Source organism: Pholcus phalangioides, unplaced genomic scaffold (genome assembly GCF_987345545.1).
Source record: "Pholcus phalangioides strain wild (caught in Gottingen) unplaced genomic scaffold, Ppha-v1.0 ptg000024l_1, whole genome shotgun sequence".
NCBI lineage: Eukaryota > Metazoa > Arthropoda > Arachnida > Araneae > Pholcidae > Pholcus > Pholcus phalangioides.
In genome coordinates, this window is record NW_028301616.1 from 28,374,222 (window position 1) to 28,504,715 (window position 130,494).

The window sequence follows — 130,494 nt, forward strand, 5'->3', positions numbered from 1 at the left end:
CCCTCTTTAATCATTTATATACTTCCTCCCTATTCTTTTTTTTGAACATCTCAAAAAATTAAATTTAAATTCTATTAATTTTTCTTGATTCTTGGGATTGGAATACAGAGGTTGATGCACCAATGACTTAATTGGCATGCAGTATTCATACTTCTTGAATTTGAAATGAACAATATCTATATCAATTACTGTTTTTTCTTTAAACAATAATGAGCATGAGAATCGATTCTAACTTAACAATTTCTCCATTTATTCTAGTGCAAAATTTTCGCAATAAATATCACATAGCATTGATATGAGATATAACATTACGATAAGTTATACATTTTAACAATGAAAGCAATAAATCATTGGAGCGAGATAACAGAACAAGTGAAAAAAAACAAAAATCGATGGTGAAAAAGTAAAAATAAATAATCTACATCCCCCCCCCCATGAATCAACTGGGTTGGTCTCTCACATCTGAATACAGCGATAAATCACCCTTTTGCAAGGGAATTCTGCAGATTCTTGTTCAATTCAGACAGCATCTCAGATACAGACTCTTTCGTTGCAGAATAATCAGTTTCTGTCTTCTTAGTCGCAATGAATTCTTTCATTGCAAAGTTATTTTGTTCCAAAAGCTGCCAACGACGTTCAAGATTTTTAAGTTGGATGTGAGTTTCGTTTTCATCCAGTTTTTTCTTCAAACTATTGTATACATTCTCTGCTTCAGCAACAATCTAAAAAAACAAAATTGAAAATTAGGAATTTTAGTTTTGCTTTACATATGGATGTCCCCCCCCCCCTCGAAAACATGTCACACAAAGAATGTTAAAAGAAGAGGAACAGTCCATTTACTTTTCTAACTGCTTCTTGTTGTACAGAAAGCTCTTTCTCCTCCTCAATTAATCTAGCTTTTCTCTCTTCCGCTGTGTGCTTCAGCTTGTCTAAGTCAGAATACACAACCATTTCTTTCTCCATTACTGATATCTTCTGTTGCAGCATCTCTAATTCTTGTTGGATTTTAGTTTCCAGTTGCTCGATCTGAAATATGAAAATGCAAATACAGAACCAATACAATATAATTGGGTAACAGATAAACAAATACACTACTTACAGAAGAATAAAACCTTTAGGAACCATAATTTATCTCTGACAGGCAATGAACACAGATTCTTTCCACATTAGATTAATTTCAGCAACTACTGCCCCAATAATTCAGTGAGAGAGAGACGGCTCTACTACTACTACACTATACATGCACCTTGTAAACATTCCCCGGGGGGGGGGGGGGAATTTCTAGCGAATTGGTGCATTCCGAAATGTGTACTGTGTATACATATACATGACCATATATATATGTAACGTTTTTATTTTATGATGTCAGAGTTATGTGTGTTTCATGTTTCAAAAAAGTGCTGCCATCAACTTCCATACTGGACGTGAAAGAGGCAAATGCCTGAATTCTAGTGTTTTTTACCATGCTCGCTTCATTGAAGGCTGATCACTTTCTAATGATGCTATCTGAATAGTTAGAAATACGAGCACAAAAAAGAAGATTCAAGTTTGTGGAAGAAATTAAGAGTTTTGGATGCAATTATAAAAAGAAGCATATTTAAATTGCAAAAAGATATCGACAGCCAAACAGGACCTGACTTGAACGATAGGCTGCTTTAAAAGTTTGTCACAGCTGGGCAAAAAAATGTCAGGCAACAATGGTTCCTGGGCCTAAACAATCACTTTCGGAATGTTTACTTTGGTTACCATGGTTTCCCTTGCAATGCGTTTCGGACATGTACATGCCTTTACAATGATGTGGCACTTTTCTATTGCTGCCAGTATTATGTACAGTAGTTTATGCCTTTATAATGGTTTATCATTTTTTTCAATCCTCCCACAAATTGTAGAAAACCAGGGCAGTGCGGGTATTATAGCTAGTAATAAGATTGTGGAAGATTTTTGAAAAGAGTGAGATTTCTTTCTTTCTTAAGGATGGTTGCATAGATGGCAGCCAAGGAACAGTTTCACGTTTGAGACGTTTCATGAAGAATCAAGTTCAGAAGATGGCACAGTGTTTGTAATGAATGACTTCAGAAAACTTTAGATTTAATTTCCAGTGTGTAAAATCCAGCAGATATTTTCAAGCTCTATTTCAGTGAGAGATATTTCAAATGGGACTTGCTGAAGGGAAAAAAATCACAGATCTAAGAACAACAAACATTGTGTATTGTAGCTTAAATGAGTAAACAAAACAGGCAAAGAAAAGCTCCAGCTTTTTACTAACAGGAAATAGCAGATCCCAGGCACACCAAGCTGCCGAGATGACTAAAAAAAATTGGTATTGAGCCTAAATTTTTCAAATGTGATTTCTAAATTGGAGTCTGAAGACATGAAACATTTGGAATTTATTGTCAGCGTATCCGCAAATATAGAACCAGAGTAACTATGTCCAGGAAAAGTAAAAAAAATATATTTTTGGATCTTCTTGAAAATACATATTTTTAGTTCATTAGGCTGCTGCCTTATTATTATTATTGTTTTTCTCAATTTGTTAAGCCCTGTATACTGACTATTTTACACATGAGAATGGATATATTTTTCCAAAATTTACTTTGGATAAGTCAACAGACAGTTTCTTTTGCTCATGGGTTAAAGTGACAGCTGTTGAACGGGATTTCTCCATTTCTCCTTCCTTGAAACTGAAAAGAGATAAAGATCACATTAGAACCATTTAACAGTTCAATATATATCTTTTAAATTTGTCTAGTAAATTTTACAGCCATAGTTTGAAATATAGATGGCAGCACTATAACAAGCATTACACAGAAGCAAACTTCACATTAGGTTCACAGCACATACACTCACAGCTTCCAGCACGGCCCAGGTCTTTTTCGAATGCTAGCTAACATCTTTACATCGAGACAGAAAGAAAGATCTGACCAAATAAATTATCTTTCAATCTCTCATTAAGATTGAAAGATTGTTTATTCTGCACAAATTCAACTATTCTATACAGAAATATGAAAAGGATAATTAGAACACTGAGAGACAAATGCAAATGAAGAAGGTGACAAACACATTACCCGAGAATACTCTAGATCAGAGGTGGCCCATGAGGTGATTTTGTGTGGTCCGTGTAAAAGTACAATTACTATATATTAAACTGATTTTCTTTCATTATTTAAGCCATCATTTTGCACAGCAGTCCTGATTAACAGACTATGTACATTCATTATTTCTAGTGGCAATAGTAATTAGCTATGTTCTAATCACACTGCTTTTTTTACAAATGAAGCATTCATTTCTAGCTGTTTGCTAAGCATTATACACATTGTTTATGCCTCTGCATGCCCTAAAAATACAGAAGACAATTGAATGTTACAAATATAGAATAGGCCTATGTATCCAACTGCTTTGTAATTCAAACTGTTGTTTCACCTGTACAAAAATGTGGATCATAATTTTAAATGATGAATGTTAGTTACTGTTCAAGACTGTAAATACAAAATTATTTTTTTTCCACCCAGCAGAAGTTTTTAATGATGGCTGCTCTACTTGTTGAACCCTCAAACTAAGCAAATGAAAAATTAATAAACCAAATGGGCCACATTCACCCCCCAAATAACCTTAAAAACGATACAATTTTTGCTTTGGCAGAACCATTAATTGCAATCTACGACATTTGTAATATTTGGTAATATATCAATGATTCCCCCCCCCCCTGAATTAAAATCAATTACACAAATTTTGTTGATAGGATTTGGTAAGAAAGTAGGACAAAACCAGGACATTTCACGAAAAAGTAGGACAAGTGAGAGCCCTGTATTTTCTTTGAATGGCCGTGGAGCCCCAAAGGCTCCATGGAGCATGGGGTGAGAACCACTGTTCAATACTACTACTAAACCACACATGTATCTCATCCATCTTCCTCTGCGGAACTTACTGGTCAATAATATACACACAACTGACTTTTCTCGCATTTTCCATCTCAATAATAAAACTCCTCTTGAAGTTTACTAGCGCATGAATCAGCGTCTATTTGACTCAGGCGACCCTACAGGTTGCCAAATCAGGAGTAAGGGATAAAAAGAAAAATTTAGAAAAAAAAATGTTTTGTCTGTAAAATTCAAACTATGGATGTTATTGAATGGATCTAATTTGCAAAAGAAACAGCAATTTTTGATGCATTCGATCTACTAGCTGGGAACTAAAAAAAAAACGATATTATCAGTTTATGAAGTGGAACCCAGGGTAAAATTTAAATGGCTAACTGCCCATTTTTTCAGCATATTACTTATGGCGATATATGTTTTCTGGATCATTTTACTAGTGCGGTTTACACACTGGAGTGTTGTCTCTGGTGCAGTCCGCAATGCTACAGTTGCCTATTATGCTGGGCCTTGGACAGTGAGAAGTGTGCCACCTCTGCTCTAGATCAATGTTTCTCATCATTTCTAAAAAAACCCAGTAAAATGTCTGAAACAATTTGACAGGACACTCCTGCACAATTTTTGTTGTTCCATTTTTTTTACATATATTGGTCCTGTTTCTTCGACACACACACCCACACCTATTTAAATTTTTAATATTTACTAAAGTCTAAATACACAGAGTTTTACAATATAAATTACATGATAATTATGGCAAAAACTATAAATATTCAGCTCACATACTTGTCAGGTTTAAAGCTTCACCCGCAATTTTTGTTTTTGGAATTTTAGTTATGATTGGTGATCGTGCCTACCTCTGACAATGTTTTTGATGAAAATTAGCTATGCCGTTTTTTTATAGATTATTATTTAAGATCCCAATTTACCGAATCTCATTTTTCTCAATGAAATATGTTCATAGGATCATCTGAATATTTTTTCCGTGAAATACATTTTCCTTTACTGCAATTTGCAGCAGCCCTATATTTCCACAATCCTTCAGCAATTTTAGTGGTAATTTGTTTTAGCAAATTGCATTTAAAGTAATAAATCACAATTTTCGACAAAATTTAATGATATCTCATACTTAGGATCACAATTTCCTGCATGCTCCTTGATGGCATAAGGTGAATCTAAGTATGAAGGAATAATTTTATTTGAACCCATACTAATATCAGTTTCAATAGGTAAATAATTTTATCGTCTGCCTGTGGACCACCTATGTAACCGACGTGGCTGGTCTGCGGACCATAAGTTGAGAAACACTGCTCTAGATAAACTCTTAAGTGGTCAACAAAGCTGCAAAAGGTTTAGAATTGCCATTTCTACCATATAAACATTATTTTTTTATTTACTAGAAAAAGCAAAAGTTTCATAAAACTTGGAGAAAGAAGTCTTGCCTCAAGTCATCTTTCAAATTATTGAGCTCTTGAGGTGTAGGAAGATGCTGGAAGTGGCTTAAATTCCTACTGATCTTTTCCAATAGAGAGACGATGCTACCTTCCATTTGAGATTTCTTTTCTGTTTCGGTACCCTTTGATTCCTCAAAAGATGCAAGGAATGTATCCATAGTTTCTTCACGTTTTTTGAGCTCCCGATATTTGGTGATCCTCTCTCCCTGGTGATCTTCGAGTTCTTGTTCAACTTGATCAAGCTCCTCTTTTAATCTAGATAGTTGTTCTTTAGCCTCTGCAGTTTGTCGCTCCATACTTGCAAGCTCTGTATTATCGTCCTTGACCTTTGAATTACATACAAACAGCGATCGCATCGTATGAGGATCAGGCATAAAAAAATATATAATTTGACTAATTTATCGAATATACTATAAAAAACAATATATAGCCATAATTTACAAGTAAACTTGATGATTGCATTCACATGAAATGAAATCTAACTACAAGACTACTCGATATAACAATAAACTCCACTACAACAATACTTTTTCAAATCTTGTTTGGGATTGCCTATAGCCTATGCTATTAAACTCCTTTCGATATAACAGTACCCTTTACTATGGTAAACCCTATAATTATATTTTTTAAAGAAATTTTGAAACTGCTACAGTGATATTTTTCCATATCTCACTCAAAATCACCTTGATAATAATTTAACCAATCACTTTTTTTTCATTCTTCTGAGGGTGTCTGGTAACATTGGCATTTTGAACCACACGGTCACCATAAAAGTTGAAGTTTTGTTGGTGTTGTTACTTTTCGTGTAACAGACAGAAGTGCAATACTGCAAACCCCCTTTTAAGGGACTGAAACATCAAAACAATTTTATTTCAATCAGCTGATTCATTATAATTTTTCACAGAGAACAAATACTTGAAAGCTCATTTTCTAGTTGCAGTAACAATGACAATTCAGAAAAAGATGTCAACAAAAGCATAAATTTTGTGGCATGTGATGATTTTGTTGTCTTTGGATATAATGATAATCTCTCTGCAATTATATTTTTTCTTGCTTCCCAGAGTATCACTATATCGATGTTTCACTTTAATTCATTGTTAACTATTATTTTTGATATACATAATACACATAATAATAATGGTAATATAAGTAAAGATACTTGTGTTCATATTACCTGTTGTAGAAGTCTCTCCCTTTCTTGCATTGGTGTTTCTTTTGCATTTGAATCCTTGAGACTTTCCCTTTTTGCTTCTGCTTCTCGTAGTTTTCCATACAGTGTCAGAGCTTGTTGCTTGACCTGAAAATGTACAGATTGAAAATGGCGATGCGTAGAAATAATGTGAACTACTGGTAAAACAAAACAATGAAATGCCTGAAAAAAAATGGTTATAAAAAGATATTCTCTCAGAAAAGAAATAAAGCTGAACTCTTCTCTTTTGCAGACACTTTTTGCAACCTCCCTTCCCCAAAAAATTTATCCATAAAAAAGGAATAACCATAAATAATTCTTCATTTATGAATACAGTAAGTGTCTCAAAAATTTGAGCCCTGAAATTCAGTTTTTGGATAATCTGAGGTACTGAAAATATTTGAATATCCTTTTTTTTTTTGAGACCTTTTCTTTTTCTCTTTTTTCCCCTGAGAACCCAACCTCTTTATTATTTTTTTCTCAAGAATACTACATAGTATATACATATTGTTCAGTTATTTCAGTTTAAAAGATACCAGGAAGCCCTATAATCGGTAACTGGTGCAATAAAATATTAGACTACCTTGAATGGACATAGACCATTTTAGCTTTTGGGGTGGGGAGCTCACTGACAAAAAGGAGCAAATTTGATTGTTTTCTGCATAAAGGCGGACGATGACATTGTCCCTTAATTGATTACATAAAATCCTTGTAAAATCAGATGAAAGTTATCAATGTCTCAGCATCTCATTCACCATCAATCCCATCCCCCCAACTCTTCTCACTAAGGTTGTTCACCATCAATAACTCTTCTCAATCACTCTCTCCTCTTTGGGTCCTTTTAACCCTTTAAGCGGCACATTGACAAGATATCTCGCCTCCTTCAAAGCATCTGATTTCAGCATTGCCAAGCCTAGATATTTTGTAAAGTTGATTTCTCTCAATGAAACATTTTTTTACACCCCTTTTACTTTAAACCTGCTGAAAATTGAAAGAAAGTCTACTTCACTTAAAAAAAAGATAAAACATTTTATGTGGGGTTTACTGATTTCTGCTATGCTGCTTAAAGGGTTGAAATTCTTCATATTTTGAAACACATCATATGGCATCTATGTCTTATTCAAGAATAAAAATACAGTGAGTATGCTAGTATTGCTTTTGCTTGTCTTTTTTTTTTTAGTAAAACCAACATTTAAAGCAGCGATCCTCCAACGTGGGCATTAACGCCCCCTTGGGGATGATGGAATGTTCCAGGGGGCAGTGGAAGCTATGTTTATAACATGGGATCCTATGGGTTAGATTGCGTTAGGGGGCGATAAAAGAAAAAAATTTCTGAAGAAGGGGACAATGGGAAAAAAAAGGTTGGGAAACTGTGATTTAAAGCATTTTTCACTGTTTTTGGACAATTTGAGATGGCCTTGGTCTCGTCCACCTAGCATTCGCGAGACGCTGCTGAAAAAGTAAAAAAATTATAACAATGTTAATTTCATTGAACCTGAGACATTCGAAGTTCTTCCTCAAGGTTAGTTTTCCTGTGGAGTAAACTGTCAAGTCCATTTTGAAGTTTCTCTAAAGATACCTGCAACTCATTATTTGTATTTTGCAATTCCAAGTACCTATAATAATAATATTAAACAACATTGATAAGTATATTTGAAAAAAGGGCGAATCAAACAAACTTGCACACAATAAATACATTTAAAAGAGCATTAAACTCATTAAAAAATTTTTAAACTTTATTTATCAGTTACTTCTTTTGAAGCTGAGGCTTCATCGATGCAATCATGTTATCTGCCATGTATCGCTCTTGCTTAATTTCTGCTTCGAGTTGAGCCAACTGAGATTCTTTGGCTTGCCTCATTTCGAATAACTTTTCAATGCTTTCAGCCTCTCTTTCATTTTGAGCCTGGAAATAGTTAAAAGCAAAAATACATAAAGGACAACATATTGATATAATTTATAGAAGATTTTTTAATTAGGACATATGCTGACATAAAAGTAAATATTTAATTTATGAGGCTAATACTGCGGCAATGTAGAAATTTTGATAACTTTTCTTTTCCTTGCTTTCTCCTTGGGAGAATGGGAGATTCAGCATATTATATGAGAAATTTTTTTTTACTCACTGAGTATGAGAACAAGTGATACGAATGACCAAAAAAAAGTTAAAACAGATACAGTATATAGAAAAATTTTTTTGTTTTGTCATCAAGTACATACTCTGGTTAAATCTCCTAGAGATTTAAAACCCACATCATCATATACATACAATAAAACCTATCTATACCATCTCTGTGTTCACAATGTCAATTTTGGATAGTTCTAGCTGAAGAATAGGACCAGTAATGATATGGGCTATAGCTAATTTGGGGTTTTATCCTGATATATTTGTCAGACCAGACAAATGATAACTGTCAGACCAGACAAATATGCAATAATCATACTTCACTCATAAATGGCAGCACTGAAAATTCAAAAACACAACGCTAGATACAAACTGACAATGTTAGGTATAGAGTTACCGGATCCAAAGACTGAGAAAGGAGGACGTCTGTGCACGCAGCCTTAGTGATATCATCTATCCAAATTTTAACAATAGATGGCAACACTATTCCTACTAATAAAACCGGCCACAACAGTAATTTTCTCCAACTCTAAAACCGAACCGCTAAAAAAAAGTAGAAACAGAAAAAATTCTGGGAATTTCGATGGCTACTGGTGAATGCCTGTGGGAGAAAAAAAAACAAACAAAAACACTTATATCAATGAAGAAATTTATGTTTCAAAGTGGGGGGAAAAAATTTCCCTAGAAAAAAAGAAAAATAATTGTGGAAACCTGAAAAGGACGAAAAGACGAATTTTCCAAAACGTAAGAGGATGCTTGAAACGACATCAAAAAGGAGAATGGTCGATAACCCTAGTTAGCTACCTATACACACACATACTTTTGGCACAACTCAACTGGTAGTAAATTGCCTATGGCGATAGACCAGAGTTATGCCCGGTTCGAATGAGTGAATGAATGTCAAACCAGACGAGACCCAGAGTGTGTCTCTTCTGGACCCTGATGAAAGTCCCCCCCCCCCTTTTAAAAAGAAGAATTAATAGCACATCCAGTCGATGCTTCTTTTCACAAAATCAAATAGACTTGAACAATTAGTTAAGCAAATTGAGAACTTGTAAATAGGAAAAATGTTTGAAGAAATGGCACATTCTTCAGTAGCAGAGGATTAGTTTGTTAAATAGAGCATCAACTGTATGTTAGTGGTACTTAAACTGTGATCTGCGGTCTTCTAGGATCTCTGTTAAGATCTCACATCCAATATCAGGGCTGCCACTACTAGACCCAGGGCCTAGTGCAAAAATAATAGTGGGCCAGAGGCGTCTTAATAATTTTGGGACCACTTTAGTCCAATTTTATATAGGCCTACTCTGTGGGAGAAAGAAATCAGCATAAAATAATTTATACAATATTACAACATATACAGGAATGCTGAAAAATACCAACACAAAAAATATAGACGAAATTAACTGCAAGTAAGAAAAATAATTGACAAACAGAGATAATTTAAGCAACCATTAAAATTCAGAATAAATGAAAGAAATGATTCCAGAATTCATTAAAATTCGGAATTTATTAAAGGTAATAAATAATTCCGGAATTATTTTTTCCCAGATAAAAATGCTGAAAATTTCTGAATCATTTCTTTCTAGATGAAAATCAATTCCAGAATTGATGAAATTCAGAATTTATGAAAGAACTTATCATTAGCTAGGGCTAAGATTTTTATGCACTAAAAATGCAATGTCATTGCTGATTGGTTAAAAAACCTAAAACCTTAGCCTCATTATTGTGAGAGCAGGGCCTGGCGCAACAGTACCTGTGCATGCCCCTGAAAGCGGTTCTGTCCAATATGCTCCAAAGCTAACATAACATTGAAATATATTTTTATGGATTAAAATCCTCATAAATGTTGCAGCAATTATGCCCAATTATTACAGCATATTATACCTTCAATTCAGCAAATTCCTGCTGCACATCGGCCATTTCTGCATCAGTGTTTAGTTTATCAACAAGGAGGTTGTAATCAGCAAGTAAACCTTGAAATCCCTTTAACTCTGCCGCCTGCGTCTCAGCTCTTTTTTCATAAGTCAGATAAGTAGACTGTTCTTTAGTCAGAAGGTCAACTTCTTTCGTCAGCCTCATAATTTCGGCAGAGAGTTCGTTAATCTTACTACGGAGAACACCCATGAAATAAGATTTGTCTTGAATCTGGCGTCTCGGGGTCCTGATGCCTGTCCTTGGAGTGACAAGACCCTGCTGCGACATAGGTCTATCCATGACATTAAGATGAGACATCACGCTGAGACCCTGAGCAAGGCCGCTTCTAGTACCTGGACGGTTACCTGGTGTTGTTATGAGCCTGGATGCAGTTCCAGGAGCATTAGCGTAAGCTGGTACACCCAGATTTCCTGGTCGGGTCGTTGTGAAAGGACGGGCGCCTGAAACAGGCCTATTACCAGCTGAGGTTGGTGGTCTACCATCCATTTCAGCAAATATTATCTGAAAAAAAATATGAATTGAATATGATTGAATGCAACCAATATCGATCAAGCACCTCACTGTGATCATCCCCCAAAACCAATCTATTGCTAATTATAGAGACAATTTACTTCAAGAAGTGAATGTGATAGAACTTTATTTTTGTCTGTGGGAGAGTTTCAGGTTTGAAGCTATTCATCTTTTTAACGAGAAGCAAGAAATATGCAAAGTACAGTAGCCGCCAATTTAAGAATAACATTTGGTTCAGCCATTTTGATTCTTATATCCAGAAATTTTTTGCTGTTACTCTTCCAGTTACTACTGGAGTGCGCAAGGGATAGGCGAGATTATGATGTTTTTAAAGTAAATCAAAGAAAAAGAACTTATCAATTTCTTATTGAATATTTTTAATTTTTAAAATTTTAAATTAGAGATTAAACATCTATAATAGTATGTCGTTATCCTTACACATAATTCATCATCAATGTAGACTGACTAAAATGTTACACAGTAGCTCTACTATTGTCATGTCCCCCCACAAGGATGACAGGGCTCCAGCCCTGGGATGATTCTCATTTTTTTTGTTTCTTTTTCACATTATAAATTCACTATAGGGGTGTAGGGGGGGGGGAAGTCCAAAATGGATCAAGCAAAGCCTAGGGACCAACCAAAAATTCCAGCGCCCTAGAGGCTATGTTCCAGGACTATGGGGCCATGACTATTGTCGCAGCACATACCTCTAGATCAGAGGTTCCCAAACTTTTTGTTCCATCACCCAGTTCTTCAGAATATTTTTTTAATTATCTCACCCCCCCCCCTCCCAACTCAAGCTAGACCATAGGATATTATACTTGTGGCTTTTAATACTCTCAAGCCTCTTTCTATCGCACCCATGGAGCGATATTGCCAACTTTGGGAAACACTGCTCTAGATAGATTCGCTTATCAGTAACTTCTTTGACAAAAGACCAGTTTTTTTTAATCATAAACATCTTGAAGATAAGTTTTGTCATTCATGGAAAGAAGCTCACCAATACAAATGCAAGGCTGCAACAGGCAAAATGCCCAACAAGGTGGCTGAGAAAAAAAGATGCCCATAACAAATATGGATTATATTTCTAAAATACAGCAACTCAATTAAAAATGCAATTACAAACAATATATATACATGATAAAATATTATACAATGCCCATAAAGAATACTTATGGTTGTCTTATCTAAGTATGGATAGCTTCTCGATTTACCCCAACATGTTTATCGTATTTCTTTTTAAACCTATCAATTGTGTTAGAATTTACTACCCTGGAGAGGGTAAGCTATTCCAATTATAAACAACCCTATTAGAGAACCCTCACTTCACTACAAAGTTGTGATCTTGTTGAAAGAGGGGGGAAGACAAAAGTCAATATAGGATGGTTTTATTACAAAGGTAAAAGTAACAATAAATAGCCTTTCAAATAACCTTGAGAATAACAAAAAAATATCCTACAGGTTTCCACCACTGAGATAAAAGATAGCAGTTCAGAGAAAATTTTTTTTGTTTGATTCTTACAGGGTGTTTCACAAAGGAAGCCTAACTTTGAAAATAAGTAACTCGAAAACGGTGATAGATAGAAGCATGAAACCAGTGGTATGTTTATTAAAAAATACCATAATAATCTGATACAGAAACCACAGAATTTTAGTTATAAATTGCGGCGATAGATGGCGCCACAGGCAGCATTACAGTTTCCTATAAAAAGAGCTCAGACGCCGAGAGCAACCAGTCATTGAAGATTTCGCCATTGAAACGTGACCGCTATTAGCGTATAGTGAACGAAATTCCGGAAGTGATGTATTCCATGGAAGAATGTGTGTTATTGTGTTGGAGTACCACCGAGTAAATCACAGCCCTACTGCCACAAGGAGAAGTTTTCACACGTGATTTCAAGTCGCAAAAGGCCCAGATGGGAAAACAATTCGTGAGCTATTCAAAAACTTCTAACAGCACGGCAACGTGGCAGATGAGTTAGTCAGAAATGTGGGTCCGTCCACTCCGTCGTTACACCTAAAAATGCAACAGTACTTGCTGCAGTTATTGAGCATCATCCAAATAAATCTGTCCGCATTGAACTATTCGACAGTTAAGGGAAAAGGCATGGACTGGCCTCCGTATTCACCCGACCTCACCCCCTGCGACTACTTTCTGTGGGGCATACTGAAAGACATTATTTACCGCAACAATCTTTTAACACTCGACGAGCTGCAGGAGGCTATTTGTCAAGCTTGTGTGTCGATTTGTGGTGACACACTATGGAGAGTCACTGACAATTTCATTCTTCGTTTGCAACATGTGTGTTGTGTGAAAGGTGCACATTTGAATCGCTTTTGATGTGAATGCAACGAGGTCTGCTTGCATTACCCACTATGTACAGCCTACTTACGGTAATGCCTCCTGCGCCATTATCTATCGACGTAATTTGTAACTAAATTTTTGTAGTTTTTGTATCAGATTATTACGGTTTTTTAAATAAACATACCACTGGTTTCACGCTTCTATCTATCACTGTTTCTGAGTTATTTATTTTCAAAGTTAGGGGTCCTTCGTGAAACATCCTGTAATGTTATAAGCAGAAATCTGATTCTTATATAACTAATGATTTTGCTATGTTAAAACAGTGTTTTGTTTCCGTTTTGCTGATTTGATTCTTATACAGTGGCTACTGTACTTGACAACTTAAAATTCAGTCAATTACTAAATCACTTGATACATGTAAACGGGCCTTTACATGAATAACAGTGCTTTGCACTTTAGCCATTAAAAAACTGAACAATACAAAAAAATCATTATAACCCCATTCATTATCTTAAATACATACAAATCTACCACAATTTTAAAATGGCAAATATATAAGTGCACTTTAATTTGAGAATACTTTTTGCTAATAATTTAATAAAAAATGCCCATAGGCCTGCAACTGTAGGGTGCGGCAACAGCTCTCACTATGATGATTATCTTTATATTGATTGACACAACAGCCTGCTGCCCTCCTCTGAGACAGAACGAGCAACAAGACATCACGACAAAATAAAGAACAGTAACAGAAAATCCCCTTTACCTTTGGCGATGTCTTTTCGAGCCTGCTGGTGCTTTTCTTTCTGGTCATGAGGGTCATTTATTTTTTTCCATTTCCATTTTTTTTCTGTCTGCTATTATTATTACTATTATTTCCTTTGATTCACATAATTTTCACTTTTTAATGCTATAAATTTACCATAGAGGGTCCGAGTTCAGGGGCCCTGCTGCAGGTTGAGGGGCAGGACAGTCATTTCAACTTTTTCCAGGGGGGGGGGGGGGCAAAGCACATGTACTCAATGTATGTATATATATATTTGTATATATATATATACCATTTTTAGTGTATTTTCAAAAGCCGGGGGGGGGGGGCAACGGCCCCCCCTTAATGACAGGCCTGTTGAGGGGGCCATAGCACTAGCCTTCATGACAATTGATTAATTTCTAATGACTCATATTTAGGGGTGAATGGTCATGATGCACTTGCTGTGTGCGGTGGTAGATCAGTGAGTGAGCATGCACACCTCCCACCCCGCATGAGCAGCCATGACAGAATAAAGAGAAATTGCATGCAGCCATAACTAAGCCCAGGACTTTATCAAAGATCTGCCATACATCAAACAAACATCTGGTGTCACATGTCTCTAAAAGATCCGGCAAAGAAGCACAAAGTCACTGCAAGTCCTCTGCCATACACCAAATAAATATCCAGCTCTGTATATACTATATACTCTGCCTTATTTTTATTCTCCATCCCTTAGTTAGTCTAAGAATATCTGAAGAATATCATATTGTTTTGCAATATTCAAAAGCAATAATTATCGCTTTTGTCATTCATTTTTTTAATTTTAAAAGCCATATGACTACCGCTTTTTGGTAATTTTTTTCTTCGGCAAGAAAGACGTCTAAAAACATGACTGTTTTTCTCTTGGCAACTTCTTGTCATGCTTTCGGGTGACTTTCTCTCCAAGGAAAAAAACCGCAAACACACTGCAAAAAAGGATTATAGCTATTCCCAAAATAAAATTGAAATCACTAACTAATTAACGACTTCAATTTTATTATGTCATAATTAATTAACAATTCAAAATAACAATAATTAATAGTTGAAAAAACTTTGCTGGATTTAGTATTACACTATAAAACAAGTGATTATATTTTATTTTCATGTTGATCATATTTTATTCATGTACATAAAATTGTTTTTAATGCTCAAGAAACTTAGAGTGACTTAATTTTTTTTGCGTGCATTATACAGCAAAATCTCGTCAAGTTGGCACCCTAATAAGTTGCCACTCTCGGAAAAGGACTCATTTTTTTTCCGGTCCCATCTAGGCTTTCATTAATAACAATGTTATTAAACCCTTGTTTACTCTCATCCTCATCTCTAATTTTTTTTAACTCTCTATGGAAAAGTTAGAGAGAAAGAGGATCAGATGATTTTTACGGCCACCTCCAAAGATATAGCTTGATAACAGCATTGCCATATGTTCAAAAAGTGACCATAAAAGGCATTATGTACCAAAGCGGAACGGCTCAAGTAACGAAAGTCATGCTGAGGAAGTTCATTTAGCAAATAAAAAAACAAAAGTTCCAGAAATTTAAAGGAAAGTCTCAGCTGGACCCGATTCCTACATAGGCCCCATTAATAGAAGGCTTCAAATTTAAGCTATATTTTGTTGACTTTCCCAATTTGAGGCCCTCTAGTGGCTGCTTTGCCCTCCCTAGGACTCTGCCCCACCAAGTCAAACTTGGATCCCCGAGTTCGAGCTTACCTTGTATTTGTATCATGAATTGCTAATAAGTGTACCCCAGTGAATTTTACAATATAATTAAAATACTAAAAGCTCAAAAAAGGCAAAAAATTCCATTTTTTTTTTTTTTTTTTGTAAGCTGTTCCCTAAAACCTGGAATTCCTTTATAACGAAATTTCATTATAGCGAAATGATTTCTCCGGTCTCTTGGAGTTCATTATAACGGGATTCGGAAATTCGACTGTACTATTAATTTTTTTGAAGCTTTCAAGGATTTCATACTCACCACAGCAAATGCAAATTCAAAACTTAATATTTATAGCTACTCTTTCACTTTTTACGTAATTTTTTCTAATCAATCTGCGAAAGAGTCGTCGCGGTTTGTTGTTACTTTTTTACGGTTAACAAACACCATAAAAAAAACTATTAAAACTATTATATTGACCATATGTATTTTAAAATACAGGAAATGTGAATACCATAAAATCTGTCGTGAAAATATTGGACATTGCCAATTCACGCCAAAAAAGTTGCTAGCGGTAAGCAAAGTTGGCAATTAAAAAAAAAAAAAGCTGAAAGATTGCTAGTGACGTGAGATGAAATGCTACTGCAAATCGCAGAGCATTAAAATGTATTTCAATTGGGGGGGGGGGGGGAAGTTGCACATCACAAATGCACGGGCCATATGGTCACAATGGTCAATGCTGTTATCAACTATTGTTGCTAAGCAACCGGTTTGTTTGGGTGGTCAAAGAAGATGGTGACACAGATCAGCTGGGTCGAAACAACAATGAACTTTTGTTGGGGATAATCACTTTTACTTTGAAAGAGCAAATACTCTTGAATGTATTTTTTTTCTCACCTGATTGTCAAAGATATGAATTTTTAAAGTTATGTCGGGAAGTGCTCAAGATCAAGATTCAAGCTCATCTCAGACTGTCCCAAAGACTATTAATAACACAAGTAAAAAGGGTCCATCATCTAGAAAACGTATGTCTTCCGTCCATTAGTATATAGTTTATATCAGGCACGTAGTTGAAAAAAAAAAATAAGCAAGTATAAAAGAATGAAGCAAATCTGTAGCCTAACGTGCCCAGAGCATGTTCAGCCCTAGTACAATACAATACAAAATAAACATTCTCTATGCCTGTTGTGGACTTTTGTGTCTTTCTATTTTAATTAGAGCGAGGCAAATTTTATTTTGTTTTCTTAATCATTTAAGAGTTTTTTTGATAAAAAAAACTATGTTTTGGATTTCGAAATGTTATTTCATTTAACTTTTAGTATTTTTTTATTAATCTCACAGCACCAGATATTCCTACTTTGGAGAGGAGAAACTGGTTGATTCACCTCCATTATGTTCGAAAGGAATACAATACTTGCAAATCGATTATAAAAGAGCAGCTGGACGAGACTCAGGGAATGTGTGAATATGCTCTATATGTGCAAGGTAATGATATCAGTTATTAATATCAATGTTGCTACCTTAACCATTTCAAGACCTTGGTGCCACAAATGTGTGGGTTGTTTTTTCTTATTACTACTACTCAGTGCCATCTTAACGCATGGGCCCACCCGGACACCTCAAGAGAAGAGGGGGTATCAGAAAAATGAGAAGTAGTTGAATGGAATTTTTCGATAATTTAACAGATGGGGCCCTCATTGAAATCACTTAGCCCGAGGCCCATGATGCTTTTAAGATGACCCTGCTACTACTACTAAACCACACATGCACCTCATGCATATTCCTCTGTGAAACTTCTAACAAATTGGTACATGTTGGATTGTGGATGTACATGTTGTGAACCTAACATGGAGTCATGTCTGCTTGTTTCTATGTCATGCTTGTTATGTGTAGTTATGTCATCTGCCATCAGTTTTTCTAACTATGAGTGAAGTATAATGATTGAATAACAGTACCATTGTAAGTCTGTTTCTCTCTGTGACGAGACCTTTTAACAGGGAGATCAACTCGAATTTGTATCTGAAAGTTAGGAGCCACAGAAAACCAACTTCAGCCACCACTGTGGTGATGGTGGGGTTTGAACCCAGGATCCTCACGATGGGAGTCTGTCACTATGACCACTTGACCACCACAGCAGCTGTTTTTTTACTGTAGAATTTTTTTCTTTTGACCTCAGGGAGTTAAAAGCCCGGACTTGTGTAAGTTTTGGGTTAGAAATGTAATGAATATGTACTTTGAGAGCTTTCATCAGAGGCCTTTCCCCCACATACTAGATCAGAGCCCTTAGACTGAGATCTCTGGCAGGCCCCCCCGGATCAGATTTTTCATGGGGCCTTCTATATTGGATTTATAGGGTTAAAAACCCCAAATTTTCCCAGGACAAAGTGTGATTTATTGCATAAAATTTAACAATAAAATTCTGAAAAAAATTGTATGGGAAGATGAATATACCTTGCATCATCTTGCGGAAAAAATTTGACCTAAGTGAATTATTTCTTCACCAAAAAAATTAAAAATAAAAAAATAATAAAGATTTGCTGACATTTATGTTTTTAATGTATTTTTTAGCATTAAAATCCAAAAACAGTTTGAAGAATTCAAAAAATAAATGATCAGAGCCAAAGGGTTTCATGAAAAATTTTTATTTGTTGCATTTGCTCTTTTTTAATTATTGGAGTTATATTTATGTTTTGGGCTATTTATGTATATATATATTTATGTTTTGGGCTATTTATGTATATATATATTTATGTTTTGGGCTATTTATGTATATATATATTTATGTCTTGGCTTTTTCAGTTTTTTAACTAGATTTTTTCCTCATGTTCTAATCAATCGCTAGATAGAAAATTCCAGGATATAAATGCTGAAACATATAATGATAAAACTTTTTTTCTTCTTTTTTCACTTATATGCATAAATGTGATCATAAGTTTCCTGTGTTAAAAAGGATGGAAATTTATGGGTGAAATAAAGCAAATTTGGGTAAATGTAAAAAAAAAAAAAAAAAATCAGTTTGATTAAAAACTCCATACATTTTAAGATATTTCTTTCTTATATTTCTTTTCCCTTTTTCTCATTTTAAAAGCCTTGATTTTACGTCACGAAGGAAGGATACAGGAGTCCTTGGAACTTTTTCAAACATGCTCTATACTTAATACTTCAGCAGTAAATCTGAAGCAAGTGGCTCGATCATTGTAAGCATGTGAAAACTCATGTGTATATATTTTTTGGTCTAAGAAAACATGTTATTGCATACTCTGTGTACATCAATTATATCACGTGTATACACAACAAACACACATTCAGATAAGTTGTTTGTTGAACAATTTTTTTAATTAAACTTATCGAATCAATATTAGATTATCAGAAAAAAAACTTAATTTTCTGTATTATTTTTATCTATTTTTACATCACAACTGCACAAACTTTATGTGATATGATTTGTGTTATGAGACATGATTTTTTTGTAGAATTTAGTATGGGATTGAATTGCAATTATTTTTTCACATAGGTTCCTTCTTGGGAGGCATAAAAATGCTATCGATGTCTATGAAGAAGCTGCCAGAGTAAATTGCAAAGATTGGGTATTGTGTTCACCTCAAGATTTTTGTAATGTTAACATATTTTTTTATGCCTTACTTAGATATTAAAAGCTTAATTTCAATCTGATTATTAATTATTATTATTAATGATTATTAATTTAAATAGAAGATGAAGATTTAAATCAAAGTTGATTAATCCTACACAGCTGCATCTTAATTGATGAGCTTGGAGCCCAATTTACCAAGTTGAACAGAGACCCAAAACAGAATTAGACAGAATTATTAAAAACTTTCATTAATTTTGAGTCTACTTATCCTGAAGTTATTTCTTTCATCAGTTCTTAATTTTTATAGATTCTGAAATCATTTCATTTATTTTAAACATTCACTGATTCTGAAATTATGAACTTCTTCTTTGATGAGCTATGAACATTTCATTGATTGAATAACATTAAGTCTGGTCATAACTTTAAACATTAATAGTATTTAATCATATATTTTAAAGTCCAAATACAAAAACAACGACATTCTCTCTCTGGAGCAAACACACACGCATAATATTAATTTTAAAAAACCCCTCTGGCACTCGTATGCTTTCATTAACCCTTAAATTATTTCTATCAGCTCCAGGGCTATTTTAAAAGCATTCTAGGCCCTTGGGCAAAGTGACTTTTCTGAGCCCCCGCAAGGCATGTTTACTTTCAAAAATTTTAACCAGATCTGATTTTCACAAGGCCTCCTCTGTACTTGAGATCCCCTCCAGGCTGTGCCTGGGTGGACCCATGCGTTAAGACGACACCGATCTGCTGACTCATCGAGATGACCCTGGTTACATAGAGCTGGAGATATTGTAAAATAGTTTATAAATTATGGGGATTTTGAAATTGGATATGGTTAAAATTCTGTGATTGGGTATGTTAGTATTACATTGTATATTGCTGTCCATGTTCGAAGTCTTTGGCAGCAACTACTATATGGCACTTGAGGTGTCTAGACTCTAGACAACATACATTATTCTTATGTCTCTTCTTTGCAGGAAATATGTCATAACTTGGGTGTCTGTTTCATGTATTTGAAGGACTATAAACAGGTGTGATGGCTATTTTCATCATTAGTTTTTTTTTTTTTAATTTATATTGCAGACATTTTCCAAAACAATTCATTAGTATCATCTTAGTTATGTGTTACTGCAATATTTTGTATTTTACAGGCATATGAGTACTTCCGACAGGCCCTGGCAGTGAGACCACACAACGAAACATTTTCAGCCTTAGGGCAGCTTCATTTAGCTGAAGGGGATGTTAAAGCGGCTATTTCAATATATCGAAAAGCTGTGGAGTAAGAATATCTTCTGAAGTATCAAATAAATACATTAAGTTTGTAAAACAGCACATTTTCTCTCTAAAGGGTCTCATTTGGTACATTGCAAGAGTAACACATCAGTTATAATTACTTGAGTACAATGTTAAAAATAGCTGTTTATGCTGAAATCGTTATTAAAAATATTGGATGTTTAGTGCTTATGACATATACAGGGGCGTAGCCAGAAATTTCGTTCGGGGGGGGGGGGACCAAAGTGACAGAACAATGGATTTAGCCATCTTTTTCCCTTTTTTCGGTAATTTTCTCACATTTCGGGGGGGGGGGGGGGACCAGACTCCCAAGGCCCCCCCCTCGCTACGCCCTTGGACATATACACGTCCTTTTTAAAAAATTAGAACACCCCCCCCCCCACCCAGAAATTTACAAGAGCAGTTCATGAAATGCTCAAGCTGGAAAGCCCAAACTACTGGTATAGTTGTAATTTGTATTTTTATCTTCTAAGAGGTTCTTCTTGAGCATATTGGTGGCAAAAAATTTGCATAAAGTCAATTAAATGTGTCTTGAAATGCCAAATTATTTTTTCTTTATTTCAAAAAATTAGAACAACCTGAAAATTAAAAAAAAAAAAAAAATCAGAACATCTGACTGAAAACAAATTGTCCCATGAATAATTTTCATGCAAATTTACATCAACTTCATCGAATTTGTGTTTTATGTTTTCTTCCCTGGTCATGTATGAAAACCTAGAATAGCTCAATCTTCACACATTACGGGTAGAAAAATGGGACATTTCTGTAAAAGCAAAACTACATGTGTATTTGCTTAGACTGTATGAGAAAACGTGTGTTGATATTGTATGAATACATTGTACTATGGCCTTCTTTGGCCTTAGGGGCCGTTCAAGTATTACGTCATCATCGATGGGGTGGGGGGTGGGAGTTTCTGATTGACTTTTGATGACAAGGGGGGGGGGTTTGGATAATACTTACGTCATCAACCACCCTTTATGAAAATATGAGTTAGGATTCAGAGGGGCGGAGCTGATGATGAAATTTTTCTGACAATGGTGGGGGGGGGGGGGTTAAAAATGGCAAAAAATTTGCTTACGTAATACTTGAACGGCCCCTTACCATGAATTTTATGCATCAAGACGTTTAACTGATTTGTCTCAGGTCTAGATCGGGTCTCAGCTACCAACCCCATTGTTGCTATTGTAGAGCTGATAGCAGCTAGTTTGCAATTGATTAGATTTTTTATTTTAGCATAACTCCACAATCTCTTCATAGGATAAGCATCAGGTACAATCACCAGATAGCACAAAACCCGCAAAGTATAGATGAAGATTGATGGCCATGGACAAATTCTTGATCCAATCTGTGTTTTTCATCTTCAAAGTTTTCAGCTGTTGGAACCGAAAAATAGAGACCAATGAATCAGAAAACTTTTCCGGATGGAGGTGTACATTAGGCTCCTCTACCTTTTGATTCTAAAAGTTGAAGACTTGTAACAAATTTCATTTGCCATCAAGATTTTTTTCTATGTGAATCACTGCAGCATTGATACAGCTTCTTGGACATGGTCAAAATCTTGATACATAAAATTCCACAGTCAAGGCCAAAGATGGCCACAGTACATTGTATTTGTAGGATGTTAGTATGTGTTTTCCCCTACAGTAGAAACAAATGCACACATAATTTTGCATTTGCAGAAATGTCCCGTTTTTCTACTCATACTGCAAAGATTGAACTATTCTATATTCCCATGCATAACGAGGAAAGACATACAACATCCTATTCGATCAAGTTGATATAAATTTTTATGAAATAATCCATTTTAAGTCAGATGTTCTAATTTTTTGAAACAACTTTCATGGTATTCTATTTTTTGAAAAAAAATAGGAAAATTTATTTGGCATTTCAAGACACATTCAATCTACTTTATAAATTTTTTTTGCCACGCCGATATGCTCAAGAAGATCCCCTTAGACCAGGGGTTCTCAAATTGTGAGGCGCAGTGCCCTGGTACCCTTCCAACTTTTGTCAGAGGCGCTGCGGAACGTTGATCTTTGTTAAACAGCTCTGGGGAGCCAGTGAAGCTCGCGGATAAGCATTGAATAGGGGAAAGGGATGCAGCGGGAGGAAAAAGTTTAACCCTTGCCTTAGACAATGAAAATGCAAATTACATCCATACTCTTAATTTGGAATTTTAATGAACTTCTCTCATAAATTTCTAGAGTGATATAATTTTTTGAAAGGAACTTGTATACATATATCAATAGTTATTCGGAATAATTAAATACCAATTAATCTATAGTATTGTATATTAATGAAGCTCCTTTATTAAAAAATAAATTATACAGACGTTATATTTTAATTAATTTCAGGCATTCACCAGAAGATTCTGAGCTGTTAACAAAACTAGGTCTACTGTATTTGCAGGTACTCACCTATTTTTGTATAATTTAATTAGTTATATGTATGCATGTTATACGAGGATGATGTCACTCTCTACTATCTACACAAAGGTTTTTAAACATATGGCTGATGTGAAGATATATTTTGGAAAAAAAGAAAATGCAATTGCTCTTGTGAGGGGAATCGAACCAACGTCCTTTCACTTTCCGGGTGAACCCCTAGACTACAGAGGCAACAAATATCTCGATCTTTCCTTGGAGCTCGTGTGCACTGAATGGGACCGTACATGGACGGTCAAACCTAACTCAGGCCAAAGCTCAGCTGAGGAGTTCGATTCCCCACAGGGGCAGTTGAATTTTCTCTCTTTCCAAAATATATATATTTTCGCATCAGCCAGCTGTTTAAAAACCTTTGTATGCATGTTATGTCATAAAAAAAAAGTAAAGTCTGAATATATTTTTTTATGTTAATTTACAGATTTGTTGATTTTGTTTTTTTCCAGAGTGGTATGTACCAGAAAGCATTTGAGAAACTTGGCACAGCTCTAACATTTGACCCAGCATATGTTCCAGCGATATTAGCAGCCGGAAGCATAATGGGGAGTCATGGAGACTTTGATGTTGCTCTTGCAAAATATCGAATAGCAGCAGCCGAAGCTCCAGAGAGTCCAGCTGTGTGGAACAATATTGGCATGTGCTTCTTTGGGAAGAAGAAATATGTGGCAGTGAGTGCCTGCATACACTCGTACACATAATTTAGCCTATCATAGTTGGAAAACGTAACAAAAATTTGTGATCACAAAAAAATATCATTCTGATGATTTGTTGAATAAATTAAACGCTTAGTTTAGTTTGTCCAACTTTAATCATAGTTTGATTACTTGTGTGAACTAAATTATAATTAGATATTAAAAATTTGTAATTTATGCTCACTAGTCAATCAGTTGCCTGAAGAGAGCATCCAACTTAGCCCCATTCAGCTCGGAGATACTTCAAAATCTTGGTCTTGTTCACCTAACCATGCAGCAATATGCTTCTGCATTCCATTTCTTGAGTGCGGCAATGAATCTTCAACCTCAAAATGGACAGCTTTTTATGCTTTTAGCAGGTACTTATTTAATTTCAGAAATTAGTTGTTTTTTTTTAAACTCTATTATATGAGAATATATATATTTTTTTAATCCCTTGGTGGATTCGGCTAATTTTGATTAAAAATGCAAACTTGAATATTTATTCTTGAAAATGAATAGCTATTTCAAGTACAACAGTATGAAAAGGAAAAAATGTTTTTCGTTTCCCCTTTTATCAGATGGAAAAACATCAATAATTGTTTTCACTCGAATGTACTATGCTGGAGAAACTGGAAAATTTTGTAATTTTCTTCAGCAAGCTCATTCTACCTAAATATTATACTCAATGTATAACCGCACACATTCTGTTAATGGACCGACAAATGGAGGGTTGTTAGTAGGCAGCAAGAGGAACAAAAATTGCAATGGAACATGGGGTTGCAAACCACGTTGAGAGGGTGAAAATCGTGAAAATCTGCATGCAGGCTCTGAGTGAGGACACGAAAGGTGGGTGTCAATTGATCGCTGAATGCGTTCACTCACCATATTTGATGTAAGCAGCGTCGTGAAACTTATGCGCTGAGGTCTACGTAAATTAGCGCTATTATAATAAGTACGTGTAGATGTTACATACTAAAGGAGGTGGATTGGACGCGCGGGACCTGCAGTGCCGTCTTAGGGTATAGGCCCACCCGGGCACCTCAAAAGAAAAGGGGGCCTCACAAAAATGGGATCTGGTTGAGATTTTTGAAAATTTGCCTGTAGGACCTCAGAAAAATAATTTGGCCCGGAACCCATGATGCTCTTAAGACAACCCTGGGGACCCTGGGCTTGGCCTCCATGTTCACCGGATCTCAATCCTGTGACTTTTTCCTATGGGGTCACTTTAAATCATTCGTTTATGCGACGCCTGTGGACACACCAAAGGATCTCATAGCGCGGATTGTCGTCGCTGCGGCAGCCATCAAAAGCATATGTGGTATTTTCGAGCAAGTCTGGGAATCGTTTTTGCATCGTTGTAGACTGCACAATGACATCAGCGGCTGCCACTTCCAACTCTTGTAATAATTAATCAAATAAATCTTTTTGTAGTTATTATTGTACGTTTTGCTGTTCCAGAGTGACGTTGAAACCTGCATGCATTTTTCGCGATTTTCACCCTCTCAACGTGGTTTGTAACACCATGTTCCATTGCAATTTTTGTTCCTCTTGATGTCTAGTAACAACCCTCTGAGTTTGTCGGTCTATTAACAGAACACCCTGTATACTCAAACTCAATATAACGTATTATAATCAGTGCAGTACCGTCTTAATTCATGGGCCTCACAAAATTGAGAAATGGTTGAAATTTTCTACTTTTCCAGGTAGGGCCTCAAAAAAATCACTTGGTACAGGGGCCCATGATGCTGTTAAGACGGCCCTGAATATATTCAAACATAGTCAAAAGTATTTTTTTTATTTGAATTTAGCAGGTCAGCTTTATCTTGGAACAGCTTTGTGCATCAAGAGGAAAATTTCAATAGGTTTTTTTCACATTTGATGCTTATTACATTAAATTTTCTGTATTTCTTGGCTTATCCACCCCAGCGTTCACATATTTAAAATCACATTGTTTTTTTTGGCTTACACTAATGTGCCACCCAGAGCTTCAGTTAGAAACCAAAATTTACTGGGCTCAAATAGCCTCAGCCCCCAGGTTCTGATACCTATACGATTGATATTTCTAATCAGAGATGAATTATTTTGTTATTTGTGTATTACAGTGGCTTTAAAATACTTAGAAGATCCAAAGAATGCTGGACAAGCATATCTGCAAGCCTTGAAGTTAGATATGTAAGTCTTCAAGCATTTTTAAACTTTCGAAATTTCGATACAAATGACTTGAAGGTGTGGGGATGGGGGGGGGGGCAAAGAAAGCATTAGAATAGAAATATTACTATATATTTGAGAAATATTATGCATGTATAGAGATTTGATTGGATTTTTTTTCTACTGATCGAAGATTCAATCACACTTATTTATTTTCATATATAGAGAGCCACTCAGGGATATTTATTGCATTTTAGGGTAGATCCTGCCATACCTCTGAATTATGCAATATTCTTGAATGAAATCAGTAAAATCGATGCTGCAATGGAACAGATGGTAGAATTTGAAAAGCGATGGCTCAAATATAACTCAGCTGATAAGGTCCATAACGAAAATGTAAGTTTACTAATTTATGAAATTATGTAATATTGTTATTTCATTTGATGTTTTTTTTCAGTCATCTGATACATCTTTCCTCTCTTGAAACACCACCTTTACATTATTATCTCACAGCAGCAGGATAAACCTTTAGTTCATTTCCAAAACTGCTGTTTACCCCCCACGAAAAATTAATAAAATAAATTTCAAAATTACGAGAAATCAATCTTTTATAAGAATCAACTAAGCTATACAAAAACGCCACAACATGCAAAATGCCGAACGAGGTGACTGAGAAAAATGCCTATAACAAATGTGGATGTCATACATTTCTCAAAACTCTATCTGTCACTATTGACAGATAGAGTTTTAGAATATCACAGGCAGGATTTTAGTATGCATCTGATGTGTCAGTAGAATTTCACTCGTATTCTGTTTTTGACCAAAATATTTTTTATGTGATATACATTTAGTAGATAATGCAGAACCTTGTGATACAGTGGACTGTAATTTTATGAATTTGCTGAATGTCAACTTTCCCTTAGTATGAAATACTTTTCATGTCGTACATAATCATATTGCTGTCTTATTGGTTAATATGAAAATTCAGTTGGTATGAAAGATTTTCCAGTGTATTTTTTTCTTTTACTTCGTATTAACAAGATTTGACTACCTCAAAAACCAAAATTAAAAATTTTTTTTATTGAAATAAAGTGAATTATTATGTTATGTTACAATTTTTTCCAAAACTTTTCCTATTTCGTTATAAAGTTACTGTTTTACTTGGAAGTAATGCCCAATTTGCTTGTTTTTTTTTTTCTAGATTTCATTGCATTGTAGAGCCTTGACATATGCATATCTCATTGCTATTAGCTCAAACCAATCACATTTTGGTCACATGTGAAAGAAGGCTCAGTACATAACAAATTGAAACATGAGATGATCACTTGACTGAAGTGTGATTGGTTTGAGCATAGTGTTGAGATGTGCAAATATCAAGGCTCTGCAGCATAATCATTTTTCTTCTTTTTATACTGAAATTTCTATTCCTCCTGCCACATTTTTAGATGCTTGATGCTGCAAGCAAAATGGCTGACATTCTAAATATGAAGGAAAGGCCATTCTGGAGACCAAAGCCAAATGAAGATGATGATGAAGAAAATGACACTGCCTACGCGGGAGAGAAAAATTCACCAGTATCACATGAAAATGCAGCAGCAGATGAAAACAACAGTAGAGAGATTCTTGTATAGGTAGAAATAAATAAAGTTTAAGCATAAAATTTTTTGCAGGATCATTTTATCACCAATATTTCCCATGTACCTTATTAAGGTAACTAGAATTTTCCCAATATTTTATTTTTTTCAATTTCATTGCAAAAAATTCTAATTAAATTACTAAAAAATCAAATTAAATGTTCGGCCAACATGGAAGCATAAATTTAATCAAGACAAATTATTGATTTAATCTGATGCATGAAGCAAAAATACATTTGGATTCAGAGTTTTCATTAATTTGAGACTGCAAATATTTTCCCTTCAACACATTCAGAACTGTCTCTGACACTTACTGTGGCATGTAATAATTAGAGCCTGGAAGTTCAGGCAAAATGCCATAAGTGCTTTTTTTGCCTATTTTCGTAAAAATACCTTTTTTGAGATTTTTCTACCGTAAATACTTGTGCATTGTTTTATTTGTGAATTTTAGAGGTCATTTTCTATAGAATTAGATATTTTTAGCATTGAGAAATTCAAAAAAAAATTCTCTAAAATATCAATTAATATTCCTAAGAAATCAATAATCCGATTCCTTTGATCGTTAGGGTTGCGATGATCATAAATGCCCATATAATTAGCCAAATTTGCATATCTTTTGTGATTATGACCCTGAATTATGTCTTTTCTTTGGCCAGGGATCTTCAGCTAACAGGCTGGCCAAAGCCCAAAATTCAAATATTGGCTGGGTGAACTGGCCGATTTTAGGCTTTGGCAGAAACATCTAATATACAAGGTGCATGTATGATTAAGTAGTACAGGCTAAATATGTACCCTAATAAAATAACAGAATAAATTATATGCAATTATATGGTATTGAATGAAGTTTTTCATTGTATATTAAAGTGAACTGTCATAAAAGAATTCACAATTCAAAACAATATTTCTTTTTTAATTAAGGAACAATTGCAAGCATAAAAACAGACGAAAAACAATTCTTCTCATAATCTTTGGCACAAAATAAGTTATCAATGTCTGGTTTTTTTTTCAAAACTGTCAAAAATGAAAAAAAAAATCAAAGCCTGCAATAAAATCAATCTTAACAATCATTTGCAAATTGATAAATATGATAAACTCATGGAGTATGCATCGAACAGACTAGTTTAATTTTCTGCATTTATGAAGTTAAATTTCATGAAATCATGTAAAAAAGCAATCGGAAATTTAACAGTGTTTGTTAATTTTATTTTAAAAATGACTTTCCTTACAATGACGGGTAAAGAAAATAACTACAGTAGAACTTCAACAACTCAACATTTAATATTCCTATGGTTGGCATGATACTAAATTCAATGGGGGGAAACCTCTATAACACGACACATGACTAAACCCATCTTAAGTTGCCCATGATTTGTACTGCGTTATCACAACTAATTTTTTGCAATTGCTCAGGGGTTGACCAGTTAATAAATTTTTGCAACATCGTTCATGATGTGATGTATTTCTACATACTACTAAACTGTGCAAGTACCTCGTACATATTCCTCTACGGAATTTTCAACGAATCGCCATGTGCCGGAATGTGTCCAGAGTGTGTGCGTGGCCCTAATGTATTTATGTTGAGGAGTTTTGCTTGTTACGTGTTCATGGTGCCATCTGTCTTCCATTTTCTGAAGTAAAGATGGAAACGCTTGAATTTTCATGTTATGTCAGTATCGTGTTGTGGGTCTGCCTGCTCTCTACGGAGAGACTTTTTCAAATGGAGACTGACTCACACATTCGTGCCTTGAAGCTGGGAAACCGCGGAAAACCAACTTCAACCGACCACCACTGTGCGATCAACAGGGTCCAAGCCCCGGATCCTCAGGATGAGAGTCCAGCACGATGGCCACATGACTGCACAGCGGCTTATTTCTACATACTGTATTTTCTTTTCAAATCTTTTCATCGGTTGAAGATTCTCCCTTACACCTTAGGATATTCCCACTGTTTCAAACTGGAAAACACAACCTGGAGACAACAAAAATCATAGACAAATATGAATGATATCTGCAATTTTGGGAGAGTGAATGATGATTGAATATGCAAGATAGCTGATTTCTAGTCAAAAGAAATAAAGGCTTTCCTTATTTTTGAAAATTGCACTGCTTATTCACAAGTATTTCAACGTGCTATGCTTTTTTCCCTCTAATTTGAGTTTATTTTGAACCATTTCATAGGAAACTGCTGATCATTTTTTTTTGTTAAATTTATAGATGGTGGACTAGAATTTTTCAACTATATGTAATTACGGTAAAACCTTCTTTTTGCAGACACTGGATGAACAAAAAAAATTTGTCCACAAAAAAGAGGTGACTATTAATTAGGGATTTAAAATGCATACTTGTATTATACACTGGGAAATTATTATTTGGCCATAAAAGAGGGGTGACTGCATCTGAAGGGTGTCTGTTAAGAGGGGTTTTACCGTATGTACATACATAAATGGTTTTAAAAACCTGTGAGTTAGCAATCAAATGAAACCTTGCTAACGACATTTGCTTAAGTTAACGTTATCAAGGTTCTACTGTAGTTATGCTTAGTGAAAAATTATATCAAATTTTTTCTATAAAATGAAATGCTCAAAAAAGTATAATTACTGAATTTCTTGCTTATTATTGATGTCAAAATTTGAATTGCAATTGATTCAATATTGATATAGAAAAAAATTAGCTTGAAATGTCAAACTTAGGAACCATTGTTCATGTATTAACCCTTTGCATTCAGATATGTTTTTTTATCAGCAACACTAAAAAATGATATTAAAATTTAATCACGCAGATGCCATTGCTGTGAGAATCTATCTAAATCACTCAGAGATGTAGTGAAATCGGTGACAACCATTGTGTTGTATAGACGAACAAGGATTCAGTACCAGAAATTTTCATTGAACTAATCTTCCATTTATATGGATTACAACGAGTTTGACCACAATTAGATATTTTGCCAAACTCATTGTAGCTCCCAAATTCTGCAAAATGGATGATGACGTTATATCTGGATTCCACTTATTTTCTACATTAGAGTTGAAATGAATTTGATTGGTTATACAGTAGAGTCTTGATAATCTGGGTTGAACAGGAGAGAAACTAACTCCACATATGTGAAAAATACTTTAAGAATAGTGGGGTGGGGGGAATTGACTGATTGATGACCGCTCACGCCCAGAGCTGTTGTGCAAGACAACTTCCTCTCTACACCTCCTGGGGTGGGGGGAAGCACAAATGGCTTTTATTTCTGCGAAGACATGGAAATTGTAATTGAAGTAAATATTGAAAAGGAACTTATTTGAATATAATTGTTATCATTTGATAAAAATATAATTGTTCTCTGACTTTTTTTGATTGTAATACAGTCGAATCCTGTTTCAATGAATACTGTTATAGCGAAAATCTTGTTTCAATGAACACTTTTCTAATCCCTCCAGATAAGTTTACATAGGAACAATGCAAAAATCTGGAATTCTTTCACAACAACAATTTGTTATAACAAAGTGATTTCTCCTGTCTCTTGGGGTTCACTGTAACAGGATTCAATTGTAATTGTTTACTTTGGACCCATATATTGATATTTACTCTCACCTGTTTTGATCTTAATTCAATGTCTTGATTCACTACAGATTAGTAGTGAGACCAATGACCTGAGTAAGGAAGGTTGGAAGGGACTCTAATTCTGGGCCCCCGATATGAATGCTTATTATTATTTGTAATGTAAATTTACTATAGAGGGAGGAGCCCATGTAAGCTTTTGGCCTGTGGGTCAGCTGAAGACCCCTTCAAATTGAAATTGCTTGAATTTAAAAAAAAATAAAAAAAAGAGTTGTTATCAAAAATAAGGAAGTATTGAGAATCAATTTTGAGAAAATTCCAGCTCTTTTTTTTTTTCAAATTATTCAGAACTTCAAACTTCTGAGCGGGAGGGGGGGGGGGGCAACTGACCCTGCAGCAAAATTTAGGACAGCCATTTTAGGTGGGAACAAAGAACACCATTATGGAATTATCAAACTTTGAAGTTGTGTGGGGGGGGGGGGGCAGCAAAATAATGTTTGCCCCGGGCGGCAAAAATCCTAGTTACAGCCATGCTTCTGACACTCGAATTATCAAGACTCTACTGTAAGCAAATTTGTGGAAAGCAGCCATAATTATTTCATTTAATTATTACAAGTAATTGAAATATGTTTCAGCCAGTTCAGAGTGCAAAGGGTTAACAGAGAATAAATGACAGATAAATCATTGCATACAAAATTTTCAACATAAATTACCCTGAGAGAGATCTGTTCTCACATCTTTCAACAAACACAAAACATTCGATTACATGCACATCTTGTATTCATCACATTAAAAGTATAACTTATACACAAGGTAAAATTATATGCAAAAGCAAAACACTGATTTGCTACTAAAGTGGGGGAAAATAAAAGGTGGGTAAGTGACATGATGTACATTCAATCACAGTCCATTAATATAGTCTCAGTACATTCAAACAAAAAAAAAACACAATCACACAACTGAAAATGAAGACCATGTAAATGAAACGTCTTGCACAAAATTCATGAACACGAAAATATGAATTCTACATAAAAAAAAATCTTGTAAAACTAAACACAGTCGACACTGCTTACTATAATCACAGATAATGTTATCATTCGGGTAGTTGCTATCACTTTAGCAAAGAATGGAACAGACCAATATGGGAAAAAATTTGTTATATTTGTTATCAGGACTTTGGATAATGTTATCAATTTTTTTTTCCACTGAAAGTTTTTTGTGCATTCTGAAGCTAAGGTTTAACCCATAGTTTCCCAAACTTTTTGTTCCATTGCCCCCTTCTTCAAAACTTTTTTCTTCTCATCGCCCCCCCCCCCATTTCAAGCCAACCCATAGGATCCTATAATACATCTGAAGCTTTTACTGCTTTCCTGAACCATTCCATCCACTTTGGGAAAACACTGGTTTAACCACTTACTTCCCCCTATAATCCTTATCACACTGCAAGTCTATGTAGGAGGCTAGAAGGTGTTCTTCATCCCCTATGTTGACACACATTTCCATACTTAACGTCATAATTGGTCTGTAGTATTTGCTGCGATTCATGTAAGTGTAGAGCTGCTTTTGCAATGACTTTCCTATAGTGAAAGAAAATGTATGACAAAAAAAACCTTTTTTGCTCAGTTGACTTAAATTCAAATTTCTTTTTCCGAGAAACTTTCTCAAGGGAATGTATGGAACTTATCATACATAAGAAAAGTATTGTGATTCGTAATACACATTAGACAGTTTCATTCTAATGCCTCACAATGGCTGAATAAAAAAAAAGCAACATTTTAGCTAAAAGGCAAAATAAAATGTAAACAATTGAATATTTTGAAACCAATTTTGAAAACCAATCTGGAAAAAAAAAACAGTCGTCCCATTTACCAATACCCATTCACCATACATCTCGTTTGACCAAACAAGACATATGGTCACCGTACTTGCAACCGGGACTTTATTTTTGGATATAGTTATTATCATCAGAAATCCCTGAGTCCCAATGTGATTGCATTAAGCGGTGTGGACTGTGTCAAACTTTCTGAGTCTAGAATTACAAATATTTAACATGGAAAAGTATAAGCAAGAAACATTCATAAAATGTAGCATATCTATATACATTTAAATGTTTGAGTGAGTTTGTTTCATTAATATTGAAGTTATGATGGTTGCAACATAAGTCATGGCAACTATTTTTTTCATCAATATGAGAGCAAATTCATTTTTAACAATGCAGATGTTAATAGGCAGGGAAGTTTTAAAAAAAAGTTGTACTCTATTGGTGCTCAAACATTTTGACTTGTAAGCTATTTTTTCACCAAGAAATAGTTTTATGGGTCATATAAGATCTAGATTACTCCTCAGAGAACCAAACAAAGAATGAAATACACAGTGAAATTAATTTAAATATGCTTTGATTGACAGCAATCAATATTAGTAGTTCTAATTGTCCTAAATAATATATTTGAATTTTTTGAAATATTTTTAAAGGGCTGCATAAAATTCTTGAATGGGTCTAATTGGCCAGAAAACCACAGTTTGTTCACCCATTTTGTACACAATAATGCAATGCTACAAGCATACCTGTCATGACCAGTGCCATCTAAATAGTTGAGCATGGCCCAAAGACCTCATGAAAATATCTGATTAAAAATTTTGAGCAAGCATGAAAATTGGTGGGCAGGCTTTTCCAGCCAGGTGGGGGGGGGGGAGACTCAGAATAATCACTTCGCCCATGATGCTCTTAAGACGGATCTGCTCACAACACTGGGTTGACAGAACAAAAACAAGAGTGGTGTCTACATATTGTTTTATAAACTTCAAAGTGCCACATTTTCTTGTGTACAATCTGTAGCTATTTTTCTAGGAGGTTCAAATGAAAACTAATATTTTAAAAAATTAATCAGTAAAATTTTTTTCTATCCCTTTATGGTTCACCCCTATAAAAATGCATTGAATTTTATTTTTTACAAACAGATATAAATGGGTGCTGTTAGCATATTTTTTAATCGAAGCAATACATCAACACAGAAATTCAATTAATTAGAGTGGATTTTTGAATTGCTAAAATTATTAAGGATAAAATGTACAGTTTGCCTTGATTTTAATAAAGTTATCTAGAAACAGATAAAATCTTGCTGAGCAAATTTGAAAATTCGTTTCCTTGAATCTTATTTGCAATCCCATAAATTTGGTGTGATTTTACAAATCTCTGAACAAATAAAATTCCAGTAGATCTTTTTACACAGACAAGGAATCAACTCTTTCTGGATCAAAAAAGTATTGTACTTATATAGCTGCATTTTATACTGAAATAACTTACTAACGATTACTTTTTAAAATAACAAAAAAATTAAGAATAGAAATAAGTATAATGAGCTTTTTTATGACCAAGTATTTGCCATGTATATTGACATATATATCGGACCATAGCAGGCTAAAGATAAGAGATGGCGCATATAGATGCTAGTAAAAAAATCGACATACTTTTTCTAATCAAAAAAGTGACCAACATCTTCCATTTCTTAAGATTTCATTATGGGTAAATGAAACTTGCATAAGTGGATTATATATTTCTTTATTTCTTGGTATTTTTCTACGGAAATTCAAGGGAATACATTAAATAAATTTCATTTATGTATGGCTGTTTGCATTGGTTATCATTTGAGCAGTATAAGCTATACAATATGCCATTTTTCAAAATACAAACTCTGTTATAATGACCTCGGTTGTAACTACACCTTGGATATAACATCAATGATTGGCAGTCTGGACTGATTTGCATAGAGAATTATGTTAATAAACTTGCTTATAACATTAATAAAAACCCAACGATGCCCCCCTAGGATATAATTACAAATTTTTCGTCACTTTTCCTTCTATTCTTGTATGCCATTTTCCCAAGAAATTCCTGGAAATAGAGATTATCACATTGTGTAAGAAAGAAGAAATAGAACAGTCTGTTGATACCTAATGGTGAAAGAAAATTATATGTTTGGCACTCTGACTTGCACATGTCCTGTAAACAGAATATTCCCATATTCTGCCCATCTCAATTTTTTGTTTTTTTGCAGAAAACTTGTTTTTACCAGTTTTTTTTTCAACGAAGCTCATTTTAATGCATGATCTCTGATAGAATCTGGGATGGAGATAATTTGCCTAATTTATAAATTCTGTTAACAATGATTATAACTAAGTATCTCACATATGTTTACCATTTTTTCCTGTGAAATACATTTCAACAGACTAGCTGAATCACCATATTGCTCACCAAAGGCTATTTATGAGCAATATTTGGCAATTTTACAACTTTAATGATACAATAATACAACGGCAATAATACAACTTTTAGTAACATTTTTGACAAAAATCTGGGATGTCCTGTATTTGTGATCCTAATTTCCATTTTTTTCCTTGATTGAATCTATTAGCCACCCTAATAATAATGAAATAAGATCTTCATGCACAGTATTTGATTGCATCTGATTCTATTTCTCATTACAAAAGGTCTTGAAACGTCAACTTCGGCTTTACGACAAAATTTCATGGAATATTCTATGCCATTATAACCAAGTTTCACTGCATGTTTAAAAATTTCACATTTATCCCATATCCTCGTAAAAAGAAATTGCCATGACTTAACTTGTACCCACCCACCGCCCCCCCCCCCCCGAACCCTGAACGAAATGGAAAATACGGCTACATGGTAGAGAACTAACTGTACTATGTGATTGCCTTAATCCAGTGGTCGACAAACCGTGGCTCGCGAGCCACATGCGGCTCTTTAGCCCCTAGAGTGTGGCTCTTCCACAAAATACCACTTTCGGGAGCACAAAAACTCCAGATTTTTGAAAAATCATGTTTAGACAAGCATTTTGGTCATTTTGTTCTCGCTCCTTTCCCCTCTCTAGTGAGTCATATTTTCGCGGGCTTTTGCCGAAAGCCTGACGCTGCTGTCATGTGACACTTCCGCGACCAATCAGGTGGGTCGAAACTAGGAAGTTCTGGAAAAAGTTGTCGAAAACGAGGTTTTTTTTTTTAAGGTACTCAGGGGCAGATAGACGAAAAAGATGAGTTCCCTCTCAGAACATGAGAGGGGGGACATGCAATGTTTCCCATATTAAGGAACATCAACCTCTCACCCGGCCAGATCATAGAAGACGCTGCTCCTGGGCCACCACCTCTCATGACGACTCTCCCTTGGCCAACTCTCTCCATCCGCATCCAACATCGGTCATATACAAGACAAGTGTGGATGGGAGAGTCTGAAGGGGTCGACTTCAGCGAACGTATCTCAATCAAATCGAGGACGTTTTTAGCAAAGGCCAGCTTAGGAGTACCCTAATTAAGTTAATAACAAAATGTCCTACCTATATAGTTTTAAGTTTAAAAAAAAATTTCTCTCGAAATAAATTTCAATCATTGCACTGTTGATATTTGGCTCTGTTGACTAATGAGTTTGCCGACCACTGCCTTAATCCATAAAATGGTACATGCACAAAGCAGTCAACTTCCACATCATGCAAATATGCTTACTATCACTTTCAAAAACTATTCATAAAGTACAATATATCATTACTTTCACACGATATTGTTTTAGTGAAGGTTAATATGGATGAAATAAATTTTTATATAAAAAAATATTTACATGGTTATTTAGAATCCAAGAAGTTTGAAAAGGAGAAATTACAAGGCATATCAACACTGAAAATGTGTCAGGTTTTTTGACTGATTACAATTTGAAATATCTTCATAGATTTTAAAAGCTTAATTATTGCTTCTCTCACAATGAAAATGAATAAAACACTATCTACACACTCAGAGATGCAAGAATATTTTTGTCATGAAAATCTGAAAAAAAAAATGTGCAAAATTTCAAGGGGGGGGGGAAGCTTACTAAGCACATTTAAGTATATAATTGACTGGCTGCTTCTTTAACCCTGGCTTTTGGCATGTATTTGGTGTTGGATCCACTCATAGTGATGACCGGTATTTTTGGAGGATGGAGACTGGCACTCGCAGGATATCGTTTCCCAGCAATTTCAATTTCAAAGTGAGTGTCCTTAGTGATGAAGTTAGATGTGACTGGTTGAGATAACCCATCACCATCATAATTATGCACAAATCCAAGACAGACGACACGTTCCAGAGTATAACCGTAACCGGAAGATGTCGTTTTACCGACATATTCATTGTTCCTGTAAATCGGTTCATTGCCCCATGGCCATAAGTCCAGATCTGCATTGTGTCCTTCCAACTGGAAGTGAACAAGAAGGCGATTCAAACCTTTCTCCAGCTGTTGCTGCAACGCAAACTTCCCCAAGAAATACTCTTTCTGCAAAGATAAAAAAGATGGGAAAAGCATAATTATTTGTGGCAACTGTGAGTGGCTCTGACAGACTGGGTCTTGATTTAATGATTATTATCAGAAACTATAATGCCACAAAAATAAACATGTCTCATTCATTTTGAGCATCTGTAATTTCCTATGTATAATCTGCAGATTGTCAATACGGTGAAACACCTATATAATGATACTCAATGGACTGGAGAATTGTATTGTTATAAGTGAAATATATTAACACTATGAAAAGTTCATTGGCACCAGAAAGTAATATCATTGTACACTGAGTGGTCACTTTATTATGACCACCTGACAGTTTTAAGCAAAAGAGCTACACGGCATCACATTGTTGTGTAATTTTGGAGATGCAAACATAATACTTGAACTCACACTTTCCAATGCAGATTCATTCATTCACATTCAATCACAAATGTTTTTTTTTGGTGGGGTTGAAAAATATATTGTTGTGGATTTTATAAAATAAATACTTCTTGGTGTTTTTGAAACAATGCCATTAATATGCTGGTTGAAATTAAAAGGTGTATTAAAAGTGACACTTCGGTCCTTCGTATACTCTGTCTCGAGCGTTTGACCATAAATATTATAATTATACAGGACAGGACTAGGCTTCTTACCAAAAGACAAACATTTGTACTTGGTAATATTTAGATTTAACTTATTGGTATTTACACCATGAACTGAGTTGTTCGATAGATCATTATCATTGATTTTCATACGATTTTTGAATTTAAAAAAAAAACATTGACATATGTATACATGAAAGATACAAACCTGCATCTTGACTTTAAACCCTCGACCAACTTCAAATGGAGTTGTATGACTGTCAAGCTCTTCAGCCCAAAATGGTATAAATTTTTCAATTCTGAGGAACCTTAAGGCATAATATCCAACATTCCGAATACCATAATCTCTACCGACATTCAGAAGATTATGATATGCACTGATTGCATACTGAAAAAAGAAAGAGAAGAAACATGTTTTAAGCCATCACAACAGACAAGTAAAAAAACAAAAATTGAAGCAATGGAGGGAAAAATTAAAAAAAAAAATTAACTTGATTAAACTCAAGTCACATTTTATTTGATTACAAATATTTGACATTTATATAATTCCTGAGGTAATTTTTTTAATGTCTTTGAAATAATTTCATTGAAAAACCTCAATCTCAAGCTGCATCCAACAACTCTCATCATTACAAGCAACATTCAGCTGAACTACAGAGTGATTCATATAGAACAAGCCCCACAAAATGAGGTACATCGCAAAAGATACCATATATGTAATTATGTGCTTGATATATAACTGACCCTAAATTGTGTATTCTATATTTGAGTGCCATTCACTGTAATTAGAGCAGGTGTTGAAAGTGAGCGAAAGTGAAGGCACGCAGCCACTTGATATTTCATATTCTCAGCGATGTGTTGCAGTGTTCCTTTGGTGATTGTCCCAATCGCAGCAGGAATGTTATTCTTCAAATTTTGTAAATCATGAATATGAAGTTTGCTTGTGTACATTCTGGAATACACCCATCTTTTGGGAAAGCTTTGATACCTCTCTGAAATGTGAAGCAGGGTGACTCTGGTCCTTCAATATTCAATGTGTACACTCTGCTTTTCAGAGAATGCCTCCTATAAAAAGAAATTAAGGCTTATGAGGTCTGGGGATCTTGGGGGTTTATGTGTCCTCAAATTTAGTACCATATTTGTTGTCATCTGTTTGTGATATTCACAAATTATTTGACTATTTCACTCTGCTAAGCCAAGAGATTAATATGTCCTGTTTAGCAGTTACATGCATCAGCTACTGAATCATTAGTGAATTCATTGGGTCGGTTCTAAAAGAATCACCCCGTATAAATAAATCAGCTTCTTCTATTCTATAGGTTCTTAAACTCTTTTCAGCCCACATTAAAACTGCTAGCACCAGATCATTCACCGTTGCAAAAAGCTGCAACTGCACCTGCTTGAGCTTTTGATAATTCAACATTAGTCTGGTCAAAAATCTTGCAATATGTAAGAAACCCATTCAGTAACTTATATATTTCTGTCAGCGGCCTTATACATCAGATGAGTTCTGATTTTGTGTAGCAATGTGAGCCATTGCAAGCCCAGGTAGAGAGAATGATGCAACTGACACCACATAAACAACACTTCTGTTAATGCGCATTAATTGACAAAAAAGGCTGATTTTGAATTCTTTCTCCCAATACCACCCTTTCAAACTTCATTAGTTATATTCAAAACACCTTCCATATGTTGCAATATTATCAATTGTGATACGTTATCATTTAACAAACACTTTAGAAGCATCCAAAAAAAATGGGAATGAACTTATCAGGTATCACAGTTTGAAAACTTACTTCTGAAGGTATGTACAGTGAATAGCCTGGTTCACCGGTATTGTTGAATCCCATCACAAGAACTTCACCAGCATAACCAACATTCATTTTCTGGAGGAAAAAAAATTAAAACAAATTGTTTTCTTAGCATTTAAAAGCTGAAATCTCTGCATCCAAATGTGCTTGAGAAAATTAGCTGATCATAAAATAACTTGAATTATTTTTGGAAATATTTTTTTTTATACAAAACAGGAATGTTTTATATGTCTAGTTTTATACAAAACAGGAATGCTTTATATGTCCTGTTTTATACAAAACAGGAATATTCAGTGCACATGTTATTCTACTTGTTTACCTCTTCAAGTTAGTAGATGACGACAATGTGTGTTGAAAGTAAATTGAAAATTTAATTTATCATTTAAATATTTAATCATACACAGGCTAATTACACTGGACAATGAAATTGCATTGAACATAGAAATATACAATTCAGAATGGTTTTGACCTGGATTCAAAAATGGTAAAGACCACAGAACAATGTTACCAGAAAAAATGGTCTTTTCTTTAAAATAAGAAAAATAAAATAACTGAAAATAACTTTCATGCTGGCTGACTACTGTTGTAAGAGATGATTCTTATGTCCAATACAAGCACAATGCAAAACTAAGTACTTGTCAGATGCCAATAAATGAACTATTGTGCTGCAATAAATTTGTATTTCTATTTATTTGTGTTGTTTATTCTGTGTACATATATATATATATTGTTTTCTACATACTTATATTGTGTTCAGTGTATTATGTTATTATAAGTGAATTAAATGTGCAATTTGAGAGAAAACCGTAGTGAATCCAGCTTTTTAATGGTCAAATTCCTGTCCAGCATACCAAATTACATACGAAACAAATATTTTTTTTCATATGAAGAAATTTCATCAAAATTTGTTGTTCAGAATTACATGCATGCAAAGGCCCATTACATTGGGACCTACAAGCCAGTCATCTCAGTATTGTGCAGGTATGAACAAATCTATTGCCCAACATGCCCAGGGTATGTGAAAATTTTGACCCATGTCTTTTTTTAAATCACATGGTTGATATTAGCATACAAAATATTTATTTTGGTCATTGTTTTAAGTCTGGCATGGATTTTTAGATTTGTCCAGCCCTAGTATGGTGTGATGCTATAAGTATTCAAATGAGTGGTTAATGCACGATTTGGAGCCTTTTACTAGGATTCAAACCCAAACCTGTTGAAATGGGGGTTGAAGAGCTAAACAACTAAATTCCAGGTGGCAAATATTCTTTTCCTTTTAATTATAGAGATTTTTTTGTGAGAGAAAACAAAGAAACATTAAACAAAATCTTACTTTGCATGTGAATCCAGGAAGATCCATGTCAGTCTTTGTAAGTTCAGACATCAACTCTTTTGATTTAGGGCCTACAACATTCAGTACAGTGTACATAGATGTTACATCTTGTACAGATACAGAACCATCGAGAGGGATATGTCGCCTCATCCACTCACTGATTCTTGTTTGCTGAGCTGTCGGAGATACCATAAAGTAGCTAAAACAGAGAAAAAATGATTAAATTTGTAAATGCTATACAGGAAAATGAAGATTTTAGACTCATCATAAAAAATAATAATAGTAGCTATCATAAAATAAAATCTTTTACTTTTAATAATATCATTACAAGCAAATATTATGACAGCTGAACCATAAATCCATCTTTTAAACATTCCTCTAGGGAATTTCTCATGAATTTGTGCATGCCGGAAAGTGTGTGTGGCCACAAACATTTTTATGATTCAAAGTTTGTTGGACGAGATATAGTATGCTTGGTGTTTGAGAAGTGCTGCCATCTCTATCTTCCATATTAGAAGTGAAAGTGGTAGATGCTTTAATTTTTGTGTTCATGTGATTATCATGTTGAAAACCTACCTGCTCTCTGTGGTGAGAAATATTATTTCTTATTAATTTCATAAAGATGAAGCACAAATAGATGAAAAAAGACTACAGTATTTTTAGATCTGCAGATTTATACGCAAAAAAACCATCAGAATTCTTTATAGAGCAGATTATATACTGTTGTGTCTTATCTGCCATTATTTTTTTGTGAGAAAATGAAATAAAAATGAATATTTTTAAAGCTAATTTGTAAAAAAATATTTCAAGGCTTATAGATGGCGTATGGATGTGCATATGAAAATTGACATTTTTTCAACAAAAATGTGAAAACACCTTCTTAAGGCTTCATTACTGAAGACTGAAATTCTCACACACATATTATGTACTGCTGCGGACATTACCATGATATTTTTTTCTCAAAGTAGCAAATTTGCGTCTGTGGATTATACAACATTACACAGATTATATACACAGGAACCTACAGTAGTTTAGATTATTATCATACCAATTATGAGCTCTCCTCAAAAGTAGGCAGTCATTCTCATAACAGCCTTTGTCATTCTGCATCCCAGATGAAATAATGTTCCCAACTGGCACATCTACATCATTTGAACAGAGAAGCTGCAGCAAATCAACAACTTCAGTTCCACCCGACTGTAAAATATATAATAAAGGGAGAAAAAATCATGGAATTGATTTTCACTTCATACATGTTTGAAATCCTAATGAAGAAAATTTCAGAAATATACAAATATATTTTTTATTTATCACAGACATGACATTGAAATGTATTGCTTGAAATAAGTCAAAGAATTAAATTCTGAAAAATATTCAATGCTCTAAGATTTTCTTTAGCAAAAAAATTAAATTTAAGTACTGAAAATCCAATATAATACCCTTGAAATGATATTACTCTCTGGTCTTGATGCATTTTCATAATGAAAATATATTCCACCTGTAACGATACGTTCCTACCGTCCTTTGAGTATCACTGTATAGGCATATTTCATTATATTATATGCAAGGCTGCAGAAAAAAATACACTACACGCTATACAAAACCTGAGCCTAGTGGTTGGTACCATATAAAGTGGGCAATACTATTACATCAGCATGTTGCAAGTTTGGCCGAAGATGTCCTTGATAAGAAGTATGAACGGAACTAGCCTTTCAGTTCATTTTCACAGCTTCATGTTAATCATTATATGTAACTAAGGACCACTGCTGATTGAGTTCTTCGGACATAAAATCAATATCAACAGTTAGATTTTTGTTACGAGACATTGATTGTAATGTTTGAGTTGTGCCATAAAGAACATATGTCCACAAATGTTAAGCACAATGTTGGTAATGCTTGCCCACATACATGTTTGTATCCCAGCAAACAACAAATGTTTTCACCAAATTTTGCTAGGAAATACTGGAAAAACCAACCTACAGTCCAAACCAGTCACACTGAGGCTTCTGCTTGTTCTGCCTCACTCAAAAAGCATCTGAAAGGGTTTTATCTTCAAGGGCTTTTGTCAGTTTTTAATCTGACCAAATATAGTGAATAACATCAGGAATTCTTAACCTTTTTTAGACATGACCTAAAGTCAAGAATATTATCAACTTTTCATGACCCATGGTTATGTTTGGTTTAGGAAATAGGTGAAACTAGTGGCACAATAAGTGCATTTATAATAGGAGTGTAAGTGATTTGTAAAACTCATCTCAAAAGTTCCTGTGACCAAATCATTATGCATAGGCTAAGATCCCCTCTACATGGTTTTTGTTTTCAAATCCATATTCTGTTTGGCCAATTTATAATATTTTAATCTGATTTCACTCCTGAATTTATTGCTAAACAGAATATATGTGAATCTAGAAATATGTTATGAAATCAAACTCAGTATACGTAGCAGTGATTTCTCTACTAAAAAAATACAACATACTGGTTGAAAATCCAGCTTTAAAAAAGAATAAAATTACAGAAATTTAAAACAAACCTTGAGGTGAAACTTAGTGAAGGATGACATATCAATGATGCCAACACGTTCTCTACATGCCAAATACTCTTCTTTTACTGCATCAAACCATGGGGGTTTTCCAAAAGTTGGAGTCTGGGGCTGTGATCTTTCTTCTCCTAAAAAACATATTTTCAGTTCAATATTAGGAAAGATAGATTATCATAATTAATATATGAAAAAAAATAACAGCAATCATACTTAAATTTTGAAACAAGCAAATAAAATAGTTTAAAAAAATTTACTCAGTATATAAAATGTAATTTTTAAGTAATAGCGCTTATCCAATACTGTTTTTCATTACATCAGGGGTTTTCAACCTTTTTGTGAGCATTGTACATTTAATAAATTTCTCATAATAAATCTCCCATCCCCGTTTCTTTTAAGCCTTTCACATATGGTTCTGCACATGGCTAAAAATGATTTCATGCACACAGGCATTTTGTCCATGAAGAAGAAATTCAATATACAGGGTAGTAAGGAAAGTCCCTATGCCACATTCTACTGACAAACCATTGATCCTAGAGGCATACTTCGAGAAAGTATCCAAATAACGTGTGGACCTCAGATACAGCAGTCATATTGCAAGGGGTATTAAGATACAAAAACTAACTTTTATAAGGTTATAAGGACACCCTGTCCATGACTGTCATTTCAACTTTTTCCGGAGGGGGGGGGGCACTTAGAAATGTGGAATGTTTTTTGTTGGCATCAGAAGAGACAGGGTAACAACTTTCTAATTTGATTTTCAAAGACATGTGTCAGTATAAAATTAGTTAACTTTTGTATTTTAATAACTATACACCCCCCCCCCATAACATGAATGACATATCTGAGGTCTACATGTTATTTGGTTTTTACTTTTTCTAATTGGAGGTATGCCTCTAGGATTAACTGTTCATCAGTAAAATGTGGCCAACCCCACCGTCACCACAGTGTGTGGTGGTCGGCTGAAGTTGGGTTCCTGTGGTTCCCAACTTCGAGGCACAAATGAGAGCCGATCTCCCCATTAAAAAGTCTCACCACAAAGAGCAACAGGCCTACAACGATAAATTATTCAATCATTACACTTCACTCATAGTTAGGAAAACTGGTGACAGATGGCAGCACTACACATAAAAAGCATTACACAGAACAAACTTCACTCCAGGTTTCACTACACGCACATTCTAACATGTGCCAATTCGTTAGAGGTTCCGCAGAGGAATATGGACGAGGTGCATGTGTGGTTTGGTAGTAGTAGTAAAATGTGGTCTAGGGACTTACCTTACTACCATGCATAAGTGCTAGCATGTCATCCTACGCAGATGTCAACATTCTGCGCACAGAGAAACAACAGGTTCCCACAGTTAAAAAAAATAAGTTCTTCCCCATCTCTATGATATATTAACCAAATAAATAATCTGACTAAACTTGGTTCTATTAAAATTTACCAATTCTAGCAACCTCTTAATAATGAGATTGATCTACTGTATTCAGTTCTTACTTGTTCGTGACGGATCAAAATATAAAGCTCTTTCAAAGCCCATTCGTTCTCCAAACACTGCACCTGCTGCATCTTGCAGAGTATACAGAGGGGAGCACCGGGTCTTTCTTGCTGTACGGAATTCAAAGAAGAGGGGATGGCGTATCGTATACGTACGTCCTATGAGTAAAATAAGAGAAAAATAATTGTTTAAATAAATGTATTATCAACAAATAAAGGCTTTAAAAAAACACCAACATTTGCAAAAAAAAATCTCATTTCATAACTAAAAAAGTTAATTCTCAATTAGAGTAATATCATTTTAAAATTTAAGTTTTCACATGGCCCCAGAACCACTTTATATATAGGGCAGTTCAAGGAGTCAAACTAATGATACAAGATTCATCGAAAGACTGGTTATTTGTGGAGATGAAGATTACAAGGAAGAAAATTCATCACTGCCCCCACGGGGACTCGAACCTTGGTCTCTCGCTTGCTGGACGAGTGCTCTACCATCTAAGCTATGGAAGCAGATAGAATATTTCAACCTTGGAGCGTATACATATATATATATGTTGAAAGGCACCATACATGGACGGCGACAACAATCAACTAATAGCTCGTGAATGACAAAGGCCAACCAGATGGCCATATGCATATAGAAACGTCCTCTCCACTTGTCAATACACGATTCATCGAAAGACTGGTTATTTGTGGAGATGAAGATTACAAGGAAGAAAATTCATCACTGCCCCCATGGGGACTCGAACCCCGGTCTTTCGCTTGCCGGACGAGTGCTCTACCATCTAAGCTATGGAAGCAGATAGAATATTTCAACCTATAACCAGGTTGATAATATTCAACAAACCACCATAATATTCAACAAATAACCAGTCTTTCAATGAATCTTGTATTGACAAGTGGAGAGGACGTTTCTATATGCAAACTAATGATATTTTGAAGTTTTTCTTCAGCTGCTATTCATTTGACTTCAAGATTCGACTGTACACAAGTAAACAGAAACAAGTATAAACTATCAATTTTTTGCCCAGATCCGTGCAATCAAAAGCAATTGAATTACAGATACATGGAATTATATCTTGTGGAACAATGACATTTTGTACCTTATAGTAAGGGAATGATTCTGGATGATGTGGATACTTACACATTTTGGTACACCAGTGTTAAATTGCTGAAAGATTTATTGCACTGTGGCCTGTCTACCCAGTGTTATCAAGCTAACTAGCTCATCCACACATTGCTGTTGACAGCAGTCGACCCTCGCTGGGATTCTTCCACCTGAATCAATGTACTCATGATAGTCACCTGACAATGTGGCATGTGAAAATCTTATTGCCTGCACGACTTTCGAGACAGAGTGACTCATATCTCAGACCCACACTCAAATGCACTTAGATCCATCACCTTCCTTATAATGCATTCAACTATGACTGGTCCCGTAAGAAGCACTCCTTCTATTGCTGGAGCACTGCTTATGTCATGTCAGTGTTGGTCATAGGATCTTCCTTTTTGCATACCTTCAGAGCTGCCTCAAATTCAATTGCTCTCGAGTGTATTACACATTTGTTTGGTATTGAAAAAAAAAAAGATGAAAAAATATTCATGTGGTTTAAAGTAGTAAAGAGAAATTTAAATAAATATGAAGATAATAAGTATAATAATATAATAACAACAATAATTATCCATAAAAAATCAACTAATGTCAGTAATGCAAGTTTTCATGACCAGGGTCAACAAAAAAATGCAACACACTTGTTTCAAAAGAAATGAAAATATGAAACGGATTGAATGGAATAGCCATACATAAGTGAAAAACATAATTACCCACTGATTCTTGAACTCTTTCCCTGAGAAATATTGCATTATTGTGAAGATCAACGAATCTCCTTATATCGAAAGGAGAAAGATATGCCTCTGAGTCACCTTTCATCATCCATTTCACCAGTTCTTTTCCGAGGCCACCAGCAGCCTGAACTGAGTTACCATTCATTCCAGCAGCAACATAGAAATTGTCGACCTGAAAGAAAAAATTAAAAGCATTATGTTGTATCCCATGTTAGCTGTAAAATTATCAATCAAATAGTCATTCTTTTGGTTAATTTTTTTAAGTAGCTTAGAGAGGCTCCCTATAGATGCTTGTGTATTTTTTTTCCATAAAAATATAATAATAATAGTTTATTGAAAAAAAAATGGAAAAGACAAAAAATACAGCATTTTTTCTATCTACCAGATGTTTTTTATATAATGAAACAGATTACAATTGAGAACAAGTGCGATATTTTAATAAACGTGATAGAAATTTTTAAACTTTTTGCATATGAAATATTTTCAATAAGCATAAAGCACCAACTTCTCTGTGCTGATGTGGCATCAAGTTGATGGTAAAACTAAAACCAAAACTTAATTTAAAATTTTCATACTGCAATTAATTCAATTCCATGGAAATACCTTACCTCAGCTGTTTCTCCCAAAATCCAGTGACCATCGGGAGTGAATGTGTTCGGTCCATAGATAAATTGCTCAACATCAACCTGGTTCAAGACTGGGATTCTAAACCGAGCCTCATCATAAAGTGGCTCTAAAAAAAAATTGAAAAATATAGGGTGGGCAAAAAGTCCATAAAAACCAGAAAAATAACCGAAAAAAAAAAAAACGGTTTGCTGGGTTAGCATCACTAGGTCACAGGAATGTTTTTAAGACATGAAAAAAATGCCGATAGGTGGAGCTAAAGTACAAAACTCAAAGCAAAGTGTATTGATCCAGTCCATCCAATCTGTTGGAACTGAAAGATGTGATCCGCTGAGAGGTGTAATGTATGCATTCGGACCTGTTTCACTCTACTGTTGCTGGATTTGTGACTCGCCTGCAATGTGTTATCCCCTGTGATGGTGGTCACGTGGAACACATACTGCTGTAATAAACGATTTAGAGGCATTCTGTTCATTATTTACATATCGTTTTTTTGAGTTGTGTACATCAGTGCCACCTATCTGTTGTTTTTTGCATTTCTTTTCCTGTGACTGTGACCAAGCGATGCTAACCCTGCAAACTGTTTTTATTTCGGGTTTTTTCCGGTTTTTATGAATGAAGTTTCTGCTAACTTTTTGCTCACCCTATATATAATGCAACAAAAAATAATTTTTCAGAAAGTAAGAAAATTTCAATGATTGGAAGAATAGTATATACTAAGCTTACTGAAATGTGCCCATTTTGTAGATGTGTCAAGTTGTTCCCGATTATCCAATGTAGCATTGATTGGTAGGGGTTTGGCATGCCTGTGGAACCCTCCAACCATGAAACCTCCTTTATATTCTCTGCAGTATATACCTCCATCATAGTCTCTGAGAACTGTGAATAAAATCATTGAAGAATCAAAGATTAGGAAAACTCTAACATTATGAAAATATTTCTTCCATGAAATCTTGCAAAGAGTAATGAGTATCAAAATTTTCAAAACATTAAACATAAATACATGTCAAAAAAGTTTGATGATCTTACGAGGTATGGATGATGATACGCCTGGAGCTTGGGCAGTTAAAACATAGCCATGATCAGCAGGATGTATGGGGATTCGGCATGGAGGATTGCAGAGCTGCCCGATCTGCCTTGACCACTTGAAAATAAAGCAAAAATGAATAAGATGGGGACATAATATTATTTAGTATTTAATACTATTAATAAATAATGCTACTACTACTTAACTGTACATGCACCTCATACACCTTCGCCTGCAGAATTTCTAACAAATATGTACACGTCTGAATGTGTTGTCTGAGTGTAGGTATTTGCATGGCTCTAAAGTATTCTTGTTGTTAGATTTGTTCTTGTTTCGGGTTATTGCTGGTGCTGCCACCCATGTTCCATATTTTGAAGTAAAGATAGTAACTGCTTGAATTTTTTGTTTTATGTAAGTGCCATGTTGAAGGTCTGCCTGCTCTCTGCAGAGAAGCTTTTCAAATGGGAGATAGGCTCGCATTCACGTCTCGAAGCTGTTCATTAACAGGGTTTGAACCTGGATCCTCAAGATAATTACAGTAAAACCTTGGTATAATGTCAACCATTTTTAATGTTGCTTCGCTTATAACGTCAGTTTTTGAAAAGTTCCTACCAGTATAAATAGTGTGTTGGTATGGTTTTACTTGTTATCAAGGCACTCCCCCCCCCCCCATTTTATCCTGTCTTGACTTTAAACCGAAGTATGACTGTATCACTAATACTATATTTATTTGGAATTAAATAACTATTCATGTGAATCAGTTTAGTTTAATTTCATTTTTATCAATCTGCGTGGAACTACTACATTTACACCTTACATCCTACTTCCAAAAATTTTCTGAGGAATTTTAAAAGAACTGGTATGTCAATGTGTGTATGCATGTGTTGCCTTCAAGGTCGCAGCAATAGGGGTTACAGTCTTCCCGGAATGCAAGAAAATAACATGTATATGGGAAAAACATGGTTAAATCTATTATTCCATCACTTTGGTCCCCACCTCTGAAACCTAAAATACCAGTTATGCCCCTCTAAAAGAAATTTCAGGTTATGGCCCTGGTGGCCTTAATGTATTTATGATGTCAGAGTAAATGTTCTGTGTTTGAGAAGTGTTTCCATCTGTCTTACATATAGAACACTGTATGAAAACAGTGATTGGAAGTGTCTGTGAAGAACTGGAATTTCTGGGTGGGGGAGGGGTGAAGGTTACCCTCAGATAAGAAAAAAATAAATTATATGAAATAGCTTTTTCTCAGTATAAGTAACAGTGAAATATATTCTATGGCTAATGGATAGTGTGATTTACCATTCCAGCAGAAAGAACAAAGTATTCACAAGACACGTCACCCTGACTGGTCCTAACTCCAGATATTCTCCCGCCATCAGTTTTTATTTCTAGCACCTCACAGTTATCAAAATATCTCACACCTAAAAACGACCAAAAATAATGCATAAAATACAGAAATGAAATGGTAATTTTTACAGTAAAATTCAATGAAATAACTTAAGTTAACAAAATTTATACCACATTTCATTATTCATTTTTGTCGTACCATAATGATTTTCTGCACACAAGGACTTTCGATTCAGAATCGCTTTGTAAAGCTCATACAGAGTAATTAATTAGTGCACTTCGGTGTGGGACTTCCTGTGACAGTAATATGTTAGCTGTGATAGTAATATTACTATAATGTATATAATATTACTATCACAGGAAGTCCCGCACCAAATGTGACAAAAATGGTGCCGAGACGATCATTTGTCTTGCCATCATTTTTTGTATACCTAAACCCTGTTACACCAAACTTTAAGGGGATTGCAAATTTGGTTCACTATATACAATCTAATAGAAGAAAAATTTTTTAAGATGGGACTGAAAGTTAGGTTCGCTATAGTAAGAGGTTTGACTGTAGCTATTGAGGTTTTAACCATTTTTACCTTGCACCAACTGATTTTAAATCAAATCGTTTCAAGAATAAAATATTTTTTTCAAACAAATTTGATTATTTGGAATCGGAATATTTTAATACCTGCACTTTTTGATATGCTAACTAAGGCATTACAAACTGCCGCTGGATCAACCACACCATCTCTAGGAACCCAAATACCTCCCTGAAAAAGAAAGAAAAATATAATTACAGATCATTTTAATACTCTAAAACCGTTAAGGAAATTTGATCTAAAAAGGTTTCCAAATCATTACAAATAACACCTACTTCCAGATCATTTGTCTTGACCAGATTATGCAGCTTTTCCATGTCTTTGGGAGCTAAAACTTCACACTCAATGCCTTCGGTTCTGGAAATTGATGCACAAAACTTAAATCATGAAAATTTCTCAAATTTCACACCATGGAAAACAGGTTCATGTATTCAATTAGTGTTAACACAAATTAGTGTTCACAATATAAAATGTGAAATTTTTTTACTTCGCTTCAGCTGCAATCCTGCGTAATTCAATCATCCTCTCTTTTGTCCTAGCTACATTCAGGGATCCAATAGTGGTATATCCTGATTTATAAAAAAATTAATTATATGTAATTAAAATAATAGAATTTCTTAGATTTAATGAAGGAAAAAATATTTTCACAGTCAATTCGTGATAAGTTGAACTCAGACAACTTGAATATCTGTTTAAGTTGAAGGTTTGACTCAGTCCCAGAACTTTTTCAGTATTTTAGTGTTAAAACTTTCCCTTAACTCAAAGTTTTATTCCTTGTAGTCAAAGTTTTCAGGAATGAAAGGAATTTAATATATGCCATTTAGCAATGGAATTTAGCAGATTTACTTGTCTGCTTTCACAAAGTGAATGACTTTCTCATGAAAGGACAAAAAAAAAAGCAAAAAAAGAGACACTGTGAAAAATCACTGCATTTTTTGACAGAAAATAATCTCGTATATACTTTATAATTATTTTATTTATACGATCATCGTGTATGCGTCCATTTTCAAAGTACAGTATGCAACTCTAGTCTAATTTGAAATATTCTCATTCAATAAATACATATGATTAAATAAGAATAACTTATCTTTTTTCAAATATCTTCACCTTCCACGTAGTTTGACATGTTTTACAAAAAAATACAAATATTCATAATTAGTGCTGTTATTTGAATAATCTTTCTTTATCCCCCACTCTGAAATCTTAATTTTTGATGAGTCAAACTAACGATAACACAGAGTTTTTGTCAGCCGCTGTACATTAGAATTATCGAGATTTGACTGTAGTTGCGAAACTCTGCTCACCAACATTGTGACCCAAATCTTGCAGTTCTTTATACAATGCTGCGCTTTGTTTGATGATTCTTCCTTCTGATGATGAATGGAAATGGCCAACTATGCCGCACCCTTTCCATGATAGACTGCTGCCTATTCTGTAAAAAATTAAAAAAACGGACAACTTATTTTCGTGAGGAAACTTCTGCATTTGAATAATTAACCATAAATGAATAGCATATTTATATAATATGATTCTAAAACACCATAATTTAATACAATCTAAAATACCATAATTTACTGCAGATGTGAATTTCACAACACTGACAAAAATCTCATTATACAGGGTGATTCTATAATTCCTCTTGCCACATTTTACTGGGAGCCATTGATCCCAGAGACATACTTTCAGTTAGAAAAAGTATCCAAATAATGTGTAGAACTCAGATGCATCATTTATGTTGCAAGGGGGATTGTATAGTTATTAAAATATAAACATGAACTTTTTTATATGGGCACCCTGTGCTGAAAAACCCAATTAAAAATTTGTTGCTCTATCTCTTATGAAGATAACAAAAAAAAATAAATAATAATAATAATAAATAAAAAATCATGTTTCAAACTGCAATATTTGCTGAGATATCTGAATTCAAAAATCGGAAAAAAAGAAACAATAAATGAGGGAAAGAAAGGTTTCTGTTAGTTTAATGCTATTCTTTCCCAACTCATTGGAAGTATGCTTCTAGGATCAATGGTTCGCCAGTAAAATACGACAAGGGAATTATGGAATCACCCTCTATAATCCACAGTATATAATCCGAATAAGCAAATTTCATTAATCAGTAACAAAATATTAAGGAACGGAAAAGTTTGTTCGTCATGATTTTGTAGAAGAAATGTAGATTTTTTTTTTTATGTTTGCATCACAGTATCTTTAAAACATTGTTTCACAAATTCATTTTTTTAAATATTTATTAGTATTCTGCATTCCTCGCATTGACTGGCATGCCGTAAAAATCAGGGGCGCCAGCTTTTTGAATGTCGTAGACTAGTCTTTTCCCAGCATGATGGGAAAAGCAAGGCTCAATAATGATCATGCGATACGTTCAGGAGACCGATATCAATGGAAATTAACTATTGAATAATATGTAAATCAAAATAAAATAATAGTTTTCACAGCAGCAAATGTGTTTTGTCCAAGAATTTGAAAACATAATGAAAATTAAACATTTACTTACTCCTATAAACTAATTATCATCAGCATTATGCATAATATGAATGCTGCATTTTGAAATTTTTTTTTTTTTGCATGTTCAGAAATTAAAGAAATGTGCTGCTGTCGCTTTTGTATTGTAATATCATGTTTTACAATACAATTAGACTTTTTGCACTGCTAATTCAAATCTTGATAACATGATCAAATAATACAAAAATACTTCACAGTCTACTAATTTTTCCATTTAGTTTATCTAGTCTATGAGAATAAATATGCTTAGTATCCAACATTTCCAATAAACAAAGATTTATGGCAGAAAAAGCACAAGTGAAATTTGAACTACCTCCAACATAGTTCGTAAAACACAAAAGATCATCAAACTGGGATTAGACTATAAAAGTTTTATAAAACATGTAAAATGAAAAAAAAAAAAAAAAAAAAAGGTTATTGCGGTTGAATTTGTCAAGTATAATCATAGCCTACAATGCAGATAACAGGTTCACAAATCAGCCAATTCAATTTTTTCTTTGGGTCAAAATATTTAATAATTTTTCAGAATCTGTGACGCAAATTTCCAGTCAAGCTGGAAAAGAGGGAATTGCTGGCTAATGCAAGGGAATATACAGTATTTCCATTCCAACCTCTCAGAAAAGCGATTCAGATGATAATGATCCGATTCAGATGATAATGATCAGCTTCAGATGATAATATACAGTAGTGTACAAATAATATACAGCAGTACAAATAATACACAATAATATACAGCAGTACAAATAATACACACTAAGACAAAAGTTCTCATACTAGGGCAGTAAATAAGATTTTTGCCGCCCTCACAACTTTAATATTCCATAATTTTATGTCTTTTTTTGCTCCCACCTAAAACTGCTCCCCCCTAAATATTGCCCCCCCCCCCATAGTTCCAGCCCTGCTCAAACTGTGCACTTCAACCTTAGTCAAGGGCACCTCAGAGGGGGGGAGGCCTGACAAAGGATTTCTAAAGAGATTCTTTGTTAAACTGCTCTGGGGGTGATGATTAGGGTAGGGGGCGCCACAGATGGAAAAAGTTTGAGAACCCCTGCACTAAGAAATTCATTTTTTTAATCTGTGGATTATACGTTTAAAATTATGATACAATCTGATTTTCCTAAGCTACGAAAATGTGGATTATTTCTTAATACTGACACTGATTCTTGCACATACCCATATGAAAACAAGTTCGTTTTTAGAGAAAAAGCGCATGTGTGTGTTAGGCTCAAGTAAATACAATATTTAACCTTAGTTGAAAAAAATTGAGGGGTTAGTGTTTTTCAATCCCTTTAAAAGCAGTCTAGAAAAATTTCTAATAAGCATGTCCGTTTTTTAAAAATTTTAAATGATAATCTTGATAATCGAAAAACAAATTATCCTTACTTTCTTTGATCCAGTACAATTACATCATTCCATCCTGCTTTGGTAAGGTGGTAAGCAATCGAATTCCCAACTGCACCAGCTCCACATATAACAACTTGAGCATCACGTGGGAGTGTTGCATTACTGTCACTGTGCTGATTACCTTTGAAGAATGAAGCTCTCCTCGCAGCAAAGTCCTTCAATTTGGAGATGCATCTCAACACATGGGGTTTCTCGAAGCTGAAAATTGATGCCATCGATAAAATTTTCTCACAGCAGTGAAGTCATCACAGTGAATCTATGGAAAGAATTGATGAAAAGGAATAAGATTGAATGCATCATGCATGCTTACTGAAGATACACAATTACTACTTAACTGTAAATGCATCTATATGATAGTAAATGAAACATGGTATAAGGCCGGGATTACACTGTAAAAATTTTGTAAAAGTGCTTTTTATAAAACTTGAAAAATATAACCAATAAACTAATTGGTTGCATTAGCTCGAACGTAACTGATCAGCTTATTCATTGTATTTTTCAAGTTTTATATAAGCACTTTTACAAAACTTTTATAGTGTAATCCTGGCCTAATACAAGCTTTTCTAAAGCCGGGATTACACTATAAAAGTTTCGCAAAAGTGCTTGTATAAAACATGAAAAATACAATGAATCAGACGTTAACCATTTATCAGTTACATTCAAGCAAATGTGACCAATAAGTTTGATTGTTTTTTTCCAGTTTTGTTAAAGAGCTCTTATCAAAGTTAAATAGTGTAATCCTGGCCTTAACCATGATCTTATATCCAACTTTATTTTTTTCTCTCTAATTTTTACATTATAAATCAGTCTTCAATGCATGGCCATCAGGCCACATCTGGCTCTCTGAGCTTTTCATCTTGGCCCAATGATCATTTTCAGAACATGGTTTTCGGAATAAATGAAGGAAATAATAATTCTAGAATCACTGAAAGAAATAAGTTTTGGATTTGCAAAAGAAAATTATAATTCCATGACAGGAATAATTTCATAATTTGTTGCAGAAATTATTTTACAATTATTGAAGGAAATGATTTCAAGATACTGAGAAGGAAATAATTTCAGAATACCTGAGATCACAGAATCATTTTCAGTAAAATTAATCAGAATTAAAATTTCACAGAAAATTATACCAGAAGCCCTTGAAAATCTCTGTGGACTCTTCTTACAATTATGAACATCTCAGTATGAGTTTGTGGCATGCACAGACTTCATGGGTACTTTCAATATGGCCCGTGGTGGCTGAAAGGCAGGAGACCCCTGTATAAATGTACGCTGGGGGGGGGGGGGATAAATTTTTAGGTCAGTTAAATATATTCAGGCAGGATTCCCTCACTCAAAAAAATTAAGGCTTTGGTTGCTCTTGGTCACAGTTTTCCAAACTTTTTTTCCCTTTTTTTCCTCCCTCTTCAGAGAAATGTTTTTCCCCTCATCTTCTCTCAACTCAAGCTAACCCATAGGATTCTGTATTATATTCATAGTTTCTAGCACCTCCCCCTCCCGGACCATTCCATTGCCCTGCAGGAGGCGATATTGCCCACTTTGGGAAACACTGCTCTATGTTATCAGTTGTCCCATAGTAAATAATTTATTGAATAATTCGAAATATTTCACAAACATTATTGCAATAAATAGTTAAAGTTGTTGAAGTTCTACCATAAATACAGAGGCATATTTACACGGGCGCTATGCGAGCTATAGCCCAGACTAGAAATTTTGGAAGAGGGAGGCAAATTTGAGGCATGAGTGGTCAAGAAAATTGAGGAATGGGAGAAGGGTAGCAAAACCATAAACATGCTTTTGCCTAGGGGGCCATTCAAGTATTACGTAAGCAGATTTTCAGCCATTTTTGACCCCCCCTTCCCCCCTTGTCAGCAAAACACTGACCCTCTCCCCCCCCCCTCTCAGCAAAATTTTGTCAGCAGCTTAGAATATTTTATACCTTCCATAAAGGGGTAGTTGATGACGTAAGCAACCTTCAAACCCCCCCCCCCCAATGCTGACGTAATACTTGAATGACCCCTAGAGAGCAAGGGGTCAAGTCAGTGAGTTTTTCAACCTTCAAAAGCTCGCAGCCCGGCTGATTTCTTTTCTGTGAGTGGAAGAATTAATTATATACACAATTAATGGGAAATAAACGGGTAAAAATGAAATGGTTATTCATTCATCGCCCAGTTTGACTGATGTCAGGGCCCAGTACTAGAACACAGTCCGGCAGTTGAGAAACACTGATCATGTAGGTGTGCAAGCATATGAGTGACCAAAATAATGTGCGAGCATGTGAAGGCCAAAAGAAAGACTAGGTCAAAGAGCAACCACAGGGGACAGCCAATTTATAGAATGAGTGTTCACGAAAATTGAAGAATAATGCCGGGCAGCCAAGCCATAGCTATGCCCCTTCTCAAGAGCAAGGGATCATGTCAGTGAGCAGCCACATGTGTGACTTGAGGCTTAACATACACACGCTATTAATTTAGCAGCATGAAAGGATGCTACTTTCGAGCAAATGCAGAAAATAATCTTATTGGTAGAATTTCCACGAATACTACCAATAAACTTATTAATAATCGAGAAAATGAGACTAGAATGGGTAAAAGGCAGTTAAATTTGTGTAACTCATAGGCAGCAAAACCGTTAATCCATCTCTGCATAAATACAAAGAAATAAGTTGAGATATGTAGTGAAACCTCACTACAGCGATAATCGATATAACGATAAATCACTCTACAACATTTTTTCAAGTATTTTTTTTGGAAGCATCCAAACTCTAATGTTAAACTGCTGCCTCTCGATACAACGATAATCCCTCTAAAACGATTTTACCCCCTTGGTCCACAGAGTATCGTTATGTCGAGGTTTCACATTTTGACGTTAATGTATTTGTTATAATAATTACTGCGTTTAACATTAAAAAAATCAAACAAATCACAGCACAATCATTACAAGATATTAAACTATCAAATATCACCAACAATCATCGCATGCATGGGATACAATATCAATAGCACGTATAACATTACATGATTTTTATATGTAATACAGTTTATTTGCATAACAAGAGGAATCGTTTAAAATAATTCATTTTAATAATAACAATTAATAATATATTTTACCGTAATTTCAATTTACTTTTGATTAATTCAGTTTATAGATTTGAATAAAAAAAATCCGGGATTACACTCACTTTACCGCTACCGCTAACATGACAAGTTCAAGGTCATCAATGTTTACAAACAACTTCACTGTCTTCTTACAGGGGTAGTTTTTTCTTCTGAACTTCACTTTATTTTGATCCCACTTCATTCGTCCCGATTTTGAAGAGTTCGGATTATGATGTCAAAAGAACGCAAGTTGAAATATTCAGGAGTCTAATTTATTGCAATTTTGAAAATTTGAGTCTTTTAAATACACTAATGTTTTTATTTTCAGTGTTGCCAGATTTCGTTATGAAAAATAAGGGACACACTTTTCTCCAAGTTGTTGAGTTTGAATATAGATGCAATGAGCTATAAGTAAACTTTACTCATAGCCAGGGACGCCGGAAGTGAAAAATGTTAGGTATTGCTCGAGTAATGAACATAATGTTCACTTGGATATGTATGAAGACCATACGTCATACGTTCAACAAAAATATGATGATTGGTGTTGCTTTAGCAACATGAGCATATATGTTCCGGCGTCCCTGCTCATAGCTCAGTGTATAGATGACACCGCAAAACTGACATGAAAAAAAAAATTGGGTTGACAGATTCGGTAAACTGAAAGTAAGACGACTGCGCTCATCCTTGGTAACGTCACTTTAAAACTTTTTCGCAGCAGATGACGCCACTGTACCTGACAAAAAAAAAATCGGTCACCACAATAATTTTTCCCAACTGAAACAGAACCCCCAGAAAAACGATGAATAATGATCTGTCTCCTTTCGCTTTTAATGAATTGTTTCCACCGTCTGTTCAGTTTTATTGCTTTGCCTGGAGCGGGACGAGACGTTTTCTTTGGCCAACAAATTTGTCTTTTGTGAAAAAAAAACCCTTCCCCGAAAAAAAAAAATATTTCCGGAAACTAGAAAAAGGAGGACAAAAGGGCGACTTTTTGAAAACGTAGGAGGACGATTGAAATGACATGAAAAAGGGGGATAGTAATCCTACACCAGGTATCTTCAACCCATTGCTCGCGAGCATGACAGTGCTTCCTGAAGCAACCAGAGTGCTCGATGCTCGTGTCCGATTTTGAGTTCGCGAGCACTTGATCAACGTTTCCAATTGACACCTTGTACAAATTGTATTCAAGGACTGAAATTAGATGCATTCGTACACCAAACTTACCGAAAGGGTGCTCTTCCTTTGATGATGGGTGCTGGCGTGGATCTCCCCGTTAAAAAGTCTCGCCACAGAGAGCAACAGTCCTACAACGTTAAATCATTCAATCAAAACACTTCACTCATAGTTAGAAAAACTGGTGGCAGATGGCAGCACTACACATGACAAGCATTACAGAGAAACAAAAACTTCACGTCAGGTTTCACTACACATACACGCACATTCCCGCATGTACCGATTCGTTAGGGGTTCGTTGGGGGGTTCCGCGGGGGGGGGGGTGCATGTGTGGTGTAGCAGTAGTAAGTAGGACTCGGGGATCCATGATGTTCTTAAGTCAGCCACCTCGTTGGGCAATTTGCCTGTTGTGGCGTTGTATTTGTATTTGTAACAATTGTTTTTCCAAACCAAAACGGACACATATTTAATATGCAGGGCACCCAGGGCCTAACTAGGATTTTTGCCGCCCTCACAACTTAAGATTCAATAATTTTTTAATGGTGTTCTTTGTTCCCACCTAAATTCTGCTGCCCGGCACAGTTGCCCCCCTCCCGCCCCCTCTAGTTACGGCCCTGAAGGTACCCACTCAAAAAATTAGAAAAACTAGGAAATAGTAGGATTAAAAACTAGGACCCCCCGGTTAACATAATAACAGCATAATAAAAAGACCTCAGTTTTTTTTCCTTTAATTAAAAAAAACGTTCATAGCACTATTTCAGAATCTTATGAGATTTACTCGAACTAAAGTAAAATGACAGAAATGACTAGGTAACAAAAACAATTTTTGGCCAATATAGGGTGCTAGCAACCGCGGATAATTCTTTTCTGTCTCTCCTCACAATATAAATTACATTCTTTTCTTTTGGAGTCTTCCACAGTCCAGTCTGTCAACTCTCTTCGACAATGCACAGCAAATTATGAAGACATGTAAGTTTTTAAGAAGTTTAAGTTCAAGAAGAATAACACTCTTTCAAGACCACTTTCAAAAGCACAGTGTAAAATGTGTAAATCGCAAGGTCCGATGCAAATAAGTCAAAGTGAACCGGATGGTTTTACTGCTTCGTCCACCCCTTTTTTAAAGGGATTTGTTTACATTTTACTGTTCAATACCAGTGTAATCGTTTTTGATAGATGAAGCTCTTTCATTTCTAGCTCATTGCTGATCATTGTAAACATTGTTTATGCCTCCTCATGGCTTAAAAACACAGAAGAAAATTTAATGCTATTGGGTAGCATCAGAATCACCAAACCTAGAATAGGTCTATGTATCCAACTGGTTGTTTCACCAGTACACGAAATATGAATCTTAATTTTAAATGATGAATTCTAGTTACTGTTCCAAGATCATGAAGTAGTAAATATAAAATTATTTTGTATTATTCCTCAGACTTTAAAGTTTGAACCACATCTATTGTATTCTCTACCGACTATGGGTGACGAAGACGACTGATCTATATATATATATATATACATATTTTCACATGAATTGACATCATCATCATCATCCTCATCGTGCCCCCCCCCCCCCACACCTTCGTTCCCAACCTTTATGTATCTAAAGCTACATGATAATGTCTCCACCCTCACATCCAGAAGCAGGGGTGCCATCTATAGGCTTGCTCCTCTTAAGCAGATCTGTCTCAATGAAGAGATATAAGCAGGTGGTAGAAGCTCTGTCGAACCTTTGCCATGCTGGAAGCTGCGCGTGTATGCGTTGTGAACCAACGTGAAGTTTGTTTTTGTGCAATGCTCGTTATAAGTGCTGCCATGTACGTTTCGAACTGTGAGTGAATTGTAATGACAAAATTTGTACCGTTGTAGATCTGGTTGCTCTCTGTGACGAGACTTTTTAACGAGGGTGGGGATCTGATCGCATGCGCATCTCGAAGTTGGAAACCGCAGAAAAGCAACTTCAGCCGACAACCTTCTTTGTGGCATTGGTGGGGTGCGACTCCGTCCCTATGACCACTCGACCACCACAGCGGCAAGTCCCTATAGGCCATAGCAATCTAACCCATAGGATCCTATGTTATACCTGTAGCTTCTACCGCTCCCCCGGGGCGTTCCACCGCCCCCCCCATGGGGCGTTAACACCCACGTTGGGAATCACTGCTATAGATCAAAAGATCCTCAACGGGCCTCAGGCTAGGATGGGAGGCCCCCTCCTCTAATGCAAATTTATAATGTAAAAAAAAAATAAACAAAAGAAATGATAGGATTCGTTATGCTTCCTTCCCCTCCTATGACTCTAAAAAAAAAACTAAATTTTTTAGAACAAAATACCAATGAATTTTCTCGTTCCTGGTAATGTTTTGATTCCTCGAGACGTGATGATCTTTTTCCGTAAGCATCCATCACTACAAAGATTTTTTTTTTCCTTTCGATCGGACGTCAGTGGATAATGTCAAAGAGCCATCGCGTGTTACAACAAATAAAGCAAACACACATGCGTCGAAACAAAATGCCAACACGCTATCGACAACTCGTTTCCTCCTCATTCGTAGAAAACACGTGATTCAGTGCAAATACACAGTATTTCCGCTCAACGACTAGCTACGAAACCTATCGAAAATATTTGAATTTTTTTTTTTAATTACTATACTGCTCGGATTGTTTGCCGTGGCAGCTACGTTCTTCAAAAACATTACTCAGCGCATACACGTTGTGTGTGTTTTTTTCCTTTCAAAAAAATACGATCTTAATAAATCACGTAACTGTGAATGTCAGTGCATATAACTTTCAAATATTATTTTATTTAAACTATTTAAAATTATTTTTTAGCATTTAGCAGGTATTTTTCAAAATTATCGTTCCAAGTCTCATTAATATGAGATTGGGGGAACAATGTCGCCCACTTTGGAAAACACTGCGTTCTATTATTACGTTTGGTTTATCACCATATATATATATATATTTTGACCCTTTAACGATCAGGGACGAGATATCTTGGTCCTGCTTGAATGGAAGAAATATTCAAGCTATCGACCCCTTGGTTCGGGACTCCTTCATTTTGGTATGCTTGTAAAAGAAATTTCTCTTTTTTCCCCTTTTCCTTTACCTCACACATTATCTTCTTTTCTTCTTCTTCCCTACGGTTTGAAAAGTAAAAGAAACAAACAACTTGCAAACAACAACAAACAAATTGCACAACATGTATATAGGGAAAGGGTAGCTGGGAGAGGGAGACAGAACAAAAACCTCTGCTCTCTTCTCATCTTTTGTCCTTCATTTCAGAGTTTAGACATTTCTTAAGACATTTATAATGAACTGTTCACACAACAGTCTGGTCAGTTTTATTTCTTTGCCTGGAGCAAGGCGAGAAGTTTTCTTTCTCTACGCTTAGAAGGGTTTTTTTTCCTTTCGGAAGCATTGCGTTTATGCCAGAGGTGATTTCGCTCTGAGGAATCAGCACTGAGTGCATTGTTTACATCCTATTTCTTTTACTTTTCAATGGAAAGGGTAACACATCCGCCCCTCTCCACTTCAGTATATGGCATTAGCTGTTGGTGAGCAAACAATGGTGTTCTTAATAGGGATGTTGTGGTTTATTTCCCAATGCTCTTTTTCGGACAGTTTTTTTTCATATTATCCGGGGGCAAGCTGGGCCGTGCTTAAAATAGCATCTGCTCTTCTTGGAGACAACTTGCGTTCTTTTATTCTGGGAATTTCGACGGCGATTGGTCAAAGCGTGTAAAAATGTGTGAATAAAAAAAAACGAGATATATGTTTCACAGCGAAAACAAGAAAAAATTCAATCGGGGGAAAAAAACAATTCCGGAAACATGAACCTTTTGTGTTTGTGAAGGAAACGGATATTTTTCTGGCTTTTATGCAGCGGTGAACTTGGAAAGAAAAGTCATCTGGTCTCCGCCGACAACAGACACGAACTTGGGCCCCTCTTGCATTCCGGGCAAGCTTGCTCCAAGCAAGAATGCAAGAAGGCCTGGGTTCATGTCCTGCTGGAGACCAGATGGTTTTTCTTTCCGAGTTCACCATAGCATAAAATCGAGAAAAAAATATGTTTCCTTCATACATTGGGCTGAGAAAAAACAGTCTATCTCTATTTCTTTTGTGTTTGTTTTTGCAAATTAAAAAAAAAAACACGAAACAAGCGCAACTCCACAACATAAAATATGTTAGGGACCATTGACGTACGCAAGGGGAAGGGGTTTGGGGTTCTAACCCCCTCCCCTTGAGCTAAATTATAGTGTTATTTTTCAGGGAAAAACGTAAAACTACCCCTCAGAAAGAAAAAAATCTGAAACGCCCCGATTGTGATGTTCATGTTGATACATGTAAAGTCAGTAAACATTACAAGACCTGAGGTCGATCTAACGGCGGGAGCGTGCTCTGGGCCCTGACTTCTGAAGGGCCCCGCAAAACCCCAACTTTACACTTTTTTTCATAATCTAAGAGGTCCAATATTTTCTTTTGAGCCCGGGGCCCTCAACCGACCTTAATCCGTCTCTGTACAAGACATAATAATTTTTGTTTTCATCTTTTTCACACCTAATTCAGTTTAATTCAATTCTTATGAAAACACACGTGTGGTACACGCATAATATGCGAAGAAAAACTGATAAATTGACAAAATGAAGAGAAAAGAAGTGACTATTTCTTCCAACTTTATTGAACTTACTCATTTCATTTGGGAAAAGCACAGCCACCGGTGGAAATGACAAATGTAGTGAAATTTATCCAACTCACCGAGACGATTGGTGATTATGCATGATTTCCGATTTATCGCATTAATATGTTGCGTTACATTGTAATTCTAAAATACAATGAAGTTTATTTAGGAGGTAAATAAAGTTTCTTCTGTTATTTGATTGTAGAAAACTTCAGTAATCTACTGTTATGTAAAATAATATATGAAATTTACTGCATAAAAAACAACTTACCTGTGACAAACATTTCCGGATCGTAGTAAATGATTATAACTTTCTTAGTTACTGAATTATAATGAGCACGTGCTTGTCTTACGCCACTGACATTTTTCCGCATGAAGAGAGAGAAAGAGTGAGAGCGGAAAGAGCAAAGTTGTCAGAATAAAGATATAATCAAAATCTCTGCTTTCTCCTCTCTGGAAGTCAGTCGTACATACGTTCTTCGTAAAAATCGGGAAGTGCTCCAAAGCGCTATTTCGCTGAGATTGATCAAAAAAAGAGCGCGCTCGCATTAGCGCCACCTCGCTCGCATTTGCCGGTGAGAGAGAGAGAGCGCGAGAGATTCTTCTCGTTTTTCCTGCTCCGCTGCTGACAGTCGACAACATGCACTGAAGGACGCTAGAAGGTCGTTGTCTGAAAAGCATTTTTTTTCCTCACTTAACTGGGAGAGAGAGAGCAAAATCGTCAAAAGAAATCTGTCTCGGATGACCTTACCACGCAGTCGACTCCGGAGCTTACACGAATGTATCATGACTCCTCCGGCTCTGGAGAACAGCCCTCCTCGTTGTGGCACGGCACACGCAGCAACACAGCTATTCTACGTGAGTATTTCGGTTGTTTGTGTTTTAACTCTTCTCCCTCTCCCTGCTCGAAATTGGCAAGTGTAGCTTATTTTAGCACCTCGTATCCGAACGGGGCATGACGTAACGTAAACCATGAGCAAAGACAGAGGATACCTGCGAACTCTGTCGTGCAGTATAAGCCTCAGCAGCTGTCGCGTGAGGGCGGAAGCTCTAGCACGATCCCTCAACAGTCGACTGTGGTCTCGACAGGGACTGGATGCGTCCTTCAACAAAGACACCTGCGAGAGGTTACTGACCGACTCCTCCGTGAACTCCTCGATGGCTAACATCGTCGACAAGCCACCCCGGAACCAAGAGGTGGCGGCATTCGCTGGTTCGGATCTCAAAGAGATCAGTCACTGTTGGGTCAACGAGATGGCCGTGGACGAGGACGAACTGTTTGACACGCCACCGTGTTCGTCGCCCCCGAGCCCGGCTGACGAAGAGATAATACTGAATCCGCCATCTCCGCTACCCTTCTGTACGAAGTTCCTCCGGGATTTCAATTCGAGTGCCGAGTACCGAGCTGCCGCTGCAGCCGGGTGCAGCAGAGACAGGCACGCAGTGTTTCCCAACGAAGCTGCACTCAGAAATAAGCTTCAGCAGTACGCCGATGGGTTGTTGACATCCGATGAAGGAACCGAAACATTTTACGATGCTAGTGATGGGGTCAAGAAAAACGACATTAACGATCTCACGAAAAAATGTTCTCCGGATTGCAGTAATGACGTTACTGAGATCACCGGAAATGAGCTTCCAGTAAAACCTGATGATGAACCAGTGGTCGTGGTCGTTGAAAATGAGAGACAAGACATGTCGGAGTCTACAGCACCCTATTTGAACAATGAAATACATATAGACTCGTCTAACTGTTCGGAGAGCGATGAGGTCGCACCTGAGACCGAGACATCTTCTTGCGATGTGGCCCCTTCTCCCGAACCATCCACCGTAGATTCCGAAGAAAAGGTCGATGATCCCCAAACGAAAGCATCGCTCGATGATTCGGTTCAGTTTTTAAATTGTAAAGTTCTTATCTCGAATCACTACGTGAGTAATGTTCTAGAGGAAATCGAAGAAGACGGTCGACCCCGACTGCTCCGCAGCACATCCTTGAAAACAGGAAAGACTCCTCCGGGCACACCCGGTAGGAAGAAGATAGTCCGATTCGCGGATGTTCTTGGTTTGGATCTGGAAGCAGTTCGTCACATTGTCTGCGAGGATCTGCCGAATGTGCCTTCTTCCGCTTTCAAGGACTTGAAGCTCTCTCCGGCCGAAGAAGCCTCCGCCGAAGAAATCAGCCCACAGCGGACAGTCATCGTCCCGACGAACTCTTGGAAATCGGTCCCGACCGCTACCGGATCGGTTCTGAACAATCTCTTCCCGCTGTTCCGGCCTCCTGGAACCGATCACGATTTCCTGGACAGGGTCCGGAGGGGTCTCGTGTGCCTGGAGGCGATCACCGTCTCCGTCCACAGCGTACACGTCGTGTGCCGGGTCCTGAACGTCGCGTACGAGAAGTCCGTCACTTGCCGCTACACCGTCGACGACTGGAGGACGGTCGACGAGGTGGTCGCCGCGTACGTGCCGTTCTCCTCGGACGGCGAGTTCGACCGCTTCTCCTTCAGCCTGTTCCTCCCGGCGGGACCCGTGGCCAAAGACGACATTAGTTTCGCCATCAAGTACACGGTGTTCGACAAGGATTACTGGGACAACAACAACGGGATTAACTACACTTTGCGGTACCACACCAACGGTCCACTGATAGAACCCGGCGCGGAGAACCACCCTTCGTGGTTACACCACTTTTTCTAAAATCGACTTAACGCTAATTACATCGCTACAGATAATTGTGTCGTCAAAATCAATATTAGTAATCGTGCTTCATTTCAAATGAATGGTGTATAACAGTGGTGTGCACAGAGTGTCTTCCATCATATGAAAAAAGGCCGCCTCTCCCGTCACCTTGAGCATCTTAATGCCAAATATTTGCCATTTCGCCAAGCAACGGCGAGTAAGTATCGGGCAGTATGCATGATATAGTGATTATGGGCTATTTCATTTGTCATCGTATGAAATGTTCATGTACAAATTACAATCAATCATTTAATAATTATTTATAAATAGCTCAAATTAAGTTTATGCCATCAATATCAATCATCTAATTATCGCTTCCACAAAACAAAAATTTACAATTATTTTTCTATTATAAATCCTATCCAAATATCAAAGGCGGAATTTCGTATAGAATTTAAAACGATCGGCGTTTCCCAAGCTGTATGCTGCGGCATTATGAGGAGAATTACGAGACACGTTGTGGAGGATTAATTCATTTTAAGCAGTGAGTCGCAACCAGTATACAGTGGCACATTAGGTGCAGTAATTCTTCCAACTAATTTTTTTGTATACAGTCGAATCCCGTTATGACGAACTCCAAGAGACCGGAGAAATCACTTCGTTATAAAGAAATTTAGTTACAAAGGAATTCCAAGTTTTTGTTCCTATGTTCGTTTATCTGAGGGATTAAAAAAGTGTTCGTTAAAACGAGATTCGACTGTATTATGTACATTTGATATTTTTATAGTATAGCCTAGCGCAGTTCTTCGACACTTCATCTCACGGACCGGTGAGATTAAGTGAACAATTTCGCGGACTGGCCAAAAAAATAATGGGAGGAAATTTTCCTAACTTTTTTTTAAGTTGCGAAATTCCATCACTCGAGAAACTATGAGATAGGACCCCTGCTGCCACCTATCAAATAATGAAATTATTTGTTATAATTCTTTAGATAAAAATTGTATTTTACTTTCAAACCAGGGGGCAGCATGAAAATAAGCAACATATTCTTTATTTTCATGACGTATACTGGAGTAAATTTCATGCGTCATATATAATACCGGTTACTATGTCTTTATGCAGATATTTTTCACACACACATAACAAAAAAATTAATTGCATTGGGATCACCTACTGCTGACACGTACAAAAAACAAACTGCTATAATTCTTCTAATAAAATTGGTTGTTCCAAACCAACATGCAGCATGCAAATGAATAGCACATGGCATGATGTTATATATATATATTTTTTTTCATGCTGTATACATTGGTGTAAATTTTTGCGTCATAATACCGGTTACAATGTTTTCCTGTTTTCCACAAAATGGTTTTGCGGCAAACATAAAAATATAGTAACCGGTATTATTATTCAAGATTTAAATCGGTATGCAGCATGAAAATAAAAAATATATGATATCATGCCATATACTATTTATTTTCAAGCTGCACACCGGTATAAAACCAATAGTCACTTTTACTTGTGAATTTACAACAAATAGTTTTTCTTATTTGACAGATGGCAGTAGGGGCCCTAGCGGAAGTTTTCTCTATCTCAAGCAATATACGGCAGATGGCAGGGCTGCGCATAACAAGCATTACACAGAAACAAACTTCACGTTGGGTTCACAACACGTACACACACATCCCGGTATGTAACAATTCGTTATAAATTCCGTAGAGGAATGTGAACGAGGTTCATGTAGGGTTAGTAGTAGTATCTGAAGGAATACTTGTCAGCATTTCTCTTCCATACAAAAGTATCGGGAAAGCGAATATAGAATTCGAACACATTCATCGATGTTTTACGCAACATAATTTGCTGCATTCTGACATTAGTATCTCATTCATAAATCATCAATATCTACATTTTCATTATCCCACGTTATTAATTTAGTTCTCGAGTAGGTTGGGGGCTGATAATTTTCCCGCGGGTTGAAACCTACTTCCTGCCAGAATTCTCATTTCTCGTCTAAAAAAAAAAGAACTAGAATTTTTCACTGTAATAAAAACGTACAGAGTAAACCCCTTCGGTTGCAGCCCTGATAGGACCCCTCTCCCCCGTTATAGTCATCATCACCTCCAAAAAATATTATTTTTCTTATTCTTGTGGCATCAAGAGTTACAGATTCATGTTTTTCAAGCTAGAGATCGAAGAAGGTTGCGACTCGCTGCTTCAGGATAGCAGCACTAAAGGTGTTTTTCTTTTTCGGAATCGAGCAGGAAAAATAGACCAGGCACTATTATAAATCTCTCGAGGGTGCCATGAAAGTTTGAGCGCCCTCTCTTCAACCACCTGGGATTTTGTTATTCAATGAAATAACAACAGCAATTCATCATAATATCAATTTTCAGTATATGAATGTTTTGTAACATTTTTTTAGACAATATTTTCCCACAATTTTTTTTTTACAACAAATAACTTTTTTTATAAATTAATTTTTGTAATTTCCTAAAAAAAAAAAAAATCTCTTATTTTTCTTGTGAAACCCTTTCGACCAGAGCCGCCCTTAGGAGCGACTACAGTTGCTCCCGCACACTGCCTAAAGCTCGCGGCAATCAAATAAATTGAAGGTTTTGGTGGTCAACTTTTATGTGAAAAATTGGCGAGAATTCCCACAAGGGAAAGGGGAGGGGTTTATACCCTCTTCTTCGAGGGCGGCCCTGCTCCTGACTAAGGGATAGTTAGTTTCCAATATTCATATATCGAAAATAATATATTTATAATGTAATTTGATGGCATCATGAAAGTTTCTAATATTTATATATTACGAACGAATATACACATATTACAGTGTTATAGAGGAGAGACGGTACGTATTTTATATAACTGGGGTAAAGTTGCAGTAACTATCAGAGGACTTTACGATAGCAATATAGGACGTGTGTTTCCCCGTTCCCCCCCCCAAAAAAACGGGGAATTGAAACCTTCCAGGCAATGGCTGTAATAAGTGCCTTGCGTACAAGCACTGCTAACTGTATTTGCTTGTTTAGAAGCGAGCTTTGCCCAGCAAGTGTTCAAAGTCATCCAGGACAATGTCGTTTATTGACGATAATTATTAACTGTATATAAAAATATCTATTGATAGTTGGAATCATGAGAGAATTATCACTCTGAAAGTTTCTATATTAGCCTGTACCGTGTGATTGAAAATTGTATAAATGTTTCGTTAAGTGTATGAATGCCGTGCTGTTTCTATGTAGTTTTTATTCATACTGGTGTGTCACTGCTGCGATTTCATTACCCGAGTTGTTCGGGGCCGCAACTGGATATAAAAATATTTTACTTCATGTTCAAACAGTTGTTGCCCTGTCTTTCCCGAGACCGACGAAATATTCCATGTTTCTAAGTACAATATTTGCTGAGATATTTGAATTTAAAATTCGCTAAAAATGAGGGAAAGAACGGCATATAATAACGGGCAAGCTTGTTCTAACGCCAGGGCCTTCATACATCGCAGGCCAAATTGAAATCTCCCGCGAGCTCGCGGGCCATCAACCTGAGGTATTAAGAATTATAAGATTTATAATGTTTTACTTAACGGAAGGGTCAATAGGTGTCCAAAATAACTGAAGGGGATTCATTTATTCTGAAAAATTATACTTTTTATGAATTCTGAAATCCTTTTTTCTACTGGAAATATTTCTGATAATTTCTTTTAATTATTCTGAAATTATTTTAATTAATTTAGCATTATTATTTAATGGAATTTTTTATCCCGGTAATTCTGTAATTCCGAAATTATTCGTTTCAAAAATTCTGAAATTATTCCTTTTTTTCAATAATTTCAAATTTATTTTTCCAAATTATTCCGAATTATCATAATTATTTCAAAATTTATTTCTTTTTCATTAATTCTGGAATTATTTTTTTCATAAAGGTATTTTTCAGAATTTCTGTGAATTCTGTAGGTAGATATGCCTTTTTAGATGCCGACTTTCCCCCTTAAAACTGTTTGGGACTCGTGCTCTGTCTCTCACTGACCTGCGGGTATAATGGATTCTTTTTTTCTCTCTTAATCGTCTGTAGAGAGTCAATGTTTTTAATAATTTTCTAAAAAAATGGCTGGTAGACCAGGGCAAAGAATTCCGAGGGTGAATTGTGGTCCGTGGGCCACATGGTAAAAACCGTATTATACGCTTCATACGCTGTTCTTTACCTCATTTTCAGTGGCTTTTGAATTCAGATATCTCAGATAATATTGCACTTTGACCGGGATTACACTATAAAAGTTTAATAAAAGATCTTTTACAAAAATTGAAAAAAACAAAACAAACAATAAGCCTATCGGTTACATTCCAGTGAATGTAACCGATAGGCTTATTGTTACATTCACTGGAATGTAACCGATGTGCCTATTTTGGTTGCACTTGTGAAATTTTGTAAAATAACTTTTCTGAAGCTTTTATAGTGTAATCCCGGCCTTAGAAACGTGAAATTTTTTTTTGTGCTCAGAAGAGACAAGGGAATTACTTTATATGTAATTGGAAGTTAGAGGACAGGAGGACCATTTAAAAATCACGTTTTGTGTCTCGGTACATATATGGCCCTTCGTAAAATAAAGATGAGGGCTCGTTATTTAAATAATTTTTTTAATTGGAAGTATCGCGTTCTGTAGCCAACGGTTTACGAGTTATCTGAGGTGAAACGGACTTATTAGTTTTAACCCTGTGTATTGGCACCTCTTATGCCGTAAAGCTGGAAGAGCGGTCAAAGAAAAGGGCGAATTATTCACCCTTGAGACGCCAGACCCATTTTCTCCCTTCCCAGTTGCGGCCCTATTAATTGCATTTTCTTCTGTAAATAAGATGCCAGTGTATAAATATATTAAGCTGGTTCCATACCCGCAGCGCTACGCAACTCACAAGCCGCGCATAAGCCGGTTCTTATCGGCAAAATCAGTCTAAATCATCAAAAAGAAAAAAAAAACAACCCGATTTTGCAGTGGCTGCCAGCAGCGTAACGCTGCGAGTATCGAACCGGCTCTTTAGTACAACTTCCATACTTTTAATATTAAAAAAAGGGGATGCTGGTTCTTTGTTAAACTGAATCACCAGGAAAAAACTGCCGGGGTTGTTATTAACAGAATATTGAAACTCCATAAACTCATAAACTGAGCCGCAGACACCCCCCCCCCCCACAATCCTTTAACTCTTTACGGGCCCTCCTTGTGTTGCTTTTATAGTAAGTTTAAGAACGTAAAGATTTTGAAAAACAAAATACTGAGGATAGAGTGATGCCAGCCTCTACCCCCCCCCCCCATTATCCGTGCAACGACATTAACATGATCAACTTTTGATGAGAGGGGGCCACATTCTCCCAAAAGAATTAGCAATTCTATTTCTAGGGGTAAGCATTCTTTCTACGCATGTCTAGGGATACGAAAAGCTCATGCATTTGTAGGGTACTGAAACCTCCCACTCCTTTCTGAGAACACCCATACGTCCCCAATGCATTTTTAATTGTAAAGAAAGCGCAAAACATAAATCACAGCTTATTATACAAGGCGGCACGCAGGCCTGCAATGCATTTCAAGGATTACTCACGCTTTGTATACGTTTCAAGGAAAATCAAAAGGCGCTCAACGCATTTCTAGGAATATATTCCATGGGATATACACGCTTGCTACGCATTTCTGAATGCTGAGAAAGCTTCTTACGTATTTCTATGGATATGCAAGCCTCGCACGCGTACCTATATAGTAGTACTCTCGCATCCTCTTCTAGGGAGTCCTTATTTTTAGGGGGGCGGGGGAGGGTACTTCAACCATCAAAGTTTGGAAACCACTGAAGCCACACCAATTTTGGCAACTTAGTAGGAGTCTTATTGTCCAGGGAAGATCATAATGGTACCCCGGGGCGATTAAATACAAATTAATTGTAATTTATTTAATTACTGTACTACAGTTTGTAAAAATGTTCCTATAAAAAAAAGTTTTTTCTTTCCTTCGGCTATGATGAAATGACATGCATTGTATATAAATGAAAATTATAGGATATATTATAAACTTATAATTGGCATATCGAATGCATTTGTGATGATAAAAAATTTAAAAGGTGCATAATATGATTAGAATGCTTCAATATTTACGAAAAAATACGCAATTTTTTGGAAATAATTTCAGTTACTGAAATTGACCATGGCCATTTTGAAAGATAATGGTCATTTTCTGAAGACTTATACATATTTCACATTTCCTCTGGGGACGTTCAATGCTTTTATCGATTGAGTAGTAATCCATTATTCAGGAAAATAAATGGGAGGAGGAATCGGGTAAATAGAATTATACGCCGCCTCCACGGTAGTGAAGTGAGTAGGCATTTTATTTTATGCGTGGGATGCGCCTCCGATCCTTTTAGTCTCAGTCGGTTCTACCATTTCCTGTGAGGAAAAACTCCGGATTCATTTTCTCCATTCGATCCGATTTTTTACAGCACTGAATGCTCCCGATTTTATCTTTTGCTGAGCGATGCTTTCAGTTAATGATTAAGGGATAGGAAAAGGCCAATCAAGACGTGAAGGATTATGTATATATATATATACACACCGTCTATACAGAAAGTTCCTGAAAGGATATTAACAAATTTTACATCGATGCTATTGTCACTAATCGATTCTAGACATACCTAACATTGTAACGAGACATCTGAGCAATGTAATTCCACTTCAGATCATTCAATGAACTCTATGAATGCTCACAAAACTTGTGTGATCAAAAAATGAAAGGGTTGTACGTCAAAAACTGAGACATTGATTAGAGGGTTTGGGAATTTTAAATACACAAGCAGACTCGCGCGTGACTAACCGGCCTCCGCACCATCCGGCCTAGTTAAAAAATAATTTAACTCTTCATAATAAAATAGTGGATAGTTTATTTTCTCAAGGCGTCGCAAGTAATAATTTATCAATGAAATGCGTTAAAATAATTTTTGTAAGAATCAAGCCTACGTTTTATGTTTATATTTAGTTTATTTTAGCCCTTTCAGCGGTGTAGTGAAAACCACTAAGACCCCTATGAAATGTTACATCTTTTTTTGAATGAAGTAGGCTTTCTTACGATTTTAAGCAGGTACAAACTAAAAGATGTTAGTGAAAAGTGTTCCATTGAGAAATCATCTTTACAAAATACACGAGCCTCTCCATTTTATAATAAGAGGCTTTTAAGGAGGCGAGATATCTCGTCAATGCCACTGAGAGGGTTATAAGGGTATGTATTCACATACTGTACAGTGTATATGAGCTTATGTTTTCTGCAATTGAGTTGATCATTGTGAAATTTACCTTGAAATTTGTGCAATATTTTCATTCTCGGACCTTTTTTTCTTAATAAATTTTTAAAATGTACAGTACAGCACACAAAAGACATTTATAAAGTACTGGCCTGTACTAAGAGGTCAGAAAACATAAATAAGATTGTGTTTTGGTATAAAAAAGGGAAGTGAGTATTTACAGAACTCCCTAGCCTATCTGGCCTTTTTGTTACTCGACCTGCCCTTCCGCCATATTAGACTGGATAAGTACTGTATAAATTTTTTTACAGCTTCGTTTCAATTCGAGAATATTTTGCACATCGTAGCACTTAAGGTAATTTGTGCGTTGAGTAGGCTTAACATTGTCTCTTCTCATAATTATTAATAGCGTTCTTTTTTCAGACCGATGAGTCAAAATTCCCGACGAATACTGCCACGGGATAAAAAACCAATTAGCCTTTCAAAATTCATATTGGTAATTTCGCACTTCACTTATTTTCCAGGTCATATCAAAGAACACCCCTTTTATCCATCTTCAAAGAACGTCAACGGCGATTGATCACATCATGTTTTATGCAGATAACACATAAAAAATAAGTAATTGACCCTTCGGAAAGCAGACAACATTGGGATCTCCATTTCCTTTTCCGATACAGTATTTATCAACAAACTGAAGACATGAAGTGGGGGTCAACGCTCTTTTTTTGCGAAAGGAAGAACGTCAACAAGAACGGTTTCAAAAGATAAAAGCCAAAATAAACAACGGGGGAAAAAGTTTCAGAAAAAAAACCCCTTGTTCCTTTTTGACATGCTTTTTTCTCCCTACTTTCTTCATGTTAATCGAGCAAAACTCATCGTTCTTTCATTCGCACGTCCAATATATCACTTCGGTTTCTAAAGGAGGTGTCGGTTTGCTTCTGGCAAGACTTAAGACTTTGCCGCAAACGATTACGTTTGAGTTTCATCACCGAAATGAAGGACGAAAAGGTCACTTTCTCGTTTCTTCAGATAAAAAAAAAAAAACCGAGATGAAATCCTTACGATATGGTTTCAGTGATACCATAATTCGTAAACTAAACTATTATTTAAGAACTAATTAAGGGTTTTTCTTTTTTTAAAGATAATTATCATTGTCGATCGTATACTATCGAGACGTTAATGGAGTTTTCTTCTAGAAGAGTTTCCTCACTCGAACTTGAAAAGTTTTTTTTTTTGCTGTCTGTTATTTCCTACTGAGCTCTTTTATTAAAAATATTGGGGGGAAATATTTTACGTTCGGAATGCATTGAATAACGGCCACACAACTAATATGTATATGGTTGGTTTCTCCTCAAGTCAGTTTAGACGCATCAACGGTTGTCTTAGAAAGCCACAAATAGAAATTTAAGACCTTAATGGAAAGACTTTCTCCCACAAATTTATTACTTTCACTGATACCGAAATTATTTCTGAAGTTCTGAAAATTTTTATTTAATTCTGAAAATATTTTTCTCTCTTTAATTCTGAAATTATTATTATTTTCAATTTTTTAAATCATTTTTTATTTAATTCTGAAAAAAAATTATGTCTTTAATTCTAAAATAATCAATTCTGAAATTTCTCTCCAATTCTGGAATTCTTTCTTTGATTCTGAAGTTTATTTCATTACATATAATTCTAAAAATTGCCTGTATTAATTCTAGAAATTTTCTTTAATTCTGAAATTATTTTTCTTCAATTTTGAAATTATTCTTCTTCAATTCTGAAATTATTTTTCTTTAATTCTGAAATTATTTTTCTTTAATTCTGAAATTATTTTTCTTTAATTCTGAAATTATTTTTCTTTAATTCTGAAATTATTTTTCTTTAATTCTGAAATTATTTTTCTTTAATTCTGAAATTATTTTTCTTTAATTCAGAATTTTGTTTTAATTCTTAAATTTTCCCTTTAACCTTTCACCGGCCGAATTCAAATTTGAATTGATTTTAATAATTTTTTCCTTTTATATCTCCTTCTGATCATTTTGTCGGAAAATCCATGAAAAAAAAATTTCCCGGGTGTGGGCGCGCCCATAGAAAAACATTAAAATTAAAGACGAAAAAAAAAATTGAATTGTATTCTTTTTCAAAAATAGATGATTGAAAAAGAATTAATTTTATGACATATAAAGTGCTTAATGAACAAAATTTTTGTTTTGTAAATTAAGTTTGGAATCTCATACCCTCAGGGAAAAAAATGAAGTACATTCATGAACGAAAAATATTTTTCCTAATTAATAAAACGGATGCTCCCAATCGGCCGTTAAAAGGTTAATTCTAAAGTTTATTTCATTATTTATGAAATTATTTTTTCTCCAATTCTAAAATATTATTTTTTCCTCTACTTCAAAAATTACTTTTCTCTGAAAATCAGGTGAAATTACATAAAATGTCTAAAATTAGTTAATTCTGAAAATTTTTGGTTTTAATTCTGAAGTTCATTTCGTTGAATTCATTGTTATTCATTTATTCATTATTAATACTGAAATTTTTGTTTTCAATTCTGAAATTTTTTTCTTTCCAATTCCGAAATTTTTTTTTTAATTCTTAAATTTCCTTCATTATTTCTGAAATTTCTTTCAGTAATTCTGGAAATTTTTTCCTTCCGAAATCCTTCTTTTATTCTGAAATTTTTTCCTTCCGAAATCCTTCTTTTATTCTGAAATTTTTTCTTTAATGCTGAAATTTCTTTCTTTAGTTCTGAAATTTCTTTCTCTAATTCTGAAATTTTTTTAACTTCGAAATTTTTCTTTAGTTCTGAAAATTTTCCTTTAATTTGAAATTTTTTTTTCTTCTGAAATTTTTTCTTTAATCTCAGGGCAAGCGGACTATAGCCCAGGGAAAGTTTGGTGAAGCGGCAAATTTTAGTAATTTTTGGTCAAGAACATCAAATTAGAATGGCGGCAAAATTCAAATAGCCCACAGACGGCAAAGTCATAAATCCACCTTTATGAGTAGGTGTTTTTCAATACTATTTAGTGGGTTCCCCCATAGTAATTCTCAGTAAATTAATGGTATAAAAAAAAGAAAAAATAATAATGTCAATCCCCTGGTCGTCACATAGACATAAGATTATGTGCTACATTATATCTGTGCCTGGCCATCAGAGGCCACAGCCCTTTTAACCTTTTCTTTGTGGGGGCCCCACGACAATCACAGATTGGAGAAGTAGTCAGCATTCTCTGAGAGCACTCAGAGTCTATTTATATTCCATATATTACTGAATTCAATGTAACGTTCGCCAGCTTTGAGTCCTACAACAGCTGACAGCTGTATACTGCATATTTCTTTGAAAATGAATACAGGGTGAGCCAAAAGTCCATGAAGCATTCGAAAAATTTGTGAAAAATTGACAGTTGAGGAGGATGAGAATGCGTTCCCTGCAGTACCGATAATTTTATTCAAAAAATTAAAAGTAGTACAAAATTTTAAGGATAGATGATGCAAAAGCGGAAAAGTTCTAATCTTTATGTCGTTATGTCTTATTTTCGTTAATTTTTTTTAATGTTTAATGCTACAATCTATGCGTAAATTTTTGAATTCTTTCAATTTTCAAAATGGTAAGCATTTTGTTCTAAACAACTGTCAACGCCAATTAATTGATATTAATTTTTAAAAATTATCATGTGATTTATGACCCACCCTGTGTAACGTGGGGTGGGGATATATATGTATATCAGAATAAAACAGTTGATGGGTTTTGAAATGTTTTCATGTGCAGTTGTTTATCTAGATACAATCAAATATGTATAATATATCTACATATGTTAATAGATATGTATACCTATGTATAAATTTATTTTATGACTGTGCAAAAACAATACTGTAGCTTTAATATCATGACGTCTACTTGTGCCTGTGATAAAGCCTTATTCAAGAGATTAAAAAAAAAATCCATGTTGCCAATCAGAGATGCAAGTTTATGAAACACACAACACGGTTTGGAGCTCCACCTGCATGCAAATTCATGCCAAATCGTGTATCGATATAGTTTTTTTTTGTTTGATATAGATTTTTTTTGTTGTAAATATAATTATATATAAAGTGTATTTATATTAGTAGTATGTACTTGATACTGAAGTTATTGCTGAAAAAGATTTTTCTGGAAAACTTTATTGAAAATGTTGATTAAGGACCGAGAAGAATATATTACATGTTTACGTGTAATTAATACATGTTGTCGTGTGTATTGACTATACATTTCTCTCTGTCTTCGATATTTACGAAGTATTGACATTGTCGTCTCGAAATTTGCTGTTGAATTGATGTTGAAAAGAGATGAAAATGATAAATAAATTTTATCTTAATATTATGCAGCATTCGTATTTTGTACTACATATACGGACGTGTTCGGATTACCGGGAATTATTATTATTATTATATTAATGACAGTGGGTATCCTAACGCAGTGTCCTTCAATCTTTTTGCAACTGCGGACACGTGGGAAAAAAAGTTGGACCATTTCACGGACAGGTAAAAAATAAATAGGTAAATTGCGAGAAATTGCTTGCAGACTGACAAAAAATAAATGCGTAAGACAATTTTGTGGACCAACAAAAAATAAATGAGTAGTTAGCGAAATAATTCATGGGTCGGCAAGAAATAAAGAAATAATTTGAAGACCGGCAAAAAATAACAAAAACATTAAATAGGCGAAATAATTTGTGGACTTGCAAAAAAAGAATACAATAATTAATACAGGACAAAGGCCAAAGCAGGCAAAAAGCCCAACAAGGTGGCTGAAAAAAAAATGCCCACAAAAAAATATGGATGTCAAATGTAACTAAAATGATATGGGATAAGTAATTTGCGGACCGGCAAAAATACATAGGATGAAATTTTTTCGTCTGTCTTGCTTAGATTTCAAGATAACACAAAAAGTTCCTAAATCTTCCACCAGGTAGCGTGTTCTAACCCTACTTATAATTTGGCACGTACTCATGTTGATATACCATTAGTAACTTTCATGAGTCTATCTGTCACATTTTAGGAGTTATTCAAGATTATATGAAATTTCCCATGTTCTTTATTTCTCTCAAATATTCTTTTTTGCTCCCGGGCATCCCAAAATGATTTTTAGAGGTAGAAAACGATTGCAAGAGGCTGCACATATGTCACTGCGTACGAGATCTTGAAGTGGTCATAACTTTTGAATGAAGAGATAGAGCGATGGAAAAAGTGTTTAGTTGTACTAAATCGGAAATGCGCTATACGATAGTAACAACCAAAGTGCCACCTGGTGGAAAATTCTTGAAGTTTTTCACCTTGTCTTGACAAGTCAACGGGCTTTGAACAATATCACAGCTTAAATTTTGTAAAAAATTATGTTTATCGAAATGATAATGTATATAGAGCTTACTCAGAATGTGTACACTGATTGTCAAAATTTTTAACACTTTATAAGTTTACACCATTTACTGCTACTACTATCAACTATCGATGTCTCGGAAAGTATTCTTCAAATGTTACGGGCAAGTTCAACCAATTTACATTTTTTGACCATTTCAAATCGCCTAAAATCTTTATTCATTCATTTCCTCACGTTTGTTCAAATTATAATTTTGAAAAAGTTAAGGTAAGACTATTACAGCTGAATTAAATCCGATAGTTTTCCTATGTAACTTCAATTCTGAAATGCTCCGTAGAAAATTATTTTTTGACACTCTTCTCTCTAAATCTCTTCCCGTATAAGAGCGTGATATCCAGCCTAGAGTAGATGGTAGATACAAATTTGAGCTCCGTCTCTGTTCTTTCTCTCACGAGATGCTTTATTTGTAACCCTATTAACGGGAACTGATTTTTTTTCTTTACCTCAGCATTCTCTTCTACCTTGATACTTTTGATCATTTTTGTCCCACCACGGTCATTTTCTGCACACGAGATCTAATTAGACCAAGACCTACAATTTATGGCCGATTCCGAACGGCAGGCTTGTTTTTTATACTCATCGAGAGGTTGGTGCGCTAACCCCTTGATGGAGGACTCCCTGCGGTAGCAATTTTTTCTGTGGTCATTTCACCGTTTCTATTGTACCCCTGTATCAGGAAAGTTTTCTGACAAGGACGAACCGGGTATCGAACTCGCGACACCTCTAAATATCCTTTGGTACTGTGGGCGAATATCTTATCGACCTGGGCTACCGCGCCCTCTACCTTGATACGGTTTGACGAGGGAAAAATATAGAAGGCATATAATAGGAGAAGGATGGCTGGGAAGAAGATGGAAAACTTGCTCTTTTCTCGTTTTTTCCCCTGGTTTCTTAAATGTTAAAGATACCGGTGTATCAGACAATTACCGGTATTATTATCACAATACCCCCCGTTTACATGGGAAATAAAAAAGTGGGTTTAAAACCTGCTTCAAGAATTTTCACACCCATCACTGCTCCCCATTTCTTTCCTTGAGAAGGAAAAAAGTCGTCAAGCGGGTGCTGAAACTCCCAATGCTACCGCAATATTGCACATGTAAATGGGCCTATATATAATAGCAACTTTACCACACACCATCTCCGGTCATGTATTGCTGCCCGAGTGGTAAGACGCTCGTCTTCTACTATGAAGGTTAACGTCACGGTCCAAGGGTTCGAATCCCGACTTGGAACGTCAGAAACAAGTGCTTTGTCGGTGGTCTCCGTAGGTAAAGAAATTGGTTTTGACGCTCTTGTCGGGATTCGAAACCGTGGACGACGAGCCTCTTACCACTGCGCCACTATTATTTATAGCTGGTACTCCCCAACTATATATCGTTTAAATTTCTTACGAAATGCCTGTATGTGAAGGGGTTGACATATTTACAGACGCAGATGAAAGGCCGGATCTTGGATCCTGAGAACCACGCAGCCACAGGAAGCACCAACAAAAAGGGGCCGATTTTTTAAGGTGACAACTGGAGGGGAGGGGTGATTTTTTATCACTAAGGAGCCATTCAAGTATTACGTAAGCAGATTTTAAGCCATTTTTGACCCCCCTGTCAGCATAAGTCAGCAAAACACTGACCCCCCCCCCTCCCCCGCCAGCAAAATTTCGTCAGCAGCTTAGAATATTTCATATCTTCAAAAAGGGGTGGTTGATGACGTAAGCAACCTTCAACCCCCCCCCCCCCTGTCACCAAAAGTCAGCAAATCGGAAATTCCCTCGCCCCCTCGATGCTGACGTAATACTTGAAATACCCCTAAAGTATCATTCGCTTATAGTTAAAAAATGTCCAGAACTGGACCTTCGCAGCTGAGTAGTGCTACAAAATGTGCATATAATTCTTTCGCACTTTAGTTTGTCAAAATCTTCGCCGCAGACAGGCCTACAACCGTATACTATTCATTACACTTCATGCGTAGTTAGAAAGATTGATGACAGATGGTAGGTAGCACGACACATAACAAGAATTACACAGAAACAAACTTCACAGAAAGTTCACTACACACGCATACACATTCAAACATGTACCAATTCGTTAGAAGTTCCGCAGAGGAATATGGAGGAGGTGCAGGTCTGGTTTAGTAGTAGTTTATCGAGATCATTTAAAAATGTGTTTCCAAAATTAGTGCTCCGTGATTACATTTTCTCCTAAAAGTGCTGCATGACGTAAAAGGTTCGGGAACCACTAGTTTCTATAATTTGGTCGAAATTTCTCACGGACGGCCACCGGCCCACGGACCACCAGATGAACATTTCCGCCTAATGTGTTACATTAACGTTTCTCAACGTTTCTGTACCCAATGACAAGTGATATGTCTGAAAGAATTCAGCAGACTCGATCACTAATTTACGGATATAGCAGAGTGTCCCTATTTTACTGGGCATTCTCAAATTTTTCGCTGTTTGCCCGGGGATCTCATGTTTATACGTGATCCCACCTTATGATATTTTGTATAGTAAAATAAATTTTGAAAATAAGTAGGAAATATGTAGGCTTTTATTTCCAGCTAAATATGGGACTACCATAGCATCACTTCACCTAGGGCGCCCATGATGTTGAGACGGCCCTGAATAAAACTCGGACTAGCGGGAAGCTCAATAAATTCTAAGCCAGTGGTCTGGAGGCCAATCTTATTTGCAAAATTTTTGTTCGGTATACATTCACTGAAAAAATCAATTCAATACGTATAAAGGATCTTGCTCCTAGATGACGGTCGAAAACTCGCCAAAATTCCTGTATTGTGCCAATAGAAGCTGTTTTAATGCGTAGTACCAAAATATATTTGTTTTATATTTAAGGTTTTTATTTCTCAAATAGGGGTCTGACCTTCATTTTTGCCAGAATTAAAAAAAAAATTAAATCAAGGAATTCATTCAATTGGAGTTCATAATGTTGGGGTCTGGCTGTATTCAGTCTAGATTTACTGGATGATTTAGCTATTTTTCACACCTAAGCAGTGTACAGACAAGTATGTGAGTGACCTAAGCAGTGTACAGACAAGTATGTGAGCGACCTAAGCAGTGTACAGACAAGTATGTGAGTGACCAAAACAGTGCGCAAGCATGTGAGTGACCAAAACAGTATGCAGACAAGTACGTGAGTGACCAAAACAGTGTGCAGACAAGTATGTGAGTGACCAAAATGATGTGCAAGCATGTGAATGACCAAAAGAGTGACTTGGAGAGTGAATGTGTAAGCACGTGAGTGACTAAAGCATCAAACAAGCACGTGAGTGATAAAAACAATGTGCAAGCGAGTGAGCATAAGAGTGACTTAGAGACACAGGTGTACTTGCAGGAGGGGGTTGGGGAGGTTGGCCAAGCAGGTTATAATACAGGGTGGGAATTCGAGGAAACAGTATTCGAGAAAATTAGAATAGGAGAAGGGTGGTGAAATTCGTGTAGTCCACACGCGGCAAAACCATGAATGCGCCTCTGGCTGGAGCGCTGTGATCCCCACCCTTGTGGGGGGGGGGGGGTCATGCTGGTAACCTTATTCCAACCTATCAAATTCAAATTCCCATACAGAAATTCTTCATCATTACCGCAGACACATTTTTCATGTAATTCTCACTCGTATATGCTTTGCATTGCAGAATTTGCATGCTTTGTATTCACAGAACGGAACAAAGGGTCAATGTAATCACGTGGTAGTCGTAAAAAACTACTAATCACTAATTATCAATTCTCCATTTTGTTCTATCATCACGCCTTACAAAAAAAAGTAGAAAAATAAAAACCTCCTGTTCTCTACAATAAATAACGTTCATTATCTTTTAATAGCAAGAGCTGCCGCACACGTGTACAGCGTATGACGTATCTCCTTCCGCGTCTCCTCTCTTTTTTTTTAATTTACTTATTTGCACGTCATAGAAGTGATAAGCATACACTTTTATAAAGGCAAGATGATCGAACGAGTCAAAAAATAGAACTTGCTTATCCCGCCAGGGTTATCACGCGATTTGAGAAAAGATGTCCTTGAGAGCTTTTTCTTTTCTTTTTTTCCCACACAGTTAAAAAAAAAAAAAAAGTGAAATTTTCCACGTCGTGGTATAAAATTCCATTCAAACGACTGCTTAGTAGGGTCACACCGTGGGCTCCGGGAAAAACCAAAATGCTGAACAAATCGTTAATCTTTGCGCATTTGATTTGCTTACCTGGGGGCGGGGGGGGGGGGGGGTTCCTCTTTTGAAGCGTAGTCACAGTCCTGCTTTGCGAATGGGGTATTTGATAGTTATTTTAAATTTAGAAAAAATGAATATTATGCAGGGGTGTCCCATAAGTTTGTGAATAGTTAAAAAAAAATTCATGAAAATTAAAGAAATTGGTATACTGTAGTACAGTCGAATTCCGTTTTAACGAACACTTTTCTAATCCCCAAATAAGTTTACATAGGAACAATGCTAGGTAATCTGGAATTCCTTTATAATGAAATTTCGCTATAACGAAGTGATTCTTCTGGTTTCTTGGCGTTCGTTATAACGGGGTTCGACTGTATTTGAATGCGGTTGGTGGAAAATGTTATTCTCACGAGGGGGGGGGGGGAATTTTTTTTTTTATAGGGGTACAGGGAAAAAAATTTAGTTTCAGTTTTTTGACGATAGAAGGCACTGCACAAAATCAAATAACTGTAAGTAGGCAAATCAGAGTCCTATAAAACGCGGAGTGCACGATCAACAGCTCATTTATGAATTTCCCTGTTTAGGACGCACATAAGGTTTTTCATTGTGATGCCGGCGTCGGCGGATAAAGCACTATTGGTGAAGTTGTTTTACCTCAACCACAAATTACTGAAGCTTTACAAACGTTTCGGACGCAGAAGAAATGGAAGAAAGGTTCAGGTCCAATCACTTGTGCCGGACTTTCGCCCAGCACCCTCTATTGACAAAAATTTGAACTTAATTTGTTTTCAGCACCAAAAAATCCCCCTTCCCTGGTGAGAATAACTTTTTCACAAACCGCATTCAAATATGCCAATTCCTTCAATTTTTATGAATTTTTAAACTATTTACGAACTTATGGGACACCCCGTATTTGGTTGGATAGCTTTTATTCAAGGCTTAGCTTTTATTCTTAGGAGGACATTGACCAAATACCTTACTCACCAAGACCGCAAATTGGTTTTTTCTGAAGCTCCTAAATGACTATATACAGTCGAATCCCGTTATAACGAACTCCAAGAGACCGCAGAAATCACTTCGTTATAAAGGAATTTCAGGTTATTTGAAAAGTCCCTATGTAAATTTATCCGGGGGATTAGAAAAGTGTTCGTTAAAAAGAGAATTTCGCTATAACGGAATTCGTTAAAACGGGATTCGACTGCACTACTACCTAAAGTCATTCTCCCGCTTTTTTTGAGGCTTAGTACAATCAGCGAAATCCGAACAAATGGCACCAACATTTCGCCTAGTGCCGAGCTCGTGAACTTTGATTGTCAGGGATAATAGAACGATCCACCAAATATATATAATTCAAACGCTGTTATTAATAATTCCCCTGACGTTTTCCCGACTCATCATCATAAATAATGGATCAGAAATAATCCGAGACACATGGCGAAATGGAAGAAAAATTAAGCAATAGCTAGAGCTATTTATATTTAACCAATAGAAAACGAAACAATATTTTTTTCCCTCCAATTTCGTTCAAGGGAAACCGAAACTGATAAAATAAAGCTCGTTTCGGTTTCTATGTACTGCGTCGCTTAATTTTGTATCGGCACTGGATAGTCGTCACAATCAGTTTGTAGTACAGGTTCGAGCACCTTTAGAATTAGTTCAGATACCAAAACGAGCACCTGAAACAGGGGTTCTTAACCTTTCATTTTCCATGGACCTTTATGCTCATGAAATGCAGTCCACGGACTTTCCCCCGATCCTGTGCAGCACCCCCCTACTCAAGACTTTTCCATCAAAAAGCACCTCTAGGTGGAGCAGCTCTGTGCAGGTAAAATGAGGTCACGAACCCCTCCACCAGAGACGAATTAAGGTCGGTTGAGGCCCCGGACACAGAAGAAAATATTGGCCCCCCTTGAGTTGAAAGTGTAAATTTGGGGTTTTGTGGGGAACAAGGCACGCGCCCGGTTCGTCCACCGCTAAATCCACCTCTGCTCTCCACGCACAAGAATATAGCGTTAGGGAAGGGGGCCTGTGGGGGTCACCCCGCCCATAAGAAAATGACTGATATACACGTAAGGAATAACTTGGTTATGTCCATTGTTCTTCACTTTCCCCCCTTCTCCGAAATAACAGTAGCTCCACCCCCAACCGTTTTTGGCCACGGCCCTTATTCAATACCAATGTAAAAATAACGACGAGTTGATTTTTTTTTAATCTAAGTCCACGCCTCTCCCCCCCCCCCACCCGCGAAATCTCACTAAGGTATCTGTAGACCACCTTTATATCCCTAAATTGATCATAACTGACTTTAAATCTTAGAGATTTTATAATGCGGAGGGTGGGGGGGGGGGGTTGGCTCTTATCTACGGCTTCACGGATTCCCAAGGGATCCTTAGAGAGATTTCAGTAGCAAAGTGGATACATGCTGCTAGAACGGATGAGGCCAAGCATTGAGGATGTGTGTAGTGAACAGGGAGCGATGTTCACCTCCGCCCTCCCCCGTATCCACCTATGTTTAGGGTGAGGGGTTCCCTTGAATTGTCCGTACATTGTTTTATATTGAATATTATTTTGTAAAGGGGTCCGTGGAACACAAAAGGTTAAAAATCCCTGCCCTACTGTGATGTCTGCATCGACCAAGCGGACCCCCCCCCCCTCCCCCGTAGTGAATGTTTAGTGAAAAAAAATACATAATAAGACTTATCCTTGGACTCAGGACGATTCTCATAATTTTTGTTTTTTCCCGCAAAAATTCTCAATAGGTGGGGCCGACCACACGTATAAAAGGAGCCGGCCCCCTATAATTCATATCTGCCCAAGGCAGTATCTTGAATCCTGCGCGGGCGTAGAAGGTGCTGATTTTTTTAGGGCGCCAACTGAAGGTGCCCACGTCTATAGTGACAGCCAATCAGTATTACAGACATTAATGAAAATTAATAACAAAGATAAAATACCACAACATGAAAACTTTAGTTGAAAAGAATAAAATATATAGTCTTCCATCGGGCCAAGGCTCATAACCGGAACCTACGGAACCTAAGAAATGAGTATGCAGATCAAAAAGCTAAGGAGGCAACAGAGAAGAGACTGAAGTAGATGGAATAGTTTAAATCTCATCGATGCAATTGAAAAACATGATAAAGAAATCCATAATACGAAACTGGCAGCAACATTGGGACTGTTCACCAAATGGAATGTTCCCAAAAGTGTCACTGAACATGGTGCCGGGTGATTTCCACTTCAATCAAGTTCTGACACAACGTGGCACCTTTGGCTTATACCAAAAAAGATTTCATAAAAGGTCTCCCAAATTTTGTGAGAAAGCGATCAGTGATGTTAAACATCTAATATACAAATGCGAAGCTTGGGAGAAAAACAAAGATATCAGTTTTTAAGAATGAAAGCATTAGGTACCATTCAGGCACAAATAAAAAACAAAAAAGACTGGATCTCTTATAAAGGAAATAATGGGGAAAAAATGTAACGTACGATATGCATAATTCATAACTACGTACATAGTTCATTTGTAATAATATGCTGACAATATGCTAATTTAATAATATGCTAATTTTTTTCTTCAATGTTAAATACTTATTGTAAGCCCTAGGGGCACAAATTGCTGCTCGCGAGATGTTAATGGTGTTCCCTGGAGTACGAGTAGGATGCAATTTTTTTTTTCCATTGAGAAAATATATCCTCCGGGGTTTCCGTATGGCGAATGATATTCTCCGGCCCGGGGTAAGTTACTCATACGAATATATATACGTATAAAACGGGGAGTTTGCAGATTAAAATGGATACTTTCCACCAAGTATTCGTTTCATAGCGGAGTACTAAATCCAACGGAGTTTTTGTAACTGCTAATTGTTGTTACTCTGCTAATCGTTAATTAGTTATGACATAATAAAACAAAACATCTAATTAACTGTTAGTTAATTAGCTAACGATAACTGCAGTATATACAAGTATATATATGACAATTATGCTTAATTCAATGGAGTTGTTGCAACAATTCACAAGTAGTCCGATAGTACACGTTTTGAAGAACAACACAAAAGAATTGGTAAAATGCGATAAAACACGATCAGTTAATTATTAATCAATTATGGTTATGAATTAACAAGTGCCAGGAACATGTTGGTTAATTGTCAGATTCATGTTGGTAAATTGATTAATTAACTAACACGAACATGATCAATCAAATTGGGCTTATATTGTCCGGAGCAAATTAATCAAATACAGTGGTTAATTAATTCATTATTTAATTATTAAATTACTGGTGGACTTTTTTTTAGGTTGTCGTTACATATATGAATTTTAAAGGGATGGAATTAACTTTAGTTTGGATGATATCCAAAACGGATACTTGGCACTTTGTATATAAATGCAAAGTATCCGTTTTAAAATGTAAAGTAAACGTTATAAAGTGTAAAATGCCCGTTTTAAAGTGTAAAGTATCCGTTTTAAAGAGCACTTAATATTACCCCATGGATAAATAAATCTAAACTATAATTAACAGAGATCTGACATGAAACCCATTTAGTGGAGAATATTTTTTGGCAAGACTTACGTACCTTGGCGATTTCTTTCTTTGATATGGCGCGGCTTCGTTTTTTTTTCTATAAATAAATAGCAAAAATGTGCTCTTAGACAAAAAGAAAAAGGGTTTGACAAAAAATTAAGTTAAAATTGTCTCCAGTGAAATGTTCTTGTCGGAGGTTTTTGAGGCTGAAATGGTGCTTGAGAAAAAGAAAAGATCCATCACGAGGAGGAGGAAGAAGAAGAAGAACGGCGTATTATATGTGTGTGTAAATATAAAAATCTCGTTGCTAAACCACGAGCTGCCGGCGTGATGAACACAATCACGTGATCAGCTTCTGTTGACAGTCGTCTGCTTGAGAAATCATCTGATTGTGATCATGCCCGCGCGCATGCGTCCTGATGACATATCGTTACGCGCATGTGCCACATCCATTGTCTTTAAAAATTATCTCACTGCTGATTTAATTTAAGGAATACGAAACGAAAAAAATCGAAAAAGGAAAAAAAGAATTACCAAAGCCATTGATGTAAAAATTGTTCTGATGTTTAGGACCACCCTTATCGGACGCGGGGCCCGGTGCTGAGTTAAATAATAGCGAAGCCACAGGTGTCTTGATGATTTCGGGGCTCCCTTTGCCCCGAATTTGATATTGGGAGAATGTTCTGTGTAAGAGGGGAATCGAAAATTCGGAAAATGAAAAGCATGAAAATTTAGATTATAAATGCAAGAAACAATTCCAGCCAAATGGAAATTCAAAAGAAATGGAGTGCAGGAAATAATCACAGCATCCATCAAAATTCTTAATAAATGCGAAAAATAATTCCAGCGAAAATTCTGAATAAATTAAAAATAATTCCAGTGAAAATTCTGAATAAATTAAAAATAGTTCCAGCGTCCATCAAAATTCATAGTAAATACGAGAAATAATTCTAACGTGCATCAAAATTCAGAATAAATGCAAGAAATAATTCTGGCGTACATCAAAATTCAGAATAAATGCAAAAAATAATTCCAACACAAATGAAAATTCAGAATAAATGCAAAAAATAATTCTGGCGTACATCAAAATTCAGAATAAATGCAAAAAATAATTCCAACACAAATGAAAATTCTGAATAAATGCAAGAAATAATTCCAACACAAATGAAAATTCTGAATAAATGCAAAAAATAATTCCAACACAAATGAAAATTCTGAATAAATGCAAGAAATAATTCTGGCGTACATCAAAATTCAGAATAAATGCAAAAAATAATTCCAACACAAATGAAAATTCTGAATAAATGCAAGAAATAATTCCAGCGAAAATTCTGAATAAATTAAAAATAATTCCAGTGTCCATCAAAATTCATAGTAAATACGAAAAATAATTCTAACGTGCATCAAAATTCAGAATAAATGCAAAGAAATAATTTCAGAAACTGATGAAAATTTAGAACTCCAAAAATGACGAAAATGAAGAATTCCGTAATTATTTCTTTCTAGATGGCTATGCAGAATTCCAGAATTCATTAAAGGAATTGTTATTACTGTAAGTGTAGTTCCTCCCAAAACGCGAGAAGGGAGGAGCGCTTCTACCGCCTCTGTCGCAATGTCTCTGATTTTAACGAAAATTGCAAATTGCTTAGGATTTAAAAACAATGACCCTGAACCAGGGCCATCCTCCTCATCAGACGCGGAGGGCGGGGGGCTGGTGCGAAAATTATAGTGGGGCTGCTCCACGAGCAAAGGTGGTCTTAACGGGTCAATGAGGGTCCCGTGCGCAGCGTCTGAATCAAACAGAGGATCAACGTAATTTTTGGAGGCTCGCCAATAACTTCATTTCTCAATATACATTGGTTTTGGAATTATTTCTTTCATTGATCACAAATTTTCATCTGTTCCGGAATTTTCAAGTTCCGTTTTTGAATTCAAATAGCTCGGCAAATATTGCACTTAGAAGCATGGAATTTTTTTTCTTGTTGGCCTCAGTAAGAGACAAAGCAATAACTTCCTCTCTCATTGAGTTTTTTTGGGACAGGGTGATCAAATGAAAAGTTTCTTTTATTTTGATAGAGAGCTATAAAACCCCCCTGTGCAATATGAACGGGGTATTTTCAATATACACATTACTCGGGCGATTTTTTCTCATTGGAAGTATGCCTCTAGGATCAACCGTTGATCATCAACGGTTCACGAGTAATTTGCAGCCAAGGGCCTTAAGGCATCGCCCTGTATATTCGCGACCGTACTGCCCGTTGGTTTTTGGTTCGGCCCGCTTTGGAATTTTGTGCTCTACGTATTCGTGCCAGATTTTTGTAATTCTATCTGTACTTTGTTCTCGCATATCGCGACATTTTAAGAAAATCGAGAAATTTTTAAACATTTCCAAATTCACACCTTTCCTAGTTTCAAGATACAGCCTGGAAACCCAGATTGAGTTGTAACACATACAATCATTCTTAACCCTTTCAGAGGCAATTCCGAGATATCTCGTCAAACTTGATCTGCTTTATTTCAGCCACTCCGAAATACCACGGCTTCCAAAAACGCGTTATGAAGTTGATTTTTCTTTGAAACCCCCCCCCCCCATCCGATCAATCAACTGCGGATGGGGAGGGGGGGGAAGTCAGCTCTAGTTCAAGGTGGTTAGGTAAGAGAAGTAAGAAACTGGGACTGTGTATGTTTTCCCCTTTTTTTTCAGCACTGTAAAGAAATATACGCTCAGTGTATAAGTAATACAAAAGTATTTTTTTTTCAAGGAAAGGTATTTCTCTTCCTAGAAAGCCACATACGTCATGACAGGTTTTTTTGTACCATAGTGAGGGAAATAAAAGCGATTGGTGGAGTAAATTTTCTTGTTGTGGGGGGGGGGGGGGAAGCAGTCATCAGTTTGCAATCGGAAAAAAAGTAATTCTTATTAAAAATAGGTGGTAGTTTGTGAAAGTTTCGCAAGTTGAAATGCCGCAGTTATAATGCGAGATGCCACGAGTGAGGAAAATTTTAAAAAAAGCGCTTAAAGGGTTAAAACAGTAGTTAATTCGCTCGGATCGAATAACTGCCGCGTTGACATGAGAAAGCAAGTCACAAAAAATCGAAAATTATTTTTTTCGCGGATATATAAGAACTCATGCCAATGGCATGATAAAGTTAGTGAGTCACTAGAAGAAATAGTTTAGTTTCTGCAGCTCTCCAAAGATGGCATTAGCGATAAGTTTTTAAAAAGCTCACAAAAGTTTTTTAACCTCTCCTCTAAAATTTGATTTTTGTGACTTGCATGCTTTCCCATGACAACGCAACAATTAGTCTCTAATATATGACTGATTTTCGCGTTGATGGGTCAGTTGTCCAATCCAGAAAGTCAAAAATCGTGGGTTCACTTTGCGCGTGCGCAACGTCTGGATGCCACGCGTGTCAAAAAGCAGTAATGGCAAAACTTCCATCTTTTCTGTTTAAAACCGAGACCACGATGGTGGCACTACGTCTATTCTTAGCCGAGTTATTAACGTTTAAAATTACTTCGACAGCAGCTGTCGCTTATTTGATCGCGATTTCTTCCTCACACGACAGAGATTCACGTCTTCGTCACACGACGACCATAGATTTTAAAGACGTCTACAAGAAAATTCAGAACCGAGTATTGTTCGTTAATTTCCTAACGACATCGTAAGCACCATCAAGGAAAAGCATAATTACAAAAATATGCGCCCTCTATGAGACAAAGTTCAAAGTTCAAGGGCATGGGAGCTGTGAAATGTTTGTTCGATAAAGGAGAAGGAATATATACTGGATGAGATGGTGTGACGACGATATATATACTTCCAGGAACGCTTTTCTTTTTTGAAACCTAGAAGTTACAAAATGTTTAGACGACAAGAAAAAGGTCATTAGTCACACCGCTGTATACGTGTAAAAGACTGGGCAACATTCCTAATGTTCCCCGCGAGACGACGCGACCAAATGTCGGCAGTTCCTTCAAAATTTAAGCTAATATTAGCAGGGCCCATTAAACACAGGGATAATATAGTCTGTGGTGGTGAGCTCGGATGGGGCGGTAAATGTGGGGGTAAATGATGGTCAAGAAATTTCAGATGAGAAGAGACGGAGGGTGGCAAAATTTGCGGCATACCCCCACAAACTGTAGATTCGACTCTGAAAGCGAGCATTTTGATCAATCGAAACAGTTTAAGAATTCTTAAGCTGAGGTTTCTCAATATGTGCGTCGCAGGTTTCTAGGGACGTCGCGACGAACTGTAAAAATCGATGTTTGTGCCTGTCCGTGATTTGAAGTGGTTCTTTTATGAATGCACAATATTTAGTAACTTTGCCTGGGAGCCAAAGATGAACAACCACTAAGGCAAGGAATCCCTCGATCCATTAGCGTACAAGTGTTACACGAAAATGAGATCATTATTGAAAGATAAGTTCCAGGAGTCAAAGGGCAGTCCAGGGGCGGGCTTTAGGGCTAGTCACAAATTTGGCCGCCCTTCTCTCATTCTAGTCTAATTTTCGTGACTACTTATTCCTTATATTTGACGCTCTGCTAAGCTCCCGCTAGTCTATAAGTCCCTCTTTTGGTCACTCTCGTCTTTGACATATTCTTAGTCACTCTTTTGGTCGCTCTCACTGACCTGATCTCTCACTCTTCAAGACACTCTTTTGGTCACTCACTGACACGGTCCATTGCTCTGTACATCACTCTTTTGATCTCTTCCTGACCTGGTTCCCTTATTTAAATTTCACTCTTTTGGTCACTCCCATACTCATACAAACTTTATAGGGTCAATCTTTCGGTTACTCACCGACCTGGTCTCTCGCTCTTTAGGTCCCTTTTTTTGGTCACTCACTGACCTGATTGTTCGCTTATGTGACTTTCTTGGTCTTCCCATACATGGTGAGACTTTAAAACACCCCCTGGTGGTAAATTGAGGAACTTTACTTTGCCAGATGTTAAAGAGAAGTCCTTCAATTTATTCCCCCAGGTGCTATTTTAATCTCGAAATTTACATTCTACGGAAAACTACGACAAATCCCGGAAAATGTTTTCGGGAGACATCACGGCAATAGAGGAAATAATATTCTAGAGAGACCACGGTAAAATCGCAAAAATTTTTTCTAAGAAGACACGGGAATCTAGACAGCTATTTCAAGAAATCTTGGGAATTGTGTTCTAGGAGGAACGTAGGAAACTCGTAAATGTGTTCTAACATTACGAGAAACACGAAAAATGTGCTCCAAAAAAAAACCACGCGAATCGAGGAAACTTTTAAGGGGGTTGGTGCACGCAAATTTTCCAAAAAAACAATTTTCCAATTTTTAAATACAGTCGAATCCCAGTATAACGCACTTCAAGAGACCGGAGAAATCACTTCGTTATAATGAAACTTCATTATAAAGGAATTCCAGGTCTTTCCGTTTTTTTCTATGTAAACTTATCTTGAGGATTAGAAAAGTGTTCGTTATATGTATATATATAAAACGAGATTTTCGCTATAACGGTATTCTACTCTACTATGAAATTTATAATTGCGTCAGTAGGGGGAAATTAGCGGTTCGGGGACAATGGGTGCTGCCCTTTGCTGCCCAGCAGCTGCCCTTTGCTGCCACGCGATAAGGGAGGCTGCTGCCCCGCGATAAGAGAATGAGGGACACTAGATGGCGCTTTACTGTTTTTAGGGGGGGGGTCATTATTAAATTAAAATTGTTTATGTCAGGGATCTTTCCTAAATTAAATTTTTTATTGGGGGTTGTTCTTAAATTAAAATTTTTTATGTCTTCATCTTTCTTAAATTAAACTTTTTTTTTTTAATGTCGGTTTTCCCAAGTCTGACTAAAAAGTTTTCCTAGAAGTTTTCAAACGCTAAGAGAGGGAATTATCGTTTTTTTTTTAACTTTCCCGTTCTTACTTTTTTATGTAAAAAGTTTTCTTTCCACACAAATTAAATCCCCAAAAAAGTTTTCATTCTCACCAAGATATTTTTTAAACACTTTAGCTGTAAAAAAAATAATAAAACAAAGGAGCAATAAAATACAGAGTCATTTCATACGAATCAAGTTTTCATTTATTCAAATAATATGATTCAATTTTACACTTCAAATTCTCAAAATCGATAGTATCAAAACAATTTTCGGCGACATTGCAATTTTCTACCAGAGTCTTTGCGACTTCGCGAAAGTCAATCAGAGTTAAAGCGTGGTCAAAATATTTATAATACGTTAAGTTATCATACATTTCTAGACATTCGTGACCCAGCTGATTTGCATATCCCATGCGACAACCATGACAGTCAATAATTTTTCCGATGCTAACAAAAACTTGTTCACTTACCAGTTTAGCCACAATGTCAGTGATATCCATAGAGCTAGTCCCTTTAGTATGCATTTCGCCCACACATACTTTTAGATATTGAACGCAAAGCGTTTTCTGCACGAACTCACTGACCACGGTATGAAGCGGTTTGTCGTGATCACTCCAGAAGAGTGTTTCGATAGCAGGAAAAGATATTTTCAGGGGGTTTTCGGAGCACTTAAAAGTTTTATTGTCCCCGCGATGTAGAGGCTGTATGAAAACGTCATCACCACTGTAGTCCACGATGAGGTTCTCTGACACTAGAAAAGTTCTGCCGACGCGTTGAAGTTTAGTGCGGCAACAGAATTCGGTTCTCAAACACTCCCACACGTATGGAGAAAGAGTCACTCCATTTTTACCCGGATGCATGAGTCCATCGCGTTCGTAGTATTCGCGGATGTGTACGCGCACTTCCCCGTTGAAGATCAAGACACTGACGAAAAAGTTCTCCTCCACATGGAAGATGTTGGGAGGCGGCGCTTCCTTTTTGAACCCGCTACGTGATCTCTTAGCCGGTGGTGGTTTTGCCACGGCTTTCCGCTTTTCACGAATTATTTTTCGAAACGTCAGACTAACGCGAACGTCTTTCACTTTCGCGTCCTTTGGTATCGCGTGACGCCACAGTTGGTTGGTTGGAGGCAGCATCGTCAGCAGGCTGTTGTGTTCCAGGATGCGGTCCACAGATTGATGACCTTTTCTGGAGAACACGATCTTTCTCTCCACGCCCAGGGAAAGGCAAGCGATGGGATGATCTTTCACGAGCTGTGCTTCGTCATCGGAATGCGGGGAGATGCTCTTGGTTCCATCCAAGTAGCGGTTTATGACTACAAAATTGTAGTCACAGCCAGTGATACTTTCAACCACGGCTTTCAAATCCAAGAGGAGAGGTGTCCACGGTTGGGCTTGGAGGGTCATCCTGGAAAATTTATAGTTCAGTCCTGGGTCACCGTACCCCGCATGCTGACGGGGCATCGGAAAGGTTTTGTTGCCAAACATGAAGACGCATTCCTCGGCCGGTCGGTACAAAATGTCAGACTCTAGCTGACGCAGAACAGCATCGGGAGACTCCAGCACGTTGCGAGAATATTCGAAGCGGAGGCCGTTACTTTCCATCTTTTTCTAAATGAGACAACACATTCAATTTCTCTCCGCAACTCTCTCAATTAAATATATATTATTATTTTTTACAAATATATTTCACACCTAGGAACGAAGCGCTTTTTTTTTTTTTTAATTTATTATTATTTTACACCCTAGCGCATGCTGACCTGCGAAGTTTTTTTTTTTTTCTAAACGAGAAGCGTGACAACACATTCAATCCGCAAATCTCACGATAAGAAAAAATAGATGAAAATTATTGCCCATGAAATGTTTTTTTTTTTTTTCTGTTACGTATAAACAAATAATTTAAAAAAAAATTTAACTATTATTAAAAAAAATTAGAAATTTATTTTAACCATTCGGCGTACGTCATGACCTTCCCTCTAGCACAATGACCCTTTTGCAGAGGGTGAAAGCTGCAAGAAACGCTGTTTGTTGCTAGCGATTTAGGAAAGTTCAAGACTTCTACCGTTTGCAAATTAAATCGCTGCTCTAGAAATTTTTTTTTCTGCATGCAATTAACATAAATTTGACTATACTTATTATTTACGCTTACGAGATGAATTTTCATCAATTTATAGTCGAAAAGACCTTCTTCCCATCCAATATTATGGATATTTTTACTAACCCAAACCATTTGCTTAAAATCTTCATCGGCAAGCTCATCGCTAGGAAAAGGTGGCAGGTAGAGTGAATGATACACTCTCCCTGTGCCTAAATTGAAGCAAGCCATTTCCTTGACAACATATATCCCAGTTTTAAGCATAACCCCTTCAAAATCTAACACGCAAGAAGCCATAGAAAAATTCTTACCAAGTTGATTTGAGAGAGAGTTGCGGAGAGAGTACTGATACCCAAGTGAACCGGAGAACTGAGTGAAGCAATTGCGTCTACCACACAGTTTATATATAATTAAACTAGTATGTGAATATACTATGAATCTCAAAGGTCGCCCCATAATGACGCAGCTACCATCACAGATAATGATGCATCGATTATTTTACCCGGTTAGTCAGAAACTCATGACACTTCTTATCAGACACTGACGCAGTTAAATGCCCAGGGTGTGGAGGTTATGACACTCATCACAGATAATGATGCATCGATTATTTTACCCGGTTAGTCAGGAACTCATGACACTTCTTATCAGACACTGACACAGTTAAATGCCCAGGGCGTGGAGGTTATGACACTCAGTGATTCATTCTTATCATCTGTGCGCGCGATAAAAAGTATCGTCTTCTTCAGACAATCCCTCATTTCGTCTTTGATTTTCGTAGCATCAAGTTCGAGTTTACTGTTCATCCAGCGAGTAGATATGGCCACCTTCATCAACTTTGGAATAGATGAACGAGAGTTGGTAATTTTGACTGAAAACGTCATTACCAATGAACTTTTTCAGGATTTAGTCGCGGACGAAGAAGAATTTGTCGACGAGTGTCTAAAGAGGTCTGCGAGCTCAGATACCGTAGCAAAAAAGATGCGTGTGGAAGCAGGACCGAGTGGATATGCAGAGAAGAAGAAAGAGGTTAGTTTGTTTTTTTTTATTATATGTTTGAGGGAATCAAATTGTTTAAATTTAATTTCATGCCGCGAGTTAAATTTTATTGCGTTTAAATTTCATTTCATGTCACGAGCTAAATTTCACTCTAATTCAAATTATTCGTGTCGCGAGTAAAATTTCATTTCATGTCGCGAGTAAATTTATTTCGACACAAGAATTCAAATACATAGAAAAAAATATATTTTATTCAGTTGTATATGAGTACATCCGCAGACTCGTGAATCAATTTATACATTTGCGCACTGGTGAGATTAACGGCTTTCGTAGTGGGTGCATTTCCGCTAAAATAGCGTATATCGTAGGTTTTATTGCAATACGTGAGAAAAATATTTCCTCCCAGCGGAAGAGTGGAATTACATCTTTCAAAGTCCATTTGATTTTTATATGTTGTTGCTATAAGAGTAAATAATATAACAATCAGTATCGTGAATATGGCGAACATTCTCTTGTGTCTTATCAGTTCTCCATGACTCTCCAATTCGTAGGACCAGCAGCTCGGTAAATCGAATGACGGTACATCCGTTTTCCATGCGATTCCCTGCTTTCTATTGTTTTGATCGTAGATCACGGCTTCCACTGTTGTTGGCATTTCAAAGCTCTAACCAAATATGTTTCAAAAATGGGTTTTTTATATAATCTCTCGGAGCTCCGGTTTCTTCTAGCGCTTTCAAGAAAATCTCTTGACCCACCACGGGTGATTTTCTTCGACCGACCACACTTGATATCAAATCTCGAATGTCGCTTCCTTTGATGAGTCTGCTCTTATAAACGATCGAGCCGTTAGAATTAATTTTTAATATGTTCGGATGCTTATTTATATGCATGATAATTTTTTCTGAGGACCCTCTTTGCGATTTCGGGACAGAAATCAGAGCTATTGGTGATTCGTCAACTTTCTTTTTCTTGTCTTTTTTTACTTCTTGAATTTTCGGTTCTGGTAACCGCGGTGGATTATTCTCGGCGACGTTGATTCTCTTGTTCAGCAGATTCTGATAGAGTTTAATTTTTATAGATTCGGGCTCCTTGCTTCGCAGTATTTTCAACATCTCGTTGTCCAACTCAGAAAGCTGCTCTTTTGTGGTCACATGACGCGATAACAATTGTTCTGGAACCAGAGCGAATTTCTGTGCGTGCTCCATTATCTCGTGAACAAAGTGGCGAGGGTTTGTATGGCGGCTGGGATTAACTGGAACAAAAAACCTCCTTTCTGAATCAGCACGCGCTTTTTCTCGTATAGCGGAGTCTTTTTGGAGGCGAGTTTGCGAAGTGTATTTCTGTGCCTTTTCAGTTTATTTTTCTGTTTTGAGGATAACGGAATGACACCCTTCAAAATATTGAGTGAGCACTCGCAGACTGTCTTTAATGCTGATTTCGGTAATTTCTTCAACAAATCCTTGCGTTTATTCCTCGGACAGGCAGAGAGTAGACGAAGCACTTGTTGCTTCTCCAATGCCATACTTTTAAATAACGGTATTTTTATTCCAACCATATGCTATATGCTATAGCCTTCTTCAGCGCGCAGTGCTTTATCATGCTTTCGTGGCGACAACAGTTCGCGCTCACTTCTGGCAAGTCCACAATATTGGGGCAGAGAATGGCATCGAGATTATAAACCTTTAACCCGTACTGTTGCAGTAGCATCTGACACTTGTCGTGGCCTTTCGTATACAATACGACTTTTGATAATCGCTGCAAATGTTGCTCCAGCATTTCAAAGGGTACATCACCCGCCGACCACGATATTTCGTGTATGTTGTTGGTGACGTAGAGACATTGGTGTCTATCTCTAGGAGATAATTCCGAAAATTTTTTGGGCGGTTTGTATACAGAGTGAAAATTCTCTCTCGAATGCATGAAACACCACGCCAACTCCTTGATTATGAATGTTCTATCCGACAGCTGGAAACCCTCGACCTCTATCACTGCCGTCATTTTCAAAAATGGAAAGTTTCATTTCCTGGGTTTATAGATATATTGCGTCTGCCCAGGTAACACGTTAGTGCGCAGGCGCATTTCTTCCTCCGTCTCGGGCCGTAAATCAACCATTAAATACGAATACGGTTTTTTCGTGCTATCCTCGAACACCTCGTTGAAAAATTTGATTTTGCTGGGAAACAGCTGACGTCCCAGGTGGGTCACTTGACTGACATCTCTTCTATTTTTGAATAGAAACATATACTGTGCGTTCAGAGAAACGTTTCTCATTTCCCGCCCCTGATGAAACACGTTCTGCACAATGAAAATCACTGTCAATTTTCTGTGGTGGCTGTACTTTGTGAAAAGGTTTGCTAATTTTTTCTCGCCGGATAGCTCGTTCATGAGATCATCTAAAATCACCAAGCTGTCTTCTTCCACGCTTTCGAAATTGCTCCCCTCTCGAAATTCCACGTAGTCTTCCATGTCTTCGAACAGGGTCTGATATTCGCCGTAAAACCATATAACGCGCTTCGGGTGAGGTTCTCGAAACATTTCGTTTCTGTGTTTTAATAGTTCTCTGAGAAAATATGTTTTTCCCGAACCGGTAGGTCCGGCAATGAGCACGGTGCTCGGATGTGTCAGCTTGAAAGGTTCCATAGTAAATGACAAAAAATTACGAATGCATTTTTTATTTAACAGAAAAATTTTTCTTTACAAAGCTTGCTACGCGCATATCGTTTTGCATATTAAAACGCGATACAATATTATTCATACTTTCGCCGATACATCGAGAATAGATAAAAAAAATCACATAGTGACCGCACACTGTTGTCTTATCTGATTGTAGCATGACGTCATTATAGTCGACGCGCGAGTAGCGTCGTAGAAATCTGTTTATGTGTCCCTTCTTGAAATAGGTGGGCGGGTTCCCGTAAGAGTCGAAGAAATCAGCTCTCGCTTCGTTTTCGATGTAAATAGCCAACCAGTGCGTTCCGGGTTCGTTCTCTCTGTCCGTGTTCACAACCAGTGCAGCGGGATACGCGATCACATTTTCGGGTAAATTATCACTCGCAAAAACACCTAGGAAAGCCTTTCGTGTGTGGGGGTGTGTCGAGAGGGCGCGCTCTATCTGTTTAGTGTTCATCCCGCAAAGTCACACAAGACGCTTCTGGACTTTGTTATTTCCACCAGCGATTCGAATTCGGCAAATATGATAACCGACACGGTCTTGGTCAAGGCTGAGGAGAACTTGAGTTCCACTCGCAGATTACCCTGCTTTTGTAGGTGCACGTGTCCGCAGTCGCTCATGTCGGGTATCAGGTTGAAAGCGAAGAGGCTGTAACCGCCGGTTTCGTATTCTTCTCTGCTCACGTCACATCCTTTATCTTCTCCGGGCCTTCCGGTGCCCACGAAGAGTGTGTTGTAGGCTCTGATGACGTGTCTGTTCCTAAAGTCTGGTTGTAGCGATGTGTGGGGGACGGGTCTTCCATCGATAGAAACAGAAACAAAGTTGACGTTGTTGTGCTTGAAGTCGAAGGGGTTTAAACCGAACGTTCCGTTGAATGCTTCCGTGTCCACCATGCCCATAACCAATCGCTTAGGCATGACACCCAGAAATACGTTATCTTGCACGAAACTCATGCTTCCCATGGATATCGAATAGACCTTGCATATCACGCGGTTAATGCAATATTTGGCTGTTGTTTTCTCGAGTGCCATGGCATGCGCTACAGCCACAGCAGGATTCATTCTTACTTTTCGCACAAAAATACTCGCTTGCTCGATAACCACGTCGCAACCCTGAGCAGCAGTGATCAGAAAGAAGTCGGGTTTCGATCGAACCAGTCTCATCTTCAAGTCCACGAGAGAGAGCATCAGCTTCGGTTGATAGAATATGTCGACGTGAGGCACGCCCATCATTTCAAAAGAATTTTCCGCGAGTTTTGCTCTCTTCTTGGCCCCTTCGTTCTTGGTGAGGTCAGACATGTGACCTGCAGTGTCCTTGTAGTACCCCTCGGCTGTCAGGGGTCCTCTCTTTGCATCCGATCCGTAGTTAAGCAGTGTTTCCAGGTAAGCTCGATACGGATAAGTGTGTGATGAGTTCGTGAGCGTTCTCCCGTTCAGCGAGACGTCAATCTGGGAGAAGAGGGAGTGTAGGAAATTATTCGCCGTCGATACGGCTTCGTCGGATTCTGGTTTTGTCACCTTTACTCTGACATACAGCTGAGTGGCAGAAAGGTCTATGTATTCTTCGGCACTACCGGCCACGTGAAATTCGAGGGGGGCCCCCGAATCACGCACTTGAGATATGGGATGGTACTGCACCCACTCGGCTGATTCTATAGAGGTTTCCGTGGGTGGCACCGTGAACAGATCGGCTTCGCTTTTCAAACATTCATGAGAATTTTCGTGGATTAAAGCCATCGCTGAATATATCGGATGTCGACAGCTTTCTAGCTCTCTTCTTACTGACAGTTTTCTTGACGAGTCTCTTCCTTTTATTCTTTCCTCCGAGCATGGATTTGACTTTACTGGCCGCCCTATCCGTGAGAGACCTTCCGGCTTCCTTGGCACGGTCGCGAGCAGCTATCTTTGCGTCTTTTCCTTGAACGATGTCGTTGGCGAAATCTACGCCCGAGCGTAACATTTGAGATCCCACGGCCTTGGCACCTCGCTTCAACAGCGGTACGGCCGATCTGAAGAGAGAGCTGAATATGGACCCGAGGCCATAACCTCTTTGCAGAGCGCTACCCTGATAATATCCTAGTCCGTTTCCAGCCTGTGTCAGATAGTAATCGTTGATGCTGTGGGCACAGCTCCGGTACGGCTTATAATGCATGTCGCAGTCTAAAGTGTAGTTTCACTATCACCTTTCCACGTTGAAATGTGAAAAACTTGCCCATGTGCGTCCTTAAATACATGTGAACGATGTCGAAACTCTTTCTGGCTATCGGCATGTAATGGGCGCGTTCGAAAGACACGCTGACTATATCCCCATCTTGACCGCTAGTTTTCACGATTCTCAGTAGCGGTGCGTAGGTGTTACCCACGACCTGAGGTTCAACCAGGTTGCAGTACACGTACAAGAGATGAAAGTCCAATTTAGGATCCGCTGTGAAAGGGCCGTCGACGATGGTCGGGCCCTCTATCAGGCCGGGCTCGAAACCCAAGTTTTCAGCTATGCCGTGTCTGAGTCTGAGCTTGGCGTCTTTCTTGAGGTTCACCTTCACTTTTTTCGTGACTTTGTTGTACGTCACACCGATCTTGTCTTGAAAATTTTGAGTGGATATGGCTTTGATCAGTTCAGGGGTCGTCTCGTAGAAACCCGGGGCTATGCGACCGGTCTTCATTACCTTGTTACCGACATCGAATTCGAAAGTGTTTGTCTCTTTAGTAATGTTGTGGAACGAATGGGGATAAATTATCTCTGACAGTGCGACTTCCATCTCGGATTCGAACTCCAGGGTGTTTGGGAGTTTAACCACGAAATTCGAGAGCGTGTTGTCTGGAAAAAAGTCCATGGAGGCATCGCTGGGTAAAGTGAGATAGAAAGAAGCCATCTCGAAAATGACAGATGCGTGCGCTGTTTCCGGGTTTTTATAGCACTACCCACGAGTTGAATTTTTTCGGATACCCGCGAAATTTCACGAGGTACTGGACTATTCCTTTTCTTCTCCTCTTCTTCAAAACTTTTTCTATCGGGAATTTCTCTCCCATCTTAACACCGACCATCTCTTCGGCGTAGAAGGTGCCCTTGATTTCTTCCCCCATCAGATCTTTGAGTCGGTAAACGGGAATTTCCCTTCTAACGCACTCGCTCACCACGAATATCTCCTCGGTGAAATTGGACTCGTAACCCCTCTCGAAAGTGTGCTTCGATCTGCTAATGCGCACGTGATCACCCACTTTAAACTTACATTCTTGTTTCTTGGATGTATTCCCATAGAGATTGTTCCACACCTCAGACTCGTTTCCGGGGTTGACGTCGACGGGTCTCATTTTTATAGATCCGTGATACCTGTGATTGTAGCTCCACACGAGATCTTCGATCATGTCGATGTAGCGATAAGTATTCTTGGCAGTGAAGTACTTGTACATCCAGTTTCTGAGCGACCTGTTCCACCTCTCCACCACGCTGGCTTTGATCTGTTCGTTCTCCGTAGTGAAAAACTTAACGCCTTGACGCTTTAGATAACGCTGTACTGGCGCGGCTATAAACTCTCGCCCCTTATCGCTCTGTAGCGCCACTGGTTGACGTTGTTGAAAGATGCTTTCTAAAGCTTTGACCACGTTGTCACCGGTCTTTCTTTTGAGGGGTATGACGAAACCATATTTGGAGAAGATGTCGATGCACGTTAAAAGATAGTTGTAACCGTCGTTGTGAATTGCTAGATTACGCATGTCCACCAAGTCGATTTGAAATTGACTGTTCAGACCGGCCACTATTGTTTTGTTGCGGGGAAACACTTTTTTAATCGATCTGTGTAACGTGTACGCTCTCTCGCCAGCCAACCAATATTTGATTTCTTTTCTCTTTGATGACTTGAGCACGCGCTTGAGGGCGGATATGCCACCGAAACTCGCTGGAAGACGTGGGTTTCTGTAACTCTCCTCCATTGCTTGTGTTAGACTTACGTGTGCTACATTCCCTTTTTATTTGTTTTTCAGGAGCGACACCTATGCGAGACTTGCGGCAAGGAGTTTTCCCTGCGTCGAAATCTCAACCAACATAGGTTGACGCATGGCGAGCGCCAGCACAAGTGCATGGAGTGCGGTGCTGAATTCCACCGGAATAGCCACCTCATGCGCCACCAACGCAACATGGGTCACGGACAGAGAGCGCCGATGCCTGGAGCACCGCCATACGCAGGACCACACGATCACGCGGGGGCACAGCTTGGAGTAGGAGCACCGCAATGGCCACCGCAGCAAGGGGCACAGCTAAGAGCGCCCCACCATCTTGGAGCACCGCCATACGCAGGACCACAACATCACGCGGGGGCACAGCTAGGAGCACCTAATAGACAAGTCAGGCAAGCTCTTAATATTTTCACAACGCGCGAATTGACCCCAGAACCCGACACGGAAATGGACATGACCGTCTTCCTCGACAGCGTGAGGGAGGAGCTCTTACGCCTGTTGAGGGAGGATATGACCACCTACAGGTCCATTAAATGGAACATCGTAGCGACTGCTGTTTTTTCCAGGAAAGGAAGCGACGGCGAGGACGAGTTCTGCAACGGGCACCTTCGCAGCAAAACACTCACCACTTTAACCGTTGATCAAATTGAAGATCAAATGCAGACCGCCTTCGATAAAGTCAAGCAGGCGACGGAGGATTTCGAAGGCAGCGGAAGCGGTTGGGTGCTCGAGCGCGTGCTCACGCTCGAGCTCAACACGGCTCGGTACCAACCACTAGCGGCCGCCACCTACATTCCGATGCCGAAGGGGGTAGCCAGAAGGGAAGCTGTTGTTAACATCAAGAACAACGACGAGAAATGCTTCCTCTGGTCAGTGTTGGCTGCCCTACACCCGGTGGAAATACATCCCGAAAGGGTGAATCATTACACCCAATACGAGAGCGAGCTCGATACCAGTGGACTCACATACCCGGTGACTTTGAAACAAATCCCGCGCTTTGAAAAAGCGAATGCATTGCGTATCAACGTATTCGGCTTAGAGGGGGGAGAGGTGTTTCCTCTAAGGATTAGTGAGGCAACATTACAATCCGTGATAAATCTTCTTCTCATCAGCAACGAGACAACGTCACACTACTGTCTCATCAACAACATGTCTCGTTTGCTGTCATATACCACCAAGTATGAAGGAGCGTCACACTTTTGCAATTATTGCTTGCATCGCTTCTCCTCCCTCGAGCATCTGAATGCGCATGAACCGCTATGTCAGACGCACGGACCTCAGCGCGTGACGTATCCCGGTGAAGGCGAGAACGTGATGCAGTTCAAGAACCATCACTACCAGCTTCGTGTCCCGTACGTCATTTACGCGGACTTCGAGGCGATCTTGGAGAAGGTTGAGGGATGCGCTCGTGATCCATCGATCTCCAGCACCACACAGAAGAGCCTTCACCGCCCCTGTGGTTTCGCATACACGGTCGTGGGACCCGATGGTGTGTATGTGAAGGAGCCCACAGTATACAGGGGTGAAGACTGCGTGGATGTCTTTTTCCGGTGTCTGGTGGATGAAGAGCGAGTCATCATGGATAAAATCGACAACCCGGTGCCAATAAAGATGACCGCAGATGATGTTGCCAATTTTAAAAGTGCAACCACTTGTATGGTCTGTGGTCAACCTCTCGGCAACGACAGAGTGAGAGACCACTGTCATATAACCGGTGCTTTTAGAGCTGCGTTGCATCAGAAGTGTAACCTCCAGCTCAGGTTAAGACGTCATATCCCGGTAATTTTTCACAATCTTCAAAACTACGACGCTCATTTCTTGATGCAAGGACTAAGCAGTTATCCGGATCGCAGGATCCAGGTGATCGGGAGGAATATGGAGAAATTTATCTCCTTTTCTCTCGGTCGCCTGCGATTCCTGGATTCCTATCAGTTTCTAGCAGCATCACTGGATTGCCTCGTGAAGTCCATGGAACCCGGTGATTTCATTAACTTGAAGAAATGCTTCGACATCAAGAGTCATCTTCTCCTACGCAAGGGGTGTTACCCATATGAATATATGGATTCTTTCGAGAAGTTTGACGACCCGGTGCTGCCCCCACGAGAGGCCTTTTACACCTCTCTGGGGGATCAACATATTTCCAGTGAAGACTATCGGTATGCACACACCGTTTGGAGAGAGTTTCAGCTGAAAAATATGGGTGATTATCACGACCTCTACGTTAAAACCGATGTTATTCTTCTCGGTGACGTTTTTGAGAACTTTAGGAAACTTTGCACTTATAATTATAACATTGATCCGGTGCACACGTTCACATCCCCGGGATTGGCCTGGAACGCATGCTTGAGAATGACCGGTGTCAAGCTGGACTTGATCACTGACCCAGACATGCACCTCTTCCTGGAGAAGGGTATCAGGGGTGGCGTGTCTGTCATCTCCCGGCGGTATGCGAGGGCAAACAACCCGTTGGTGCCCGACTACAATCCCAGTGATCCAACCAGTTACATCATGTACTATGATGTAAACAATCTCTACGGCAAATGCATGATAGAGCCCCTCCCGGTGAAAGACTTCAGGTGGCTCTCTCCCAGTGAACTACAAGAAATTAATTTCTTGGATGTTGAAGACGACGCTGAAAAGGGGTACATATTGGAGGTCGATTTGGAATACCCGGTCGAACTTCACGACGATCACAATTGTTTCCCCTTGGCTGCCGAAAACATCCAGATCAGCGATGAGATGATGTCACCATACATCAAGAATCCCGGTGAAAAGAAGAAGACCACTCACAAACTCTCTCCAAACCTAATGAATAAATCTGCATACATAATTCATTACCGGTGCCTCAAATTATACATATCGCTGGGGATGAAGTTGACGGGTGTTCGACGTGCCATCGAGTTCACCCAGGAGCCCTGGATACGCCCGTACATAGCGTTCAACACGGAAAAAAGGAAGCAAGCCCGGTGCGATTTCGAGAAGGACTTCTACAAACTTCTCAACAATGCTGTGTACGGGAAATCCCTAGAAAATCTAAGGAAGCACGTCGACATCCGTCTCGCGAACAATGAAAAACAAGCGAGGAAGCTAGTCGCATCCCCAGCGTTTGAGTGTTTCAAAATAATAAGCCGTGGACTAACAGTCATTAAAATGACGAAAACGAATATACACTTGGACAGGCCAATATATACCGGTGTTTCGATTTTGGACCTGTCCAAACACGTAATGATAGATTTTCATTACAACTTCATGAAGAAGAAGTATGGATCCGGTGTTAGAGTTTTATTTACGGACACCGATTCATTTTTATATTTTATTGAAACCGGTGATATTTACACAGACATGCTCAACGAAATCGACAGGTTCGACACGTCCAATTACCCCCGCGACCATCCTCTGTTCAGCCTGCGAAACAAAAAAGTGGTGGGTGTTATGAAGGACGAGAACGGTGGCGAACCCGTTGTTGAATTCGTCGGTTTGCGTTCGAAAATGTATTCGATGATAACAGCAGTCGCAGAAAAGAAGACAGCGAAAGGGGTTGTTCGCGCCGTTGTAAAAAAAGAGCTTAAACATCAGGATTACCTGACTTGTCTACGCAAACACACCTCCATGAAAAACACGATGATGAAAATCTCCTCCGAAAACCATAGGCTGCAGACGGTTGCTCTGAGGAAAAAGACGTTATGTCCCCGTGATGATAAGCGATATATTTGCGATGATGGTATCAGCACATATGCGTATGGCCATTACGCGCTCCGTTAGTGTATATTGTGTAAATATTTTTTTTCATGTAAATTTTTTTGTGTAAATATATATATTTTTTTCCATGTAAATATTTTTTCTCATAATGTAAATAAATTGATTCGCATAAATTGGCTCTGTATTTTATTGTCTTATTTTTTTTTTACAGCTAAGCTCATCTTAGTGAGAACTTTTTTGGGGATTTAATTTGTGTGGAAAGAAAACTTTTTACATAAAAAAGTAAGAACGGGAAAGTTAAAAAAAAAACCGATAATTCCCTCTCTTAGCGTTTGAAAACTTCTAGGAAAACTTTTTAGTCAGACTTGGGAAAACTGACATTAAAAAAAAAAAGTTTAATTTAAGAAAGATCCCTGACATAAACAATTTTAATTTAAGAACAACCCCCAATAAAAAATTTAATTTAGGAAAGATCCCTGACATAAACAATTTTAATTTAATAATGACCCCCCCCTAAAAACAGTAAAGCGCCATCTAGTGTCCCTCATTCTCTTATCGCGGGGCAGCAGCCTCCCTTATCGCGTGGCAGCAAAGGGCAGCTGCTGGGCAGCAAAGGGCAGCACCCATTGTCCCCGAACCGCTAATTTCCCCCTACTTGCGTCTAACTCTGTTCAAGTGTTTGTTCTACCCCTGTAACAGAAATATTTTCAAAATATTTTAATATAAACTACTGTCTGTCATTACACATGCTAATGTTTTTCACTAAAATGCTTTCTTTTATCGAAACTAAGTTTTTTGTTAGATAAGGAACACTTTTTCGAACACCACTCATTTAAATGTCTTGAAACTGTATGTCTCTCAACACTATGACGTTATACACTTTAACAAGCTTTTAGGATTTTAATTGTTGGTTTTTTTTTCTTGAATTTTAACTTTAACAACATGCAATTTTTTCTCTCAAAAATCATCAAAAATCACCAATATTTTGTGCCATAAAAATTTGTAAAATGATTTTCATAAAAAATCCTCGTGTTAAAGTATGTAACAACATACTGTTGGGAGACACAAGGTTTCAAGACACTGGAATGAGTGGTGTCCGAAAAAATGTTCTTTTATCTGTTAAAAAGCCATCCTCCTTCTTCTGCTAAATATCCTTCGTACTCATCTTCCTGATTTCATCTCCTCTTCTTCCTCTAACGACATTCATTCCCTCTGGAGTAAATTCAAAGCTGTAATTGATAAAAGTAAAGCCACTGTTCCCTCGAAAAAGACATCTAAATGTCTCTTCAACCCATGGATCAACCGCGATATCATCCATCTGAAAAGAAGAATTCGCCGCAATTTTTCCAAACTAAAACTCAACTCCCCTTCTCTCCGAAACAAAATCTCACGCTACACGTAAACTTAAAGATCTTATTTCACATCGAAAAATCAACTACTTAACTAACTCCTTGCCTAACTATCTTTCTACAAACCCCGACAAATTTTGGAATTTTCTTCATCCCAAATCTTCCTCAAAATCTCCACGCCAAACTTCTTACTTCTATCCTTGATGTTGTCTCCAAATTCACAGACTCTAAAGATATATACTATTATTATATTATTACTATTATACTATTATTACTCTGTCCGAATTCAGTCGGGCATTCGCTTCTGTTTTCTCATCCAAGAGATCCCAACCTCCCACCCCCACTCAATACTCCTTCTTCCGACTCCCTCTCTCTTCATAACTCCAGTCCGGTATTTTTTCTCCAAAGATGGCCTTTCGGAATCTACTGAAAAAATTGAAACCACACTCCACTGGCCCAGAAACGGGATCCCAAACCATATTCGCAAATTCTGTGCAGATGAAATTTCCAACTAGCTTTTAATTATCTTCAACGTTTCATTGAATACCTCCCGCTTGCTCTCCGACTGGGAAATTAATAAAATAAACCTATTCACAAATCAGGTCCTCCCTCTAATCCCCTGAATTTTAGACTAATCGCCATCACCTGTACCTGCTGCAAACTTTTCGAAAACATAGTTGCCAAGGAAATCCGTTCATACCTTGACTCAATTAACATTTTTCCTAACTAACACGGCTTTAGATCGTAATTACCCGTTTCCACTCAATTAGCCCTTTTCATTCATGATATCTAACAGTATTGACAACAACCTACAAACTGATATCACATACTTGGAATTTTCCAAAGCATTTGACAGGGTGCCCTATAGTAAACTTCCTAAACTCCAAAACCTTGTCTTATGTGTTCTATTACTGAAATGGGTGGACGCCTCCCTTGTTGATCGCAGTCAGTTTGTCTGTTTCAAGAGCCAAAACTCCTCATACCTCCGGGTCAAGTCTGGCATGCCTCAGGGATCGGTCCTCTCCCCTCTACTATTTCTAATTTATATTAATGACCTACAATTATCAATCAATTGCTCCATCAGATTTTTGCCGATGATTGCGTTATTTATCAAAGAATTTACAGCAGATCCGATCAAGATGCTCTCCAGCACCACCTTAAAACTATATCCGAATGGTGCTCGTCTTGGCAACAACCCCTAAACATCTTCAAAACAGTCTTCATTAAACTTAACCGTAAAAGATTTCCCCACGAATTTCCTTACTCAATAATTATTTAATCACAGAGGTTTCCATTATACAAATACCTGGGTATGATAATTTCTGCGGTGGAACCTGCACACGGATTATTATATTTCAAAAATGCCTTCAAACCTTTTTTCCTTCGTCGTGACCTCAAATATTCCACCCCGCACCTCCGACATATGCTTCCAAACTTATATCCTTCCTAGACATATAGCTCGGCTATCGTTACTTTTCAAAATTATCCACGTCTATTTTAACATTGAAACTAACCACATTCTAATCAAATCTTCACATTTTTCCAATAGATTCAATCGCTCCCAGAAATTGAAACCTTTTTTGCATCCACACGTTGCTTCAAATTTAGTTTTTACCCCATACAATTATTCATTGGAACAACCTTCCATCAAATTCTGTAGACTGCACTTCAATCTCTCATTTTGTATGTAGCATCAATCGCCTGTCAAATCCCATCATCGCACCCTCTTGTATAGGCCTTGGCCAAACAATATTGTATAAATAAATAAATCTTACAAAAAACTTCGAGAAAAGAGCATATTAGTGAAAAACAGCATGTAATGCCTGCCAGCAGTTTACATTAAAATATTTTTAGCACAGGTAGAACAAATATTAATTGCTTATAACTTTGATCACAGATGCAGAAAATTTCATATTATTTAAAAATTAAAAAATATGTTTTTTGGAAAATTTTCGTGCACACCAACCTACCCTTAATAAAACCATGAAAACGCGAGCTATTCTAGGGAGTCTAAGGTAAAAAAAATTGTTCCCGAAAATTGTTCTAGAGCAGTGTTTCCCAAACTTTTTACGTCGCGGAGCACTTCCCAGAAGAAAAATTTATTACGGAGCACTAATTTCGACAACACTGATACGTTGGTTTCGTGTATATATTACGGTAAATGTGGTAAATCTGGTGATTACGCATAATAACCGATATAAATCCGGCGATTATGCATAATCACTGATTTATCACATTTACCATAACATGTACAAGGTGTTCCTCGAAAAGCGTTGGAAAGTGAAAAAATTCTGTGGTCCGTTTGATAGTTGCTCTATATAGAAAATTACCAGCTTCAATTCAGTTGATTTTTTTAAATAATGAATGGGGAAAATATCAGTTTTTTACACGGTTCCCAATCAGGATATGCAAAACGGTTAAATTTGCAACATTGAGAAAGGAATTTCATAACGAAATATTTGAAGACCATTTTATTCAGATACCTATGATTGAAATTTTCGATTTTTTACCACTTTTCACGCGCTAAAATGACTAGTTACGTAAAAACTCAAGACTTACCACACTCGGTACTTGTCATTAAAAAAGCAAATTTTTACTAATTTATATGTGTAAAAATTATTTCCGTATTTCTCTCAAATATCATTAAGAATGAAACTACCACATTTGAATTTTAGCTGACGATTTTTGCTATATTCAACTTTAACTCTCAAATGGGCGTGAAAGTAAGACGCTTCGTTCATGTGCGAGGGCCACTGTGAAAGGTTTTATAGCATCTCTCAGTTAGGGACAGCCTAATAACATATTTATCAGCCTGATGCATATTTATCACGCATTGAAAGAACACTGTGAAAACATTCATGTCTGATTTTATTTTTCAATTCATTTTTTGCGTTGAGAAAAAAAAAATGCTCGTTTCATTCTTTGACCATTTTTTTGTCGCACCACGGTCATTTTCTGCCTTTTTTATACTCACCGGTGCGCTAACCCCTCGATGTAGGACTCCCTTTGGTAGTAATCTTTTTCTGTGGTCATATCACCGTTTCTGTTGTATCCCTGCGTCAGTTTATGACAAGGACGAACCGGGTATCGAACTCGCGACACCTCTAAACATCCTTTGATACTTTAGACGATTACCTTATTGACTTGGGCGACCGCGCCCAAAAAAAAATTTTTTTTGAACGGTTTTCTAATTTTTGTGGGGTTTTCGAATCAGCATTTCAACGAAACTTCCCAAAATTATTCTCGAAGTGACAGAGCCCCACGGTAACCAATGAGTTGTAACAAGATTGAAACAATATTAGTTCCACAACCATCTTCTAAACTGAAGTGTTTCTACAACTAAATGGCTGGCATTTTGGCTCTGATTTGCCTGATTAATCTTGTTTGCACTTTCGCAATGCTCAGAAGAATTTGGACCGCCGCTTTCACTCTGATACAGAGGGCTCCGACAGAAGTTTCATGGCCGCTAAAGCGGGCCATAAGACGGCTTCCTGGGCTTAGACAACCGCTTCCGGTCGGTAGTTCTGGTTGGAAGGGCTTGGGCAAGCCGCTTTCGTTCCTGTTTGCATTGTCCTTCAACTCGGAAGTTTCGGACAGCCACTCTTGTTTTGGTTCGAAGGGCTTCGACAACCCCTTCGGTTTTTACTTGCGTTCTGGTTTCGAGGGCTTGGACAGTCGAAATTTTACTGTTCACTTACCTACATAGCCACTTTCGCTCAAATGCGTGGAAACTAGTTCCGCTCTTGTTCGCGGGGCAGGAATGCCACTTTCTTTTCAAACTCTATCCGACCCTTAGAAGTGGCGGGCTTGCACTTAAACCCGCACTTTACTAGCGAAAGCCTGACACCAACAGCTTCGAGTTGCTTAGCCCTCTCGTTCATTCCTCTCTATTGACACGCCGTCCCATAACTACTTTCGAAGTTCGCATCATCACCTATTCGAATTATCTGTCTCTCCTCCACCACCCCCCTTTCTAGTTACCAAGAAACACTTCAGATCGATCTTCATTTTGACTACGGTAATCCCGAAAATGTTTTGGAGTGCTCACGGTAATCGAAAAAATTCATTCTAGGGAGACCACGGAAATCCCAACAATTGTTCTAGGGAGAACACGGTAATTCCGAAAATTGTTCCAGTGCGACCACGGTAGTAGCAAAACTTGTTCGCGGAAGACCACGGTTATCCCGAAAATTGTTCTAGAAAGACCACGGTAATCTCGAAAATTATGTTCTAGAGAAAGCATGGCAATAGCAAAAATTATGCTCTCGGGAGATCTTGGTAATCTAGAAAATTGTCCTAGGGCGATCACGGTAATAAATAGAATTGTTCTAGGAACACTGTAATAGTGAAAATTATATTTTCTAGAGTCCACTGGAGTCCCGAAAATGTTCTAGGGAGACCACGGTAATTCAGAAAATTATGTACTAGGAAGACCACGGTAATTCAGAAAATTATGTTCTAGGGAGACCACGGTAATTCAGAAAATTATGTACTAGGAAGACCACGGTAATTCAGAAAATCATGTACCAGGAAGACCACGGCAATAGCATAAATAATGTTCCAAGGAGAGTACGGTAATCCCGAAAATGTTTTGGAGTGCTCACGGTGTTCGAAAAAATGCATTCTAGGGAGACCACGGAAATCCCAACAATTGTTCTAGGGAGAACACGGTTATCCCGAAAATTGTTCTAGAAAGACCACGGTAATCTCGAAAACTATGTTCTAGAGAAAGCATGGCAATAGCAAAAATTATGCTCTCGGGAGATCTTGGTAATCTAGAAAATTGTCCTAGGGCGATCACGGTAATAAATAGAATTGTTCTAGGAACACTGTAATAGTGAAAATTATATTTTCTAGAGTCCACTGGAGTCCCGAAAATGTTCTAGGGAGACCACGGTAATTCAGAAAATTATGTACTAGGAAGACCACGGTAATTCAGAAAATTATGTACTAGGAAGACCACGGCAATTCAGAAAATTATGTACTAGGAAGACCACGGTAATTCAGAAAATTTATGTACTAGGAAGACCACGGCAATAGCGTAAATAGTTTCAGGGAGACAACGGTAATTCAGAAAATCATGTACCAGGAAGACCACGGCAATAGCATAAATAATGTTCCAAGGAGAGTACGGTAATCCCGAAAATGTTTTGGAGTGCTCACGGTGTTCGAAAAAATTCATTCTAGGGGAGACCACGGAAATCCCAACAATTGTTCTAGGGAGAACACGGTAATTCCGAAAATTGTTCCAGTGCGACCACGGTAGTAGCAAAACTTGTTCGCGGAAGACCACGGTTATCCCGAAAATTGTTCTAGAAAGACCACGGTAATCTCGAAAAGTATGTTCTAGAGAAAGTATGGCAATAGCAAAAATTATGCTCTCTGGAGATCTTGGTAATCTAGAAAATTGTCCTAGGGCGATCACGGTAATAAATAGAATTGTTCTAGGAACACTGTAATAGTGAAAATTATATTTTCTAGAGTCCACTGGAGTCCCGAAAATGTTCTAGGGAGACCACGGTAATTCAGAAAATTATGTACTAGGAAGACCACGGTAATTCAGAAAATTATGTACTAGGAAGACCACGGTAATTCAGAAAATTATGTACTATGAAGACCACGGCAATAGCGTAAATAGTTTCAGGGAGACAACGGTAATTCAGAAAATCATGTACCAGGAAGACCACGGCAATAGCATAAATAATGTTCCAAGGAGAGTACGGTAATCCCGAAAATGTTTTGGAGTGCTCACGGTGTTCGAAAAAATTCATTCTAGGGAGACCACGGAAATCCCAACAATTGTTCTAGGGAGAACACGGTTATCCCGAAAATTGTTCTAGAAAGACCACGGTAATCTCGAAAACTATGTTCTAGAGAAAGTATGGCAATAGCAAAAATTATGCTCTCGGGAGATCTTGGTAATCTAGAAAATTGTCCTAGGGCGATCACGGTAATAAATAGAATTGTTCTAGGAACACTGTAATAGTGAAAATTATATTTTCTAGAGTCCACTGGAGTCCCGAAAATGTTCTAGGGAGACCACGGTAATTCAGAAAATTATGTACTAGGAAGACCACGGTAATTCAGAAAATTATGTACTAGGAAGACCACGGCAATTCAGAAAATTTATGTACTAGGAAGAACCACGGCAATAGCGTAAATAGTTTCAGGGAGACAACGGTAATTCAGAAAATCATGTACCAGGAAGACCACGGCAATAGCATAAATAATGTTCCAAGGAGAGACTACGGTAATCCCGAAAATGTTTTCGAGTGCTCACGGTAATCGAAAAAATTCATTCTAGGGGAGACCACGGAAATCCCAACAATTGTTCTAGGGAGAACACGGTAATTCCGAAAATTGTTCCAGTGCGACCACGGTAGTAGCAAAACTTGTTCGCGGAAGACCACGGTTATCCCGAAAATTGTTCTAGAAAGACCACGGTAATCTCGAAAAGTATGTTCTAGAGAAAGTATGGCAATAGCAAAAATTATGCTCTCTGGAGATCTTGGTAATCTAGAAAATTGTCCTAGGGCGATCACGGTAATAAATAGAATTGTTCTAGGAACACTGTAATAGTGAAAATTATATTTTCTAGAGTCCACTGGAGTCCCGAAAATGTTCTAGGGAGACCACGGTAATTCAGAAAATTATGTACTAGGAAGACCACGGTAATTCAGAAAATTATGTACTAGGAAGACCACGGTAATTCAGAAAATTATGTACTATGAAGACCACGGCAATAGCGTAAATAGTTTCAGGGAGACAACGGTAATTCAGAAAATCATGTACCAGGAAGACCACGGCAATAGCATAAATAATGTTCCAAGGAGAGTACGGTAATCCCGAAAATGTTTTGGAGTGCTCACGGTGTTCGAAAAAATTCATTCTAGGGAGACCACGGAAATCCCAACAATTGTTCTAGGGAGAACACGGTTATCCCGAAAATTGTTCTAGAAAGACCACGGTAATCTCGAAAACTATGTTCTAGAGAAAGTATGGCAATAGCAAAAATTATGCTCTCGGGAGATCTTGGTAATCTAGAAAATTGTCCTAGGGCGATCACGGTAATAAATAGAATTGTTCTAGGAACACTGTAATAGTGAAAATTATATTTTCTAGAGTCCACTGGAGTCCCGAAAATGTTCTAGGGAGACCACGGTAATTCAGAAAATTATGTACTAGGAAGACCACGGTAATTCAGAAAATTATGTACTAGGAAGACCACGGCAATTCAGAAAATTTATGTACTAGGAAGAACCACGGCAATAGCGTAAATAGTTTCAGGGAGACAACGGTAATTCAGAAAATCATGTACCAGGAAGACCACGGCAATAGCATAAATAATGTTCCAAGGAGAGACTACGGTAATCCCGAAAATGTTTTCGAGTGCTCACGTTAATCGAAAAAATGAATTCTAGGGAGACCACGGAAATCCCAACAATTGTTCTAGGGAGAACACGGTAATTCCGAAAATTGTTCCAGTGCGACCACGGTAGTAGCAAAACTTGTTCGCGGAAGACCACGGTTATCCCGAAAATTGTTCTAGAAAGACCACGGTAATCTCGAAAATTATGCTCTAGAGAAAGCATGGCAATAGCAAAAATTATGCTCTCGGGAGATCTTGGTAATCTAGAAAATTGTCCTAGGGCGATCACGGTAATAAATAGAATTGTTCTAGGAACACTGTAATAGTGAAAATTATATTTTCTAGAGTCCACTGGAGTCCCGAAAATGTTCTAGGGAGACCACGGTAATTCAGAAAATTATGTACTAGGAAGACCACGGTAATTCAGAAAATTATGTACTAGGAAGACCACGGCAATTCAGAAAATTATGTACTAGGAAGACCACGGTAATTCAGAAAATCATGTACCAGGAAGACCACGGCAATAGCATAAATAATGTTCCAAGGAGAGACTACGGTAATCCCGAAAATGTTTTCGAGTGCTCACGGTAATCGAAAAAATTCATTCTAGGGGAGACCACGGAAATCCCAACAATTGTTCTAGGGAGAACACGGTAATTCCGAAAATTGTTCCAGTGCGACCACGGTAGTAGCAAAACTTGTTCGCGGAAGACCACGGTTATCCCGAAAATTGTTCTAGAAAGACCACGGTAATCTCGAAAAGTATGTTCTAGAGAAAGTATGGCAATAGCAAAAATTATGCTCTCTGGAGATCTTGGTAATCTAGAAAATTGTCCTAGGGCGATCACGGTAATAAATAGAATTGTTCTAGGAACACTGTAATAGTGAAAATTATATTTTCTAGAGTCCACTGGAGTCCCGAAAATGTTCTAGGGAGACCACGGTAATTCAGAAAATTATGTACTAGGAAGACCACGGTAATTCAGAAAATTATGTACTAGGAAGACCACGGTAATTCAGAAAATTATGTACTATGAAGACCACGGCAATAGCGTAAATAGTTTCAGGGAGACAACGGTAATTCAGAAAATCATGTACCAGGAAGACCACGGCAATAGCATAAATAATGTTCCAAGGAGAGTACGGTAATCCCGAAAATGTTTTGGAGTGCTCACGGTGTTCGAAAAAATTCATTCTAGGGAGACCACGGAAATCCCAACAATTGTTCTAGGGAGAACACGGTTATCCCGAAAATTGTTCTAGAAAGACCACGGTAATCTCGAAAACTATGTTCTAGAGAAAGTATGGCAATAGCAAAAATTATGCTCTCGGGAGATCTTGGTAATCTAGAAAATTGTCCTAGGGCGATCACGGTAATAAATAGAATTGTTCTAGGAACACTGTAATAGTGAAAATTATATTTTCTAGAGTCCACTGGAGTCCCGAAAATGTTCTAGGGAGACCACGGTAATTCAGAAAATTATGTACTAGGAAGACCACGGTAATTCAGAAAATTATGTACTAGGAAGACCACGGCAATTCAGAAAATTTATGTACTAGGAAGAACCACGGCAATAGCGTAAATAGTTTCAGGGAGACAACGGTAATTCAGAAAATCATGTACCAGGAAGACCACGGCAATAGCATAAATAATGTTCCAAGGAGAGACTACGGTAATCCCGAAAATGTTTTCGAGTGCTCACGGTAATCGAAAAAATTCATTCTAGGGGAGACCACGGAAATCCCAACAATTGTTCTAGGGAGAACACGGTAATTCCGAAAATTGTTCCAGTGCGACCACGGTAGTAGCAAAACTTGTTCGCGGAAGACCACGGTTATCCCGAAAATTGTTCTAGAAAGACCACGGTAATCTCGAAAAGTATGTTCTAGAGAAAGTATGGCAATAGCAAAAATTATGCTCTCTGGAGATCTTGGTAATCTAGAAAATTGTCCTAGGGCGATCACGGTAATAAATAGAATTGTTCTAGGAACACTGTAATAGTGAAAATTATATTTTCTAGAGTCCACTGGAGTCCCGAAAATGTTCTAGGGAGACCACGGTAATTCAGAAAATTATGTACTAGGAAGACCACGGTAATTCAGAAAATTATGTACTAGGAAGACCACGGTAATTCAGAAAATTATGTACTATGAAGACCACGGCAATAGCGTAAATAGTTTCAGGGAGACAACGGTAATTCAGAAAATCATGTACCAGGAAGACCACGGCAATAGCATAAATAATGTTCCAAGGAGAGTACGGTAATCCCGAAAATGTTTTGGAGTGCTCACGGTGTTCGAAAAAATTCATTCTAGGGAGACCACGGAAATCCCAACAATTGTTCTAGGGAGAACACGGTTATCCCGAAAATTGTTCTAGAAAGACCACGGTAATCTCGAAAACTATGTTCTAGAGAAAGTATGGCAATAGCAAAAATTATGCTCTCGGGAGATCTTGGTAATCTAGAAAATTGTCCTAGGGCGATCACGGTAATAAATAGAATTGTTCTAGGAACACTGTAATAGTGAAAATTATATTTTCTAGAGTCCACTGGAGTCCCGAAAATGTTCTAGGGAGACCACGGTAATTCAGAAAATTATGTACTAGGAAGACCACGGTAATTCAGAAAATTATGTACTAGGAAGACCACGGCAATTCAGAAAATTTATGTACTAGGAAGAACCACGGCAATAGCGTAAATAGTTTCAGGGAGACAACGGTAATTCAGAAAATCATGTACCAGGAAGACCACGGCAATAGCATAAATAATGTTCCAAGGAGAGACTACGGTAATCCCGAAAATGTTTTCGAGTGCTCACGTTAATCGAAAAAATGAATTCTAGGGAGACCACGGAAATCCCAACAATTGTTCTAGGGAGAACACGGTAATTCCGAAAATTGTTCCAGTGCGACCACGGTAGTAGCAAAACTTGTTCGCGGAAGACCACGGTTATCCCGAAAATTGTTCTAGAAAGACCACGGTAATCTCGAAAATTATGCTCTAGAGAAAGCATGGCAATAGCAAAAATTATGCTCTCGGGAGATCTTGGTAATCTAGAAAATTGTCCTAGGGCGATCACGGTAATAAATAGAATTGTTCTAGGAACACTGTAATAGTGAAAATTATATTTTCTAGAGTCCACTGGAGTCCCGAAAATGTTCTAGGGAGACCACGGTAATTCAGAAAATTATGTACTAGGAAGACCACGGTAATTCAGAAAATTATGTACTAGGAAGACCACGGCAATTCAGAAAATTATGTACTAGGAAGACCACGGTAATTCAGAAAATCATGTACCAGGAAGACCACGGCAATAGCATAAATAATGTTCCAAGGAGAGACTACGGTAATCCCGAAAATGTTTTCGAGTGCTCACGGTAATCGAAAAAATTCATTCTAGGGGAGACCACGGAAATCCCAACAATTGTTCTAGGGAGAACACGGTAATTCCGAAAATTGTTCCAGTGCGACCACGGTAGTAGCAAAACTTGTTCGCGGAAGACCACGGTTATCCCGAAAATTGTTCTAGAAAGACCACGGTAATCTCGAAAAGTATGTTCTAGAGAAAGTATGGCAATAGCAAAAATTATGCTCTCTGGAGATCTTGGTAATCTAGAAAATTGTCCTAGGGCGATCACGGTAATAAATAGAATTGTTCTAGGAACACTGTAATAGTGAAAATTATATTTTCTAGAGTCCACTGGAGTCCCGAAAATGTTCTAGGGAGACCACGGTAATTCAGAAAATTATGTACTAGGAAGACCACGGTAATTCAGAAAATTATGTACTAGGAAGACCACGGTAATTCAGAAAATTATGTACTATGAAGACCACGGCAATAGCGTAAATAGTTTCAGGGAGACAACGGTAATTCAGAAAATCATGTACCAGGAAGACCACGGCAATAGCATAAATAATGTTCCAAGGAGAGTACGGTAATCCCGAAAATGTTTTGGAGTGCTCACGGTGTTCGAAAAAATTCATTCTAGGGAGACCACGGAAATCCCAACAATTGTTCTAGGGAGAACACGGTTATCCCGAAAATTGTTCTAGAAAGACCACGGTAATCTCGAAAACTATGTTCTAGAGAAAGTATGGCAATAGCAAAAATTATGCTCTCGGGAGATCTTGGTAATCTAGAAAATTGTCCTAGGGCGATCACGGTAATAAATAGAATTGTTCTAGGAACACTGTAATAGTGAAAATTATATTTTCTAGAGTCCACTGGAGTCCCGAAAATGTTCTAGGGAGACCACGGTAATTCAGAAAATTATGTACTAGGAAGACCACGGTAATTCAGAAAATTATGTACTAGGAAGACCACGGCAATTCAGAAAATTTATGTACTAGGAAGAACCACGGCAATAGCGTAAATAGTTTCAGGGAGACAACGGTAATTCAGAAAATCATGTACCAGGAAGACCACGGCAATAGCATAAATAATGTTCCAAGGAGAGACTACGGTAATCCCGAAAATGTTTTCGAGTGCTCACGTTAATCGAAAAAATGAATTCTAGGGAGACCACGGAAATCCCAACAATTGTTCTAGGGAGAACACGGTAATTCCGAAAATTGTTCCAGTGCGACCACGGTAGTAGCAAAACTTGTTCGCGGAAGACCACGGTTATCCCGAAAATTGTTCTAGAAAGACCACGGTAATCTCGAAAATTATGCTCTAGAGAAAGCATGGCAATAGCAAAAATTATGCTCTCGGGAGATCTTGGTAATCTAGAAAATTGTCCTAGGGCGATCACGGTAATAAATAGAATTGTTCTAGGAACACTGTAATAGTGAAAATTATATTTTCTAGAGTCCACTGGAGTCCCGAAAATGTTCTAGGGAGACCACGGTAATTCAGAAAATTATGTACTAGGAAGACCACGGTAATTCAGAAAATTATGTACTAGGAAGACCACGGCAATTCAGAAAATTATGTACTAGGAAGACCACGGTAATTCAGAAAATTTATGTACTAGGAAGACCACGGCAATAGCGTAAATAGTTTCAGGGAGACAACGGTAATTCAGAAAATCATGTACCAGGAAGACCACGGCAATAGCATAAATAATGTTCCAAGGAGAGACTACGGTAATCCCGAAAATGTTTTCGAGTGCTCACGGTAACCGAAAAAATTCATTCTAGGGAGACCACGGAAATCCCAACAATTGTTCTAGGGAGAACACGGTTATCCCGAAAATTGTTCTAGAAAGACCACGGTAATCTCGAAAACTATGTTCTAGAGAAAGCATGGCAATAGCAAAAATTATGCTCTCGGGAGATCTTGGTAATCTAGAAAATTGTCCTAGGGCGATCACGGTAATAAATAGAATTGTTCTAGGAACACTGTAATAGTGAAAATTATATTTTCTAGAGTCCACTGGAGTCCCGAAAATGTTCTAGGGAGACCACGGTAATTCAGAAAATTATGTACTAGGAAGACCACGGTAATTCAGAAAATTATGTACTAGGAAGACCACGGCAATTCAGAAAATTATGTACTAGGAAGACCACGGTAATTCAGAAAATTTATGTACTAGGAAGACCACGGCAATAGCGTAAATAGTTTCAGGGAGACAACGGTAATTCAGAAAATCATGTACCAGGAAGACCACGGCAATAGCATAAATAATGTTCCAAGGAGAGACTACGGTAATCCCGAAAATGTTTTCGAGTGCTCACGGTAATCGAAAAAATTCATTCTAGGGGAGACCACGGAAATCCCAACAATTGTTCTAGGGAGAACACGGTAATTCCGAAAATTGTTCCAGTGCGACCACGGTAGTAGCAAAACTTGTTCGCGGAAGACCACGGTTATCCCGAAAATTGTTCTAGAAAGACCACGGTAATCTCGAAAAGTATGTTCTAGAGAAAGTATGGCAATAGCAAAAATTATGCTCTCTGGAGATCTTGGTAATCTAGAAAATTGTCCTAGGGCGATCACGGTAATAAATAGAATTGTTCTAGGAACACTGTAATAGTGAAAATTATATTTTCTAGAGTCCACTGGAGTCCCGAAAATGTTCTAGGGAGACCACGGTAATTCAGAAAATTATGTACTAGGAAGACCACGGTAATTCAGAAAATTATGTACTAGGAAGACCACGGTAATTCAGAAAATTATGTACTATGAAGACCACGGCAATAGCGTAAATAGTTTCAGGGAGACAACGGTAATTCAGAAAATCATGTACCAGGAAGACCACGGCAATAGCATAAATAATGTTCCAAGGAGAGTACGGTAATCCCGAAAATGTTTTGGAGTGCTCACGGTGTTCGAAAAAATTCATTCTAGGGAGACCACGGAAATCCCAACAATTGTTCTAGGGAGAACACGGTTATCCCGAAAATTGTTCTAGAAAGACCACGGTAATCTCGAAAACTATGTTCTAGAGAAAGTATGGCAATAGCAAAAATTATGCTCTCGGGAGATCTTGGTAATCTAGAAAATTGTCCTAGGGCGATCACGGTAATAAATAGAATTGTTCTAGGAACACTGTAATAGTGAAAATTATATTTTCTAGAGTCCACTGGAGTCCCGAAAATGTTCTAGGGAGACCACGGTAATTCAGAAAATTATGTACTAGGAAGACCACGGTAATTCAGAAAATTATGTACTAGGAAGACCACGGTAATTCAGAAAATTATGTACTATGAAGACCACGGCAATAGCGTAAATAGTTTCAGGGAGACAACGGTAATTCAGAAAATCATGTACCAGGAAGACCACGGCAATAGCATAAATAATGTTCCAAGGAGAGTACGGTAATCCCGAAAATGTTTTGGAGTGCTCACGGTGTTCGAAAAAATTCATTCTAGGGAGACCACGGAAATCCCAACAATTGTTCTAGGGAGAACACGGTTATCCCGAAAATTGTTCTAGAAAGACCACGGTAATCTCGAAAACTATGTTCTAGAGAAAGTATGGCAATAGCAAAAATTATGCTCTCGGGAGATCTTGGTAATCTAGAAAATTGTCCTAGGGCGATCACGGTAATAAATAGAATTGTTCTAGGAACACTGTAATAGTGAAAATTATATTTTCTAGAGTCCACTGGAGTCCCGAAAATGTTCTAGGGAGACCACGGTAATTCAGAAAATTATGTACTAGGAAGACCACGGTAATTCAGAAAATTATGTACTAGGAAGACCACGGCAATTCAGAAAATTTATGTACTAGGAAGAACCACGGCAATAGCGTAAATAGTTTCAGGGAGACAACGGTAATTCAGAAAATCATGTACCAGGAAGACCACGGCAATAGCATAAATAATGTTCCAAGGAGAGACTACGGTAATCCCGAAAATGTTTTCGAGTGCTCACGTTAATCGAAAAAATGAATTCTAGGGAGACCACGGAAATCCCAACAATTGTTCTAGGGAGAACACGGTAATTCCGAAAATTGTTCCAGTGCGACCACGGTAGTAGCAAAACTTGTTCGCGGAAGACCACGGTTATCCCGAAAATTGTTCTAGAAAGACCACGGTAATCTCGAAAATTATGCTCTAGAGAAAGCATGGCAATAGCAAAAATTATGCTCTCGGGAGATCTTGGTAATCTAGAAAATTGTCCTAGGGCGATCACGGTAATAAATAGAATTGTTCTAGGAACACTGTAATAGTGAAAATTATATTTTCTAGAGTCCACTGGAGTCCCGAAAATGTTCTAGGGAGACCACGGTAATTCAGAAAATTATGTACTAGGAAGACCACGGTAATTCAGAAAATTATGTACTAGGAAGACCACGGCAATTCAGAAAATTATGTACTAGGAAGACCACGGTAATTCAGAAAATTTATGTACTAGGAAGAACCACGGCAATAGCGTAAATAGTTTCAGGGAGACAACGGTAATTCAGAAAATCATGTACCAGGAAGACCACGGCAATAGCATAAATAATGTTCCAAGGAGAGACTACGGTAATCCCGAAAATGTTTTCGAGTGCTCACGTTAATCGAAAAAATGAATTCTAGGGAGACCACGGAAATCCCAACAATTGTTCTAGGGAGAACACGGTAATTCCGAAAATTGTTCCAGTGCGACCACGGTAGTAGCAAAACTTGTTCGCGGAAGACCACGGTTATCCCGAAAATTGTTCTAGAAAGACCACGGTAATCTCGAAAATTATGCTCTAGAGAAAGCATGGCAATAGCAAAAATTATGCTCTCGGGAGATCTTGGTAATCTAGAAAATTGTCCTAGGGCGATCACGGTAATAAATAGAATTGTTCTAGGAACACTGTAATAGTGAAAATTATATTTTCTAGAGTCCACTGGAGTCCCGAAAATGTTCTAGGGAGACCACGGTAATTCAGAAAATTATGTACTAGGAAGACCACGGTAATTCAGAAAATTATGTACTAGGAAGACCACGGCAATTCAGAAAATTATGTACTAGGAAGACCACGGTAATTCAGAAAATCATGTACCAGGAAGACCACGGCAATAGCATAAATAATGTTCCAAGGAGAGACTACGGTAATCCCGAAAATGTTTTCGAGTGCTCACGGTAATCGAAAAAATTCATTCTAGGGGAGACCACGGAAATCCCAACAATTGTTCTAGGGAGAACACGGTAATTCCGAAAATTGTTCCAGTGCGACCACGGTAGTAGCAAAACTTGTTCGCGGAAGACCACGGTTATCCCGAAAATTGTTCTAGAAAGACCACGGTAATCTCGAAAATTATGCTCTAGAGAAAGCATGGCAATAGCAAAAATTATGCTCTCGGGAGATCTTGGTAATCTAGAAAATTGTCCTAGGGCGATCACGGTAATAAATAGAATTGTTCTAGGAACACTGTAATAGTGAAAATTATATTTTCTAGAGTCCACTGGAGTCCCGAAAATGTTCTAGGGAGACCACGGTAATTCAGAAAATTATGTACTAGGAAGACCACGGTAATTCAGAAAATTATGTACTAGGAAGACCACGGTAATTCAGAAAATTATGTACTATGAAGACCACGGCAATAGCGTAAATAGTTTCAGGGAGACAACGGTAATTCAGAAAATTATGTACTATGAAGACCACGGCAATAGCGTAAATAGTTTCAGGGAGACAACGGTAATTCAGAAAATCATGTACCAGGAAGACCACGGCAATAGAATAAATAATGTTCCAAGGAGAGTACGGTAATCCCGAAAATGTTTTGGAGTGCTCACGGTGTTCGAAAAAATTCATTCTAGGGAGACCACGGAAATCCCAACAATTGTTCTAGGGAGAACACGGTTATCCCGAAAATTGTTCTAGAAAGACCACGGTAATCTCGAAAACTATGTTCTAGAGAAAGCATGGCAATAGCAAAAATTATGCTCTCGGGAGATCTTGGTAATCTAGAAAATTATGTCGTAGGGAGGCCTTTTTAATCTAGAAAATTGTCCTAGGGAGATCTTGGTAATCTAGAAAATTATGTCCTACTGAGATCTTGGTAATCCAGAAAATTGTGTCCTATGGCGATCACGGTAAGAATTGTTCTAGGAAGACGGTAATAGTGAAAATTATATTTTCTAGAGACCACTTGAAGTCCAGAAAATATTCTAGGGAGTCCATGGTAATAATCAAAATTGTTCTAGGGAGTCCATGGCAATCCCGAAAGCTGTTCCAGCGAGGCCACGGTAATAGCGGAAATTATGCTCTCGGTAATCTTGAAAATTGTTCTAGTAAGACCACGGTGATCCCTAAAATTATGTTCAAGCAAAACCACGGTAACAGCAAAAACTGTTCCAGGGAATAGTGAACATATAATACTATGTTCCAGTTTTCACAGTAATAGCGAAAATTGTTCTAGTTAGACCACGGTAATTTCGTATTGTACTAGAGAAACCGCAGTGTAACAGAAAATTTTTCTAGACACACCACAGTAATCCAAAAATTTGTTCTAGAGATACAATAGCGAAAACTGTCCTAGGTACACCACGGTAATAGCGAGAATTGTTCTAAGAAGAGACAGTAATAGCAGAAATTATATTCTGCTACTACTGTGCGACCATATACTCATCGAATGGTTTGCGTGCTAACCCCCCGATGTGGGACTCCCTGCAGTAATGGGTATAACAAAATCTTGTCGAAAATAGATATTATGATCACTACATAGATAAAATTATGTTCTGGGCCACGAGAATCGCAAAAATTTTGTTTCAAGAGAATAAAAATTATTATCCGCTGAAAAAAATGTGGATTGCGAAAACCGTTTCAAAAAAATCCCGCGAACAGCTAAAACTGTCTTGAGAAGACCACGGGCATTGTGAAAATTGATTTAGGGCTGTTCTTCAAAGCGTGCGTCGCAACGAGCTGGAGACATATCGATTCGAGTTCAAACAGCGTACGCACATGCTAGAGAATTTCTAACAAATTGATGGAATGTGTTAAGGTGCGTATACATTAGCGCTGATCTTGTAGCGTACGACCCCTGCAGCAGTTCTAATCCACTCGTTCGTGTTAGTTGAAAAAACAGATTCCAGGTGGGACCAATTAAAACAGTTCAAGAATCGTTCACAACACCGTAAAAATTGCGACTGCTTTCATTGCATAATCCGCGCGGCTGTATACGCGCCTTTAGGTGTACAGCCACTTTTTTATATCACCTTGAAATACCTCAACTTTTGAGAAAAAGTTTGACGCCATTTCTGTAGCTATAGCCAATATTGCTTTTCCCTATCATTTTTTAACGATTTCTGAACATCTTTTAAAGGCTACCTTATCTTCAACATATTTATATCACAGTTATGCATGGTTGTGTTTCATAAGTGCTGCCACCTGTCTTCCACATTGGAAGTAAAAGTGCAGATGCCTTAATTTTCGTGTTAATGACCCAGACCAAACTACAATGCCATTCCCTAAAGCACTAATCGGTTGGAAGAACAACCGTACTAGTCCAAAATTCTCAATTTTAGATAATCAAGTGTTAAGTTTCGAGAGAGAGAAGCAGGTACACTAATCTTTTACTAATTCAAATTTGAAGTATTCTTGGAACCAATGAAGGAAGGTTGGTATAATACTGCGGTTACACTCAATGTTTAGAGCTTCATTTAATCGAACCAATTCATAAAAAAAAAGTGGAATTTGGACTTGCTCTTCTCACAGATTCACTTATATCATCAAAATAACTAGGAACTGATATTTCATATGCATATAAAGAAAAGAACTACTCAGACACGATATGAAATACTAAGCTGTTTCCATCTATAACTTTTATTTTTGTTCTCAGAAACAAATCTTCAGTCAGTTTCTTATGATAAGTGGTATATCTAAACATCATAAGAACCCAGGCAATGCATATCTCTGTTTAAAATAAATTATATGATTACAATGAAAAAAATATTGTATGACTTACAAATGAATTGTAGCGGGTCTGTCTACAGTAAAAGTGTAAAAACCACACATAGAAACACATTTTGTTTAGCACGCAATTTTTGAGTAAAAAGTACATTAGTTTTGCTCTTCCACATTTAGAAAAAGAATTCCATAGTTATGAAATGGAATGTGAAGATCTCACTTAAAAGTAGTAGCAAATTTTTTGACACGTGAACAAGTTTTGGAAGCAAGTTTTATCGATATAAAGAACACTATCTAAAATTCATAGGCATCGAGAAACTATAAAAAACATGGTACTCAAAAAATATGTCATTTATTGAAAAAATGCTCTCTAATAAAGTAAAATACGGGTGTGCCCCCTTGAAGTAGTGCAGGATTTTATAAACTATGCATTTTTGTTGCTGGATAAACAGAGCCACAGGAGGTGGAAGCAGTGACACATTTACAATAGGGGCTTAGCGGGCTATAACCATGCTCCCCCTCCCCACAAATAAATGGAATAGCTTACCCCCGGAGGTAGTTAATTGTAACACAACTGACACGTTTAAAAAGAAATACGATAAACATGTTGGGATAAATCGAGAAGCTATCCATACTTAGAATAAGACAACTATAAGTATTCTTTATGGGCATTGTATAATATGTTATCATGTGTATATATTGATTATAATTTTTGTTAATTGCATTTTTAATTGGGTTGCTGTATTTTTGAAATATATGACATCCATATTTTTATGGGCACCTTTTTCTCAGCCACCTTGTTGGGCATTTTGCCTGTTGTGGCATTGTAAATATTTATATATAAGAGTAGAGCTGACAGAGCCCTGGAGCAATTACCATCTATTTTTTTTTGTTTTTCATACTATAAATCAGAGCATGGCAAATCCCAGGTGCCATGGCGATTAAAAAATCAGTGTGTTTTGGCACCTAAAATTTCCTGAATGTGATTGCTAAATTAGAGTCTATCAATGATATGAAATTTTCATGACATAGTGTCTTTTAACATGGCTGTAGCCAAGGGTGGCAAATTCGAGGGAATGAGTGGCTAAGCAAATTAGTCAAATGGAATAAGGGTGACAAAATTCGCCTCTGCCCAGAGAGCAAGGAACTAGATCAATGTGAGTGACCTAGAGTGTCTAGTATAAGTATGTCTCTAAGAGACTTAGAGACACAGGCGTATTTACACGGAATGGGAGGCCAAGTGGGGTAGTAGTACAGGGTAGCGAATTCAAGGACTGAGTGGTCAAAAAAATTAGACTAGAATGGATGGGAGGGTGGCAAAACCATAAATATGCCTATGCGTGGAAGTATGTATCACACACACAACACAAATGTGAACACAGTGAAACAAATTTGGCTGGAAACTTTTTTTCTTCTGATTGCCAAAATGCTTTTTAAAAAACCTTAGCACAGTAAAAATTTTGCAGTCTGCGCTAATTGCATAGCATATTGTTATGGGCGAATAACAGTGAAATGCACCTTGTATGAGCGAAACTGCAGTTCTATTGCCAAAATAGAGCTATTTACCCATGGCATAATATACCCTACTTAATTTTCCCACAGAACTTCTCCCACACTTATATCATCTTTAAATGGTTTTGATACATTCTTGTCTCGTGTATCACCAATCTCAATTAACACTATATATATACACCATAGTATTACTTAACTGTACATGCTCCCCGTACACAAATTCCTCTGTGGAATTTCTAACAAATCTGTACATGCAGGAAAATGTTGCATATGAGTTTAACGTGGTCCTAATACATTTATGTTGTCAGGGTCAAGTATTTTTCATTTTAAACCGGTGCTGCCATCTGCCTTTTATATTTGAAAGCAAAAATGGCAAATGAATTTTTTTGGCAAATGCATGAATTTCCCATGTTTTGTAAGTATCATGGTATCTATCATGTACTGCCATCTATTCTGGCCTTGTTTATCCAGAAACAGTAAAAATGACATGCAATTTAAATCCTGCATCACTTCTGTGACACTCTGAATTCTAGAAATTTAAAAGTCCATAAGCACCAAAAAATATACACCACAGTTAATGCTCAATTTTATGAACCGACCAGGATCAAGGTTCCTAAAATTCCTCCATTTTAGGAACCAGTTCTCTCGACCCAAACAATATGCTATTTCTTTGAGAACGTCTTTTCTACATTTACGACCTAATTGTTCAAATTCATTCGAGTTCATAAAAATGAGCATCGATTATCATGACAAGTCACAACACACTAATTTTCTTTACGTAAAATTTATCAAGGTGACAGCACATATCACTGAGTCACACCATAATATATATTATAAATGTTTAAAAAAATGGTATACACCAACATTTCTGAACAATCTAACACACACAAGAGTAAAACAGATGAAAATAACACGTATTGCTATACAAATTGTCACGAACGAGTGCATATACAGATAGATACACACTATCAGTTATCAGCGATAGAAATAACAGATTCAAGCAGTTTTTGAATAAGAACTGTATTCGAGAAGACAAGTTTTGTAAAAAAACGATGTCCTGTAGGGTTTTTGTTTTGTAAATTTAGAATAAAAAAAATAACAAAGTAGAAGTATCTCAAACATTTCTCATTTGCAAATAGAAATAAATATTCCAAGTAGATATCACATGTACACACTTATATAAATATATTATATAGTAGACACTCACAGAAAATACTTTGATTTCACACAAGAACATTATTATATACATATTACCTGCTCGTTTATTTAGTTAGTGAATATACGGCATAATGTAAGTTTTTTTTGGGAATACGTATCATACATACATTTACTACTAATATTTTCCACTCAGTAACACAGAAAATTCATGCGATAATCAATTTCCTAAACAAATGACGAAATTGAGATCCAATGACATCATACTGAATGAGAAAATTTGTTGCGGGTAATTTGTTTTAGCGTAAATACGAACATTCATATGTAGACCATTCTAAAACTTTTGATATGTGAAAAATAAAACTAACTCCGGAGAACACAATATAGTCAAGCCTCATTAACATGAACCTGCTTCATGATAGTCAAATATTTATCTTGATAGAGATTATGAATAAATGATACATGTGCATTTAATCATAATGATTTCCTGTCTATAATCTACAAATGCAAATTTCTCTACTTCAAGAAAAAATGTCATCATATACAGGGTGATTCTAAATTGACTGGACGAATATTAGACCGGACTCTGTATCATTTCAGAACCAGATTTTGATTCTTGCAAACTACGAAGCAGCAGATTGCCAGCCAACGAAGGGAAGAGGCTGATATTTTTTGGGGGGCAGGGCAACTGCAGGGGGGGGGGGGGTGATTTTTTAGGGCGATTTTTTATCACCAAAATATTATTAGCTTACACTTGAAAAATGTCCAGAAGCTGCCATGCACATATTGCAGCAAATATGATATTTGACTTTGGTGAAGTGCTGTTTCAACTGCAATTCAACCACAAATTCTATGACCATTAATGCTTGTTTAGGAGTCTCTTCTATTACCTCTTAAAGTTTGTCCTATGAATTTAAAATCACCCTATATTCAGCAGCGCCATATAAACCGCATATGAAAATTCCATTCTTCAAT

The 130,494-nt window shown here is 37.2% G+C and overlaps 7 protein-coding genes across 11 annotated transcripts; 3 read left to right on the forward strand and 4 right to left on the reverse strand.

Annotated features, from left to right (window-relative positions):
- Positions 1 to 228: 228 nt before the first annotated feature.
- Positions 229 to 16,238, reverse strand: LOC149069139 (intraflagellar transport protein 74 homolog). 2 transcript variants are annotated; one of them, XM_089250970.1, is made up of 9 exons: positions 16,151 to 16,238; positions 10,525 to 11,076; positions 8,264 to 8,418; positions 8,008 to 8,128; positions 6,498 to 6,620; positions 5,312 to 5,649; positions 2,594 to 2,681; positions 841 to 1,026; positions 229 to 722 (listed from the first exon to the last, which is right to left on the reverse strand). In XM_089250970.1, the coding sequence occupies exons 2-9, from the start codon at positions 11,059 to 11,061 to the stop codon at positions 480 to 482; spliced, it is 1,791 nt and encodes a 596-aa protein (XP_089107096.1). In that variant the 5' UTR covers positions 11,062 to 11,076; positions 16,151 to 16,238; the 3' UTR covers positions 229 to 479. The 2 variants fall into 2 exon arrangements, with proteins under 2 accessions (XP_089107096.1, XP_089107095.1); XM_089250969.1 differs by lacking the exon at positions 16,151 to 16,238 and adding an exon at positions 14,154 to 14,211.
- Positions 16,239 to 16,438: 200 nt separating this feature from the next.
- Positions 16,439 to 27,649, forward strand: BBS4 (Bardet-Biedl syndrome 4). The gene is made up of 12 exons (XM_089251111.1): positions 16,439 to 16,854; positions 17,171 to 17,314; positions 18,918 to 19,026; positions 19,344 to 19,416; positions 20,411 to 20,464; positions 20,585 to 20,712; positions 23,081 to 23,135; positions 23,614 to 23,835; positions 24,047 to 24,218; positions 25,944 to 26,013; positions 26,247 to 26,385; positions 27,435 to 27,649. Exons 1-12 carry the CDS (start codon positions 16,758 to 16,760, stop codon positions 27,618 to 27,620), a joined length of 1,449 nt encoding a protein of 482 aa, XP_089107237.1. The 5' UTR covers positions 16,439 to 16,757; the 3' UTR covers positions 27,621 to 27,649.
- Positions 27,650 to 35,825: 8,176 nt separating this feature from the next.
- Positions 35,826 to 87,840, reverse strand: LOC149069141 (pyruvate dehydrogenase phosphatase regulatory subunit, mitochondrial-like). 4 transcript variants are annotated; one of them, XM_089251041.1, is made up of 18 exons: positions 87,642 to 87,840; positions 54,592 to 54,868; positions 51,993 to 52,120; positions 51,176 to 51,257; positions 50,964 to 51,045; positions 50,778 to 50,859; positions 50,054 to 50,175; positions 48,754 to 48,868; positions 48,451 to 48,603; positions 47,709 to 47,833; positions 47,080 to 47,272; positions 45,256 to 45,414; positions 43,752 to 43,888; positions 42,270 to 42,418; positions 41,222 to 41,420; positions 39,874 to 39,963; positions 38,286 to 38,465; positions 35,826 to 37,484 (listed from the first exon to the last, which is right to left on the reverse strand). In XM_089251041.1, exons 2-18 carry the CDS (start codon positions 54,825 to 54,827, stop codon positions 37,056 to 37,058), a joined length of 2,661 nt encoding a protein of 886 aa, XP_089107167.1. In that variant the 5' UTR covers positions 54,828 to 54,868; positions 87,642 to 87,840; the 3' UTR covers positions 35,826 to 37,055. The 4 variants fall into 4 exon arrangements, with proteins under 4 accessions (XP_089107167.1, XP_089107166.1, XP_089107169.1 ...); XM_089251040.1 differs by lacking the exon at positions 87,642 to 87,840 and adding an exon at positions 63,827 to 64,045; XM_089251043.1 differs by lacking the exon at positions 87,642 to 87,840 and adding an exon at positions 57,794 to 57,826.
- Positions 64,161 to 77,847, forward strand: LOC149069142 (uncharacterized). Its single transcript, XM_089251044.1, has one exon. The coding sequence runs from the start codon at positions 64,528 to 64,530 to the stop codon at positions 66,244 to 66,246; it is 1,719 nt and encodes a 572-aa protein (XP_089107170.1). The 5' UTR covers positions 64,161 to 64,527; the 3' UTR covers positions 66,247 to 77,847.
- Positions 87,841 to 93,647: 5,807 nt separating the features above from the next.
- Positions 93,648 to 95,110, reverse strand: LOC149069143 (uncharacterized). The gene has a single exon (XM_089250348.1). It carries the CDS (start codon positions 95,049 to 95,051, stop codon positions 93,648 to 93,650), a length of 1,404 nt encoding a protein of 467 aa, XP_089106474.1. The 5' UTR covers positions 95,052 to 95,110.
- Positions 95,111 to 99,660: 4,550 nt separating this feature from the next.
- On the reverse strand, positions 99,661 to 100,944 carry LOC149069144 (uncharacterized protein F54H12.2-like). Its single transcript, XM_089250349.1, has one exon. It carries the CDS (start codon positions 100,942 to 100,944, stop codon positions 99,661 to 99,663), a length of 1,284 nt encoding a protein of 427 aa, XP_089106475.1.
- Positions 100,945 to 103,341: 2,397 nt separating this feature from the next.
- Positions 103,342 to 106,923, forward strand: LOC149069145 (uncharacterized). Its single transcript, XM_089250350.1, has one exon. It carries the CDS (start codon positions 103,342 to 103,344, stop codon positions 106,921 to 106,923), a length of 3,582 nt encoding a protein of 1,193 aa, XP_089106476.1.
- The last annotated feature ends 23,571 nt before the right edge of the window (positions 106,924 to 130,494 follow it).

Coding starts and splice junctions, on each gene's coding strand:
- LOC149069141 (XM_089251041.1), bottom strand. CDS start 54,827: ATGGCATCAATTTTCAGCTTCGAGAAACCCCATGTGTTGAGATGCATC. Junction 51,046..51,175: donor AGGATTGCAGCTGAAGCGAA/GTAAAAAAATTT, acceptor ATCAATTTCCAG/AACCGAAGGCATTGAGTGTG. Junction 41,421..42,269: donor TTGAGGAGAGCTCATAATTG/GTATGATAATAA, acceptor TCTCTGTTTTAG/CTACTTTATGGTATCTCCGA.
- LOC149069139 (XM_089250969.1), bottom strand. CDS start 14,210: ATGACCCTCATGACCAGAAAGAAAAGCACCAGCAGGCTCGAAAAGACA. Junction 5,650..6,497: donor GGGAGAGACTTCTACAACAG/GTAATATGAACA, acceptor TGTAATTCAAAG/GTCAAGGACGATAATACAGA. Junction 723..840: donor AACAAGAAGCAGTTAGAAAA/GTAAATGGACTG, acceptor TTGTTTTTTTAG/ATTGTTGCTGAAGCAGAGAA.
- LOC149069142 (XM_089251044.1), top strand. CDS start 64,528: ATGAGCAAAGACAGAGGATACCTGCGAACTCTGTCGTGCAGTATAAGC.
- LOC149069143 (XM_089250348.1), bottom strand. CDS start 95,051: ATGGAAAGTAACGGCCTCCGCTTCGAATATTCTCGCAACGTGCTGGAG.
- LOC149069145 (XM_089250350.1), top strand. CDS start 103,342: ATGGGTCACGGACAGAGAGCGCCGATGCCTGGAGCACCGCCATACGCA.
- BBS4 (XM_089251111.1), top strand. CDS start 16,758: ATGTCGGGAAGTGCTCAAGATCAAGATTCAAGCTCATCTCAGACTGTC. Junction 19,027..19,343: donor AAGCAAGTGGCTCGATCATT/GTAAGCATGTGA, acceptor TTTTTCACATAG/GTTCCTTCTTGGGAGGCATA. Junction 26,386..27,434: donor ATAAGGTCCATAACGAAAAT/GTAAGTTTACTA, acceptor CCACATTTTTAG/ATGCTTGATGCTGCAAGCAA.
- LOC149069144 (XM_089250349.1), bottom strand. CDS start 100,944: ATGGCTTTAATCCACGAAAATTCTCATGAATGTTTGAAAAGCGAAGCC.